The following is a 115,202-nucleotide window of genomic DNA, read 5'->3' as shown; positions in this document are numbered from 1 at the left end:
TAAGGTTTGTTTAAAATAGGTCATTGTGGATTATGAACCACATTTAATACATTAAACATATGAAAGGAAGTTTAAAAACTGAATATTTTAAAATTAATTTTAAACAGTAACAGTAAATCCAAAGCAGTGTATTTTTTTTAATTTCAAAGTAAATGTAAGCATTAATCACAACAAAATTACATGAAAACTGCAGACTCACTTGATTAAGTCTGTACATGAGCAATAATGAAAAGTGCAACATCCCTCACGCCCCCTAGCACCGACTTAAGCTGTACTCAATTTTCAACACTTAAAAGTGCTGGAATCAATGATTACAGAGGACCAGAAAAAACATAACAACACTGAAGTGAAGTACGTGACAACTTATTAACCATGTTTTTTACTGTTGTCATTTTCTAATGGTACAGTTTATTTATGTATTTGTTATAAAAAGGGGCATTTGGAGATCTATATATCATAATATCTATGTCTCAATAATATCCAACCATCACAGGGACATAGACTTTGAGATTTTGGATAAAACCACTAGGAATCTTGAACTTTTCTGAACATTTTGGTTGGATGTAGTCGAGATTTTGGATGAACCTGCTAAGAATCCTAAACTTTTCTTGTCCAACATATCCCAGTGAGATCCTTTTATATTATATCTCATGAACAGACTTCAATTTTTATATATAATTTTGTTTTCATTGCTTCTTCTTTTCAAAATTTTGATTTATTGAATTCAAATTGTCTTATTTCCTGCCACCAAACTTTAAACATTATACACCATATCACTACCATGGTTTAATACCTTTGATTTTATATAAAAATTTAGATTAATTTCTGTGACATAATGTGGTTTGGGTCTTTGAAAATTGAGATTTTCTGTTAATTAAAGTGTTTACTTGCACGACATAGAGAATGAACTGAGTCATTCTAATTTTTGATAATAGACCCCATTCTATATGTATGAATGCAGAGTTGTAGATGTATGGGAGTTGTAGATGCACCACATAAGACTTAACATACTAGCAATTATGGTTTTGACCAACATATTATTGAAACAGATTACATGCTTTTGTCTGCCATGTTTTTATAGAAATTAAAATAGAAAAGATAAACCAATGTTAGCAACTGTTTCTTTCCAGGGCTATAAACAGTGAAATTGCAGTTACATTTTTATAATGCAGTTGTCCTTATATAATGCAATAAGAATGTAAATCTTCTAAGCAAGTTTTATCTTTATTTTTATAATAAATAATTGAGTAAACAATTGAAAAAAAAATTACTTAGAGCTGTCATCAATAGAAATGATATTGATGTGTATCGTTGATAATTTTTTGTTTTAGACAATCGATAATTTTGATTTAATAATTGAATGTCTAGAAATTATGAAAATTCAACCAAAACATAATTATGCAGAAGCATATTTCATGGCAGTGAGCCAGTGATGACAAAAAATTGGTAGCAAAAATCATGCAATGGGCATTCACATTTATGAAAAGACCATGTTTTTACTGAAAGCATTTAAACAATTATGAAAAAGAATTAAGAGACAAGTAGTACGTAATTATCAATATATCTGTGTATCATCAAAATTTTTTCATCATAAATTTGTTTTCCACCGAATCAATGACAGCTCTTATATTACTTGAATCATTTAAAAATATCAACAAAATTTGAATACTGAAATATTCCTAGCTATATTGTTTGTTGTTAAATTAAAATAAAACATTTTCTTTAAATGTTAGTTTCCTAAAGTAGATTTATATATAAAATTTGTATTTTAGAAATAATTTTGCTATTTAATAATGCAGTAGTGAAATATTTTAATGCAGTTACAATACTTTTTGCATCAAATTATTTTCAACTTATCTGTATAAACATTGGCGCAAAAACTCATGTAAGTGTACTTACTGTAGTTTTTGCACCAACAAATTCTGAAGCTGCACTTACATTTTTTATTTTTATGCCAAAAAAGTCATTTTTTATCAAAATTCAGCTTCTAAACTTCAGAGACTGGTGAAAGTTTGTATTTCTAACCAAATAATGACAAAAAGTGATTTTCTCAAAAAATGTCAGTTACATTACTTTTTGCTCCAAGGTGACGATATAGGCTGAAGTGCTGTTTAGAGTCTGATGAGATTTAAAAATAAAGTGCTGCACTTGATCATTTGTTATTTTCAAAACCAAGGTCCCTAGCTGATATTTGTGTCTGGCCCATTTATACTTCTACAAGCAAGATGAAGTTTAAAAACTAGAGTGGAACATGTGATCAATATGTTGTGTAAAAGACCCACATCAGCATCTTCAGAGTCAAGGTCATACTTGGATGTCTATAATCAATTTCTGCCAGGCTTTACTTGATAGATTGTTGCAATATCTTGCCTGGCTTTATAACTTTGTCATTAGTTGATGGATTGTTGAAATATTGTGATCATGAGGGGACTTAATGGGTAATTCAAATTACTGGAGCCAATTATTATGCAATTAGCTCCAGCAGTTTAGGTGTTTTTATGCCCCCACAATGTGGGAGCATATAGCTAGTGTTGCACTTGTCCGTCAGTCCGTACGTCCCGAAATCTTGTGAACGCAACTCCTCTTAAACCAGATTGCAGATTTTGCTTAAACTTACAGGGATGAACAGCCTTAATGTGTAGATGGTAGTTAAGGAAAGAATTTTTGTTGCGACCAAATTTAACAGAATTATGGCCCTTTGTTGATTTTTTCACTATATACTATGTAGAAATTTTGTGAACACAACTCCTCTTAAACCGGATGGCAGATTTTGCTTAAACTTTCAGGGATGAACAACCTTAATGTGTAGATGATAGTAAAGGAAGGAATTTTTGCTGCTACTAAATTTAACAGAATTATGGCCCTTTGTTGATTTTTTCACTATATACTATGTAGAAATTTTGTGAACGCAACTCCTCTTAAACCGGATGGCAGATTTTGCTTAAACTTCCAGGGATTAACAACCTTAATGTCTAGATGGTAGTAAAGGAAGGAATTTTTGCTGCTATTAAATTTAACAGAATTATGGCACTTTGTTGATTTTTAGTTTTCAACTTGTGGCACATGTAGTCCAAAAAAATATTTGACCTAGAGTCATAAGATTGACAGAACAGTGGTGTTTGGGGGCATCCGTGTCCTATGGACACATTTCTAGTTGATCTTTAAGTTTGTAACACCTAAGGTTAGTCAAAATCATCTTTCCTGATTCAGCACTATATGAGCTAAATTGTGGGCAAAAAAAGTGTCTACCACAGTCGGAGTATTTGCCGTGCGAAAGGCCCATGTCTAAATCTTCAAGGTCTTTGTCCCACTTCAGAGGTGAAATGTCGAATAATGTATGTCTGCTTTCCTCAGATGTCTTCACCTGGTTCTGAGGGTGTCATGTAACGCCCAGGTCAAGGTTGTACTTTGTTGTCAAATGGCAGGGGCATGCCATTTCTTGATGGTTAATTAATTGCTAATACAACACATATCAAAGCTATATGAGAAAGCCATCAAGCTTGCATACTGAAAAATTGAAGTCCGAATCAGTTGCACACTTCTGTCAACATTAAATCCTGAGTCTTCCTATACTAATGACCGAGTGAATAACTTGCCTCCACTTGCTGATGTTACCATCTGCCATGATGTGCAGGTGATGAAGTAGCTTCACATTAATAACAAGATATGTTTGTAAAACATGTATGCCCCCTATCAGCAGCCAATTAGTCATGTGATAAGGTTATTATGCATGACTTCTGACCCAGTGATCAAACAATTAATAAGGGTTATAAAGTATCTACTGGTAATGACCTTGACCTTTGACCTCTTGACCCAAAACTCAATAGGGGTCATCTGCTGGTCACGACCAATCATCATACAAAGTTTGAAGTTCCTAGGCCTAGGCGTTTTTAGTAAATTGATCAGAAACCGTTTTTACCTACAAGGTCAATGTGACCTTGACCTTTGACCCCTTGACCCCAAAATCAATAGGGGTCATCTGCTGGTCATGACCAATCACCATGCCTAGGTTGAAGTTCCTAGGCCTAAGGGTTCTCTTATTATTGATCGGAAACCGTTTTAACATACAAGGTCAATGTGACCTTGACCTTTGACCCCAAAATCAATAGGGGTCATCTGCTGGTCATGACCAATCACCATGCCAAGTTTGAAGTTCCTAGGCCGAAGCGTTCTTTAGTTATTGATCAGAAACCGTTTTTACTTACAAGGTAATTGTGACCTTGACCTTTGACCCCTTAATCCCAAAATCAATAGGAGTAATCTGCTGGTCATGACAAATCACCATACCAAGTTTGAAGTTCCTAGGCCTAAGTGTTCTTGAGTTATTGATCAGAAACCGTTTTTACTTAAAAGGTCAATGTGACCTTGACCTTTGACCCCTTCACCTAAAACTCAATAGGGGTCATCTGCTGGTCATGACCAATCATCACACAAAGGTTGAAGTTCCTAGGCCTATACGTTTTTAGTTAATTGATCGCAAACCGTTTTTACCTACAAGGTCAATGTGACCTTGACCTTTGACCCCTTGACCCCAAAATCAATAGGTCATCTGCTGGTCATGACCAATCACCATACCAAGTTTGAAGTTCCTAGGCATAAGGGTTCTTAAGTTATTGATCGGAAAGCATTTTTACCTACAAGGTCAATGTGACCTTGCCCTTTAACCCCTTAACCCCAAAATCAATAGGGGTCATCTGCTGGTCATGACAAATCACAATACCAAGTTTGAAGTTCCTAGGCCTAAGGGTTCTTTAGTTATTGATCGGAAACCGTTTTTACCTAACAGGTCAATGTGACCTTGACCTTTGACCCCTTGACCCCAAAATCAATAGGGGTCATCTACTGATCATGACCAATCACCATCTCAAGTTTGAAGTCCCTAGGCCTAAGGGTTCTTTCATTATTGATCGGAAACCGTTTTTACCTACAAGGTCAATGTGACCTTGACCTTTGACCCCTTAACCCAAAATCAATAGGGGTCATCTGATTGGTCATAACCAATCACCATACCAAGTTTGAAGTTCCTAGGCCTTAAGGTTCTTTAGTTATTGATTGGAAACCGTTTTTACCTACAAGGTCAATGTGACCTTGACCTTTGACCCCTTGACCCCAAAATCAATAGGGGTCATCTACTGATCATGACCAATCACCATACCAAGTTTGAAGTTCCTAGGCCTTAAGGTTCTTTAGTTATTGATCGGAAACCGTTTTTGCTTTCAAGGTCAATGTGACCTTGACCTTTGACCCCTTGACCCCAAAATCAATAGGGGTCATCTACTGATCATGACCAATCACCATACCAAGTTTGAAGTTCCTAGGCCTTAAGGTTCTTTAGTTATTGATCGGAAACCGTTTTTGCTTACAAGGTCAATGTGACCTTGACCTTTGACCCCTTGACCCCAAAATCAATAGGGGTCATCTACTGATCATGACCAATCACCATACCAAGTTTGAAGTTCCTAGGCCTTAAGGTTCTTTAGTTATTGATCGGAAACTGTTTTTGCTTTCAAGGTCAATGTGACCTTGACCTTTGACCCCTTGACCCCAAAATCAATAGGGGTCATCTACTGGTCATGACCAATCACCATACCAAGTTTGAAGTTCCTAGGCCTTAAGGTTCTTTAGTTATTGATCGGAAACCGTTTTTGCTTTCAAGGTCAATGTGACCTTGACCTTTGACCCCTTGACCCCAAAATCAATAGGGGTCATCTACTGGTCATGACCAATCACCATACCAAGTTTGAAGTTCCTAGGCCTAAGGGTTCTTTAGTTATCACTCGGAAACCATTTGGTCTACGGACCGACGGACCGACAAGTGCAAAGCAATATACCCCCTTTTCTTCGAAATGGGGGCATAATAACTCAAGAGCCTATTTAATACCACAATATTGCAGAGGGGAACTGAGGTCAGCCTGCACTAGACAAACAAAACAAACTAATGCATATACTGGTAAAGCATTAAAGCCGCTGTATAATCTTTTAGGATCCATATTTTTAGTTGGTACAAATGTAAACTGTTCATGAAATGTGTTTTCTTAAAGTGGCCAGCTATACAATGTGTCAGGGGTGTCACGTTTATCCATTTAAAACAGATACGGGCTAAAAACCGGTTAGAAAATTCAATAACTAGTAACCAAGGTTAGTATTAGACAAGGAGGTGAGAAATTTTTTAACTGATTCATGACTTCACTTTAATTTTTAATAACAAGATATGTTTTTGTTTATATTTTAATTGTACTCCACAATATATTTTTTCTGATTACATGTTATCTTATTGCAAACTGTACGGCCCTACCAAAAAAGTTAATCCAAAATTGGATATGTATTGTAATAAGTTCTATAAAATACAACCAAAATTTCATAAACAAAGTTTATGTATTGAAAATCTAAGAATTTTTTTAATTATGGTCTTTAAAATTTTTAACATGGTATAGAGATTGCCACTTAAAACACATTATATCTTTTGCTGACCATGACACCCCTACAATTTGCTGTGCAGAATCTGGCTGAATAAATTGATGTAAATACATTACAAACAACTGCCATATTTACATGTTAGAACATTTGTTCACTTGTTGGCCTAATGTACCTAATGTAAAACCAAAACATAATATCTAAATTATAAATTTTATATAAGTTACTTAAATTAATTATTTTCCTCTGTATAAATATCAAAACATCACAAAAGATGACAAAATAAAATTTAATACTTCATCATTAAGTGCATTGTTAGGAACACAAGATTATGTAATACATGTAACTTCTCTGAATTTTTAATTTGTGTGATGCCTCTAAAATCAAAACAAAAGGGGCAAGATGATTTTAACTTGTGCCATAATCAATGATAAAACTGAGTATCAAGGTTGAATCAACATGCATTTAACAGCTAATAATGAGTGTAAACTGAAAATAAGTATTTTTTGAGACAGCGTGAACTTGGACAGTAACAAAATGTATACTAACAAATCAACTGCTGTCTTTTAGCTCACAGCAATCAGAAATATGACCCTACAGTGATTTTATTTTTAAAAAAATGAAACATTTTTCAATTAAATGAACATAAAATAAATCTGGATACATAATGCTAATAATGATAATTCAGATAGAGATTTAAAATATTCAACATTGTAGTAATTAAGACAACATTTTTACTATAATTTTACATTTGTTTCCTTTTTCATGAGAAGTGTTTAAAAGAACTTTCTTAATATTTTTCAAAAATACTGTGAATGTGATAATATATACAATCAATACAGTATGATAAAAAATTCAATGACAAGATTTTATTAAATAATACTACATAATTATATACAGTAATCTTATGTTAAAATAGAAAAAGTCAATTCATACACTGTAGAGACACTTTAACATTGTCAAGACTCTCTGGTTGTACTTCTCAAAACATGTGACTTCTTTTCTAACCTAGGGTTAGAGTACTCAAAATTTTTTAAGCACGTGAAATTTCAACGTATACTGAAGAATCCTCCTCCATTTCTATCATCACATTAAGAATTTCACATTACTATTAACAAATATGTAGACAAGACAGTGTTGTGTACAATGTCCTTCCATCATTTAGTCCAGCTAACTTTAGGAATATCAAAATGTTCTGTGAGATTGTCTAAATGTTGATTAAATTCCTGAAAATATAATAAATCTGACTTTTAATACAAGTTTTACTGTTACTGCTAATAACAAAGGTGATCTATACCATCTGTACAGAAAAAAATTAGCCATGCTATTTAATGCTATTTTAAAGGTCTATCTAATTTAACCATACCAAAATTATGGAAAATTAAATCTCTTGTGATATACTAGGACCATTTAAGGAATTATTTTATGTATAAACAGCCTTGGCAATTGGCAAAATATTTTTCCTCTAAGATTTCAAAATATTAACCCATTACTTCATGAGAATTTTGTGAAAAATGGCTGTTTTCATTGAAAAGTCTCCCGTTACAAGTTCAAATTGCTATAATACTATAAAAACTGCTTCAACACTAATCAAACTTGGCACAAATGTTGACTGGACCATTGCCCTTGCAACAACATGCTCAGGCTTAAATTTTCTGTTACCATGGCAACGAGGGGACATCTCAAAATTGCCAAAAATCGCTATTTTGCGTTGATTTTTTCCATCAAAATTGATTTCAAAGTGCTGCAACTTCTCAATGGATTGAGATAGAGTCAAATGCTTTTCAGCGTTGGTTACACGTTACCTTATGATCAATCTGGGGTCATTTACAGCCTCTCACAAGTCCAAAATTTTCTTATCTTTTGGTTGGGGGGCCGCGCCGAAAAAGAGGTCACTTTTTTTAACAACATTTCTCAAACAAAAACAAGTGTTGGGGGCCTAAATAAGGCATTTTTTCATCATTTGAGACAACAAAAAGGGGGGGGGGTGAAAAAGGCGTTAAAAGGCGTGTATATGAAGTAATGGGTTAAGATAGAAAACATAGAATATCTTACCATGATTCTTTCTTTATGAGTTTTTGTTGCCTTGTCAAAGATCTGCTGTGCCATCTAAAATATGTGAGACAAAAACAGTATATTAATGGATCTAGATGCTTGTTTGTTAGTATAAATATTTCAAAATTTACTAATATATCAATTACAAGTGATACTCTCTTTTCTGCATTAGGAAAAATCATTGTTTGATGGTGCAATATTAATTATGTAGGTAATTCACTAGTTTACTGTTACTAAAATTGGTAAAATTATGATCAATAAAGGGATCTCCAATTTCCAAAACACAGCTTTAAGTATAGGTTAAAGTTTATAAGTATGTATTTACAAAATTAAATTGGTCAGGCTGCGCCACATGACCTATTTAATTTTGTAATCGCGTACTAATAATTTTAACCAGCTTAGTGTTTTAAGTTATTTTTATAAACATTTGATTTACTAGACTGATTTCATTTTGCCGATTTACCAGAGTAAACGTGTTTGATCCATTTGAAATACTGCAATCCTATTGGACAAAAAATAATTTCAAACACTAAGTCTCTTTCTCAGGAAAATAATAAGGGGTTTTCTAGTTCTAAATTTATTTAAATCCGTTTTTTTATAGTTTCCTACAAGCAATGTTACTTGCATTTACACTTGATTCATTTACAAATTATGTGTCTATATCAATTACAACTGTACTTCTAAAAAGTAATCTAAAAGTGATGTCCAATAGTACTATAAAAAATAAGTTTTACCTTTTTCTCCTTGGCCTTTTCAAAAGCTAGTTCAGCTGCTGTCCGTTTATCAATTCTCACAGAGCTTGATCCATCATCACTTGAAGTACTTGCATTAGATGCTATGTTCTCATACATTTTTGACAACTCTTTCTCCTTCTCCTTCTTTTTCTTCTTTCTAAAAATATTTCAAAAAGTGCTAAAGTGTCACAAGAAGTTCACTTGCTAGTGTATAGAAATAACGTACAGAAGTGCCAGTAAAAACCAGATAAAATAAATACAACCAATTTGATGTCATCTGATATTTAAACAACTACAGTCAACCCTGCCCTAATCTTGACCAAGTCACTGGACAGTCCCTTCTGTTTTATCAATACTAAGAGTAATGTGAAGTCTGTAAGAATTCTTTTTAGCTCACCTGACCATGAAGTGGTCAAGGTGAGGTATAGTGATGGGGCTATGTCCGGCGTCCGTGTCGTGCTTCGTGCGTTGTGCGTCGGCAACAATTGTGTTGTTAACAGTCTAGCAGTCAAAGTTTTGATTGGATCATTGTCAAACTTTGTCAGAATGTTTGTCTCAATGAAATACAGATCGAGTTCGAAGATGGGTCATCTCCCGTCAAAAACTAGGTCACAGGAGCTAAAAATAGAAAAAGCTTGTTACACTCTACTGGCTGCAGTTTTGATCCAAATATTCTGGAAATTTGTCAGGAAGGTTGTTTTAATGATTTCTTGGTCAAATTTGAAGATGGGTCATCTCCGGTCAAAAATAAGGTCACAGGAGCTAAAAACAGAAAAAAGCTTGTTAACACTCTAGTGGCTGCAGTTTTGATCCAAATATCCTGGAAATTTGTCAGGAAGGTTGTTTTGATGAGCTAAAAATAGAAAAAGCTTGTTAACACTCTAGTGGCTGCAGTTTTGATCCAAATATTCTGGAAATTTGTCAGAAAGGTTGTTTTGATGATTTCTAGGTCAGGTTCGAAGATGGGTCATCTCCGGTCAAAAACTAGGTCACAGGAGCTAAAAATAGAAAAAGCTTGTTAACACTCTAGTGGCTGCAGTTTTGATCCAAATATTCAGGAAATTTGTCAGGAAGGTTGTTTTAATGATTTCTTGGTCAAGTTCTAAGATGGGTTATCTGCGGTCAAAAACTAGGTCACAGGAGCTAGAAATAGAAAAAGCTTGTTAACAATCTAGTGGCTGCAGTTTTGATCCAAATATTCTGGAAATTTGTCAGGAAGGTTGTTTTAATGATTTCTAGGTCAAGTTCGAAGATGGGTCATCTGCGTTCAAAAACTGGGTCACAGGAGCTAAAAATAGAAAAAGCTTGTTAACACTCTAGTGGCTGCAGTTTTGATCCAAATGTTCAGGAAATTTGTCAGAAAGGTTGTTTTGATGATTTCTATGTCAAGTTCGAATATGGGTCGTCTCCAGTCAAAAATTAGGTCGCATTGCCCAAATATGGAAAACCTTTTTAACACACTTGAGGTCACATTTTTGACTCAATTGTCATCAAACTTGGCCAGGATGCTTGTCTAAGACATTGCTTGGATGCGGTTGATGGGTCAGGGGAGCAATCCAGGGCAATCATGGCCCTCTTGTTTAATTATACCACTGGTCAGGGATCATCAACCGGACATTTTTTCAAAATTTTACAGATTTCATAATTAAAAAGCTAGAGATCTGAAAATTTGACACAGTATAGCTAGGTTCTTCTCCTAACTAACAGACTAGTTTATTACTGGTTTTATTTCTGATAATGTTGACACTTATATCTGAGGCCCGTCAAGGAGGTTATCAAAATGACCTAAATTGTCCACACTACAGTTACATGTCCGGACATATGTACATGATAGAGCTATCATCGATATAGACAATATTGATGTATCTTTGATATTTTTCTGTTTATCTATAATCGATACAATCAATACACATTTGAAAAAATTGATAATTTTGATAAATTATTTAATGTCTATAAATTATGAAAATTCACCCAAAGCATATACAAAAGAAGATGGCCATGTGTTGTTACATAATGGACACATTTCATAGCAGTGATGACAAAAAATGCAGACCTTTCCCTATAAAATTTTTAAGGCACTGTGGTAAATTTTGGTGTTGAGGTGGCTGCCGGAGGGGGGGGTACCATTAATCAATTCATAATCAGAAAAAGCATGCTAAAGATTTGTTTGTTTGGGTTTTACATCACGCTGACACAGTATAGGTCATATGGCGATGTTCCAGCTTTTAGTGGATGAAGACCTCAGGTGCCCAAGGGTTCAATGCATTATTTCAGGCACAAACGGGCACTTGACTCCCGAGTAGAACTACTGAAGTTCAGTAAGCTAGCTGGATAGCTCCCTTTTAATATGCAAAAGACATTTATTTACAGTACACAACATATTTGTATGAACAGAACATGTATTTTACTAAAATGATTTAAACAGGAATGTAAGTGAATTATATACAAGAAATTGGGAGTTATTATCAATATGAATCAGGGTCAGCTCGGCCCTTAAACATACTCAGCCCCCGAGTCAGCTCGGCCCTGTTCCAACTCGGCACGGGTCAACTCTGTCCACTTTTCAATTTATAAATGTATTGGTTTGTGTTATCACTCTATATTGTTGGAACAAAATAATTAATGTTTTCGTAAATTATTATCACCCGCTATTGTAACCAATCAATTACCATGTGTATGTTAATTCTACAGATGAATCAGGTGATGATTATTATTGACATGATCATTCAAATTTGATTAATGTCCACCTGCAACTACCGGTAATTAGAAGCTTATGATAATAAGTAAACACGTTTTATTTCATATTTTTACTGTAGATTACTTTACAAACAAAAAGCATCAAAGGAAACACATTTGTATTATATCAATTTTTAACGAATCTGCATAAATGAACGTAACAAATTTCTTCTAAATATACTTTAATTCTGCAGAAGTATCGATACAATGTACAATTTGAATTATATATTAATATACATGTATATCAGATATATCTCTTTTTATTCATTTAGAAAAAAAGCTTGCCTTGATAACATGCAAGTTATCAGTAAAAAGTTAATATGTTTTTGTTTTTTTTAATAAGTGGGCTGAGTTGACACGTAGCGAGTTGACTCTTTACCATCGATATAGCCTCAATATGCTGAATCAATGACAGCTCTTGTACATGACAATGACTTTATCCAGATAAAAGCTCGGGTGTTTAACTTTCAATTGTAACATGAAATACACTATTTCATCAGCATATATTGCACAAATTTATGTACCCCCTGATTTTTTATTTTGTCCCAAGTTTTCAAAGGTAAGGTATATATCCCTAATGAAAAATAGAAGAGGGAACACTGACTATAGACCTGTATAAACATCTGAATTTCCTTCTCTCTTTTTTCTTATATAGAAATCAAACATTTGTATGAAGGGTAAACTGTCTGTCATGTCATTAAATTAAAGTCTTTAATCAATCATGTAAAATATCCGTGGACCGTGATCGTGTTGCTTAGTTGAAGAAAAAAGTTTTACAGAGACCAAATGAAATTTCAAATAATATTTACCTAACCTGCTGTATTTAAAAAAAATGTATATCAATTAGAATAGATGAGATAGATTTCTTACTTTTTAATCTTATGATCAGAAACACCTTTTAACTTCAAAGAACCCCGACAAACGTTCTCATAATCCGCCATTGTTGTTGATCTCGGAAGGGTAACACTAATAATATTACTAATGAAAGCGTATACGCTGTCGTCTTTTCCGTCTTAAGGTTGAACGCCACTAAATACTTTCTTGCTTTATGAAACAGCCAGAAATAATCAGATAAACCAGCGTTCTGTTTAAATTTTGTTCTTTTTGTCACCAGGTTGCAGTCTGACAGGAATCCTAACTTAAAATCTTTATAAAACCATGGATCTTAATATAAATCCGTGGTAAAACCTATCACTCTATCTGAGAAATCTGGCAGCATACACACTTTCTCTACAATCAACCTGGGACTTAAGATATATAAGTCCCAGTATCAAACAACTTACCCAGCAGTATGCATAGATTCATTTTTTTTTTGACAAAGCTATTATTTTGGCTTAAATGTTGCATTCTGTTTGGTGTATAGTCAAATGGACATTTACATAAACATTGATAATTTTCTTAAGAAGTTTTATCAAATTTTTAGAGCAGTGTTTGTTTTCAATGAACACATCATAATTATGAAATGTGATAAACATATTGTATTTTTTTTAACTTCCATTTAAAGACCATCACTGTGTGAAGGTGTGCATATAAGTTACTATATTCAATTTGATGCCTTTCAATTGCCTTTCTTTTCAATGTGGCCAAATGTATGCTATATTCTAGGACTCCAGGCCTATTGAATAGCTATAAAGATTGTTAACAAATTCTCATTACCAGTAAATTTCTTTCTATTGGCATACATGTAGAATAGTCATAAGATAAATAGCAGTAATTCTAGTAACTGATTAACAATATTTAGTTACCTGGCACACAGATTTAATAAAGCCATTACAGATATTTGCATTCAATAATCAGTAATTCAGTAATCAATGCATTTTAACAATTATTTATGAACTTATAAATTAAAAATTATGCAAAGATTATTGGCTAAAATTAATAGCTAATCTCATCACTGCTATTAAGATAAAGACAATAGCTTGTCTCAACATTTTTATTGCTATTTCACATAACTTTCTAGACTAAAGATTTGTATATGTATACTAATGTTCACAAATGCTACACATTTACATTTATTCCATGATAACAAATTCTCATCTTTGTTATTTCTCCACTTATTGTTTTGGTATGATATGACCAACTACCAGATAACAATTTATTATGGCCTGAACATTATTCTGACAATTCCATTGATTTACAATCCCTAAATTTACTTATCACAATGTTCAACAAGCTGGACTATCAGAAAAAGAATGCAAATGAATTTAACTATTAAATGTATCTTGTTATACAATAGTAAATTTTTTTTTTCTTCTTTTTTGTGTGTTTTTTGTTGTTGTTTTTTAACAAAGTTGTGACACATGCCATGAAAAAATAACAGCCTTGTGATATCACAGTCACACTAGAAAATCTGCATACAATAATCGAAAGGTTTTTGTCCTTTCTCTTACTGGATAAAATAAACTTTTGAAATATTTCCTGTTTTTGTATAGACAAAATAATCATACAGAAATCATAAGTAAAATTTACCATTAATGATAAATAAGCAACTTGTATATTTTACAATATAACTTTTAATAAACCTATTCATTTTACACTAACTTTTGTTTATACTATTTGCATAGAATGAGCAACAACAACATAATTAATATGATGATGAATATATGAATGATAAATTAACAATCTTAACAAGGTATAACAATCATTGCACAGATCCATCTTGAGGCTGTATAAAATATACAACTGTCATTCTGCAATTAATCATCGCCATCTTTTAGTCTGGCACGTTTTGCATATAATGTTTCCCACTTCTGAATATCACTTACACACATAAAAGAGTAAATATTCCTACAACAACCTTGATCAAAGGGGTTATACTCATCATCAAGATATTTTAAATAAGTAATGCTCTCCCTTGATGCTGTCTCCCATGTTGTGAGTCCATTAGTCATTAGATATGTATGGAAGACAAAAAGGCCTGTCACCACCAAGCCACCTAATACTAAAACTAGCATGTCTAAGAAAAGTACAATGTTTGTATGGAACCAGTCTGTCCAAGTGTTCTCTGTTACTAAACTATCCCTGTGGTAAAAGAAAACAAAGGGACACAATAACAACAAAATATCACATCTTTATAGGTTCTTTTTTGTATCAATGGTAATTATAGTGCAGGACTATTTCTGTAATCATTTCAAACTCCAACAAGCCCCATGAAAGATGATAATGTAAATTTAATGGTGTTTAACTAGATGTGGCTCACTTGTTTACGAAGTACCTACTTATAAGAAATACAACTTTGACCAAGACTTGGAAGTTTAAAAAAAGCATGACTATAGTTTTCATACCAGCCTACATGTACAATAGTATTACACAGTCACAAAGCTCATAACTCCAGTCTCTTTTGTAATATTTTGTAAATGTGGTAGGTCACATTCTCTCCATTTCTTCTTGATTATGTTAAAGGTACTATTCTAAACAGAGGTCAACTTTTATTCTTCATATCTATAGAAATTTTAATTACATACCAGATAATAACTAAAGTCCAGGTAATAAGTAATGCTGTAGTAAACAGGAACCACCAGAAATATCTGTGATTTCTCTCTCCAACACATGTCTCTAACCAGGGACAATGGTGGTCATACTTGCGTACACACATCTGACAATCCTCACAATGTTTGCTACGTAAAGGTGGCTATATAAATGTAAAGAAATTATTCACATCAATCAAATAGTAAATTCAGTTATGTTCCTTTCCTAAAGGAAACGAAGAGTGCACTTTCAAGCAATCATCATATAGTTAAACACCAATGCAACTCAAAAATTATTAAAAATGTCAGAAGAACAATTCAAATTTTAATATAATTTTTATATACCCAGTAATAAACGTCACACAATAAAACTTTTGGCCCAAATTAACTGTATTAAAATAAATAATCACCATTTTCATCAACTTGTACCAATAATAAAATAGGTAATATTTCATCAAACATAATGTAAATTTACACTAATATACTTTACCTGTATTTCACAGTAATCACAGAACCTGTATTTATATCTATTTCTTTTATCTAAGGGTTTAGAAAGTTCTGTTAGAGGAATGTTACAATCACTGCCTCCACACTCCATCTCCTCCTCAGATATCTCAGCTTCAACATTCACTTGTCCACATCTCTGTTACAAATACATATCTCAATTTTTATTTACATGGTTTGGTTTAAAACATTTTTATTTAACCATGATTGCGAAACCAGTTCTTGCAACTTATATTAATCACTTTTGAGTCCGCTTCCTGGAACTAACCAGTACTGGTGTAATATGAAGAAACATGCATGGTTGTGACCCGATTAGGGCTTGAACCCATGATCCCTGGGTTGAGGGGCAGACACCTTTAGTAACCACTAGCCAAGGCCACCACTCCCCTTTTATTTGCATGACCCTATTAAACAGTGTTTACTAAATAAATTTGAAAAGTCCTTTTTTCCCTATCTATTTCACAAAGTTTATCAACCTCCAACTATGTGAAATAGTTATTTATTGTTTCTAGACGGCAGAGTGGTTCCTTTTATTTCAAAATATTGTATTCATACTGTTAGTATTCATAATCCTAATGCAAAGCTTATTTACTCCAAATATATCTGAAAGACTTATTCATTCAGTCATACTGCAACTCCTTACTCAAAATCATAATGCAAAACACTGGAAAGCTTAGTGCAAACAATATTTAACATTCTAATATAAATATTTTGTAATGATAGGCAATCCATCAGATGCCAATTTTGTACATACCTTTTTAAAACGATAGGTGTATATATATCCAGGATCGGTAAGGCATACAACATAGTACATTATCAGTGAAATCACAAATAAACACAGGAACACTGATCCATACACAAGGTCATTCCCCTTTACTAAAGCCCATCTTAAACCTGAAAACAAACAAAAGACAGTTCAGACAAAGAAACAACTTCACTGGGTGCTTTGACTTCCTTTACAAATTGCTTTGAGCCTCAATCCTATTGTATGACAATTGTAATATATCAGAATAACAACAATATGCAGATTCAGAATTTACAAAGTTTCTTAACAAAATAACTTAAAAAAGATGATAATATTTAAATACTCAATCACAAGTTATCACACAAAAGTTGTCAGGTATAATTCTATCAAATAGACAATCCCAACATATATATTTTCTATCAAACTTACATTTGCTTCAGTATAAAACTTTAATAATTGTGGTATGAATGTAAAACTGACTGCTATCATTATCAACAAACCAATAAATTTACCAGTTTCTTTCCATAGCAAAGTTGAGAGAATGGCTATACACAATATGGTATGGATCAGGCGCACAATGACCTTAAAACCACAACGTCCTCCCATTCTTGTTTCTGTTGCCCCTAATACTCACTATCAGTCTCCATCTGAAATATATTCATGCATGTTTGGAGAAAAGCTTTAGTAAAATGAGTGCAGTTACAGAGTGACATGATCCTGTAGGAAGTTTAATGAACCATCAAATTTATATAGTCTTCTCGCGGGTTTTTCTTTACAGTTTTGATAGACACGTCTTTGGTCAGTGAAAATTTGAAATTTTTTATCTCATAATAATATATATCTCAGCAACCGTCATCATGCGACATCATATTCCTAGGACAGGGAAATGATATAATGGGACAAGCAAAAATCGTTTTAAAATTTTGAGTCTTTCCGGCAATAATTAACAAAAGATTTTTTTTCCAAATTTGACCAATACACCCATAAACACTTTCAATATGATCTACGTAAATAACCGTGGAGTATCGAGTGAAAAAATATGAGTTGCTTCCCTTACCTTCGAGTAAAATCGATATCACTTATGCTAAAACAATACAAAATAAGCTGTTTTTAAACCGCTCATTTGCTGTGATTAAATGTCCGATTTTAAAATATTTTACACCAATAGAAAGCTTTGGATCTTAGCTTCATCACAGACACAGTATAAAATTCAACACATCTCTGGACTGCATAGTTTTAATTTAACTGTTAAACGTACCATATGTCAGACCATTTAACATACGATATATACAGTGAGATACGCAAACCGTTATTCCCTGCGGTCTGGAGACCGCAGGGTATTGGTACGCGTTTAACTTTTGAGGCATGGAGGAGCACGTGACCTGTTTTCGTTACATGGAGGAGCATGTGATCTGTAAACCGTACATGATTGGTTAATTGACCTTTTCGAAAACCTGGCTAAATACCATTTGCTGGTACGTTACGGATAATCCTCTAGGGAATAAGTCAGAATTACACCTAATTAAGAACAAAAAACTATTACGTGATATTTTTAATTTTCTATAATTATAATACCGTTTAAGGTGGAGAATGATGTGTTTGAAAATTAACAATGTTTCATTAATGGAAGTGGCTAGCCGTACGGGCCCGTACGGCTAGCCAAAAGTTCTAGCCATACGTGAGTCACGTACGACTAGCCAGGACACACTGTATTGGCTAGCCGTACGGCACTTTTCAAAAATATATATTGAAGGCGAAAGTGCATATGTTAATTATGACTTTAAGCGAGGGTTTTAGTCAAGAATGTTTACATTTTAGATCGACGTGTTGGCTACAGTAAATAATTTACTTTGTCATCTCAAGACGTCGAGAAAAAATAGCGTTTGGTTGCAGTTAAACAACATGAATTGAAATAGTTTACAAAGTTTGATAATAATCTATTTTTGTTTCATTAAGTTTAATTTTTAAACTGAAAAAAAAAACACCGAAAAAAATTGTTGCTGGGCTCTGATAATTGCGTCAATTACCGCCGGTATAGAAGTTTGTTAAGAAAAGTTTGCATTATTAAATTATTTTTCCTTTTCACCGTTTTTTTTTTTTAATATTCTTTTTATTTATTTATTTACTTACCTCCGATCATTATTTATTCGATCCATGTGCTTAATTAACAGATTTAACAATTCATCTTTCATACAATTCATAAGCATGAAAATTAAGGACGTTATAACATGCAACTTTGACATTCAATTTTATTAAGATAGATTATACAACGCTTACTCGTATTTATTTTTTTGTGCAAAATTGCGGAGCATCTTTATTAAAGTGAACACACTAGGACAAATGCGGAGATTTGATTAAAATCGTTGTTTAAAGACACAAAATAACAAATGCATTTTCGACTTCCATATAATTTTGAAAAGTGCCGTACGGCTAGCCAATACAGTGTGTCCAGGCTAGTCGTACGTGACTCACGTACGGCTAGAACTTTTGGCTAGCCGTACGGGCCCGTACGGCTAGCCACTTCCTTCATTAATATGTATCTCAAAATGTTACAAACAATAAATTGTTTATACTGAAAATCTACAAAATTAAAATATTCGTAGTGGCATCTGCCATAATAAATAGAGATGTTTTCTACGAAAACTTGTGTGTTTGCTTTTTTTCTTTTTTTTGCTCGGAATTATTCATAAAATGGTAGGCCTATTTAATCATTTTCTTAAAAAGAAATAATTGTTTTATGTTCGACCTTCTCCGGCTATTAACCAGTTTCCAAAGACCTTCTTCTATATTGATCGATTATTGTCAACTATATTCCTGATACATAGAGGATATTCAAGTTTTTTCTATAAATACATGATTTATTTTCATCGAGTGGTATGAAAATAAATATTTCATGAGTGGCGGTAGCCATGAGTGAAATATGGTAATTTTCATGCCGCAAGATTTCACTGCAGTGAAAAATAAATTTTTACAGTGAAAATACGGAAAATGAAAATACGCATTTTATTTCATCAATATTTCTCAATATTTCATTTATAAGTATATAATAAAAACGTTTATTTATCCACCAACCCAAAAAATGTTGAAGATAGTTAAATGAAATATCTTTATATCATCAAAAATATTCCCCGCAGGAAACCATTTTACTTGTCTTTACTGGAAATACTACTGATAAGAATAGCGGTTAGCCTGTCGTCTGCTAGTTCTGAAAGTGTTTATCGGTGTATTCAAATGTATCGAATCGTATTGGGGACGAATCATGTTCTCTTGATAGCCGGTTTTATTTTATCCTGTATGATAAAAGATTGAATCGGAATACGACAAAAAGTAAATTTATTCTTACAGGGTTGTGATACAGCTCTCAATTTTCACTTGGTATGTATGTAAATTAAAAGTGTAAAATATTTACTAAAATATGACAACCATTTATGCTGGTTGTCCGCTCTTGTGAGCTCTGTCCAAAACTTTAATTATGCAGGGGACCAATCTATTATAACAATCGTATGAACTCGGCTTTCTCCGTGTATTTTTCATTCCGGAGTTTGACGGAAAATGCCGAGAAGATACGAATCATTGACTTAAAGGTTGAAGCTAACTATATTAATCCCCTTTAAAATTCTCAAAATAATGCTTCCCCTAATGTAATGTTTACCACCGGGGTGTCGGTGGGCTTGCAACCGATTGATTTTAAAGATGGTTCATACGATGTTAGGTAAACTCGTCGGGTAGTAAACTCGACACCATTATTTAAAAAGCTTTTCATGTAAGAAAATGATGTAAAAAAAAAAAAAAAAATATATATATATATCTACTACATCTACATCATACTGCTTAACAATCAATTCTGATTATGACTAGCAGGCGCGTTTTCAGGGAACTGTTAATAAAAGAATTTGTTTATATGCAAATTAAAAAGTTAAAAGAATAAAAGTTCTACAAGACTATTACTTTAAAAACATAGTGTGCAGTTTAGAATTTATAGAATGGGTCAAGCCTCTCAGTAAAGATGTTTAAACTGGGGCTAGACTGAACAGTAAGGGGAAGGCTATTCCAAAGACGTATGCTCCTAGGAAAGAAAGAATTTTGATGATATTGTGTCCTCGAGTAGGGTATCAGGTAGTTCAGATTTCTTGTTTGAGTAAGGTGTTGGTGGTCAACAAAAACAATATTGTTTTGGATTTTATACAAGTAGGTTACAGCACTGATGTTTCGACGCTGTTCAAGGGTTTGCCAATTAAGATCATTTATCATTTTTGAGACACTACTTGTATAGTCATAATCATTAAAAATGTATCTAGCAGCTGATCTTTGTACTTGCTCTATCTTATAAATTAAGTATTTCTGCCAAGGATGCCAAACTATGGAGCAATATTCAACCTGAGGTCTAACATAGGTCTTATATGCAGTTTCTTTTATATTTTTATTTGGAGTTTTAACATTTCTTCTAATGAATCTGAGGGAGTTATTTGCTTTAGATGTGATGTTGTTTATATGTTTGGTCCATGAAAGGTCTTGACTAATAGTGACTCCTAAGTATTTCGCTTCTTGAGTTGAGTTTAGTTGGATGTTATGGAGGGTATAAGGAAATATTACAGGGTTTCTTTTTCTTGTTATCCTGAGAACTTCACATTTGTCAGGGTTGAATTCCATGGACCAGTCTTTTTCCCATTTTTCTAATGCATGGAGGTCATCTTGGAGGGTTTGGGCATCTTGTTTAGATCTGATGGTTAGGTAGACAACAGTATCATCTGCAAAGAGTCTAACCTTACCTTTGACGCTATCTGGGAGGTCATTTATGTAAGAAAGGAAAAGACAGGGACCTAATACCGAGCCTTGGGGGACACCTGAGAGAACTGGTAGAATTCCTGATTTTTGACCTTCAACTACAACTTGCTGGGAGCGTGACTTAAGGAAGGAATGGACCCAATTTGTAACCTCATAACTTATACCCAATCTTTCTAGTTTACTCACAAGTTTGTGATGGTCCACCTTATCAAATGCCTTACTGAAATCCATGACTATGACATCAGTTTGTTTGCCACTTTCAAGATTGTCATGAATTTCCTGGGAGAAGCTTACTAGCTGGGACTCACAACTCCGTTTTGACCTGAAGCCATGTTGATAGGGGCTAAGGATGTTGTGTTTATCATAAAAAGACATAATATTGGACACTAAGATGTGCTCCATCAATTTGGACGCTATGCATGTGAGGGAGATTGGTCTATAATTACTGGGTTTGCATTTTGGGCCTTTTTTGTAAACTGGGGCAATTATTGCATGCTTCCAGTCTTCTGGGACAATACCTGTTTTAAGTGAGATCTGGAAGATGTGGGTCAGTATGGGAGTAACCTCTTGATGGAGCTCTTTTAATAACCTAGGGGATATTTGGTCAGGACCAGAAGCTTTATTTGGGTTTAGGTCTTTTAAAAGTTTCTTCACACCATCTTCCGATATAGATACTTCTGGCAATAGATGGGTGGAGTTTTGGAATAAGCTTCTGTTTGCAAGCCTGGGATAAGCTAAGGGGCTGAGGCCGAGAGAAGACAGATTCAAACTGGGAGTTAAGGATATCTGCTTTTGCGACTGGATCAGTAAATGTTTGACCTTCTGATTTGAGGGGTGCCACACCACAGCTTTCAGTTTTATTACTTTTAACATATTGGTAGAATTTTTTATTTTTCACATTTTGGGAGTCTTGGCTAAAAATGACAGAGTCTAGGTATTGCCAGTATGCTTTCCTAGTTTCTCTTTGGATTTCACTTTTAAGTACTTTGAGCTTTTTGACCAAATCATTTGATGGGGACTTTGACCTTTTAATGTTTGAAAAAGTTCTATCACGTTTCCTAATTTTTCGAATAATGGACTTGTTTAACCATGGTAGGTCTTGACGTGTTTTAGTGACTTTAGTTGGTATGTGAATAGAACAAAGGTGGATTAGTTCGTCCTTGAAGGAAATCCAGGCTTTGTTGGGATCAGTGTGGTGTGTTTCACTGTAGACCTTGGCATATTTACTTACGTCATTTTTTAAGCAATTCCAGTTTGCCTTATTATAACATTGGATTTCCCTCTTTGATTGAAGTGGACGCCCTCTGTTAATTTTGATTTCATGAAAGACTATGTCATGATCTGAGGAGCCTAAGGGAGGTAGGGTTTTTGTACTATGTACGTGGGAAGGCATGTTTGTGAGGAACAGGTCAAGGATGTTGTTACCTCTGGTAGGGATGTTGACCATTTGCTGCAGGTTTAAGTTAATGAGATTTTCAAGGAAAGAAGTGTATATGTTTGGGAACTTACAACCTTCTGTCAGGGATTCTGTTGACCAGTCGATGCTTGGCATATTGAAGTCCCCAAGCATATATATATATATATATAAAAAATATGTGTAATCCGAATATCTGTGGTGTTACTCTATTGATTTTGTTTTAGAAATATTAACAAATAACAAATTAAGTATGTTTAATTATTTGATCTCAGTGATGAGATTGTTTGCTACACATTCTAGGTGCATTTTACCGCAGACATATTACAAATTCTATTATTAAATCTCCATGATTTTACTCGTTGTTCGCCCATTGTTTTCTCGTTTAGGGCACAGGCTTTTTATTACTTGGGGACCATACGCCGCGCTTTTCATGGAATAGCACTACTGTGTCACATTGAAGGTTCCGTGATAACCGCCGTATAAACACATCTGCGGATGTTTCTAAATTCAAAATTTTACCATTTCTTGTTTAAATGTTGAATTCTGCTTAAGCCGGTGCTAGGGGGCGTGGACGGTAGTTTGCATTTGACAGTACCGCCCATGAACAGGCTCAATCAAACCGAGCCTGCAACATTTTCAATTTTGACGTGTTGGGCTTTCTTTAGGGATTCCTATATATTTTCTCTATTTTACTGATCATCAAATAGCACACGCATGCATTAATTTGATCACCGCTTTAATCACATTCAATACTAAAATGACTAATAAATTTATACAAACTAAAATGACTAGTAAGTTTATACCCAAAAATCTTGAAAGTACAATTAATTTTCTTTTTCCACAACGATGACAACGGAATGAATACCCAAGTCAATTTGCCATGGTTTATTTACAAAGTAAACAAAATATGTTTTTGACAAATTCTAAAAATTCTGTATCTGACCATCAATCTTTGTATTTGTAATTAAACCTGTGATCTAACTTTTTTTTTTAATTCGAAGGCATATATTTTGTCTGCTCTGGTGCTTATAAATACAGATTACTTAAAGAGAGTGCTGCAGAAATAACACTCATTTGTTCTTCATTTTCAATCAATCACTTCAATTTGAAAGTGTACCATATCAAACTGTTCCCCCAGGAAACAGTCTTTACTTACCCTTATCTTTAAAAAAGGAGAGCTAGGGGGTTATCACAGCCACATATGTATCTCTCAGTATCCAAAACTTGCATTGTATGCAAAATACTTTAGTTAGTGGCCAGGAACACGTCTTCATTGTTGTTTTTGACAATCAACTTGAAATTTGTTCTTGTAGAAGAGTCAAGCAAATTCGAAAACATAACTACATGTAGTTAGCTTAGGGTGTTCAGCGTTCCCGTTTATACACTAAGACACATGCCCCATCAGATGAAAAACAAAAAATGTTAAAAAGTGGCTTATAAAGTTTTGGAAGCCAGAACTAACATGTAGTCAGTTTTGTACATGATTTTATCAAGGTAGTCAGACGAGGACAGGCTGATGTTGACGAAAGAAAAATAACAATGGGGTGAACAAAATAACATGGAATTTTGAAAGGGGATCAAAGGTAATGAAGCTACAATAGATTGAGAAGTTCCTCAAGGTTGCTATTCTGTTTCTCATATACATATGTAGTTGTACATAAGATGCATTAGGTTGTGTTGATATAACGTGTTCCCACTACATGAAAACTTGTTTAAGACTGTCAAAAAACATTTTCAATAAGGTTTCGGATCCTTTCTTTTAAAATGTATTTAAATTAATCTTAATCATTAATCTTAATGCATTTGTTTAATTGTAGAATGCCAGCTCGTCAGGCATCAAACACTTTTTCCTATTATTATTTTTTCCATCCATTAGTAAAGTGGTACTCATGTATCTTCATAATCATTATCAAGATTATTTTAAAAGTATCTCTAAATATCTTAGATGTATTAAGTTAAGTAATTAAATATTTTCATACATTGTACGAAAGTACGAAATTACTTTAGTGCGAAACGAATGTAATAAGGGAGAAATCATTTTCATAAAATTAACATTTATCTTTTGTCAGGTAAATATTTTTTACATATATCATTAGTTGACAATTGTTAAAAATATAATTCCTAATGTTTTTGTTATTTGTTTATAAAAGTTTCTTTTTGCAAAAACACATTGATGATTTATTTTTTCATTTTAACAAAATCTCCCTTGATTGTTGGTGCAATATGATTGGTCAGTAAAAGGGCGTCCTTGGAATCAGCGCAACGGGACAGAAGTCTCGATTGTTTTTATAATACTTGTCATTTTTTTAACAATTTACACCAGTTTGTCTGCTTATAAGAACAATAAGGGGAAAAACTATGCCTCGTCGTGCTTTGCGCTGTGTTGTTGATTTAGATTTAGCTAGGGTAAGTGTTTTTCTCTCTTCACACTTTCGTCTTATTTTGTTAGCATGTTTTTTCTTGTTTACGAGCTCCCGCTAGAGTTATTCATTAAATATATCGATTTATTTGTTAAATGGAACGATTAAATTTTTTTAAAAGTTGCATGCCATTTCTTTATATAATGAATTATATTTAATAACGTTCATAACTGTTGAGAAATTGGGAGTTATAGATCCACAAAAAATGTTTTAAACTTGATTGAATATGTAGGTTATGAGAATGTATATGTCAGCAATACAGAAGGGTATTGAATACTACACTTTATTGATTGAGAACTACTGATGTAATCTTTGGCTGATAGAGTATTTACGCTACTAGTCATAAAATATGTATAAATTTCGCTATATTTGGCAAGCAGAGTAATAAAATACTTGACAAGTTTGTGCTTATTTGCTTGCTCTAAATGATATATGGAGATTTGATTGTGCTCCTAATCATCAAGTTATTTTCATATAGCTTTTATCTGATAAAATATATATAAGTGATAGATCTTTTTAACTAAGTTTTAAAGATAATTTTTAAAAGTTATTTTTTATTATAAATTTAAATTATTAACATTTTTATTATCAATCCTAAATAGAACACAAAACACACATTTAAACAAAATATTTATTATATGGCATTTTAAAATACAGTCTTTACTTTCTAATTAACTAGGTATCGGCTCCTGGTGTATGGCTGCCTAGCAGAGAAGACTTATACATTAGTATCAGTGTATTTGGGCAGTACAGAAATACTCGAAATGTTACATCCATTTTTCCAATGATCTTACATGAACCATTTAGATTTGAAAAGGTATGTTATTGCAGTATATTATTTAGGACTGCTATTAAGCACTATTTAACTTCTATTACCACCAGATTGATTCTTGTTTTGTTAAAGAAACATAGACTAGGAAACTGATATAATTGTGTTGCACAAATTCTTGAAAAATAGGCATAAGAAAGAACTAATTCCATTTTAAAAATGTTTTAAATAGGCAGCAACTAAGTTGTATTTAAAGTTTAATAACTTTATGTCAACTCATTAGTCATCAATATTAGGTATTTACTCAGTGTTGCATCTGGGCCGCATAATTTGCATGTTTTGCACATATTTTTTGCAGATCACGCATCTTAATGAAGTCGATGCGAGCCAAGTCTCGCATCTGATTATCTTTTCAACTTAATTCAGTTAATCTTCATCGTATCTTGAACGCTTCTGCTATGTTTGTTTTCACTCACAGTAATGATTAAAATAGGTACAAAAAACTGTAGCAGCCGACCGGGTCATCTTGTGTGTGTATTAATGGTTTTATCTGCGCACGTATAAGTTAATATTTTATTTTTCTATTGTTGAGCGGACGATAGCTGTCAAAAATGCTTAAATGTAAAATAAATGAATTCTTTTCTGTATGTCATATTGTTAGGTAAATGCATGTCCCCACATTTGTTTTCATACCCCCCACATTTTTCAGTTGAGTGGGGGACAATCCCCCATAATTTTAAAATTCTAGATGCAACACTGTTTACTTGCTTTTTATGGATGTGTAAACAACAATTATCATAAACAATTATTTCAAACTAATGTTGAGTTAAAACTTAGGTTCTATTCTTTAAATTTAAACTCTGTACATTAATGGTTTATAATTAATAATTTTAAATGAATATTAAGTATAGATGTTTGAGATTGAATCAGGCATGTTGAAACATATTCTTTATGTTTATATAGACATGATAAACAAGGCATTGTAATGCAATCACTGAGTAAGGAAGGATCAGATTTAGTCTGTAATTGTCTGAATTAATCAGATTTTTTCGCAGTTTAACAGTTTTAATTGAACAGTGGATAGGACTTTTAATACTTTAAGCTGTGAAATTAATGAATGTGCCCATGTCATAAAACTTATTTTTAAAGATGTCTTTACTTTCACTATATTAGTTACTTATAGATCAGAAAACATTAAAAAATGGACAACCTTATATTTCAACATAAGTTATTCCTTAAAATGATGTTATTGTTTTACAGACATATTACACAGCAGTTGATCCACAAGATGTAGCAGAATTTCTTGAAGGTTTGTTTAGTTAAAATCTTACACATATCAGTCAAAATTTGAGAAAGTTTGTTAAAATAAAAATGTAAATACCTTATAATAGTTGGATTCAGTTTAAAACATTTATGCTACATTTTTTTGTATGAATGCCCTTTCTTTGCAAATTTTTAATATGTTTTTACTTCTCCTAAATTGAAGTTCTTTAAGAATTATAGGAGAATGTACAATAGAGGGGAGCAGTATAACTGGTGACCATGGTATCAATATCTGTGGTTATATGTTACCATGGTAAAATCAAGAAATACTAGTATATCTTAAGTTATCAAACAAATCTACTTACTCTACTTATTTTTGTAATTTGTTGTGTATCATAACTAGAAACTACATCATGCATTTTTGAATTTCCCATAATGAAGGTTTGTTAGTTACTAAGAATAAGTGTCTGGCTAATGACACTTATAAAATACTTAAAAATATGATTTTGTTTCAGATGAGTTGGTTGTGATTGAACTATTACAGTACTCGGATTACTCTGATGGTGCCGTCAGACTTGCCTCATACTCCACAAGTGCTAGAGAATTTCTTTTCCCATATCCATCTCTCTGTCCATCATACACATCTGCCTGCAGGGAAATACTCCTTTCCAGAACCATAGCTTGGCCTGTAAGACATGCATTGCTTATCTACTCCAGAGTTTTGTTAATATTCATTTCAAGATTTTTTTTCATGAAGACTTGTAGATAGATTGTAAATTAGTATGTCATGCATAATTTAATAGTTTTTCTTGCTGTTTCATTAGGTGTTACCTCGCATAACAATGTTTTGAAATCAGTTTCCATTCTCCTTTTATACTTATATTTCTTAAAAACTTAAGCATGTATGAAGAATGTAAATTTTGTACACATTTTTATAGATTATAACCATTATATTTCAGGGTATATCTCCTAAACTTGAATTTACAACAAAGACTGTTATTAAAGAGTCACAGTCGCCAGAACTTGATGCCCTTGAAGATGCTCTAGAGGAAGAAAAGGTATTGTTGAACTTCTAGTTTCCTCTACAAGAATCAATGAAAATTTTAAACTCATTTCTTTATGACTTAGATGTTTTTTGACCAACGACTTCTGGTTAAGGAAAATGACTTCTTAAAACAGCACGCCTCCAGATTCATGCTAATTTTCATGAAAATGTATGTAACAGTATAATATTGTAAAGTTACCAAAAGAATGCAATTTACATGTTATCATTTGCACTAACAACCTATGTAAAATACTATAAAGAGGTCAAAACATGCAAAAATAGCCCTTACTGTGTTAGTAACGCAGTAGAAATACAGTTATATTTACTGAAAATTTTGGTCATTAACGCACATAACATGTAAATTTTTAATAGAATTTTGAATCTTTATACCTTTCCTAAAATCTTAGTACATTTTTCTCAGGTTTGATTATAGCGAAATATTTTTGCTCATCTAGAGGCATGCAGCTCTCTATATGAATACTTTATCTCTTGGGAATTCTAAGGATTTTTCTTGTCAGCATTAATAGATGGGCTTATTGCAATAACCAGTGTAACATAAATGATACTCTCTGTGACAGGTATGGTTAAATACATTTTTGTACCCGTTTTTTATTAAGACAACAGCCAATGTTTATATTTTCTTTTTTAAAGGACTAATATACTCATGTATTTTTTTCAGTTGGCAAGGCGTGCCCGCTCCAGGTCTAGGTCCATGTCACGAACCAGAGGTCGTTCAATGTCCAGGTCAAGATCTAGGACAAGAACATGCAGGTATGTCTTATAGTTGTCAGTGATGAGCTAGCAAACTGGTTTTGTGAAAGCGTATTCATTGTTTGTTTTTCCCATGTGTTTTGCGAGGTCTTTGGTATATAAAGGTTTTATAAATCTACACTGAAACAATTTACTACTTTCTAGCTGGTTATCTAGATACAAAACAGAATAGAAGTTTATTTAAAATTTGAATATACAACTTATTGTTATATCAATACAATTAGGAAAATGAACGTGTAATAAAGAAACATAACTTTCAGTTATACTTTTAACTAGTTGAAAATTGGATATTTATTAAAATTTTGTTAAGAAAATTGATAAATTTTGTCTCGGTATAAAGGTAATTGCATTTTATGTACTAGTATTCATGTTCTCTTTATCACAGATCTTTGACTGAGGACATGTAATTATGTGTTTTCTTATAATAATCCTTCAATTTGAATTTGTTCTTCTTTTTATTTGTTCAAATTTTCAAATCCCACATACAAGTATCTTAAGCAGCCACATGTCAAGGGGTTTCATTCTTTTTTAATACCTTCAAAAAGGGGAAATATTTACCAGAAACTGAGCAAACATTAATAAAAATGCTGACATCAAGTGTTGTATTATCAAATTATCAATAATTCAGATAGTCAGAGCAGGTTGGGTGAAGGGTTTACATAAAATCTTGTATTTAGTGATGTGGCTGCAAAATTGAAGATTCTGCTAAGTTAAGTTGGTGTTAGCACTGTATTTCAGTACTCTTACAACATTTTCTTATGGTCCTTATCTCAATCTTTCCCTAAACATCTTCTAATCTGTTTCTGTTTTAATTTATATTCATACCATTGCATCAACATTATAAGATCATGTTTTTAATCAAGATATCATAGGTATCATCTTAATGTAACATGTACAGGTAATGAGTTATTTACAATGCCATCATATGATAGTGATCTTGCATGTTTTCATTCAGTCCAGACAGTTTGTGCATCACAATATCTAGATCTAGGTATGTCTTGTCCTCAGTAGTTAGAACTTCATGCTCTGACAAAGTTTATTTTTCTGAATTCTTATCATATTTGAAGGTTTTTTTTTAAGGCACCTGAGGCAAAATGAATATGCGTCAATATATCCATAAGGCCATATCATTGGTAAAACTTCATTTTTTAATTGTGAAACAAATCTTATATCATTGTTTGATATGGACTTGCTTGTGACTAAATTTTTATTTAAAATGTCTCAGAATTTTACAATAAGATGTTTTTCGGAAGCTTTGTCATTGCATGTGTACATAGATAGGTTATTGCATGATAAATCAATTTTTACAGCCACTTAGCTTTATAACATTCCTAGCTTGTAACCAAATTTGTTGCAGAAAATGTTAGTTATAAATTTGTTGCTTTTATTTTTGTTGACTGTGTTTTCTTAATGTCTTATATTACAAAATGGCATACTGTAGATATGAAAGATTCACAAATAAATCAATTTAGCATAGATAATTAATACAGTCAGAGGATATCGCTCTCTCTCTCTGACTTATCATTCCAATACAAACATTTGTGTCTGAAGCTATCCTGTAGAAATATTTCATCTGTCACAGAGGTACATCACATCTGTCACAGAGGTACATCACATCTGTCACAGAGGTACATTACATCTGTCACATAGGTATATTACATCTGTCACAGAGGTACATCACATCTGTCACAGAGATATATCACATCTGTCACAGAGGTACATTACATCTGTCACAGAGGTACATCACATCTGTCACAGAGGTACATCACATCTGTTGCAGAGGTATATTACATCTGTCACTGAGGTATATTGCATCTGTCACAGATGTAAATCACATCTGTCACTGAGGTACATCACATCTGTCACAGAGGTATATTACATCTGTTGCAGAGGTATATTACATGATGTCATCTGTCACTGAGGTTTATTACATCTATCACAGAGGTACACCATATCTGTCACTGAGGTATATCACATCTGTCACAGGGGTACATTATCTGTCACAGGAATACATTACATCATTCTGTTGCAGATGTATATTGCATCTGTCACCGAGGTATAATACATCTGTCACAGAGGTACATCACATCTGTCACTGAGGTACAATAAATCTGTTGCAGATGTATATTACATCTGTCACTGAGGTATATTACATTTGTCACAGAGGATATTACATCTGTCACAGAGGTACATTACATCTGTCACAGAGGTATATTACATTTGTCACAGAGGTATATTACATCTGTTGCTGAGGTATATTACATCTGTCCTTAAGGTATATTACATTTGTCACAGAGGTAGATTACATCTGTTGCTGAGGTACATTACATCTGTCACAGAGGTATATTACATTTGTCACAGAGGTATATTACATTTGTCACTGAGGTATATTACATCTGTTGCTGAGGTATATTACATTTGTCACAGAGGTACATTACATTTGTCACAGAGGTATATTACATTTGTCACAGAGGTATATTACATTTGTCACTGAGGTACATTACATCTGTTGCAGAGGTATATTACATTTGTCACAGAGGTATATTACATCTGTCACTGAGGTATATTACATCTGTCACAGAGGTACATTACATCTGTTGCTGAGGTATATTACATCTGTCCTTAAGGTATATTACATTTGTCACAGAGGATATTACATCTGTCACAGAGGTACATTACATCTGTCACAGAGGTATATTACATTTGTCACAGAGGTATATTACATCTGTTGCTGAGGTATATTACATCTGTCCTTAAGGTATATTACATTTGTCACAGAGGTAGATTACATCTGTTGCTGAGGTACATTACATCTGTCACAGAGGTATATTACATTTGTCACAGAGGTATATTACATCTGTTGCTGAGGTATATTACATCTGTCCTTAAGGTATATTACATTTGTCACAGAGGTAGATTACATCTGTTGCTGAGGTATATTACATTTGTCTCTGAGATGCGTTACATCTGTAATATAATTCCAGCATTACTTCAGTTACTGTACAGCTATATCAACAAGATTCATTACTTATTGCATGAAACATTAGTTTGTACTAATTCTCACAGTCGTTGTTATTTTATATCACACTAAATATTATCTGTGTTATACCATTTTTAGATGACATCATATTTGATGCCATGTATTATGTTGCAGCATTCTTTTAAAAAGAAAATAAATGTTACATTAATTGTAATTTATGTTGTTCATGCTTATGAGTTATGCTATCTCATTCAGAAATGTTTTTACATTTAACTGAACTTTAAATAATTCTTTAGTCACAAAAATTAATGTTTGTAGCAACCTTGTAATGTTTAAGTAAAAAAATAATGGATTGTTTTGACATTCATACTTCTACTATGAAGGTCATATATTTATGTTTGGTTATTAGCTGGGACAGATGTTTTTTTATAGCATCTCCAATCTCTATAATATAGTCATTGGGAATATTTTCACTGTATCAGATGCTGCATCATGCATTTAAAGTGAGATGACAATTCACAGTTTGTCTGCTCTCATGAATGGCAAATGTTCTGGTGCTTTATCACAATGTTTTCTGTCCGTGTGAACTAAGTTCAGCATTTAAACATTAGTTATGATTCTGTAATTTTTTTTCAAAAAGATTATCCATTTGCAGAGATATAAAATTCCACTCGTCCGCTCGTAATTACAAGTAGAATTTAAGAGAACTTGATGCAGGACAAGTAGAAAAATATTGCCTACACATTGTATTTAGAAGCTACTCATCCTGCAGGACGAGTGACTTTGAAAATATTTTTCGATGCCTGATTTGGCTGATATTTTAAATCCTTAATATGAACTGGTGTGCTAATTTTTCAAGTTAAGCATTGCCAATAAAAATTTTCAAGTTAAGTATTGCAAATAAAGAAACAAAATCCGTGTAAAGTTTGACAAATTCACTACTTTGGAAAATGTGCAATTACATACTAGGCTTAAATTTTGCAAGCATTTGAGCTAGACTGCCTTTATAATAGACTATTTTTATACATAGGTTGATTAAGATAATTATAATATAATCAGTAAAAATAAGTAAGTAAAAAGAACATAGGATAACTAAGTAACTAAAACAAATATTCATCCTCATTATTGATTCTTTTGTTTTAATTAATTTTTGTCTGATATTTTTTTATCCCCCGCCGAAAAGGCGGCGGGGGATATAGAAATAGTCTCTGTCCGTCCGTTCGTCCGCACTCACAGGATAGTAATTATGTGGCTAGAGGGACAATAGGTAACTGTTTTATCACTTTGATGTCATTCATTCCGTAATGCTTTCATGTGGCTATTTTCTTTTGTGTGGCTAAAAAGAACAATAGAGAGAACAATAGAGTAGCCACATAATTACTGTCCTGTGAGAACTTCCGTCCGTCCAAGCAAACATTTTGGGTTTAGGGGCTATATAACAGTAAAGAGAACAAAAGAGAACAATAGGTTCATTCCGTGATCAAAGAGTTTATGGGCTAGTTGCCCTTAAGAAAACAAAGAAAATAACAAAGAAAATAGCCCCTAAACACAAAATGTTGGAACGTCCATCCGTCCTTCCGTCCGACATTTTTGTCCGGAGCATATCTCAAAAAGTATTTAAGGTATCAACTTGAAACTTCATAGGTGGATAGACCTCATTGAGGAGGAGTGCAGTGCAGAAGAATGATAACTCTACCCTGCATCATTTTTAAGTTATTGCCCTTTGTTATTTTTCAAAATTAATTTTTGTCCAGAGCATAACTCAAAAAGCCTTCGAGATATCAACATTAAACTTCATAGGTGCATAGATCTCACTCAGGAGGTGAGCAGTGCACAAGAATGATAACTCTACCTTTCATAATTTTTAAGTTATTGCCCTTTGTTTTTTTTCATACTTAATTTTTCACCTGAGTGGAGCATAACTCAAAAAGTATTTGAGATATCAACATGAAATGTCATAGGTGGATAGATCTTATTGAGGAGGAATGCTGTGCGCAAGAATGATAACTCTTCGCTATATAATTTTTGAGTTATTGCCCTTTGTTCTTTTTCATACTATTTTGTCCGGAGCTTATCTCAAAAAGTATTTGAGGTATCAACTTGAAACTTCATAGGTGGATGGATCTCATTGAGGAGGAGTGCAATGAACAAGAATGATAACTCTACTCTGCATAATTTTTGAGTTATTGCCCTTTGTTTTTTTTTCAAAATTAATTTTTGTCCAGAGCATAACTCAAAAGGCCTTTGAGATATCAACATGAAACTTCATAGGTGCATAGATCTCACTCAGGAGGTGTGCAGTGCACAAGAATGATAACTCTACCTTTCATAATTTTTAAGTTATTGCCCTTTGTTCTTTTTCATACTATTTTGTCCGGAGCTTATCTCAAAAAGTATTTGAGGTATCAACTTGAAACTTCATTATTAAGGTAGATAGATTTTACTGACGAGGGGTGCAGCACACATGAATGATAACCTACCCTGTTATTTTTCAGTTATTGCCCTTTGCTATTTTCAGCCATCAGTATTCACATAGGTTTCAAATCTGTAATCACTTCATTACCAAAAGACCTCTTAAGATTGAACTATTCTGCTCTCCTACATATACATTCTTCCAATGAGCAAACCCATTCGGTGGGGGATGGCCATGTTGACATGGCTCTTGTTGTAAATTAATAGAAATAAAGATTTCTAAAATTATCAAAATATTCCAATATGCAAATTTTACTAACTATACAGAATAAAGTATCATATAGAACTGATGTTATGGAGAATTTTTGAATGTAATGTTATCAGATATTTTACTATCTATCACAGGTCGTATTCCTCCGACTCTGACTCAGCTTTGGAGAGTTACGACTCCGACCCATCTTACATGAGGCCAACGATATCATCTATTTTTCGTTCCAGGTCCAAGTCTGGGGTACGTAAGTCTTACGCTGATGAAAGTTTATCCGACACTGAAGGTGGAAATAAGGCACCATTTGTTGTGCGGCATGTAGGTCTTGCAAAAATTATCTCCCATTTTTATAACCTTTTTTCTCTGTACGAAACTCTAAAACATAGAAAATTTAGGAAAAAAAATTGACATTGGTGCTGTGGTGTTGTCTTTTAATAATAGTACTAATAGTAGAAACTGACTGTGTTTAAATTCTCAACTTTCATTTAGTTTTTTTTTTTTTTCAAACCAGAATAAATAATGCAGTTGTACATTTTTAGTAGTTTTTCCACCAGTGTTTTGTTGAAAATTCTTTAAAACAAGATTTCCTAGGCTCTTATAAAAATATTTATTTCAGTGGTAATCTTTATGCCTGTTTCTAAAATGATCTGTATTCTTAATGTATGGTTGTAAAGTTTGCAATGCACTGACAGTTGATTGTAGATCTATCTGTTAAATATTTTTATAGTATAATATTACATTTGCAGTTGAAATATTGATTATACATTTACAATCTAAATACATGTAATTTTATTATATCCTGTAGTGTTTATGAAACCCTACTATCAATAGTTCAAATATGAGAAAAAAATGTTGTTTTTTTTTGTAGATTAAATTTTCTTTATTTTTTTTTATATCTTACATGCATGATAACAAAATGTTATTCTTTATATAGTCATTGATTGTAGAACTTTTAATCTTTATCTGTGTTAATTATTTCAAATTATACATGAATATTAAAATAATTATACTCAGAAATCATCCCATGCTTATTTTGTATAAAATGATATATATGATAGTTTAAAGTGGCCTTCAGTTTTTCTAAAAGTTAAATATGTTATTATTGTTTCCTATAATTGTCAAATCAAAAGAATTAAGGTGGAAATTGAAACTTGCCAACAATAAAGTACATAAACAATAAGGAAACCCCTTGATACCTCTAACCTACCAGTCTTCTCTCTATATTTTAATTAGTGAAGTAGATGTTTTTGTTTTCCAATCTTCTATTTTTAGAAACTAACGTCACTGATGCCTTATTAATAGCTCTCTAAATGCTGTTTTGAAGAAAGCTTAACAATGATATGATTCACTTTTCCAAGATAAAATTACTGAAATATTTAGATTGAAACAACACAGAACTGTTTTTCCAGCAGAAAATAAAAGCTGTAGGCCGCTTTAATCTAATATGGCTTCAATTTCAAATAAACCTTTTTTCCATTTCAAGTCAGTAGAGTTTCAGTATATGACTTAAATGATTTATAAAGTTGGTTATGTATTTTATTTAGTTAAACCATTTTGATTACAGTTGGAGGATAGCTTAATAGGCAGAAAACCTGGTGCCCCTGCATTGAAGGGACAGAAAAAGAAGAAAAAATCCAAGAGATCTTCCTCCCGACCATCAAGTGCTCTTAGTGGATATGGTATGTATATAATATTTCTCATGTATCTGATGTAGTTATATCTTTGATAATAAATATTGGTTTACTCTAGAAGTACAGTTTTAGAAATAAGACAGTTTCAATGATTTAACAGTTGTTATGGGTTTATATCTTGAAAATGTATACATTTTGTATTGTATTAAGATAAGTTGACAGTAATAATCTGTCACCAGAGGCTGAGTGATATCAAACCAACAAATTTGCTTGTTTGACTATGATTGTATCAAGAAATAAACAGTAATGTATTGTTTTAAGTGTTAGATATTTTGTATGAAATTCTGCACTTCAGACAGACTTCTGATTCAAAACAAACAAAAAACCTTACAATTTATATTTTAAATATTAGGTTTTAAAGATGTCATGATACAGATACATTATATTCAATTTCTTACAAAAGTTTAACATTAAATGTATGTCTTAAGCATTTCTCTTTATTGGGTACACATTGGAAAAGGTATTAAAATTTAAGTATACAAAGATTAGTAAGTGTTGAAGTTTAAAATAACAAGCAGGGATTCACCAATATTTAATAATATATAGAGGATATTTGTTTAGTTCAGTGTAAGATCGGAATATATTTCACCGAGTGAGCACCAAAAGGTATATTTCACGAGTGGCGCAGCCACGAGTGAAATATGAACTTTTGGTGTTCACAAGGTGAAATATATTTCGATCTTACACTAAACTAAACAAATTTTCTTTTTATTACATGCAAAGAAACGTTTTAAAAAGACATTAAGCCTAATACTGAATGAAAAGTGCGCCAAATAATAATACAACGTGAAGTCATTTACGACGTCACGTCATTAAGTTGGTACCCAGTACTGTGCACGCTGGTATTTCACTGAAACAACGTAAGGGGCTTAAATTCAAAATAGTGAAATTATCAAAGTGGTAATTTCACTGTTTCAAACAGTGAAATTACCAGTTTTATATCACTGATATATTTCTATAAACCACCGAAAAGCATGTAATAAAATACAAGTCAAGAACTTGTTATTCTCTATGGAAATGTACCATAACACTATTTTATTTACAAGGTGTGTATAATTATATATAGTGCAATAAATCTAAGATATTGCTAAACAAGTTTGAATAGGTAAAAATAGAAAATATATTAAGCAGGAGTAAAGCACTTAATTTTTTTTGCCTACCAAAGGAATTGAAGTTTTGTTTATTTTCCCAAAGTATTTTTGTAAAGGAACTTAAAATTTTAGCACATAAGATAAAAGTCATACATCATTAAATGAATAAATCCTTAATACTAATCAGTTAAAGAAAAAATAATCACAGAGTTAGTCAAATAAATGAATTGCCTTTAGGAATTTCAGATAACTTTTGTTTGTTCATTTATAGATGATATATAATGTTTGATTAGATATGTTGAAATACTATAGTAATACTATGTTAATTTGATTTAGATTTCAGGTACTTGATGAAGAATGTATAATTATATAACAATTACATTATAACATTTTAGATGTTTTGAATGTATATACTTGTCTTGTTAGTAGGTGGTATAGGGTCAGCCAGATGCCCTGTCTGTTCTAAGATACATAAGGTCTATTTGTCTGCCCTCAATTGTCTTGTATGTCAGGCCTATACAAGACATATGGGCAGGGCATACTGGGGTCATGGCCCTAATTTTCACCCAACTGGACGGCCATGCTGTAACCAGAATAAGGTACCTAGACAGTGTCTTCATGGTTCTTTATCAGTCTGTTATAGCATGTTAAGTAGAAAATATACATGTATACACTATAATAAAACTGAATTACATTAAGATTATAACCTGTACCTTTAATATAGATGTTAAATCTTTGTAAAATGTTCATTATATATTCCAATATTCATTATAATAACTAAGTTGGTTTGTATTTAATCAGCAATACCAAACACTGCTATCTTTCTTAACATTAACATTTCAAATTGATTTTATTATAGTTAAAGAAGTATACATGTATATTGAATGTATATAAGATAAGTTATTTAGTTTAAATAAACACACCTTACTATTATGTTGTATTCACAAGAATCACTTAACCACAAACTGCCTTACATATATACAAATAATTGCACCGTTTATTACTTGTATTCTATGAAAGTAAATCTGCATTCTACAACAAGTTTTCCTATCCATGATTGTGATCCCAATACAAATTGTTAGTTTGCTTTGTAAGTTTGCCAAGTTTTATGAAGCATAGACTAAGAGGCAAAATTTTAACTTAAGATGTACAGTTGTCATTCTTACAAACAGTTCTTGTGTTTGCAACATTTCAGTTTTGTTAAACTGAACATAGTGTTAAGTTATTCTTATTAAATTAGCATTTTTTTCAGTATTTATATTACAATATTTTAAGCTTATAGGAAAATTTGTGTATAATTTGCTTTAACTTTCTGTTTAATCATAGACAGGGAATACTGTTGCTGTATTATAGAATTGTATTAAATTGTTAGTGCAGCATAATGTGCATGTAGGCCTTTATTTTGAACCATTTTACTAGGTATACATAAATAGGCTTTTACACTGTAATATTTTATTTAGATTCATGGGATGACTACTCGGTAAACAAGAAAAATACAAAAAATCTCTTTACTTGATTGTTTTTCTGGATCACAGCAGCATGTTTATAAATTATTCTAGTTTTCACAAAACACTTTAATATACATTGTAGCAATTGAAAAAAAAAATGTTTTATTTAACTATTTGTTTTAAGTAAACTGGTACTACATTGTATTAATATCTGCACTGATCCAGTGAAAAGAATCAAGTTTAAAGGGATCTCCCATTGTTAGTTGAGACATTATAGTCCTTCTGTTAGTCATTATCTCTCACAGTTTGGTTTCTTGCTTGGATCTTCAGTTGTTTCTCTTTTACTTTTATGAATTAGAAATCTACATTATCTGAGCAAAATTTTTGGACAGTTTTGGCCATTTTAAACAATTGTTTTGGTGTAATGATTTTCATAATCCAAGTCAATAAGGTACAGAAACCATTTTCAATAATTTGTTAATAAAAATATTCCCAAAGCTACTATATGTCGGCACTCGCCATCCTCACTGGTACCAAACAGTAACCTGAAGATTTAATATTGTACAGTAGCTTACATGTACAGTACCTTGTGGTGCATGTGAACACTTGGCATGTAATAAGACTTCTAACTAGAAAGTATATCATCTTTACAATATTCACCTTGCATCATCCATTTACAATACATTTACAATGGATGTTGTATGTTACTCTTTATACAGTGTAAAAGTTTTGCATGACTGTTATTATACACTTTTCTACACAATCTCAACTTTAATGTTAGATGTTGGTTAAAAAAAAAAGGTCACTTGAAGTTAAGAACATTATAAGTCAAGATGAGCTTTCAGACAATAATACTGAAATTTTGGCATATTTGTAGATTTTTAAATAAAAAAAGGGTTTAGAACTAAAAGACTATTCTTGAACTGACAAAATATCTTAAAAATATAAGGAAATGAAGTTTTGGACAGAATGTTTTATATAATAAACTTTAAGCTCCTGAAACTACACCTATAAAGAAACTGTATATTACAAAGTTGGCTCAGAGTAGAAAAATAATAATAAGTAAATGACAGGTTTTATGTCATCTACAAAAATATTTAATATGATGGGATAAAGGGACATGGTGATCATTATTAACATAAGATAATAATAGTATTGAATTGTGTTACTCAAGACCAAACTCACAGTATGACAAATGTACACTGACTATAGTTTCTAGGTTTGGTACAGGGGACACATGCTAACATCATATACTGGATATAGTATTTTAGTATTGTATATAACATAGATATAGTGCTCACATCTTTCTATATTCTGCCTCTTGTAGATAGCTATGATGATTTACCAAGACTCACACCTCGATTACAAATAAAAGAGGTAAATCCTCCATGCACCTTTTCCTATCATTTTCTACCTTTTTATGTATCTTTAGTTCTTTGTCAGTTTATTAGTTTATTTTGTTAAAAATAAATTTATATTGACTTTCGTATAATCTTTCTGGTAATAAATCAAAGTTGAAAATATTTTCACAGTAATGTTTTAAAATGATTCAGCATATAAAATTATGTCCATTGTTCAATTTCTATCAATTAAATATAATTCTAAATAAAATTAATTCTAAATAAAAAATATCATTCTAAACAAAAAGCATAAAAGATTAGGAATATCTTTAAAATTTACAATGAAATGTAAATTATACTCAAATTGTTATGTTCTACTTTTATATATATAATTATTAATTTTATATTGTATATTTTAACAGGTGATCAGAGATGCATCAGGTTCCCTGCCAGTTTATACAACCAAATATGTCTCCGATGATGAAGGTAAGTCTATATCTCATACCTGTACTGTTATGTATGTGACAGTGTATCACATATTTTAAAATGAAAATAAGAAAAAGCTTACTGTTATTTAATTGAAAATGCATATTTATTTGTTACTTAGACTATTTAAATTCCATGTGCATACAATATATAGAAGTATATGTATATTAATATTATATGACAAAAAGGATAATAAGATGATGACAAATTTTGAATTGCCTCTATTATCTTTATATCATAGAAATACTTAATAATAAACTACAAGAGAAATTAAAGCAAAGCAATTAAAAGAAAGCCATTTGATTTTAGAATAAAATTTAAAAGAGGACAAAGTCATAAGATGAGATTACCTTGATTTACTTAATATAAGATTTTTGTCATTATATGTGTCTGTGTTTTTTTTTTAAGATTTAGAAGTTGCTGAATTGACCTCAAAACCAAGTTACCTTACAACACCACGTCCACGCTCTGCCAGCCCATTCCTATACAGACCAAGCTTCAGTAGCCGCTTCTCACGCCCAGTTTCCCCAGCACTCTCCGCTGCTGAAAGGCTTGAGGTTGAACTTGCAGTAGAACGTGCCAGAGCCAGGGCAAGAGCCCGCGCTCTCATTAGAGCTAGAAGTCCATCACCAATTAGATCATACACTCCTGTGAGTACCCCACATCTTTAGACTTGTTTTAGGTGATATATAATAATCTGAACAGTATGGTGAATGTATTGATTACTTTCAATTTTAATTTTAATTGAACAGTAATTTTTTATATTGAAACTGAAACGATTAAAAAGAAAATCCCTTAACAGGGATCTTATGAAAAACATCATGCATTATCTGAAAATTCAATATCAAATTGTATGAAAATTCTTAAGAGTTAAAATTTCTTTTAATAGTGCTACAAATCTGTTATGTTAAACAAATATAGCTAAAAAGTTTAATCTTTCAAAGTTTGTAAATGAAGATAAAGTAATGAAGTAGTTTCGGAAGATAAGATTAGAGTCTATAAATCAGTGTAACTTCATTTACAGTTATCACATTCATTGAGTGGTTCACTGGATGATCTTGAGATAGACACATTGCTCGCGTCCAGGAGACAAGTTTATCCGCTCAGTTTGGATTGAAAATCCTGAAATTATTCAATAGGTTGGAACACTATCAATGTTTAAACCTTATAATGGTGTCTATGCCTGTTGTAAACAGAAGTATTATCTCCTTTTATGTATTATAACCTTCCAGGTGGTAATTTCATTATTATCACAATGCACCTAAAATTCAGAGGGTATTTTGTCAAATACATGCTAATTGGGATTTAATGTGGGATTACATAACTGTATGATGTGAATAAATGTTCAAAATCAGCAACATCATTAGCTTTAAAGAGTAAGATTTACAATTTTACAAAGTGGTCAAATAGAACTGTTTAAATCTGTTTCCTACAAATCACCTGGAAGGTTTACATATACCTTGCATGACTTCATGCTTTAGCCACCTACCATATCTCTCCTATTTTACTCTTGTCTCCATTCTAACATTTTATATATATGTATGTTGTTTATTTTGGTGTTTTATATAGATTCTACGAGGTTCTATAGATGATTTAGCTCTAGACACAAGTATTGCCAGGAGTAGGAGGTACTATCCAAGATATTTATAATAAAAGGTTCATACAGTTTTACCTTTCCTTATTAACACAAGCCTGCATGCTGAATGGCTTTTAAACTGTAAATGTGCATTGTATACTTACTTGTCATTTAGGGGTAAAATATGACATTGGGTGTGGCCATTATGTGGGTGGGGAAGGTGGGGTCAAATGCTATAACCAAAATATGAGAAAACAACACAGTCTGTTTTCAGAACAAACATCATTGGATCTTTAATATTTAATAACTCAATGAATATGTTTTCAACACTCTTGAATTAAAAGTTATAACTGACTGAGGAAATTTCAATCAAATAAATGTTTCTGTGTATTAAAATGCTCAGCAATTCAATGTCAGATCAAAGCATGATAATTTTCTGGCAGAAGATGTAGACTCCATAAAAAACTTAAATGTTTTAAGAAAATTGATCATTATATCTCTACATAGATTTAATAAGCTGCAGTGTATATGCACATTTACAGATTCAAGTGTAATTGTTAAATCCTAAGAAGGGAGAAAATAGTTTCAAAAACATGTTTTTCAATTAATTATGGTGATTTTTTTGTACTATGAATAAAGAACACTTAAAAATGTTCACCAAAAGTATTATTTTACAATTTCAACAATTACACTTACCGGTAACTTCTAGCTGAAGAAAGTTCACAAAGATATTTGTTTGAGTTTAGTGGAAATGTTTTAATGTTGCATGTTGTTGACCTTTTTGCTCATTGTTTATCTAAGCTTTACATGTTGGTCAATCAATATTTTGTTTTGCTTATTTAACCATTATGTTGCTTTTAAATGTATGAATATATGAAAATGTTATAAGTAAAGGTATATTGTACGTGTAGAACATTTACTGTATGTTAAGTTAGATAAAACTTGGGTGGTGGATAGAACTTAAACTTTAAATTGATAGACAAGCTTAAATTCCACTTGAAGGATCTATAAAAATTTGAATATTACATTTTTCCTGTTGACAAGTTTCTATCAAAAGGATGTTTTCAAGTTATCTGAAAGGCATGAAGAGCTAACTTTTAATAATATAAGATATTTATGATGATTTTACTGGTATATTGATCCCATTGAAATATCCTTTATATCTGAGCAATTGAATAGGCAAGTAGTTAGCCTTCTGTATTTAAGGAATGTAAACTTATAATTTACAATGAGTTTGTTTGTGTGTCACCAATAGATAAAGGTTATATCATGATATATTTCACTTTGATCTAATCATTGATTGATTGGAGATTTTTAGAAAACACAACATTTTTAAGTAGCTGTCCTAGCAAATTCAAAGTGTGGTTTCTTTTTACTTTGGCAGAAACTAGAAAGAATGCCTGAAAAATGTACCATCATCTGTTTTTTATATTGATAATTTTTTTTTAAAGATGGTTTGAATCAATGAATGCAAACCGGAATGCTTTTAATATTTTAGACTTAATGTGTAATCTTAATTTCAGGGTTATGTTATTGTCAATTTTTTTAACTTGGTGGTACTTTAAAGACTTTTTCAGGCATTGTGTAATTATTTTGTGTTGTGTACATAAGTTTTTTTCATTGTTTTTCAAATATAATCTTAAATTTTTATAATTTAAAAGAATAATTGACTTTGTTTGATTTCAGTTGGGTACATTTAGACGCGGGCCAGTATTGGACTCAAAGAGCTGCAGAATTAACTGGAACATCTCATAAACAAGTTTTTAAAGATAATATGAATAAATTATATAATGGACTTTTAAGAAATGCTGTTAATCATCAAAGAAAAGTAGAAAAAAATAAATGGTAAAAAAATGAGTAATGAATTTGTGTAAATTGTTAGAAAATTTTGACTTGTATTTCTAGTGTGTAGAGGATTATACTGTATTTAAACAGTTGGCTAGAAATGGTATATATTTTGTATGTTATAATTTAGACGGTTTTGTTAATGACATATCTTTTCTCACTTTTTGTAGGAGGATAAATATATAGAGAAACAATATATCATTTAGGAATAATAGCTTTTATGCAAGAAATGTTGTTGCATGTCAAACATTCTCATATTTATTTCCTTATTTTAAAATCAGCAACATCTGATTTTGGTTTACATTCATAGCTGATGAAAGTTTTGTGGTTAGGATTCATGAAAGCTTTGTGGTTAGCCTAGGATTCATGAAAGTTTTGTGGTTAGATCTATAATTTATTAATGAGTACAACATTTATGTATTCATATTCTTTAACTTATCTGTGATACTTTTATGTTTTTGTGATTTTTTTTTCAACATTCTATTTAAAAATCTTAGAATCATGTTTTATATTAAACAAATCTTATATATTTAGGTATCTTGTTTGCTTCTTCTTTCTTTTTTTTATTTATTTTTTTTTAGTTAAATTGTCCCCATATATGAACTTTTTTTATATTTAGATTTAAGTTAATCAATGGCACATATTTTCCTCTTGAACATTATTTATCTTTTTTTTAGATATGGAAAATAGGTTAGAAGATTGATTGTTAAACTTTTTTTTACATGAGAATGAGTTTTATTTTGAATCTTGGTACATGTATTTTTTCTTTGAGTATTTTTTTTTCAGTGCATATTTTGTGTTTTAATAAGTTTGAAGTGGACCAGTCATATTATATAATCTTTTATTATAATGGTTATTAAACAAGTTTGAGAGTTTGCCAGCTATATGTTTGTGGGTGTTACAGCTGGTCCTAAAGTATTTGGTTTACTTGGATGATCTTTTCCTGAACACAAATCTATTAATAGATGTTGTACTGATCATGTACAGATCTCTAGATAGATATCTGGATTGCCATGTACATGTGTCAATATACAAATGTTTAGCTTAATGTCAAGTACAGACGTCTCTGAAATAGATGTTTTACTTGTCAAGTACATGTATCTATCAATAGATATTTGTTGGCTTGTCATGTACAGATATCTATAGTTTTCTCTGAATGAAACTAATCATTGTTATAAAAGTCATAATCATGACCTGATGATAGAGAAAAGTGACAACCTCTGTAAACTTAAAATCTTTCAGGACTGAGCAATGTTGTTTTGTTACATTTTGATGAAATTGATTATGTTGACACATTCCCTAAGCAGTTCTGTTACTGTAATTTTGTGTAGAAAGTACTCTTTTTCATATATTTGGAATATACATTTATATAATTGAGTTAAGAAAATGTATCTATCACAGTAAAGATAGTTGTTTGCATATGTAAGCTGGAAGGAGTCATGTGACCAAAATTTTAGTTAACAGAACATGTAAAAGGGTGGATGATTGATTATTGTTATTTTATTTCTGTTACACAAAGTCTTCAATTATCAAAATTTTTAATGCATGATTTTAGAGGAAATAGTTTATAGTAAATAGGTATTGCACCTTATTTAAAATCTTACACATTAGACTTTTTAGCTCTTATTTTCTAAGTAGTTAGTATATAAATTATTATGGCAAATTTGACAGGTAAAACTGAAAGCAATTCTTAACTAAGGTACAACTGAATGTTACTTTGATAAATATATTCTACAGTTTTTCTCTAATTTTAACAATGTGAAAAATAACACAATTAATAAACATAAAACTTTTTATTATTTTATTTTACAATGTTTATCCAATACTTTTGTTATTTATATATTTTGCCATTATAGTTATTGATACAAAAACAAATGCATATCTATACGCCAATAAAACTATTTACCTAAACTTTCTGGTGTTGTTAAATGATTTTCCCCATCTTAAGATTGTCAATCGAACCGTATTGATTTGTGCAGCAATTTGTGTTAGCTGTTATTTCATACTTGATAAATGTTCTGGTTTTGGGATCATGGACGTCAAAACCTTAAGAGCTCGAGACGTAGTCGGTATACTTATATTTTTTCTCAATGAATAAAGAAGACAAATATTTTGTACTTTTGAAAAAAACGGACCTAAATACCAGTGTGGTCCTATTTGTGGCGTGGTCGTTAATTGGCATTTTACTGTATTTAGTATCGTAAAGATAATTAATACAAAACATTTAATCAAACAAGTTTCATGATTTGGTCCCTTCCCTAATTGTAAGATTATCTGATTACTCCAAGAAGGTTTCATTCGGGCATGCCGCACCTAAACATTTTGAGGTGCTTTGTAATTTATCGCCATTCCTGAGGAGGCTCGATGAATTTTAATTTTCACTAATGTTGATGTCAGAATTTATGAGGGATCTCCCGTTCTGTAAACCCGAAAGAAAACTAGATGTTATCACCCTGCTTGTCTCGCCGTACATCTGTTAGCATTTTCGTGTCTGCACTGCATCTTTTTAACCAAGGGAGGAATGTGTGAAACTGTTTGGTGGCAGAAATATTAATCATAAGGACTCCCACTGAATTTAAGCATATATTTATACGATTTCAAGGGAGAATATTCGTTAATTTCTCTTTAAAATGTAAGTAGAAATATCAATTTTTAGAATACAATGTACATTACTTCCATACTTCGTATTCTTTTCCTGTTACAATAAGATGACTTTTTCAAATAAGGGCATGGGTAGGAAGTAAGTTTTTTTTCCTTTCTTTTTTGGCGTTTTAATTTAATTTTACTGATATATATCATGATTTATCTTGAACAACCGTGGTCACTATCTAATCCACAAATGTTTACAGATTTGTTTCATTAAAGTGGTAAATTACTTGTGGAAAGGTTCAAAAGCTTGACAACAATAATGAAAACGTGTTTTGTTATAATTTCCTGTGTTTCAGTCCAAAAGTGTAACTGAACGAACAATAAAAATTATCTTTCTTCAAACAAATAACTTAAGTTTATATTGTAATAAGTACACTTATACAAAGGTTACAAATGCTTTGCCTGGATGCCAAAATAATTATATATAAGTAAAGTCCTAAATAAACTTATAAATAAACTTATAATCCTGTCCTGATCATTAAATGAATGAATCACTGCTTAAGTATTTTCCACAAATGTCTAAAATAATTTTCAGTAGAATATTCCACAATTAGTTAAACATTTGAATAAATCCTGATAGAGGAAAAAATGATAAATCATTCCAAACTTCCTGGTTATCCTGCCACAAATGAATATTTTATCCAATGTTTTAGATATCCAATAATTACCTAAAGACAACCTATGAAGAAATGCTCGAGATATTTATACACCTTCAGAAACTTGCGGTGTTTGTGGTTGTTTTTTGTTCTTTTAAAAACAAAGTTACTCGTCACATTACGTAACATTATTATGAATGCTCTCAGTCTGATTATTAAAGACATTATAACGCAGTTTGTCCTGCCTGACGGAAATCAAAGAGCATGCCGGAAAATAATTGAGAACTTTGCATTAGTACGGTTGTCGCAATTTCTTGAAAATTTGGAATTTTAACGTTATTTTGTAAGAAGATATTAATTAGTTATCAAAGTATTCTATTTGGTAACTTTCGAAAAAGACATGTGCATAAGTTCTAGGACATTATTTTAGATTTTCTATATACAGTGTAGTCAAATTAGCTCAAGTACGGTAAGTATTTTCACTAAAATATAACACTGATGTTCGTTCCTTCTAATTGCTAATTGGTGATGTACCGGTACAATGTATCATCAATGAAATATTTTATCGGAAATTATCTTGCTCTAACAAATTTAATCAAGAATAATGAATAGATGGGAATTTTTATTGCATATGGTCTGAGCAAAAGTTATAGATGACATTTTGTTCATTTCTTTCGCGTTTCTATAAAATAAACTGGCACACAAAAATACCCAAGCTTACGAATACCTAAATAACAAGACTTTCACAATATCTTGTGTTACATATAGTTTAAGTATATTAACCAGCATGAAGGCATTGCTGTAAGACCACACATTATCATGAAAGTTCACCAATTTATGTCGAAGGCTATGACTGCAGTAAAGATTGAGAAGTAAAATGATCACACACAAAGTACAAACAATGACAATCCGAACTTTTAGTTTTATCAAAAAGTTAATTAGATCTACGAAATGCCACACGAACAACGTGATTGCCAGTCTGATAAATGTCCACTGATTTTTTCCAAACCCATTTTCTCCTAGATGCTCGTCGCGACACTTCGTATGGTGAGGTTGGCAGTTATTCTATCCTAATCTGATACAGCGTTAATTGGTAGCCTTTGTTTAAATTTTATCTTAAATGTAAAAAGATTATATCTGGAAAACTAGTGATGGAAGCAATGGCAATAATAATGCCATATCAAAATTGCAGACTCGGTTTAATCTAAACAATATTTATTCCGTTTATTAATTACATAGACAAATCTCACTATACATGTAATTTAGAAACATGATTGAGAAGGAAAGTCAATGAGTTTTGTAAATCACTCTCTTGTAAAAAATAAAATATAGCATGTTCGTGAGAGATACCGTGTAGTTGCAACAATGATCCCGATCGGCGACCTGAAAATATAACAACACTGAAGTGAGACCCGAGCCAACCTTTTACGGCTACCGCGTGGAAATTGACACCTGAGTTTGTGAAGTCTGGTTCACATTCAATCCTATATGGATCGCGGTATTCTCTTGATAACTTGATACGAATGTAAACGTCAGTGAAATGGTGTGCTGCTCGCCATTACCAAATTGGTTGGATAAAATAAGAGTTAAAGTCTTACAAAGGAAATAAATAAATAAAATTCTACTACTTTGGGCTATAGATAAGCCGTGAATTCTCAAATAACTGGGCTCAATCGTAAAACCGCAATGAACTGTTTTGTTTTTTTTCCAAATATTTTTTGTCTTAAAAATAACTTTGTCTTTGGATGGGGAATTAAATCTTTTTGACGCTGCGCAAAAATAGTTAGCTAGTAGACTGCAGTGGATCAGGCTCAAGAAACACATGTGCAGTTCTAAGGTTAAGGCCCCATTAAGAATATAATTAGAATATAATTTCAAATATTGTCGTGTGCAGTTTATCAAGACAATAACTATTTCGTTTAATAGAGATTTCAAACTATCAACTTAAGACATTTTGATATGAATTTTATAATTTTAATATGCCTTTATTATATTCTAAAGGTCAGGCTTTCAAACATTGCTTTTGTGCCATTAAGAGTCAATGTCAAGGCTTATAAATGAATAATTATCATTGTTCAATTACAAATATTCATAAAAATAAGAATAGGATATTAACAAAAAGTTGGATGTAAATAGCTTTTGTTTCAGACCTACCATTGTTTTCCTTAATTACCAGCTGTCTCGGGTCATGGTCTTTCAGTTAAGATCTGTAATAATTAAAAGTCTGTAACATATACATTTAAGCATCAATAATCTTTTGCCATGGGTCTTTAAGTAATAAAGGTTTCTGCTTTTGCTCACTTTTAAGAGCAGATGAACGACTTTTAATTATTAAATCCAGAAACACGGTATTAAATAATCATAACTTTTAATAGAGCAAGAAAAAGACGCGTCAATCACAAAGGCAGGATAATAAATTAAATTGTAACAGAAGGACACCTCATGGATCAAATCATTTCACATATTATTATAGTTACCAATTACTGCTAAATAATTACTTCATGATCATGATAACCTTTATGATAAATGATTTTAAAATTTGCAAATTAAAGTCAATTTGTCGCAATATGTCATTCGGAACACCTCGGCGATTGCTTTTACCGAAAAGTTGCAGCTGCTCTTTGTATTGCGTTAGGTACATTTTCTCTCTTTGTGCCATTTCTAAGCGATTTGATTGGCTACAGTAAAAAGCGTCCTTGGAATCGAGAAAACAAGAAGTGTAATTGAATTTTTTGCACACATATTAATCTAAAATGTCTCTCTGTGTTTTTGATTTAACCATTGAAAGGGTATGTATCCTGTTATGCTCATGTTATAATGTCTCGATCTAATCAATTTGTTACACATACGGTGTCAAATTTATTTGTGAATGTGTTGTTTATCTTTTATAGCACCTGGTCAGCCTGTTCAGGCTTGTGCTGGTGAAGTATTTTGTGAAGTTTTTTTAATGCATGGAGTTTAAAAGTTCATAAGAATAGTGTAACAGTATGCTTTGTTAACTTACTTGTGCTTTTCACTCATGAGCTGTGTACTTTTTTACAAGAGGTTCCTATGTCTATGATATCATCAACTTGTGTTTATAACAAAGTTTCCTGGTTGTACTATCCACCGGGAATGTAAGCCTTATTTGGCCCACCATCATATAATACAGAAACAATCTAGGATAAGATAGTTATTTACTATAGACTTATAGACCGGAAATGACTTAATAACAATCAATAAAAAGTTAAAAACAGATGTAAATGGTCCAAAACTGCTAATGATACTAGGTTACATTCAATATTTATCAAGTATCACACAGTAAAAGAGTAAACATTTGATAAGCATTTGCACACACATTCAAAATGTCATGTTGGGTCCAAATCGTTAGCAATACTACTGGTTTTTATGCGTAAAAAACAATTATGAGAATTAAGTTATTAAAACTTTTTGTTTTCTTCAAAATAGGCCATATTTTGTATAAAAGTTAAATGTGAAAAACACTTCCATACAAAAGAAATTTCTTATGTAAGTATTATTTGTAATATCTGGACATTCCTGGTACAAAGTACCTCCCGGTATAGAGTGCATTCAGGATTCCTGTCAAGTCAAGTAAATTTTATTTATAAGTCAGATACAAAAAATTTACTTCTTTCTATCTACAGTCCGACCCCTGTTAATCAACAACCCTTTATTCGAATACCCTACATTATCCGAAGTAGATGAGCGGTCCAGTTTTTTTCTCTATATAAATAAATATAAATACGAGCATATTATTCGAAATTCATTATCCAAATACCTCCTATTTTTCGAAGTAAAATTTCGGTCCCGATTTTACAATTATGAAAGAATTTCACACCTATTATTCGAATCCAGCCTAATTATTATTCGAAGCCCGACTTATTGGCGCAGATCCACTCGCTGACTGGTCGACTTGTGAAAAATATCAACAGTCATGCGTGTATTTAGACAATCATGATAATAACTCTATGTGTGTTCTGTAATCAACTTTAATTACGGAAAATGAAACGCTATGCACCGTGTCCGATTTTGATACTGTTATTGCTTGAAGATGACAGCAATTAATTTTCATACATAACGTAAATGTGAATTTGTCAAAACATCCAAAACATTTTTTTTCATTAATTGTAACGCTACATGAGAGCCTTAATCCTAATAAAAAATACCAGAGTTTAGCAGTAAATACCCTAGTGACCACACGGCCATTATCAAGGCTTTGTGCGAAACGAAACGATACATTATGTCGAATAAAATGCAAGAAATTGTTTTCTAGACAGTGAGTGTAGTGTTGAATAATTGTCTATTAGTATTACATTATTATTAATAAAGATGAGTCTGTATTGCTGTAAGAAATCACTATATACTATAGTGATCAATGCTATCTTCCCATTAAGAATAGACTGGTGCCTTTTAAAATGAAAAGAAAATTCCTTATTAAATGCAATATCAGTTTAAACCCAACAGTACTTTATGTCACTGCGTTTAATTTTTGAGGCATGGAGGAGCACGTGACCTGTTTTCGGTACATGGAGGAGCATGTGACCTGTAAACAGTACATGATTGGTTAATTGACCTATTCGAAAACCTAGCTAAATACCGTTTCCCGGTACGTTACGGATTTACCTCTAGGGAATCATTGTATACACACCGGTCTCTCAAATGACCGGTGTACTCAATGCTAGGGAATTAGTCCGAATTACACCTAATTAATTAAGAACATAACACTATTACGTGATATTTCTTCTATTTTTTGTGCCCCCACGTTAGTGGCGGGCATTTAGATTTACCCTTGTCCATCCGTCCTTCCGTCCGTCCGTCCATTCACTTTTGTGTCGCACGTAACTCAAAAAGTATTTGACCTAGAGTTATGAAACTTTACAGGAATGTTGATCAGCGTGTGTAGTTGTGCACCTAAGTATTTTCGTCTGGATATTTTTAGTATTTTCAGAGTTATTGCCCTTGACTTAGTAAAATTTTGCAATTTTCAACTTGTGTCGCATATAACTCAAAAAGTATTTGACCTAGAGTCATGAAACTTTACAGGAATGTTGATCAGCATGCAAGTAATTATGTCTTCAATGTCAATACAATAATTGTTACGCATATTTTCTTTAATATTTATTTTTCTCAATTGATTACAGGAAGTAAGTGTGTTGTAAACGGTAGTTTTGCTATGATTGGTCAAAGTGGAGTAGTTTTCGTCTATCACAATATTCTGATTTCGATTATTCGAACCCATCGATTATTCGAAGTAAATATTCAGTCCCAGGCACTTCGAATAAACGCGGTTGGACTGTATGTAATAGATATACCATTGCTGCGTTGAGGATTTCTGGGTTTGCGTAAATTATACCATAATCACGTGACCTTTCTTATGCCTTAACCTCACGAGACGAAGTGGAGTGAGGTTGCATAAGAAAGGTCACGTGATTATGGTATAATTTACGCAAACCCAGAAATCGTCAACGCACCAATGGTGTATCTGTTTTAACCTATAGCTCCGCCCAGAAACACTTACTCCTTCGATCTTCAAAACTGAAAATTATACCATAGTCTGGGTATGGTATAATTTACGGTTATTGGAAAATATACTTGGAAGAATTTTACATAAGAAGCGCTGAAGAGCTATAGGTTAACTTCAGTTAATGTTGAACCTCTTGCAGGGCATGTCTGTTTGTCAAAAATCGCAAGAAAGTTAAAAAGATTTGACTTTACTTTGTCTTAAAAAGATTTGACTTGACTTTGTCCTGACAGACATATCTGCTGCTGTCAAGTCATATGGAAACAATACATAGGAAAAGATATATAATATATTATATGTTAAATATTTATGTCGTTTCATATAAATTGCTTTTACCAGTGTTTACATTTGTAAGTTGTGTAATAACACCATGAACAAATATGCAAAGAGCATTATAAACAAAAATATTCTTAAAGCTGTTACCTGAATCTTAAATATCATGTGTAAAAGTCATGTGATAACAGCTTCATGGGCTACACTTAACAATAAATTTCCAGAAATACTTGAATTGAGATTAGGTCCTTAATTTATTTTTAGCTCGGCCATGACAGTTTTACAAAAGATGGTTGTGATTGGCGAAGACTGAAAAGGAGTTTTTTTAATTAATAAATTTCAGCCAAATTTGACAGGAATTTTAAATATGTACATGCCATAATGACCTGGAAATCAGATGACTGTCAAGTTAATATTAACTACATGTATTCATTCTACAATGCTGATAACGATCATCCCATGACAATATAGCATATATAGGAAATGGTGACACTAATCCTTTGATTGGTAAATCTAGTATGTGCCCCCTCCCAACGAAATATTATGTGCAATAATTTAGATAAAAGATTAATTGTATGAACTTATATGGTTTGCTGAGCGAAGGTGTCTTGTATGAACTTATATGGTTTGCTGAGCGAAGGTGTCAAAAATTGTAATTAACAAATGGCCAGCATAAATTGAATCTGCATTCAGACATTCATTGACTCCATTAAGTCCTAAAATATCCTGAATATTGCTGCTAAAAATTAGGTTATCATGTATACAGAAATGGGCAAATGTTTCAGCTATTTTTACCAAATGAATGGCTAATTGTCCATTTTAAACATAACTTTATACTCTTCTGTGACAGATATTCGGACCCTTATTACTACTGACAATTATTATTGACATTATGTATTGTTTATGTTGTCATGATATTTGCAAGATGTAAATTCCAGAAATCTATACCACTAGGAAATTTTTAATCCTTAAAGTCCACAATTATAAGAAAAAAATTCTTGTCTTTGCAAAAGCCTTACCTCTTCTTCATATTTTTAGGTGAGAAAGCCCATGTGAAAATATATATATTAAGTATTATTGTCTACTAGGCCATGCTGAATATGATATATCATTGTGACTCAAACTCTTGCTAATGAAGTCTTCCTATTTTAAAACTAAATTTGCTAATACCTGTTCCAGAACAGGTTAAGTAATCTATGTACTTTTCAAAACTCAATTGTTGGGAGAAATAACTCCAACACAGATAACCATGACACATGGTTTTACCTTTTTTTCCGATAGACATACACATGGTTACCTAGAGCAGATCAGACTATGATGATCTTTTCAAACTTTTTAATGGGACCTCATTTTATATTTGACTTGAAAATCTAAGTGTTGACTTTATCTATTGTCCTGGTGTTAAAGATCATGTTTCGGGTCTCTTATTCAGGACATTGAAGAAGCACAAGTTATTTTTTGCCATAAACAATTTTTGTAGTGTAATATAAAATCAACCAGTAGAGTAAAACTAAAAAAAGAAAAGTAAATGTATCAAAAGCACTTAAAGAAATACTGAGACATTGGTGATGATGACAATAAAAAAATGCTTCAACCAACTGTAAATTGTTGGTTATTAGTCTCATATTTTATATATTCATATTTTTTTTGCTGATATATGGATACAATTTGATAACAACAAAGACAAGACATTGTCTAAAAACTGAGAGAGTGGAAAACTTATTAAACATTCTTACTAGAAAGCCTGCACATTGCTTTCCTATTACACCTAGCATTCTTAAAGTGCTTTTAAATGTCACTATATTGTCCAGGGGACTTGATGTTTTAAGAATTTGGTGCAAATTTAAAATTTCAGATTGTCTGTCTGATGCATCAGTAATGCACCTGTTGATTGTAACAATTTTCCCTAACCATGTTGAAGTGCAGGAAATGGTCAGTCTTAAAAATAGGGAATTTAAAAAAAAACACTTTTATATCTTCATATAAACATCTATGCATCATTTTAGTCAGTTGTGTCATCTGCCCCAAGTCTAGGTGAGTGTTAGGATAATTAGCAGAGAAAATGTACAAAGTTTTTACCTTTCACCTGTCTGTACATTTTTGGTGCCAAAATTGCAAGGCATATTTCTAACTGACACACAGCAGGTCTTTTTTATTTTCCTGACATGGGAGGCTGTGATGTCATTTGTAAAGAAATACTAATATTGTAAATGAAATTTTGAGTATAATACCATGTGTAAGATGATATTTTATCAGAAACTTTGACAGCTAAAACAAGTTAAAAAATAAAGAAATTGTTCTCTAGACAGTGAGTGTAGTGTTGAATAATTGTCTATTACATTATTATTAATGAAGATGAGTCTGTATTGCTGTAAGAAATCACTATATACTATAGTGATCAATGCTATCTTCCCATTAAGAATAGACTGGTGCCTTTCCTAAAATGAGAGGGAAATTCCTTATTAAATGCAATATCAGTTTAAACCAAACAGTACTTTATGTCACAGTCTGTAACCATAAATATATCTTTATCAACTAACCCAATAACAAACAAATATTGATCTTGTATCCAATGGATACAGTACAGAATTATCTTCCATTGACTTTAAAGCCCTAGTTTTACTAACCTAATATAAAGCATATTTAAAATGTAAAATATTGAATTTGCCATGGATCAAGTAATACAGTATGAAAATTAATTTTAAATGAACATTGAATGCTCCTTTCAATGTGAAATGAATTGTGATAAATTGGTGTAGGGATTAAAACATGTTTACTCAATATAAAAGAATAATATGTACCATGTTAATATCATTTCTCTATTTAGGTTATATCAATATTGTGAAATAAAGTATAATATGACCAAATAGTATTTCATTCAATGTTAGTATTTGAAATTAAATTAAAAGTACAAGTAACGGTGGCCTTTTAATTATGACTTCTCAAGGACACAAATTGTGTTGTGAAATAAATAATAGAATTTACAACTGATCAGCTGTCTTAGTTATGTGAAAATTTAATCATTAATAAAATCCCCCCTTAAGCTTTTGATACAGACCTTGTTATGTGTCTTACATGATGCATTTATCTGTTACATAATATCACGGTAGGGAATCACGTGACTTTTACGGTTACGCGTACAGACAATATGGCGGCCTAAAAACCTCGCTTCACATGTGTTTTTCAGGTAATTCTTTATTATATCCCTTTTACTTACATACGAGACCTGTTCTGCAGCCCTACGCAGAATAAAGAATTGTTGCCGCCTATAACCTTATTTTCCACCCCTGTGCTCATAGCTTTTACAAACACTCAAAAATTCAACAGAAATTTTCAATGTAAAAAACAATTATATTTCGGTAACATTCACGCAAAATTTGTATTTTTTTATGAAATTTGATTAAACTACGTCGAGTTAGCCAAAGAGAAAATGTTCATAGAATTTCTTTATTTGAAAATGTAATAATTAGGCATGTTAAATGTTGACAGGTCATTTTCTATTCCATTACACGAGAGAAAAATGATTTTGGTAACTCCCACGCATACTTTTATTGTTGATAACTCCCACGCAATATTTTATGTGCAGGCAATATCTATGCAGGTTATAGCCTAGATATTGATTTGAAAAAAAATCATGATTGATGCATTTTGCATCAAACTTTCATAGAATTTTTGAATAATATTAAAAATACCGCAAATAGGTGTCCTTGATAGAAGTAACCCAGCAGGCACATTCAACGGTGTACAAAGTTTGAAGTAGGATCACTTGACATAACGTTAGATTTATGTTCGAATTTGAAAAGTTTTAAAAAACGTTGAAGTTCAACGTTGGCACAACGTTGAAGTTTCAATGTCATTTCAACATACTTTAATATAAATATAAAGCAAAGTACTGTACGTAACAGAGTTTAACAAAAAAAATCAAGACACTATTAAATACTTCAGCTATTTTATTTAAAAACTACAGTTCAAGTGTAGCTAAAATTCAAACGATTTAAGAAGTCCTTTTAGTTTAACAATTAAGCTACAATCTGTTCCAATCTACCACTAGTTCTTCTTCTAGAGCTCTCTTGGTATGTCTAAAGTGTGTCATGATGGTGTTTGAATACTTCTACTGCTTCTGCAAATAAAATAAGAAGTTACATGTTAAAATTGACTTGGTCAATCTCAAATTATATATAATAAATCAACTTAGTGATTTGTTTTATCTTAAAATGCTTATCTTCTAAGATTTACATAATAAAACAGCATATAGAAATTAAGATACAGCTGAAGTTTCATATTGACAGTAAATTATGTACAAAAACAACAAAAACTTTTTAAAAAGAAGCTATTTAACCCTTAACCTCATATATACGCGAAACAACGCACTTTCGACCCCCCCTTTTTTTAGGCCTGAAATAGTGAGAAAATGTCCTATTTTTCCCTAAACACATGTTTTCGTTTGAGAAATGTTGTTAAAAAAAAGTGAGCACTTTTTCGGCGCCGCCCCCTGTCCAAAAGATACTTCAGGGGGTTGCCAGAAGGGGGATGTGCCCCCTTCTTTTTGGGGGATTTGAAGGGGGCGGAGTCCCCCTCATCACAAAGAAAATTTTTGACATGTGAGAGGCTTTAAATGACCCCAGGTCGATCATAAGGTAAGGTGTAACCAACGCTGAAAAGCCTTTGACTCTATCTCAATCCCTTAAGAAGTTGCAGCACTTTGAAGTAAATTTTGATGGAAAAAATCGAGGCAAAATAGTGATTTTTGGCAATTTTGAGATGTCCCCTCGTTGCCATGGTAACAGGAAATTTAACTTTAAAGAGGAGGCTTTTCAGTGAAAATGGCCATTTTTCACAATATGCTCATGGGTGAAAGGGTTAACTTAAAAAATTATAAATGTTACAAAACAACAATTATTCACCAAATTTAGGTAAAAGACGACATGTTAACATGTAAAAACTAGATTTTGGGTGATTCAAAAGTTTCTCATCATTTTTTGTTAGCCATTTACCCCTCGTTGCCATGGTAACAGGAAATTTAAGACTGAGCATGTCGTTACAAAAGCAATGGTCCAGTCAACATTTGTGCCAAGTTTGATTAGTATTGAAGCATTTTTCATAGTTTCATAGCAGTTTGAACTTGTAAGAGGAGGCTTTTCAGTGAAAATGGCCATTTTTCACAATATGCTCATGGGGGAAAGGGTTAAGTCTGACCTATGATTGGTAAGAAAAACTGCTCCCATCAGTTACGTCAGCATTTTCCCAAGAACAGTCCTTTCCATGTTAAATTTATGGTATAGAAGCTACAGCTGTAATACTTTAAATTTCAGCCAGGACCAGGATCTAGAATATAAAATAAACTTATTATTCCCTATATATTCACAGCAATTAAACTTAAAATTTAACACTCAACTTTATTATTTAACCACAAACAGTTTAATCAATATTTATTTTGAAAATGCAATGGATTTAATGTATTTTTCAAACTAATTCACATTTAATTTTACTATCACTAAGATATAAAATTAATACAGCTAAATTGACGAATCGTCTTGGGGCGTAAATTATATGGGGCGAACAACACTTCATCTGCTTATAGGTTACAATAATATGATAAATAAATTCCAAAAGGCATGGCTTGTAAAATCATAAATTGCCAAGGACATCAATAACTTCGCGTAAGGCCTACCAAACCCAAAACATTCAATTAGGTCGCGTTTTGATACAAAAGTCTAAAATATTAGAAGGAGGTTTTGTATTTCTGTTTTTATTAGTAAAATTACAGTTGTCATTTTTCATATTTTGCAGATATGGAAGGTTCCATCTCGGATATTGTTTGTGATAAATGTGGGAAACATTTCATTCGAGGATAGGTCTCAAATATTGACCACATGAACAGTCTACACGGCACAGGACCTTATAAATGTTGTGGTAAAACATTTTATAGCCCAGCAAATCGGAAACGTTACGGGTTTTACTGCTGATATTAAGATGACATTCAAACATAAGTCCTCTAGATTTTATTACCTAGTTTGTAAAATAAAAGACCCATTCTAATATACTTTAGGTTGTTTTCTTTTATGCTTTAGATTAAAAAAAAAAACACACACACAACATAATAATGTTTAATACAGACACTAATTTGAAAAAAGTTGGTTTCATAAAAGACTAAGTGATAAAATGACTTGAATGTCTTTAAAATCTTAATATAACGAATAACATAAAATGCCATACCTGTCACGTTTCGATTTGTCACAACATTTACAAAGTCCTGTGCCGAGTAGCCAGTTTGTGGTCATTAAGACAAATGTTGCCCAACATTATCCACAAACAATACCCGAACTGGAACCGCCCATATCTGCAAACTATGAAAAATGACAACTGTAATTGTGCTTATACTGAAATCGACCTCCTTCTTATATTTGAGACTTTTATTTTAATTTCTGCGATTTGCTATCCATAGGGGCTTTATTCTATCCAGGACCTTTTGGCGGTATTTTTAATATTATTCAAAATTCTTTGAACGTTTAAGGCTAAATGCATCAATCATGATTTTGTTCAATCAATATCTAGGCTATAACCTGCATAAACATTGCCTGCCCATAAAATATTGCGTGGGGGTTATCAACAATAAAAGTATGCGTGGGAGTTACCCAAATCATTTTTCTCTCATGTTTTGGAATAGAAAATGACCAGTCAACATTTAACATGCCTAATATTTACATTTTCAAATAAAGAAATTCTATGAACATTTTCTCATTGCTAACTCGACGTAGTTTAATCAAATTCATAAAAAATACAAATTTTGCGTGAATGTTACCCGAAATATAATTGTTCACATTGAAAATTTCTGTTGAATTTTTGAGTGTTTGTAAAATCTATGAGCACAGGAGTGGAAACTAAGTTATAGGCGGCAACAATTCTTTATTCTGCGTAGGCTGCAACAGGTCTCGTATGTAAGTAAAAGGGATATAATAAAGAATTACCTTAAAAACACATGTGAAGCGAGGTTTTTAGGCCGCCATATTGTCTGTACGCGTAACCGTAAAAGTCACGTGATTCCCTACCGTGAATATAATATTTAGCAATGTTTTATAGAGGATAGTTTTTATTGATTATTGGTTTGGTTGACATTTAATTATCTTTGAATACTGTATATACAAGTCAAGTCAAGTCAAATAATTTATTGCCAAAAACATATACATTTTCATCACCAAGTAATGTTTTGGTGGTACATGATATAATGTATAAAAAAAGTTTGAAACATTATTAACTACACATAAACATATTTTTAAATGCACAAAATTTTAAACAAATGTATTAAGTAGATTGAATATTCTAATATTGATATGAATTTAAACATGAATATTCTGTGCAATTTGGAAGTATAAAATGCTATAAGTATGCACTGGTGTCACACCTTTCTTTGATTAGTAAATTTCATAACGAGGTAATTAAAACCACTCAATCTGGTACCTCACTCAGTAAAAGATTTTGTTAGTTACTAGTATATAAAGAATTGAATGTATCAGCCCTTGGTGTGTGGTTTGCCAGCTGCTGAGTGACATTAATTTTTTTATATATTTTGTCTTTGAAGTAATTAGTCCCAGGTTTGTTATTGACCAGCAGTTGGGGATTAATTTTGTTATATTTTATTATTTAAGATTCCAGTCCCAGGTCTGTATTTTGTCAGGAGTAACACTGTTTATTTATGTTTTGTGTTATATTTTATGCTTGTAGGTGTCAGCCCCAGGTGTGTGGTTGGCCAGCAGTAAGGATATATTTATCAGTATAAGAGCATTTGGAGATTACAGGAGGACATGTAGAGTTCCACCAGTCTTCCCTCTCAGTTTATACCAATCATTCAGGTTTGAAAAGGTAATCTTTATAATCAAAAGTTGAAATTGTAAATACCACTGCTTGTGTTTAGTAACTGAAAAGAAAATACTGTATCACTACTTATTGTAACTAGAAATTACATTGCTAAACTTTAAGGTTGAAAAGTCAGCTTAGTATTTTGTTGTTCTATGTTGAAAGTTGATAATGTTATAGATAATAAATATGAGCCATGATTATAGCACATATCATTGTTATTTAGCTCGACTATTTGCAGAATAATCGAGCTATTATGCAGTCACCCATTTGTCGGCGTCGGAATCGGCGTCCCTGTGGTTAAGTTTTTGTGTGCAAGCTGGTATCTCCATAACTACTGAAAGGAATGGATTATCTAACATGATTGGCACAAGTCCCATAACTCTGATTTGCTTTTTTGCATAATTATGCCCCTTTTTCGACTTAGAAATTCTTGGTTAATTTTTTGCGTGCAAGCTGGTATCTCCATAACAACTGAAGGGAATGGCTTGAAACTTCAAACACTTGTTCTCTGTGATTATCTAACATGATTGGCACAAGTCCAATAACTCTGATTTGCTTTTTTGCATAATTATGCCCCTTTTTCTACTTAGAAATTCTTGGTTAAGCAAATATCTCCATAACTACTGAAGGGTTTGTGCCTTTATTTGAACAATTTTATGCATTTTGTAATAATAAAGCAGTTATTTACTCGATAAAATATCTTAATAACAAGCCTTTGTACCTTTTCGGACAATTTTATGTATTCATATAGGTAAGCATTATTATACTCAATGAAACACACTTGTGACAACTTTTCGAATAGTCGAGCGTTACTGTCCTCCGACAGTTCTTGTTATGTCTTACAGACACATTTCTAGCATTTTTGTGTCGCCTTGAAAAGGTGACATATAGGGATTACTTTTGTCGGCGGTGTCGGCGGCGGCGTCTGTGTCGGCGTCGTTGTTGTCGGCGTCGTCGTCGGCGTCCCCTAAAGCTTGTCCGGAGCATAACTCAGTCACTATAAGTCTGATTGACTTCAAACCTGGTATGCATTCTTCTTTCAATAAGCCGAAGTGCAGTGCACAAGGACCGGTACTCTGCAGTTCTTATTTTTTGAGTTATTGCCCTTTGTTAATTTTCATACTTTAATTTTGTCCAGGCCATTTCTCTTCAACTAAAAAAGCTATGGACTTGAAACTTCATAGGATGATAGATCTCATTATTAAGAAGTGCAGTGCACAAGAACCAGTACTCTGCACTTCCTAATTTTTGAGTTATTGCCCTTTGTTAATTTTCATACTTTATTTTTGTCCGGGCCATTTCTCCTAATGTATAAAAGCCATGGACTTGAAACTTCATAGGATGATAGGTCTCATTAAGAAGAAGTGCAGTGCACAAGAACTGGTACTCTGCATTTTTTATTTTTTGAGTTATGGCCCTTTGTTAATTTTCATACTTGATTTTTGTCCACGCCATTTCTCTGAAAGTATAAAAGTTATGGACTTGAAACTTCAAAGGATGATAGATCTCATTAAAAAGAAGTGCAGTGCATAAGAACTGATACCCTGCATTTCTTATTTTTGAGTTAATGCCCTTTGTTGATTTTCTTACTTTATTTTTGTCCTGGTCATTTCTCCTCAAGTATTAAAGCTATGGACTTGAAACATCATAGAATGATAGATCTTATTGATAAGAAGTGCAGTGTACAGAAACTGCTGCTCTTCACTTATTATTTTTTATGCTCCCCCAAAAATTTCGGGGGAGCATATAGTCGGCGCCTTGTCCGTCTGTCCGTCTGTCCGTCCGTTGTCTTGTCCGGAGCATAACTTGAAAACCCTTGGAGATAATTTGTTGAAACTTCATACAGTGGTAGAGGGCATCGAGGGGGAGTGCAGTGTCAAAGAACCATAACTCTATTTTGCCCGGTTTTTGAATTATCTCCCCTTATAGAAAAATCTTGTCCGGGGCATAACTCTAAAACTATAAGAGATATCAACATGAAACTTTGTAGGTAGATAAATCTCAATGGGTAGATGTGCAGTGCACAAGAATCATAACTCTACCTTGCCTTATTCTGGAGTTATTGTTTTTGCTGCGACCAAATTTAACAGAATTATGGCCCTTTGTTGATTTTTTCACTATATACTATGTAGAAATTTTGTGAACGCAACTCCTCTTAAACCGCATGGCAGATTTTGCTTAAACTCACAGGGATGAACAACCTTAAGGTGAAGATGGTAGTAAAGGAAGGAATTTTCGCTGCGACCAAATTTTACAGAATTATGGCCCTTTGTTGATTTTTTCACTATATACTATATAGAAATTTTGTGAATGCAACTCCTCTTAAACCGGATGGCAGATTTTGCTTAAACTTCCAAGGATGAACAACCTTTATGTGTAGATGGCAGTAAAGGAAGGAATTTTCGCTGCAACCAAATTTAACAGAATTATGGCCCTTTGTTGTTTTTTTCATTATATACTATGTAGAAATTTTGTGAACGCAACTCCTCTTAAACCGGATGGCAGATTTTGCTTAAACTTCCAGGGATTAACAACCTTAATGTGTAGATGGTAGTAAAGGTAGGAATTTTTGCTGCGACCAAATTTAACAGAATTATGGCCCTTTGTTGATTTTTAGCTCGACTATTCGAAGAATATGAGAGCTATTGTAGTCGCCCCGGCGTCGGCGTCGGCGTCAGCGTCCGCATCTGCGTTGGTTAAAGTTTTTTGTAAAGTCAAATATCTCAATTATTACTTGAGATATTCAATTGAAACTTACAATACTTATTTATAGTAACAAGGTACATCAGATTGACAAGTTGGATAACTCTGCCTACAATATTGACAGAATTATGCCCCTTTTTAACTTAGAAATTTTGGTTAAAGTTTTTTGTAAAGTCAAATATCTCAATTATTACTTGAGATATTCATTTGAAACTTACAATACTTATTTATAGTAACAAGCTACATCAGATTGACAAGTTGGATAACTCTGCCTACAATATTGACAGAATTATGCCCCTTTTTAACTTAGAAATTTTGGTTAAAGTTTTTTGTAAAGTCAAATATCTCAATTATTGCTTGAGATATTCAATTGAAATTTAAAATACTTTTTTATAGTAACAATGTACATCAGTTTGCAAAATTGCATAACTCTGCCTGCAATATTTGCAGAATTATTTGCCCCTTTGAAACTTAGAAATTTTGGTTAAAGGTTAAAGGTCTTCAAATATATTTACTTGAAACTTTACACATGCACTTAGGGTCATAATTGGAGGGTCATAATTGTATGTCACTGACCAAGTTCCATAACTCTATCTTGCATTAAGGCTGATTCATATCCCCTTTTCTACTTAGTCTCTTGGTTTATGTTTACATGCAAGTTTTACATATCTCAATAACTATTAAAGATATTTATTTAAAACTTCACTTATGCATTAAGGGTCATAATTGTAGGTCACTGACAAAGATCCATAATTCTATCTTGCATTTAGGCTGATTTTTCTCCCCTTTTTCAACTTAGAAATTCACGGTAAAGTTTTGCTTGTAAGCTGTTATCTCAATAACTACTGAAGGGTTTGTGCCTTTTTTGGGACAATTTTATGCATTCATAATAATAAAGCAGTTATTGACTTGATAAAACATCTTAATAACAAGCCTTTGTACCTTTTCTGTCAAATTTATGTATTCATAGGTAATTAGTATTATTATACTCAATAAAACACCCTCGTGACATTACCTTCCGAATAGTCAAGCCAATTCTGTATAATTAGACTCTCTCTAAGGCCTATAACATGAATTTATAAAAAAAAATTAGCCCTTTTGTGAACTTAAAAAATTTAACATTATCAAGGCTCTTTTACTATCAAGCACTTAGAATAGTCGAGCGTGCTGTCCTACCGACAGCTCTTGTTAGTTTTCAACTTGTGGCACATGTAGTCCAAAAAATATTTGACCTAGAGTCATAAGATTGACAGAACAGTGGCGTGTGGGGGCATCCGTGTCCTATGGACACATTTCTAGTTTATTTTTACTTTTTGAATTGTCCAGGACATAACTCGGAAATCATAAAAGATATCATCAAGAAACTTTGTAGGTTGATAGATCACATTGATTAGAAGTGCAGTGCAAAGAACTGTAACTCTGCCTTGCCTTATTTTGGAATTATTGCACTTTGAACTTTTTCCACAGACATAACTCTGAAACTACAAGAGGTGTACTTTCCTCTGTCCAAACCCTATTCGGGGAGCATCACCCGGCTCAAACCGGGCTCTTGTTTAGTTATTGCCCTTTGTTATTTTTCATATTTCATTTTTGTCCTGGCCATTTCCCCTAAACTACATTGTTCACAAGGAGACACATCCGACTCGCGGAGTTCTAGTTGTTACTATTATTTTGAAATGAATCATTGTAAGAAGCCTTATTTTAAGATTTGTTATACAATGTTCTCTTGTTTTTATTTGCAGAAATTCTTCTCAGCTGTAGACTCCCTAGATGTGGCGAGAGCTCTGGAAGGTTGCTATGATCTTTCAATTTTAATTATGATTAACAAAAATGTTCAGTTTATCATTGTTTTTATCATTGAATGTAAATTATATCTGGGTCAATATATATTAAAGCAATATTTCATTGTTTCACTTTTAAGTTTTAAATCACTGATAATGATATGATTAAATGCTTTGTCCATTAAAAATGTCAAGCAGGACAAATGATGATGTCTTACTTTTTTATGCAATCATATTTGGATATAACTTGATATTTGAGATAATTTATTGTATGTTTTCTCTGGTTATCAGGAGAGGAGGTGGAGATTGAACTACTTCAGCATGATGTATTTTATGATGGTCTTATAAAGCTTGCATCCTTCTCTACAAATGCACGGGAATTTTTGTTCCCATACCCCAGCTTGAGCCCGGCATTCTCTACAGCATCTAAAGAAATTGTCCTTTTCCGATCTGCTCTTTTCCCAGTAAGTTTTAGCATTTCTTTTACCATAGAACATCCAATACTATTTCATCAGTTGATATTTTCTAAGTGTATATATAAATCAGAAGTATTGAAAGTCAGCAATAATATAATTCTTTAAGCTGCTGACTTTGTGCAATGGATGTGTCCTTTGAATGTAGGGCAGTCCATTCATAGTTTAAGGGATTTCAGTATGAAAATAGAAATTTTTTGAGCTACCAACAATATAGATTCTGGTCACACTGAACATGTGTGTATGTTGGCATTGCTCTTGACCATCAGCAAAGGCTTATTACTAGGGATGTCATTCGGAGTCCGGATATCCGAACGTTCGGATAACGATTCGGTGTCCGGAGCCGATTTTCTGATCCGGATGTTCGTATAAAATATTTTAAAATATTGAGAAAATGTGATAATTACATGCGTTGAGATAATCGTAGACATGGTGTTGACACCATATTGTATATTGTACCTTGACAATACACATCATAATCTCTGCAGACCACAAAAAAATCAATAATTACTGTAATAATTACAAGTCAATTATGACACATGTTGTTAATCAAATTTAAGTTTTGTAAGATTCAAGATGGATATTCTAAGTCCCGTGCGACTGTCATCGGCAACGATGTTACATTTTTTATGTCCAAATTTAAATATTCAATTAGGTTATTATATTTATATTTATTATATACTTATAAATGAAATATTGAGAAATATTGAAGAAATAAAATGCGTATTTTCATTTTCCGTATTTTCACTGTAAAAATTTATTTTTCACTGCAGTGAAACATATTTTCCGTAATTTCACTGGTGTCTTACGGGACTACTTCTTTTAAATTCTGCCAGTACACAAAATTTAAGGGAAAGTCTTTGAAATTTTATCGCAAAAAAGAGAAAAATGAATATAATAAACAGAAAATTCAAGTTTTTTCTATAAATACATGATTTATTTTCATCTTGTGGCATGAAAATTACCATATTTCACTCGTGGCTACACCACTCATGAAATATTTATTTTCATACCACTCGATGAAAATAAATCATGTATTTATAGAAAAAACTTGAATATCCTCTATATATTTCGGCTTACCGACCCATCGACCCCTTATTTTTAGACATTGAAAAATCTGCAGAAATAAAATAAGCAAATAAAGAAATGCACTTACGAATTATATGTTAATTATCACAGCTTTTATTGAAATTGATACGAAAATTATCCGACAAAATAACTTTCTCCTTTAGTATTAATCAAACATGTGCATTTTTTAAAAACATTTTTTTCACATTTCTTTTTTCACTTATGAACACTTAAAATGTGTGTAATTCATGTAAGTTTCGGCACTTTCTTTGATGATTCGAATCAAACAGCCAGGGCTACATGATAGTAAACATCAAAGATTGGCAGATTTTTTTGAAAAGCCGGCTACACGTGTGTCAAAGGTCATCATGTGTAAATTGTATGCGTCTTATTGAACAATGGAAACATTATATTTAATTTTTACGGGTATTATTTGTTTTCACAAATGTGAGCGAATTTTATTGCGTATTATAGCGCTAATTGAGGAATTCAGACAATCGGCGGGGAATTTCGTTTCCATTTCATTTGAAATCGTAAGTACCACACGCACTAAATTTATTGATAAAAGCTAGTCGTATTCTATATAGAAGAAATAAAATCAATAACAGAAGATTTTTGATATGTATCATTCAATTAAAAAGGAAGAAAAACGAAATACTACACTTTGAAAAAGGTAGCGAAGAAATGGTTACGTCATATCAGACATCTAAGAATATAACAACGATCCGAACATCCGGATGTATCCGGATGTTTGATTCGGATATCCGGATGGCCGTTTCGGCTCCAGATGACATCCCTACTAATTACTTGCATCCAGAAGGTCAAGAATTAAAAGTTAAATTTCAGTGTAAAGATACCAAAATCAATGATTTACGGGAAACAGTGTTAATGTTAATAAATTGAGGGACGGCCTTATCAATATAATGTGTTAATCTCTTATTTTTAGTTGTTAATTAATTTTAAATTCAATAACATACAGAAAAAATGTTTAATACTAATTTTTTTAGAAAAGAAATTTGGAGTTTTGCTTGACAAATTCAGTTTTATGTTATACTTTGAAGGGCAATTCACCGAAGTTGGAGTTCTCAGTAAAGACAAATATTACAAGAGATGCACCACTTCTTACCAGGGTAAGTTAATTTCTTATTTTTGATTATTTTTATTTCATATGTTTGATTATAACCTTAATGTAACACTGGCTCAATCTTGTCAAGGTAAAGCAAATTAAATTTTATATTTTTGGCAAAGAATCTTTGTACTAAAAGAAAGAAATGTTTAACGAAAGATTTAAATCATGTAAAGACATTTAATTTAAATATCATTTTAACTTGATTTTTAGAGAATAGTGCAGCTATCTTCTTCGCCTGGCAACAGTGTAAAATTTTGTTTAAAGTTTTGTAAGTAACATCTTGTACAGCTTCATATCTCATCAACTGCTAAAGATATTTGCTTGTTGCTTTATACATGTCTTTGAGATGATAAAAATGGTCTCTGTCTAAGGCCTGAATTATGACTGTATAATGGCCTGTGACCTGTCATGAGCACAGGTCAAAACTTATGAAAGTATTCATTTGAAACTATCATAATTGAAGGTCACTAGCCAAGGCCCATATCTTTTTCATGCATTTAAATCATTTTATGATCCTTTTAGAACTTGCAAAATACCTGGTTTTGTCTTAAAACTACTGTCCAAGGTTCAAAGGTCTTGGATGATTTTGATAGGCATATGGCCCTTTGTGAAAATGTATGGTTAAATTTTTGCATTTAACATTAATCTTCACAACTACTGAGGGTCTACACTTGAAGCTTCATACATATACACATCTTTGTGTCACTGTCCAAGACTAATAACTATATCATGTATTTATAATTATGCTCTTTGATATTTCCTACATAATGTCCAAACTCATATTTTACTATCAGTCACTGAGATTAGAATAGTCAAATAGTGAACCCTACTGACAGCTCTTGTTTTATATATTTTAGACTGTTTGCTACAGAGAACAAGTGCCTGTGTACTCAAGATATGATGATGATGGTAATTTTATGTCTTTTTTTACTTTTTAAACATCTTATTTAACAAATATTATAAAGATTTTTTTAATGAACTTCTTCATTATTCAGACATGATCATATCCTTTGGATACTTGACAGTGGTTTATATATTTTGATATTGTTTGCAGATGCTGAAGTTGCTGAACTTACCTCAGATGTAAGAAGATCGTACATTTCTACTCCACGTATCAGACCGCGGTCAGCTGATCCGAGCTTGTCATATAGGTACCGGTCAGTTTCACCAGCTCCACTACTCTCAGCTGCTGACAGGTTGGAGATTGAACTTGAAGCAGACCGTGCTAGGGCTAGAGCTGAAGCTGAAATCTCCCTCAGAAAATGTGTTTCTCCATTTAGACCATACACATCGGTCAAGTCGTACAGACCTTTGACTCCCACAAGGTCGTACATTCCTACAAGGTCAATCACACCAACTAGGTCATACACACCAACTAGGTCATACACCTCGGTAAGTTAACTTATAACTGGTGTTTGAAAACACAATATTTTAATTCATTGACAGCATTATAAAGATGTTTTAGTTCATCATCTAGAAGGGGTTAAACACATGAAATAGGTGTTTACTAACAAATTAATGATCTTTTGCAACTGGTAAAATATCAGTATTTGTTATGTGACTAAAATGTTTTTTCATTCAAACAGATTCTTAAGAACATGTTTCACAAGGCCCTTTTCCAGTCAGAAAGAAAGCCATTGTAGAGAATGTATTTTTTTCAGTTTTATAGGACTGAGTAAAAAAATTGCTGGCAATGGATGATCAAATTTTTTATCATAACATATTCCTTTATGTTACAGGGTTATCTTCGCTCTATTGATGACTCCTACCTTAGCAGAAAATCTCCATACTCTCCCAGATATTCTTATTATTAAAAGGTGAGTAAATTATCATTATTCCATTTTGAATCAAAATATTACAAATATACATGTATGGTTTAAATTGCAATATTCCTGATGCATTCAGGTGATAATTAGTGAAGGTTGAGTATTTCTTAATTTGTAATATAATATAAAGGAAGTACATAATTGCATGTTAAATTAATTATTTATAGTTAACAAGGTTTTACCAACAAGAAAATATGAAAAGGGAGAGAAATCTGTATGACTTACCAAAATTCTTTTTTTAGAGTTACACTATATGCTTATTTTGTTTTAAAAGAAACTACAATGTTGCTTTTTATAAAAAAAATATGAATGTTTATAATGTAAACTCTCTGAAACAATAGTTTATTTTGTGTGCGATAAGTTAGATTTTATTAAAGTTGTTTTTAATATAGGGTTGTTACAATACTTGATAAAAATTTTACATGGTTTTAAAAGATTTAATCCAAAAGCAATGGAAGTGTCAGTTTAATAGAACATTTCTTTCCAAGACATAAAATATTTTCAAGGATATATATATATATAAATATGTCTGGATTGTATAAAGTATTTTTTTGTTTTATATAATTGGCAAAAAATTTCTTATGTGAAAAGCAGACATAGTTCTGTATTTTATGTCTAAAAAATACAGAAATTATTATGAAGGTATTAACACTGTAGTAATGAGAATAAAGTCTGGTACAGGCAGTACACCATCCTATGTTTAATACCAGACTGACATTACAACTGTTAATTACCTCTATGTAATGCCAACAACAACCAATGACTCATTTTATTACAACATTTACATTTTTTTCTGTACTGAAATATGACTTCCTGTCAAAATAAAGTTACTTTTTATTAGGTTTTGCAAGTACCACTTACATAACAAGGGCATAAAAATCAGAACCAAATCAGAACCAAACAAATGAAAAGCATTTTTTTTATCTTATGTGAAAAGTATGTATGATTTGTAGAGATGTTTTTCCTGAGATATCTATCTTAATGTCTTTTTATTTAACTATGTTGACATTAATGAAAATACTTTAACTATAACAGCTGTTTTTTTTATTATTTCTTCCATTTAAAAGAAATGCCAGCAAATAAAACCTGCATATAAACATGCAATGAATTCTCTGTGCAAAAATTATTTATAACTTGATCATTGAGAAGATTGAGGAGGATGTGCTATAATTTGCCAAGAATAAAAGTGGTTTCACTGGTGTATATATTAATAATTGTTCTTAGATGATTATGTTTTGTTAATTACAAGCAATTAATTTGGTTTTATTGTTTGTCAATATTCTTGAAATGATTCAGTTAAAAAAGGTAACAACAGAAGAATGTCATTCAGGTTGGAAAGTATAAACCCCTGATACAAAGTGATGAATAATTTATATGGTGTCTGTTAGGTGTAAATTTCTTTTAAAGTAGTTTAAAGTTACAGTCAACTTGTCACTCTTTACTGAATGATACACCGAGTTAACAATTGAAATTTTTATGAGGTTACGTTTATCCGCTGTCTCAAATTCAGATTACAATTGGTATGCATTTGTTTAGTGACAAAAAGTGGAACAGGAAAGGTAACTGAGAAATGAAAGAATTAAAAAAAAACACACAACATGATTGTAGCTTGTAGTTATAAATGTTGTATTGTTTTTATATTGATTATGCATAGGATTATATTGAAATGATAATGTATTCCTTGAAATTAAAGAAATTGGCCTGATATAAAAATAAAAACAAGGTATTACTGCTGATAATCTGGATCTAGCCAGATATTAACCTTGAAGCATTACATTACTCATTAGATATTAAACATGTTAAATATTGTCTAGGAGGTATTCTGTTTTTCTTTTTTTTTTCTTTTTGAATCCATGTGTAAAATGTAATTATTTACTCTAATTAATTCAAAAGCCAGTTATCATTTGATAATTTTTCTTTACATCTTAATAGCTTAAACACAGTATTTATTGAGACTAAATGTATTATTTCTGTTTAAAAAATGATTTACCAGGAAGAATGTTTTTTAATGCAACAGTATAATATCAAGTCACGTTGAGATAACAGTGAGTACTGCTGTTATTGGATTAGTTAATTAAAATAAAGGGTAGGATAAAAGATAAAGAAGGAGATTAAGTAAGGTTGTTGTAAAATGTTAATTTAGCTTGCACAACTTTCAGAATAAGTTTGCACAATATGATTTATTTTACTGTAATCTTGACAACATTTCCTGCTGGTGTGAAACTCTATTACATTAACATATAAGGTATTATTATTATAATGAGCCAATGTTTCTTTTTTGTGGTTTTTTCATCTAAATTACTTATAGAATTATTTAACAAACTGCATTTAGAATTTACTGATGATGAATTTTTTAATTGCCCTTCCACAATTGCAAGGAAAGACATATGTTTATGGAGAAAGAGTCATTATTTTCAATATTTTTGGAATTACACAATGATTAGTTGGTTACTTATCTTAAATTGTATTTTTTTTATCTATTTCAGGGATGGTACTTCTGAAGAAAACAAACACGATTGCTCAACTGATCATTAACTTTTGAATTAAACTCGGATATACAAAAACCAGTTGTAGATATTATTATTATTATTATTGATTCCATTTTATCTAGGTAAAATAAAAAGACTAGTTTATATCTGTTTGTTATAGGGTAATTCTTTTCCTAAAGATTATTTATTTTATGACTATAATTTATTGTTAACAGTCCATGTTTTAAGTGTTTATATGTTTGATATATTTCAGTATATTTTTATATGTTTATTATTTATAGATTCTTTAAAACTATCTCAACTTGTGTACTGCTTAGTCTGTGATATTTTCTTGTGGTGTATTTTTCCTTTTTTCTTGTTTATGTATACATGATGTTTTACATATTGAATTTCTAATGCACCTTTGTGCCAAAATGCTTGATCACAAACAGTTTACAGGATTTACTGCATTGTACACATCAAAGTTTTTCTGATAGTCATTGCCACAATTTCTTTCTGAGAAAAAAAAAGGTTTTGGAAAAGTCTATCTTTTATGCACTGTTTGATATAAATGTTTCACATGTTTGGTAACCAATATCACTGTACATATGGATAATAGAGAATCTCACATTTGACAGGATTTTTAAAAAAGGGATGTTTTAATGTGCTCAGGCCAAAGAGATCCAAGAAGTGCCATATTTGACTATCAATAGCATAACATAACCATAATGCATTTTATATCATATCTTTATATACATGCTTATATAAGAACCATGACAATTTTTATTGTAAAATTTCACCTTTTTGATTTGTGCTCAGGTAAATCTTTTTAATTTATATTTTGTATATACCTTGAAACTTAACAGTGTTCTAAAATCAAAAATGATTTTATTTTGGTGATTCCAATACTTGTTTTGATTTTGTTTATTTAGAAACGAGAATACACTTCATTTTAATTCCCTTTTCTGTCAATGTTCTTAAAATGTTGTATTGTTTATTTTTTAAATCAATATACTCAGGAATTGTGTTGTTTATCGACAATTGTTCAGCATCTATTTTACTTCCCAATGACATTAAAGGGAGATAAGAAAATACTCGGACCAATGATATTATGTTATACATTTTTCTATATTTCTCATATATATCAAATATTTTTGTAAAATCCACCAGATTATAGCATTTAATTATTCAAACATATATTCAAGTTAAGTGTACTTATCTTTCTACAATATCTATTTTTCTTATAATAGTTTTGTTATATAAGTATATATACATGTATAATTTTTATCAAGTTCACCGTCTGATGTAGTTTTATTGTCAACTATTAACATATTATATTGCAAATCTTGTTTTAAACATCAGAGGAAATTTTATCAACATTTTTTATATCAATCTTCAACTTTACTTATAATTTGTCAGACATATTATATCTTCATGAAAATTTACATAAATTATTTCAAAAGTAATTTGGAATAAAGAAAGACAAATGATTTTATAATGTGCATTTGCAGTCCGGTGTTCCATTCTGTGCAAACTTCTACATGTATTTATATAGGATGCTGACACAGTTTTTACAAGTAGTTGTTTCCTGGTTTCTTTTTATATATTTATACACTAATATTTAGAGGAATTGTTAAGGATTTCTTAAATCTATATACTTATAGCTTACATGGAATTTGTTCTTTGTTCTTTTAAAACCCAGACAATAAATATTGATTCCAGTCAACCTTTTATGTAATGCAAATAACTGAATGATTATAGTTGATAAGTTCGAAGCATTTGCTTCTGAACCATTTGTTTCTGAACGCAATGAATTATATTTCTCCATCCCTACCTTTGACCCTCTAAAACTATAATACCCTTTGCTTTATTATCCCTATGGTTCCTTACTAGAACCAACCTGTACCGAAAATCAGAGGAATAGGGTGTTTTGAGTTTTCTGTCGCAATGAACTTTTGCTGTAAGCACACTACACACCTTTGAAAGTTTATGAATAAATACCTAAAAGGACATAATTTATGAAGTAATGGTCGGATAAATGACTAAAATAAGAATTTCAAATAAAAGATTGACATGATATGAAACAATCCTAAAGAATTCATTACAACTGTAGAAGAGTATTATATATAATTCAAAAAAGCTAATATCGACGGAGGCGGAAATAAAGTTATAATCAAAAAGAGTTCAGAGTGAATAGTTTCGGTCGCACTCCAAAAACTGTTTAATTCATTTTGATTGAATCAAAGTAAACCCACTAATTCTTGGAAAAACGTGACTGTTCTAATCGTATGTTATCTAAATGTGTTTAATGTTGATGAACAGATCTTCTTTATGTGAAACAAATGCCTTTTAAACCTGAACTGGTGAATTTGGTGATTCAATTTGAGTTACATATACTTAACAGATAAAATTATTGCCATGGCCTATGCTATTGGACCTAAGATGTTAGAAATTATTCTACTCCGTTATTATTGCTATCCAAGGGTCTCCTTTTTCACATAGCATTGTGACTCAATAGCTGTATGATAATTGAAATGACCGGAAACATAATATAAAATAGTTGATGCATTCTTAACAGTCATGATTTTTTCCTGTTTGTTCTATGTACAGAATTAATAAATCTCTATTTAGGACAAGCGCAAAAGAATAAATAGAAACTACCTAAGATAATGTACCCTTGAACACCGATCAAAAAAGCGTTTCTGGCTAAGAAAGGATGTACAAATGTATTGCATAGTAGAACTACCCCGCTTTCGTACTAGAGACAACTATCTAAACATTTAAGGAAACCTTACAACAGACAAACTTTAAAAATAACGGCGGAGAAAAGTTAATACCCTAACGATACAAACAATCATGTGGGTACGAATTCAGCGCTGATTATATACTGTAAATTTAAACATCATTCTACTAAATGGGTTCGAATTACCGGAGTCTGTGAATCTTTTAGCTTAAGCATGTGTGGTGGTTTTGAGCACTGGTGTTGCTTTAAGTTTGTAACATCCGAGGTTAGACAAAATCACCTTTCCTGTTTTATTGTCATATGACCTAAACTGTGTTACTGCGCCGTAAAAAAAAAAAAAAAAACAAAAAAAAACAAAAAAAAAACAAAAATCTCAATGCTACAAAAATTGCATAACCTGTTATTTTGTGCGAAATTCAACAAATGTATTTCATGTTTTTTGTAAAAAGGTCAAATGACACGTACTTAAAATGAAACACATTTTTTCTGATTGCGCACAAACTGTACAAAGCATTGATTTCAAGACCATATAAAAAGGAGATGCAAAACCGAAAATGATTTATGCAATGAATCTACCAAAGGAAAGGAGATTCATCTTGATGTTATAATATATTGACATGCTTACTTTAATGTTGCGAAATTCATCTTATTTGTTATTTAAACTACAAAAGAACACACCCAACAAAAACAACGTTTTTTTTAATTCACAATGCCAAATTTCTTCAGCAACAATGATTTATAATAAATTTTACTTCTAGCTTACAATACAATACAATGTACAATACGATACAACAGACACGATACGATACAATTATTTGAACTGATAGATCATGAAAATTTAGAAATTTGTACTAATAATTAAATATGTAAATACAAGATGTAAACAGTTGAGAAATATTTAGGCCATTTTCAATCATGTTAATGATAACTATCTATTCAGTATAGAATCTTGTCTGTAAATGACATTATTATATATGTAAGACATTTAAAGTGATTGTAACTCGTCACTGCGATAAATATTACATTGATTATTTGCTATAATACACATACAACACATATGTTCAAAAGTTAGAAATAATGTTTAGTTGATTTAATATAATTATGCGGAAAAGAGAAGCTTAACGTTTAAAATGTTTTTCAAATATAAACTAATATAGACACATGTATATTTCAAAAAAAAAATTCAGGGTAATACATTTTTCCTCAATAGTACTGTGTTATGCTTTTCACTCTTGTTTTGAGGTGTTTTGTCGGTTTTTCTTTTCTTTTTGACCTATTTTTGAAATTGACATTACAATAAGATACTGACCAGCTGCCTGAAAAGAGGGGGAAAAAAAGAGTAAAATCTAGGTGTAAATGATATTTATTATGCTAATGGCATATCTTTTTGATAAAATATTTTATCTTGAATAATAAAAGCTCAAATACTAGTTATTTAAATGAAAACACATTATCATATAATAACGGTATATACTATCACAATTCTTTTATCACTCTACGAGAAGAACCATTTATTTCATGTGATGTGTGAACAAACCATATAACCTTTATTATTTTTTTTTAAAAATAAATTAGATGGTTATAGTGTTGTCACTCAATTGTGAACAATGAAAACAAACATGTTACAGATTCATCACGTGCACGTTCTACCAGGAGTTAAGATATGCCAAAACATGCATCAGAAAATGTGATTAATCGAATTACGAAACAAGAGTTTTTTTTTATAATGTCATTCATTTTTTTTGCCATCAAACGAATTTATCATTGAAGAATGTTGTCATGATAATGATGATTTATTTTAAAAGGAACATATACTATATACAAATGTTTTTTAGAATAAGAAATGCTGATAATGCTATTTAAATATCTGTTATTAGCAGAGAAAAACAGAATACCTAAAGAAAGCTCAACACGACAAAAATTAAAATGCTGCTGGCTCGGTTGATTGAGCCCTGTTTATGGATGGTAGTGGTAATTGAAGGAAAACGTCCACGCCCCATAGCACCGGCTTAAGTTAACATGAAACTGTAAAATTTTGAAATTTTAAACATCTGCAGATGTGTTCATATGGCGGTTATTATGAAACCTTCAATGCGAGACGTAACTAGTGTCATTCTAGAGGTTTTAAAAACCTCTAAAATAGCAGAGAAAGTTATATTATACATTTGTATTTGTAAAGTATCAAACTAAAATTGTTTTACTTTTTCAGAAGGGCTTTTCGTTTTTCTTTATTTTGCATTAGTACTTATGTAAAACCATCGCGTTTCACAAAGGTTTACACATGTATCCCATGCAGCTTGATAACAAGTAAATCAATTGTCGGACTGGGATATAAAGTTATGAATAAAAGATATACAATGCCAAAAATGTCTGTTAACTTTCCCAGAATCTTGTAAATCATTTTGATTTATCACCAGGAACATTCCAACTCTTTGAGGAGCGTGACTGTTCTATTGATATGTTATCAAAGTGCATTCTACTTTAAAACGTTTTTTGCATCATTTGTAATAGAAATTTGTCTATTCTATCTGCAAAACACGTTCCTTTTTTGTTACGTAAAACACATTTAGGTTTGAGAGATATTTGAGAGAAATTAAATAAACCGACTGTGTCATTTTCAAATAACATTTACAAGAATAATTATTTTACCAAATGAAAAATAATTTCATTTTAGACTATTTTTTTAAATCTTGTTCATTCTCCAGTTGGCTCCGATCATCGATATCTCTTAAGAAATACTCAACAAACACAGACTGTTTGATCACGTACTGATTTCAACTACACATTATTTCTTTCTTCTCTCATTAGAGTTCCCAGTCAAACTTGTTCTTCAATGTAAAATAACAGATATTCCGAATTTATTTACTATGATGAGCGTAAAGATAAAATAAATCAAACCAGACAGGACATTCTAACCAAATGCAACTTTCTGGTATCTGATTTATTCGATAAAATCTAGTTGACTCTCCATTGTGTTTATTTGGAGGAAGTCGAAAATGCCTACCATTTTTTATGAATTTGTCAAAAAAATTCTTATCATATTTTCATCTACGGCCCATCTCAAAATAGTAGTTATAACTTTTGTACTCCAGCTATGCGTGTAGTTCTGTATACTTTACTTGAATCATTTACATATTCTAACATTGTTATATTCGCTGCCGTTCAAGAAAGTGTTTAGAGACACTAAAAGATGAACATATTGCTCAAATAACTACCCATGGACCCAATATATACCAAGAAATAGTAGTTTTAACTTTTTATTGCATCCGCATTAAGTGACATGTTTTTTTGAAAACTTTATTATCACTGTATAGAAAGAAATTGTAATCATTATAAGTAATGCATTATATATATTTGATGATTTCTATGAACTATGGCAGCTCTCGGTTTTGTTCTTTTCTGCTTTAATGTGTTGCCTTCCATACATGTATTTTTCATAATATATGTAATATATGTGAATAATGAATAATTATATTATAATTTCAACTAGGCATGTTTCTACGTTGTGTGAGAACAGGAATTTCATATCGTTATATAAATAATGCATGTATATAGATATAAATAATGCATTTTTATAGGAAGAGTACTAGATCTGCTTGAATTGTTTCAAAAACTGTCTGCGTTTTCAAATACATTTTTTGAAGCATTGAAGCTGTGCAAACAGTGCCATGATAACATAAAAGACTTTACAAATTTACATCTATGAATATCGTTTCCCGATTTAAAGAACGTATATACTACAAAAAATAAAAGTTCATCACAAATAAACTCTTAAATAGGAACAAGCATTTATTCTTTTCTGTTCATTAGATCTTGGCAATAGACAATAATGTAATTGTTGTTATAGTCAAAAGTTCGAACCATTTCAGGAAGCGACATTTTTATAATCCCATTCATTAAGCTCCTGGAAACAAATTACTGACTCTGAGGATGCATTGTGTAATCTTGATTAGATTATAGATATAACTTTCAGAAGATTTATTTTGAGAGGTTCAGTTCCTGATGAAACGCCAACAATACAAGACGTTTTATTCAGTTGAGTGATAAAGTAGCATATCATAGAAAGGCGTTATAGAAAAAGAAATTCTATGAAATGAGGTATAATAAAAATAATTACTTAACGTTTTAAGGAAAAACTAATTCTTTTGCAAAGCTAGTAACTTTTCTTGCCAGTACGAATTTCACAATTTTGTCAAACTAGAACACAATTATATTCCTAACGTTTCAATGTGAAAATAGTGCGTGCTCATAGCAATATTCTTTAGCTGCCATTGTACTAAATGTGTCTAGAATAGGTAAATGTAACTAAATAATAGATAAAACACCAAACATATGAATTGAAGGAAGAAAAAACTCTTCTCAAAGTTATAGAGATGTTAAATAACTTTACACCTCTGTTTATGATATTCCTTAGTACTAATTTGTTTTCCAAGCGGAAAAAGTTAGCATGTTTTAAGTGTGGAAATTAAGTTGCACAAAGAATACGCCAGATGTTGGCTGCACGTTCTGAAGCTCTGACTAATTTCGAAATGATGTTTAGGGCGATCTGAATATTTCTGAATTCTTGTACAATTAGTTTATTTTCATATAAATTACGACAACAGCATTTCTATACCGACATCAATGTGCAACTACATGTTACCTATCATGTGACCAACTTAGATCGATACCGACGTGTTGGATACTTTCGTCTTATATGGACACTGCAATATTGCTGATGCATTGAGGTGATAAGTGTTTGATGAGTTATTCTTTTTTCATAACATAATATAAAGAAACTAAATAATTGCATGTAAAAGTATTTATAACAAGAAATATCGAACGACACATATGCCCCCCCCCTTTCTAGCCTATGACTCACCTTATTGGTAATTTTGATATAGAAACTCGCCATAAATCGGTACATGGAAGTATTCGGTTATGGAAAAAATAAAAAATAATGAATTACTAGTTATAACCAATGAATATGTGAAATATAAAGAGCTTGACCTTTGGACTAGTGCCCCTATTATGACTAACAAAAATGTTAAATATGAAGACTTTGTGATAAATTGTTTTCAAGATATTAAGCGGAAACCATTCTGACATTAAAGACACCTGTGACCTTGACCTTTAACCTAGTTATCCAAAAATCAATAGGGGTCATCTAATAGTTATGACCAATCAGTATGTGAAATATGAAGACTTTGTGATAGATAGTTTTCAAGATAATAAGCGAAACCATTCTGACATTAAAGATCCCGATGACCTTGATCTTTGAACTAGTGACCCCAAAGTCAATAGGGGTCATCTACTAGTTAAGACCGTGTACTATTTGATCTATGTTGACTTTGTGAAAAATAGTTTTCAAGATAATGAGCCGAAACCAGGCTTATATTCAAGACACCTGTGACCTTGACCTTTGACCTCGTGACCCAAAATCAATAAGAGTCATCTACTAGTAATGACCAATCAGTTTGGTAAAAATGAAGACTTTGTGATAAATAGTTTTCAAGGTAATATTAAGCTGAAACTATTCTAACATTTAAGGCCCCTGTGAACTTGACCTTTGAACCAATGACCTCAAAATCAATAGGGGTTATCTACTAGTTATGACCAGTTACTATGTGAACTATGAAAACTTTGTGATCACTAGCTTTCAAGAAAATGAGCCGAAACCTTACTACTATTTAAGGCCCCTGTGACCTTGATCTTTGACCTAGTGACCCCAAAATCAATAGGGTCATTTACTAGTTATGACCAATTAATATGTAAAATGTGAAGACTTTGTGATAAAAAGTAATCAATATAATGAGCGGAAACCAATCTAATATTTAAGGCCCTTGTGACCTTGACCTTTGACCTAGTGACCACAAAAGCAATAGGGCTCATCTACTAGTTATGAACAATCAGTGTGCGAGAAATGAAGAGATTGCGATAAAAGTAACCAAGATAATGAGCGGAAACCATTTTGACATTTAAGGCTCCTGTGACATTGACCTTTGACCCAGTACTCCCAAAATCAATAGGACTTAACTACTTGTCCAATCACTGTGTGAAGTATGTTGACATTATGATGAATACTTTCCAATATAATCAGCGGAACCATTTAACATTAAAGGCTCCTGTGACTTTGAACTTTGACCTAGTGACATCAAAGTCAATAGGTGTCATCTACTACTTATGACCAATTAATATGTGAAATATGAAGACTTTGTGATAAAAGTATTCACTATAATGAGAGGAAACCAATCTAATATTTAAGGTCCTTGTGACCTTGACCCTTTGACCTAGTGACCCCAAAATCAATAGAGCTCATCTACTAGTTATGACCAGTCAGTATGCGAAATATGAAGAGATTGCGATAAAAAGTAACCAAAATAATGAGCGGAAACCATTTTGACATTTAAGGCTCCTGTGACATTGACTTTTGACCAAGTACTCCCAAAATCAATAGGACTTATCTACTTGTCCAATCACTATGTGAAATATGTTGACATTATCACGAATAATTTTCAACATAATCAGCGGAAACCATTTTATAATCAAATGCTCCTGTGACCTTGAACTTTGACCTAGGGACCCCAAAATCAATAGGGGCTATTTACTAGTTATGACCAATTATTATGTAAAATATAAAGACTTTATGATAAATAGTTTTCAAGATAATCAACGGACACCATTTTAACATTTAAGGCCCCTGTGACCTTGACCTTTAACCTAGTGACTCCAAAATCAATAGGGGTCATCTACTAGATATGATCAATCAGTATGTGAAATATTAAGACTTTGTGATAAATAATTTTTAAGATAATCAGCGAAAACCATGTGGTCTACCGACGGACAGACTGACCGACCGACCGACCGACCTACCTACTGACCTACCGACATTAGGAAAACAATATCCCCCCCCCCCCTCTTCTTCGAAGGGGGCATAATTAACAAGGTTTTACCAACAAGATAATATGAAAAAGGGAGATAAATCTGTATGACTTACCAAATACTTTTTAAGAGTTACACTATATGCAGTTTAAATGGCATTTTTTATTGTTTTAAAAGAAACTAAAAATGATACAATGTTGCTTCTTTTTTAGAAATTGAAAATGAAAGTTTTATACTGTAAAACTCTCTTGTAAAACAATAGTTTATTTTTTTTGTGGATATGATAAATTAAATTGTTATTTCAAGTTGTTTTTGATATAGGAGTGTAACAATATTTGATAGAAACTAATAGAAGTGCCAGTTTTATAGATAAAATATGTTCAAGGATATTTATATGAAAAAATATGTCTGGATTGTTTTACATAATTGACAAAAAATTTCTTATGTGAAAAGCAGCCATAGTTCTGTATTTTATGTCTAAAAAATAGAAACTATGATGAAGGAATTAACACTGTAGTAATGGGAATAAAGTCTGGTACAGGCAGTACACCATCCTATGTTTAATACCAGACTGACATTACAACTGTTAATTACCTCTATGTAATGCCAACAACAACCAATGACTCATTTTATTACAACATTTACATTTTTTTCTGTACTGAAATATGACTTCCTGTCAAAATAAAGTTACTTTTTATTAGGTTTTGCAAGTACCACTTACATAACAAGGGCATAAAAATCAGAACCAAATCAGAACCAAACAAATGAAAAGCATTTTTTTATATCTTATGTGAAAAGTATGTATGATTTGTAGAGATGTTTTTCCTGAGATATCTATCTTAATGTCTTTTTATTTTACTATATTGACATTAATGAAAATACATTTTCTATAACAGCTGTTTTTTTATTTCTTTCATTTAAAAGAAAAACCTGCATATAAACATGCAATGAATTATGTGTGCAAAAGATTTATAACTTGATCATTGAGAAGCTTGAGGAGGATGTGTTATAATTTGCCAAGAGTAAAAGTGGTTTCACTGGTGAATGTTTTAATAATGGTTCTTAGATGATTATGTTTTGTTAATTACAAGCAATTAATTTGGTTTTATTGTTTTGTCAATATTCTTGAAAAATGACTTAATATTGATTCAGTTAAAAAAGGTAACAACAATAGAATGTCATTCAGGTTGGAAAGTATAAACCCCTAATACAAAGTGATGAATAATTTATGTGGTGTCTGTCAGGTGTAAATTTCTTTTAAAGTAGTTTAAAGTTACAGTCAACGTGTCACTCTTTACTGAATGATACACTGACTTAACAATTGAAATTTTTATGAGGTTACGTTTATCCTCTGTCTCAAACTCAAATTACAATTGGTATGCATTTGTTTAGTGACAAAAAGTGGAACTGGAAAGGTAACTGAGAAATGAAAGAATTAAAAAAAAACAACACACACAGCATGATTGCAGCTTGTATTGAACTTAGTTATAAATGTTGTATTGTTTTTATATTGATTATACATAGGTTTATATTGAAATGATAATGTATTCCTTAAAATTAAAGAAATTGGCCTGATATAGAAATGAAAACAAGGTATTACTGCTGATATTCTGGATCTAGCCAGATATTAACCTTGAAGCATTACATTACTCATTAGATATTAAACATGTTAAATATTGTCTAGGAGGTATTCTGTTTTTCTTTTTCTTTTTTTTTCTTTTTGAATCCATGTGTAACATGTAATTAGTTATTCTAATTAATTCAAAGGCCTGTTATCATTTGATGATTTTTCTTAACATTTTAATAGCTTAAACACAGTATTTATTGAGACTAAATGTATTATTTCTGTTTAAAAATGATTTACCAGGAAGAATGTTTTTTAATGCAACAGTATAATATCAAGTCACGTTGAGATAACAGTGAGTACTGCTGTTATTGGATTAGTTAATTGAAATAAAGGGTAGGAAAAAAGATAAAGAAGGAGATTAAGTAAGGTTGTTGTAAAATGTTAATTTAGGTTGCACAACTTTCAGAATAAGTTTGCACAATATGATTTATTTTACTTTAATCTTGACAACATTTCCTGCTGGTGTGAAACTCTATTACATTAACATATAAGGTATTATTATAATGGAGCCAATGTTTCTTTTTTGTTGTTTTTTCATCTGAATTACTTATAGAATTATTGAACAAACTGCATTTGGAATTTACTGATGATGAATATTTTAATTGCCCTTCCACATTGCAAGGAAAGACATATGTTTATGAAGAAAGAGTCATTATTTTCATTATTTTTGGAATTAGCTAGTAACTCATCTTAAATTGCTATTTTTCTTTATTTCAGGGATGGTACTTCTGAAGAACACAAACACGATTGCTCAACTGATCAAAGTGAAAATCATGGCATTTAGCAATCATTAACTTTTGAATTAAACTTGGATATACTAAAACCAGTTTTAGATATTATTATTATTATTGATTCCATTTTATCTAGGTAAAATAAATAGTCTAGTTCATATTTGTTTGTTATAGGGTAATTCTTTTCCTAAAGATTATTTATTTTATGATTATAATTTATTGTTAACAATCCATGTTTTAATGTTTGATATATTTCAGTATATTTTTATATGTTTATTATTTATAGATTCTTTAAAACTAAACTCAACAAACTCTCAACTTGTGTACTACTTAGTCTGTGATATTTTCTTGTGGTGTATTTTTCCTTTTTTCTTGTTTATGTATACATGATGTTTTACATATTGAATTTCTAATGCACCTTTGTGCCAAAATGCTTGATCACAAACAGTTTACAGGATTTACTGCATTGTACACATCAAAGTTTTTCTGATAGTCATTGCCGCAATTTCTTTCTGAGAAAAAAAGGTTTTGGAAAAGTCTATCTTTTATGCACTGTTTGATATAAATGTTTCACATGTTTGGGAACCAATATCACTGTACATATGGATATTTGAGAATCTCACATTTGACAGGATTTTTAAAAAAGGGATAATTTAATGTGCTCAGGCCAAAGAGATCCAAGAAGTGCCATATTTGACTATCCATAGCATAACATAACCATAATGCATTTTATATCATATCTTTATATACATGCTTATATAAGAACCATGACAATTTTTATTGTAAAATTTCACCTTTTTGATTTGTGCTCAAGTAAATCTTTTTAATTTATATTTTGTATATACCTTGAAACTTAACAGTGTTCTAAAATCAAAATGATTTTATTTTGGTGATTCCAATACATGTTTTGATTTTGTTTATTTAGAAACGAGAATACACTTCATTTTAATTCCCTTTTGCTGTCAATGTTCTTAAAATGTTGTATTGTTTATTTTTTAAATCCATATACTCAGGAATTGTGTTGTTTATCGACAATTGTTCAGCATCTATTTTACTTCATAATGACATTAAAGGCAGATAAGATAAGAAAATACTCGGACCAATGATATTATGTTATACATTTTTCTATTTTTCTTATATAAATGAAATATTTAAGTAAAATCCACCAGATTATAGCATTTAATTATTCAAACATATATTTAAGTTAAGTGTACTTATCTTTCTACAATATCTATTTTTCTATTAATAGTTTTGTTATATAAGTATATATACATGTATAATTTTTATCAAGTTCACCGTCTGATGTAGTTTTATTGTCAACTATTAACATATTATATTGCAAATCTTGTTTTAAACATCAGAGGAAATTTTATCAACATTTTTTATATCAATCTTCAACTTTACTTATAATTTGTCAGACATATTATATCTTCATGAAAATTTACATAAATTATTTCAAAAGTAATTTGGAATAAAGAAAGACAAATGCTTTTTAGATGTGATTTTATAATGCGCATTTGCAGTCCGGTGTTCCATTCTGTGCAAACTCTCTACATGTATTTATTTAGGTTGCTGACACACTTTTTACAAGTAGATGTTTTCTGGTTTCGTTTTATATATTTATACACTAACATTTAGAGGAATTGTTAAGGAATTTATTTCTTAAATCTATATACGTTTAGCTTACATGGAGTTTGTTCTTTGTTCTTTTTAACCCAGGCAATGAATATTGATTCCAGTCAACCCTTTATATAGTGAAACTAACTGAATGATTATAGTTGGTAAGTCCGAACCATTTGCTTCTGAACCATTTGCTTCTAAACGCAATGGATGAAATTTCCCCATCTCTACCCTTCACCTTGTAAAAATATAATGCCATTATCCATATGGTTTCTTACTAGAACCAACCTGTACTGGAAATCAGAGGAATAGGGTGTTTTGAGTTTTCTGTCGCAATGAACTTTTGCTGTAAGCACACTACACACCTTTGAAAGTTTATGAATAAATACCTAAAAGGACATATGAAGTAATGGTCGGATAAATGACTAAAATAAGAATTTCAAATAAAAGATTGACAGGATATGAAACAATCCTAAAGAATTCATTACAACTGTAGAAGAGTACTATATATAATTCAATAAAGCTAATATCGACGGAGGCGGAAATAAAGTTATAATTAAAAAGAGTTCAGAGTGAATAGTTTCGGTCGCACTCCAAAAACTGTTTAATTCATTTTGATTGAATCAAAGTAAACCCACTAATTCTTGGAAAAACGTGACTGTTCTAATCGTATGTTATCTAAATGTGTTTAATGTTGATGAACAGATCTTCTTTATGTGAAACAAATGCCTTTTAAACCTGAACTGGTGAATTTGGTGATTCAATTTGAGTTACATATTCTTAACAGATAAAATTATTGCCATGGCCTATGCTATTGGACCTAAGATGTTAGAAATTATTCTACTCCGTTATTATTGCTATCCAAGGGTCTCCTTTTTCACATAGCATTGTGACTCAATAGCTGTATGATAATTGAAATGACCGAAAACATAATATAAAATAGTTGATGCATTCTTAACAGTCATGATTTTTTCCTGTTTGTTCTATGTACAGAATTAATAAATCTCTATTTAGGATAAGCGCAAAAGAATAAATAGAAACTACCTAAGATAATGTACCCTTGAACACCGACCAAAAAAGCGTTTCTGGCTAAGAAAGGATGTACAAATGTATTGCATAGTAGAACTACCCCGCTTTCGTACTAGAGACAACTATCTAAACATTTAAGGAAACCTTACAACAGACAAACTTTAAAAATAACGGCGGAGAAAAGTTAATACACTAACGATACAAACAATCATGTGGGTACGAATTCAGCGCTGATTATATACTGTAAATTTAAACATCATTCTACTAAAGAGAATTACCGGAGTCTGTGAATCTTTTAGCTTAAGCATGTGTGGTGGTTTTGAGCACTGGTGTTGCTTTAAGTTTGTAACATCCGAGGTTAGACAAAATCACCTTTCCTGTTTTATTGTCATATGACCTAAACTGTGTTACTGCGCCGTAAAACCAAAAAAAAACAAAAACAAAAAAGAAAACAAAAAAAAACAAATCTCAATGCTACAAAAATTGCATAACCTGTTATTTTGTGCGAAATTCAACAAATGTATTTCATGTTTTTGTAAAAGGTCAAATGACACGTACTTAAAATGAAACACATTTTTTCTGATTGCGCACAAACTGTACAAAGCATTGATTTCAAGGCCATATAAAAAGGAGATGCAAAACCGAAAATGATTTATGCAATGAATCTACCAAAGGAAAGGAGATTCATCTTGATGTTATAATATATTGACATGCTTACTTTAATGTTGCGAAATTCATCTTATTTGTTATTTAAACTACAAAAGAACACACCCAACAAAAACAACGTTTATTTAATTCACAATGCCAAATTTCTTCAGCAACAATGATTTATTTCAGCATTTAGTAATAAATTTTACTTCTAACTTACAATACAATACAATGTACAATACGATACAACAGACACGATACGATACAACAGACACGATAAGATACAATTATTTGAACTGATAGATCATGAAAATTTAGAAATTAGTACTAATAATTAAATATGTCAATACAAGATGTAAACAGTTGAGAAATATTTAGGCCATTTTCAATAATGTTAATGATAACTATCTCTTCAGTATAGAATCTTGTCTGTAAATGAAATTATTATATATGTAAGACATTTAAAGTGATTGTAACTCGTCACTGCGATAAATATTACATTGATTATTTGCTATAATACACATACAACACATATGTTCAAAAGTTAGAAATAATGTTTAGTTGATTTAATATAATTATGCGGAAAAGAGAAGCCTAACGTTTAAAATGTTTTTTCAAATATAAACTAATATAGACACATGTATATTTCAAATAAAAAATTCAGGGTAATACATTTTTCCTCAATAGTACTGTGTTATGCTGTTCACTCTTGTTTTGAGGTGTTTTGTCGGTTTTTCTTTTCTTTTTGACCTATTTTTGAAATCGACATTACAATAAGATACTGGCCAGCTGCCTGAAAAGAGGGAAAAAAGAGTAAAATCTAGGTGTAAATGATATTTATTATGCCAATGGCATATCTTTTTGATAAAATATTTTATCTTGAATAATAAAAGCCCAAATACTAGTTATTGAAATGAAAACACATTATCTGCATCATATAATAACGGTATAAATTATGCTATCACAATTCTTTTATCACTCTACGAGAAGAACCATTTATTTCATGTGATGTGTGAACAAACCATATAACCTTTATTATTTTTTTTTCTAAAAATAAATTAGATGGTTATAGTGTTGTCACTCAATGGTGAACAATGAAAACAAACATGTTACAGATTCATCACGTGCACGTTCTACCAGGAGTTAAGATAATCCAAAACATGCATCAGAAAATGTGATTAACCGAATTACGAAACAAGAGTTTTTTTTTATAATGTCATTCATTTTTTTTTCGCCATCAAACGAATTTATCATTGAAGAATGTTGTCATGATAATGATGATTTATTTTAAAAGGAACATATCTATATACAAATGTTTTCTAGAATTATTCTAGAATTGCTGATAATGCTATTTAAAATATCTGTTATTAGCAGAGAAAAACAGAATACCTAAAGAAAGCTCAACACGACAAAAGATTAAAATGCTGCTGGCTCGGTTGATTGAGCCTGTTTATGGATGGTAGTGGTAATTGAAGGAAAACGTCCACGCCCCATAGCACCGGCTTAAGTTAACATGAAACTGTAAAATTTTGAATTTTTAAACATCTGCAGATGTGTTCATATGGCGGTTATTATGAAACCTTCAATGCGAGACGTAACTAGTGTCATTCTAGAGGTTTTAAAAACCTCTAAAATAGCAGAGAAAGTTATATTATACATTTGTATTTGTAAAGTATCAAACTAAAATTGTTTTACTTTTCACAAGGGCATTTCGTTTTTCTTTATTTTGCATTAGTACTTATGTATAAAACCATCGCGTTTCACAAAGGTTTACACATGTATCCCATGCAGCTTGATAACAAGTAAATCAATTGTCGGACTGGGATATAAAGTTATGAATAAAAGATATACAATGCCAAAAATGTCTGTTTACATTCCTAGAATCTTGTAAATCATTTAGATTTATCACCAGGAACATTCCAACTCTTTGAGGAGCGTGACTTTTCTATTGATATGTTATCAAAGTGAATTCTACTTTAAAATGTTTTTTTGCATCATTTGTAATAGAAATTTGTCTATTCTATCTACAAAACACGTTCTTTTTTGTTAAGTAATACACCTTTAAGTTTGAGAGATATTTGAGAGAAATTAAATAAACAAATCATTAAAAAAACAGACTATACATAAATCACAATAAACTTGTCATGATAGATTGTTTTATCTATTTCCAAGTTTCATCTTGGATCTTCTTTTAAATGTGAAGCTATTTTACATATACTGTGATGCAATAATTGTTAAGAAAGGTGAAAAGCATCCATTTACGGAGGCTGATTTTGAATGCTTTTGTGCATCGTGTTGTCGCTAGCGACAGCTCGACAAAGCTCCAAACAGCGCGTTGTCGGACTTTTGTTTTGTCGTCCTGTCGCTAACGATGCACGACAAACTATGCGTTGTCGTGCGGCGTGTTGTCGCGATGTCACATTGTCGCTCGGCTCAAAACCAAGGATTGGCTTATAATCCTAGCGAGCAGTACGACAACGCGCCGTTTGGCGTGCTTCGCTAGCGACAGGACGACAAGAAGACAGTGCGACAACGCGCCGTTTGGCGCGTTTCGCTAGCGACAAGACGAACAGGCGATAACGATATAGGTTGTGTTGTCGCTACCGACCAAATCAGCCACCATATCCATTTAATATATTATCTTTTGCTGATAGACATGTTATGTCGATGCTACTCTTATGTTGTTGAAAAATAATTTCATTCTAGACTATTTTTCAAATCTTGTTCATTCTTCAGTTGGCTCCGATCATCGATATCTCTTAAGAAATGCTCAACAAACACAGACTGTTTGATCACGTACTGATTTCAACTACACATTATTTCTTTCTTCTCGCATTAGAGACTTTTACCTCAATTCCGCGTCAAACTTGTTCATATAGTTTGTCGCCAATAGATATTCCGAACTTATTTACTATGATGAGCGTAAAGATCAAATAAACCATACCGGACAGGTCATCCTAACCAAATGCAGCTCTCTGGTATCTGATTTATTCGATAAAAATATAGTTGACTATCCATTGTGTCAATTTGTGGGAAGTCCAAAATGCCTACCATTTTTTTATGAATTTGTCAAAAAATTTCTTATCATATTTTCACCCAGGACCAGATCTCAAAATAATATCTTTAACATTTGTACTCCAATTATGCATTGTTCTTTATACATTACTTGAATCACCCTCATATTCTAACATTTTTATAAACCCTGCCGTTCAACAAAGTGTTTTAGAGACACTAAAAGATGAACATATTGCTAATATTACCCAATGACCCAACATATACCAAGAAATGGTAGTTCTATTTGTTTTATTGCATCCGCATTCATTGACATGTTTTTTTTTTGTTGTTGTTGTTTTCAACTTTTTTTATCACTGTATAGAAAGAAATTATAATAATTATAAGTAAAGTATTTTATATATTTAAACTTTTTTTAAAAAATAGATGATTTTTATGAACTATGGCACCTCTCGGTATAGTTCCTTTCTGCTTTAATGTATAGACTTTCATTCATATATGTAAAAATGAATAATTATAACATAATTTTAACTAGACATGTTTCTATGCTGTGTGAGGACATGAATTTCATATCGTTATATAAATAATGCATGTATATAGATATAAATAATGCACGTATATAGGAAGAGTACTACTTGAATTGTTTCAAAAACTGTCTGCGTTTTCAAATACATTTTTGAAGCATTGACGCTGTGCAAACAGTGCCATAATAACATAAAAGACTTTACATATTTTACATCATTGAATATAGTTTTCTGATTTAAAGTATATACTACAAGAAATAAAAAAAATAATCACAAATAAACTAACAAGCATTTATTATTTTCTGTTCATTAAAACTTGGCAAACGACAATAATAAAATTGTAGTTACAGTAAAAAAGTCGAACCATTTAGGAAGCGATATTTTTTATAATCCCATTCATTAAGCTCCTGGAAATAAATTCCTGACCTGAGGATGCATTGTGTAATCTTAATTAGATTATAGATATAACTTTTAGAAGATTTAATTTCAGTTCCTGATGAAACGCCAACAATACAAGACGTTTCATTTAGTTAAATGATATAGTGGCATGTCAGGAGAAAGGCGTTAGAGAAAAAGAAATTCTATGAAACAAGATATAATAAAAAAACAATTACTAAACATTTTAAGGAAAAGCAAATTTACTGCAAGGCTAGTATCTTTTCTTGCCAGTAAGAATTTTAGATTTTTGTCAGACTAGAACACAATTATGTACCTAACGGTTCAATGTGAAAATGGTGGGTGCTCATAGCAATAGTTTTAGCTGCCATTGTACTGAATGTGTTCAGTTAAATGAATTAAACGATTTATTTTTAAATGCTGACATTTCAAGCGCTGATGACGTAAATAGTTGTGTTCAGTCTTTCACTGATATTATTAATAAAGTAGCTGAACCACTGTTTTGTAAACGTGTCTCGCGAGTCACGCGCAAAGGGCACAATACAATTTTTAAAAAGGCTGACTGGTTCGATCATGACTGTCATTATGCTAAATATGTTTATTTAAATGCTGTAAATATGTATAATATATCAAAAACGGAGGAAAATAGAATACATATGTTAAATAATAAGGCTGTTTATAAAAGTTTGATAAAAAGAAAACGTAGACAGTATGAAGTAAATAAAATTACCCAATTACAAAATCTTAGACACTCAAAGCCAAGAGATTTTTGGGGGCGATCTAAATATTTATGAATTCTTGTAGATTGTACGATAAAGTTTTTTTTATATAAATTACAATAGCTTTTCCATACTGACATCATCAATGCGCAACTACATGTTACCTATCATGTGACCAACTTAGATCGGAGATATTTTGGGATACCGAAGAGTTGGATAATTTCGTCTTAAATAGACGCTGCAATTTTGCGGTACGAATTTGATATATATATTATATACAAATGCTTGTAGGCAACATTTTTGGTAGAAATTCTCGGTTCTGTCAACAACAACAACACAAAAAAATACAATTTAATTAAATTAAATTGCGAGCAAATAAAAAAAACATGTATTATCTTTTCAATAATCTAGAAGTAAAATGATGTTTTCTGGACTGTTCATCTATAAGTCAAATAAAACAGTACTTATTGTGTAGTAACTGTTTCCCCTCCATGTTTATTAAAAATTTTGTCAACAAGATGCGCGAAAAAGAAATGGGTAAAAGAAACAAAGTAACCGAAGCTAGTATTTGCCGAAAATGATCTGATGCGGAGTGATCGAATTTGAAAGTACTTTTAGATTGTGTGTGTATATATATATACAATGTAATAGAAATTTGAGTAGATTAAAACAGATTGTGTAAGTATCTTGTTTTTCTACATATATATATATATATATATATATATATATATATATATATATATATATATATATATATATATATATATATATATATATATATATATATATATATATATATATATATATATATATAATAAATTCTGAACTCACTGACTAATTCGTTTCCCAATGATTCATCGAATTAAGATATTCATTAAATAAATCTAATATATTTTTTAAAGATTCAAAGCTGTTCTAAATCTCATTTTTTTCTTTTCTCTTTTTAATTGCGGTCACGATGGTTGACCACTTTATTTTCTAGAGATACTTAAACTCCGACGACATTTTGAATAAATATAAAATATGCAAAGATCAACCACCTGTGGTACAAAAGGCAAAGTCACACATCTGTGCTCTAACAGTTAATTTAAAGGTAGCAATTTTATTCAATTATGTTTGTGGTGATCCGAACGAAATCAACACCGTTGATTGGTAGCGCATCAGCGGCGAGTCCGGTTGTCGACCTCACATTTTATACGTCTATGCTTTGGCCATTTTCTGATATTAAATTGTAAAAAAATAATGCAAATACTTAAATTTTCATATAAAATTTGCGAAGATAATTAAAACTAGATTTTAAAACTTCGTTGAATGACACCTCGAAAAATAATTATATGTTGTTTTTTCCCCAGATAATTGTGTTTTATGTTTAACCATATTTTTATTGTCAATATTGAGTTATAATTTATACAAAATTAATATAATCTTATTTCAGAAGAAGAATTTCAGAAGAATTTGTTGTTGAAGACTTCAATTTAACTGTTAAAAAAATACCAAATGGTATATAAGTGCATGTATTCTTTAAAGTTTGTCACTAAGAGGACCGATTAAAAATTGTGTTTATAAATAACGGCCATATTATTATATATTGTTAATTCTTTCAAAAAATGATTTTATTGTTGCTTATGAGTTGGTTAAAGTATGGTAAGTTTATTTTAAATCTAAATTTTATTTTCTGCACAGCGATTACAAGACTAGTTAAACCTATTCTTTTTCATTACATATAAAGACGAATTTACCCCTATGTCGTCTGAAAATGTATGTTTTACATCTAGATCTTATAAATGTGTCTGTCTAGATCATATATAAAACTGTAATTAATAAATTAGAATTAATGATTATGTTCTATTTGATATGTTATCTAAATATGCAATGTTTGTGTCCTATTAGAAAAGTTTTTCTGCCCCTTAATGCTTGTTGTTTTATTAATATTGTATTTTCGGAAGGTGCAACATACGTTATATGTTTTTCTTCTATTTATATGACTTGATAAAGTGGAAACCCTGTAACCAATTTATTCGTTTGCAAGATAATTCAAATTTGAACATTTTATTAATGAAACATAAATGTCCATTGATTTGCTCTTATTTAAAATGCCGTTATAATAATTTTTATCTTTTGTTACAAATTGTCTTACAAGACTTAATATCCGTATGTAATAGACATACAAGAGGTATTATAAAATCTTAATTAGAACTGTTTTTCCTTGAACTGTCTGTTTTGGACAAATGTCTTCTACCTGTTGCAAATATCATCATGATACAAGATCGAGCTAAACAAATGGAAAAAAAACACTTAAATTTCCTAATATACATGCACATGTAATAATAATATATCAATGAACAAAATAGGTAATAATTATCTGAACACGCATTATAACCGTAAACAAATGACGAATGAAATATTAAGAAGAAAATCGTACAATGAGTGAAAGAGTTGCTGTTTTGTCGGTAAAAAGATTAATAAGTCTTATCATATAATAGTCTTCATATTCATCATAATAGTCTATAAATTGACTGTACTGACTTAGAGGAAAGGTTTCTATTTCATCTCAATCAACTGTTTTATCCTGTTAATGAGATCGTGATGCACGTGTTAAATGTTTGTTATATTGATAAACATGCACTGGTTTATGCAAAGATCTTGCTTGTAATTGAATCAATTCTCGAAAACAATTCAATAAATTGAAGTATTCTGTTTCTACAAAAGCATTGTCTATAGATGTTTTGTCTTCCTGTGTATATCTTTCTAAATATTTGATTATTTATGTATCTGCAAATTGTTATCACTTAAAGCTAATTCTAATGTTGTATGAGAAATATTGTTTAAACATTTCATGTCTGTTTTCTTAAATTCCAAAATTTCCTAAGCTTTATTCCGGAAAGTATTTATTATGCTATTTTATTCGTGTCAGAGATTAAATAACTGGGTAAGTTTAGTTCATGCGTTAGTACAGCTTTTTTGTTGTGTTAATAGATATTTTTAAAAATGATTTGAATTATTTGAAATGTTTATATATATGAATATTTTTGTCATTAAATAAAATGCAATAGAACATTTCCAATGATATTAATTACGCATGTATTTTATCTCATCTAAGAACAGGCAATGAAAAGCAACACGGGCATCTGGTTTTACGCTTGGTACCTTTCAGCTATTTTTATCAAAATTATACAGTATTGATGAACCAAGCATTTAGAATTATTCCAACATCATTTTCATATAAATTGTAACAACAAATACTTTGATACAGATACAGTGTTGTTAAATTAAATGTACTTTCTCCACATGATCTTTAAACTTCAAATGTGTCGCTTATCAGTTAATGTAATCATATGTTGTGTTAATATAAAATCTGTTATAGATTTGTCTTTTTACATGTATTTTTGGCCTTTTGATATATTTTCAAATGCTCGAATTGTAAACAGTTTTTATAGTCACGGACAGGTCACATGTACGGTATATATGTCGGCAAATAATCTAGGGTTAACTTTTCATTATAACCTTATGATAATAATGTATTTTCAAATAACTAAACTGACAATAAATGTGATCTGTTTTTTGCAAGGGTGTAAATTATGGCACAGCAGAGCTTCATAATCAGCTGCAGGATTATTTTTATTATCACGACAAACATTATTGTCTAAACGAATTTATGTTTTGTCATTTAGTTAGTGAAGCAAACAGTGCCCTGCTGGTGCAACTGGATTGTGTCGGGGCTGCGTTCTATGAACTTCGCCTTGCCTTGTTGAACATTGTTCTCCTTTTCTTGGTAAAACATTTATCAAACTATCAGGTACGCTGCATTTTAATTTGTTTCATGCATATTTACATACTTTTGCGGTAAATTACGTTTTGTTTTATTATTTCTATTACTAATGAGACACTAATTGAAACTCAATAATCTGTTGTTACCAGCTAAAACAGTCATTATAACATGTTCTCCTCTTTTTAATTAAAATAATTGTTAATTTTATTGAATAACGTATGTTGACCTTATCTGATTTTATCCAATGTAAGGAAATTGAACCAGAACAAAAACAACCCTTAAAGTGTTTGTGATCATTTCTACAGTTTCTTTCTCTAAAAGCATTGGCTTTTACGAAAAACAAAAGAAAGATAACAAACGTCAGATTCTAAAGGGAGTAAACGTTATAAATAGCTCATATCATAATTAGGAAATATATATCAATTCTGAGTGCACTGTTGTAGAATAATGCACGGTTTGAGTTCAAATGCGTAGTAATATAATCACGAAGGCCGATAGGCCTGAGTGATTAATTGCAAAGCATTTGAACGTGCATTATTATACAATAATGCACGTAGAATAAATATCTATTTCCATTCTAACTCGTCAAGAAAAAATATAATTATTATCATAAAGTTGGACTTTATGTTTGGTGGTTTAATTTGATTTCGCCTCAGAGTTTCCAATAGAAACGTTCTTTAAAGACTGTTCCAGTGGGTTGAAAAAAAACTGTTGTTTAATCTACGGTGTGTAGCAACATTTTGAGGATAACGAATTTTGAAAACGTTGATAAAACTGTGTTTGTTTATTTTATTTCACTCTATAATTTTTCAAGCGAAATGCAAATTATTAAAAGTGAAATAAATGTAAAACATAACTCGTTTGCGACATTGAAATAGCGTACTTGATTTGATTGTTTTGCACGCGCTACATTGTGACGTCACGTACATAACACTTTAAACGTCTGTACAGCGTTAACGATTGAATTAAAGATATTGGTGTTCGGATTCATTTTCTTAGTTAGACTATATTCTTTGATTCTAGATAGTTTTCACAACAAAGTTCGACAAAAATAGTTTTTTATTTATCAGATTTTTCAATCAAAATGGCGCCCTCAATGTGAAAATACACAGGGAGATAACAAGAACGGCGAGTGCATTGTTGTAGAATAATGCACGCTTCGGGCTTTATTTGTTTATATAGAAAAAGTTCCGATAGTGTTAGAATATCTTATAAAACTTTTGTGTAGTTAAAATAAAGTATTTATTGACATTTAACTATTAATTTAATCACAAAATGAACGCATATTTAAACGTCTTAACGTTGCCATAACTATAGAACACTGAAACAATCAAACTAGCATTTTCAGCGAAACTGTCGAGATGATGTTACTAATTGCCTTTCCACTGATAGTATTATGTCTTAATTAGTACTCGTTTTGTCTCAGCTGGTGAAAGCTATGACAAAAGACATAAGTCATTGTAATTTTGCCATCTCATACTGCACAGGAAATGATCTCTATGTGTTCCTGGTGAATGTCATTTGTCTATCCAAGACAAAAACTCTATTGAATATTTTGTCTAGTGGAATGAATGTGATGATTAACGGACCGAAAATACTGTCAAAATAAAGATAAATAAATGCAGTAATAATTTACTACCAGACCTTTTTACTTGAGTCATTTCACTTATCAATCACATGAGGTTAAGATGGCCATTAAGGTTTTAGTGAGGCAGAAAAAGTGATAATAAACTAAAGCAAGAATTACTTGTATCGTACACCAAGAGTCTATTATAGGTTCGCTGCTTTTCTGTTTGCTTTTTTTACAAATGTTATATATATATGACTGACTGATAAAGCACCATAGTTCACGTGTAAAGTTAAATAATTACATTTTTCTATGTTTGGAGTTTGGTACATAATAAGATCATGTAAAATGTTGGAAAATCTCTGACCTAAATAAAGAGATTGTCTTTCAACAAAGAACTTCAAACAAACATGAAAATGAACTCTTGCCTATTCCATTCATTACTCGCCATCAAACGAATTTACTAGTATCATTGAAGAATGGAGTCATGATAATGATAATTTATCTTAAAAGGAACATATCTATATACATAAGGATTTCTATGATTATTCTAGAAATTTAAATATCTGTAATCTGTAACTACCATTTCTGTGTGAAAAAAAACAACAACAGAAAAAAGTACTTAAGATAAAGAAAAACAGAATACTCAAAGAAAGCCCAACACGACAAAATTGAAAATGCTGCTGGCTCGGTATGATTGAGTCTGTTTATGGACGGTAGTTGTAATTGAAAGATACTGTCCACGCCCCTAAGAACCGACTTAAGCAGAATTCAACATGAAATGGTAAAATTTTGAATTTTGAGACATCCGCAGATGTGTTCATATGGTGGTTATCATGAAACCTTCAATGGGACACGTTAGTGCCATTCAACAGGTGTTAAAACCTCTAAAATAGCAGAGATAGTTATATTATTGTTAAGGGCATTTCGTTTTTCTGTATTTTATATTAGTATTTGTATAAAACCATCGCGTTTCACAAAGGTGTAGACATGTATCACATGAAGCTTGATTACAAGTAAATCAATTGTCGGACTGGGATATAAAGTTATGAATAAAAGATATACAAAGCCAAAAATGTGTGTTAACATTTCTAGAATCTTGTAAATCATTTAGATTTATCACCAGGAACATTCCAACTCTTTGAGGAGCGTGAATGTTCAATTGATGTGTTATCAAAGTGCATTCTACTTTTAAATGTTTTTTGCATCATTTGTTATATAGAAATTTGGCTATTCTATCTGCAAAACACGTTCCTAGTTTGTTAAATAATACACCTCAAATTTTAAGAGATATTTGAAAGAGAGTTAAAATTACCAATGATTGCGTCAAATTAAATAAACAAATCATTAAATAAAACAGACTATACATAAATCATAATAAACTTGTCATGATAGATTATTTTATCTATTTTCCCATTTCATCTTGGAGCAAAGATCTTTGTAAATGTGATTCTATTTTACATATGCTGTGGTGCAATAATTGTTTAGAAAGGTGAAAAGCATCCATTTAATATTTTATCTTTTGCAGATAGACATGTTACGTCGAATTCCAAAGAATATACTACTCTCGTCACAATTTAATTTTGCAAAATCAGCAACATGACTGTGTCATTTTCAAATAACATTTACTAGAATAATTATTTTACCAAATGAAAAATAATTTCATTTTAGACTATTTTTTTTCAAATCTTGTTCCTTCTTCTGTTGGCTCCGATCATCGTTATCTCTTGAGAAATGCTCCACATACACAGACTGTTTGATCACGTACTGATTTCTACTACCATTATTTCTTTCTTCTCTCATTAGAGACTTTTACCGCAATTCCGAGTCAAACTTGTTCATATGCTTGTCGCCTTGAAAGTAAAATAACAGATATTCCGAATTTATTTACTATGATTAGCGTAAAGATTAAATAAATCAAACCAGACAAGACATCCTAGCCAAATGCAGCTCACTAGTATCTGATTTATTTGATAAAAATTTAGTTGACTCTCCATTTTGTGAACTTGGAGAAAGCCGAAAATGCCTACCATTTTTTATTAATTTGTCAAAACATTTCTCATCATATTTTCATGTACGGCCCCATCTAAAAATAATATCTTTTACCTTTGTACTCCAGCTATGCATGTAGTTCTTTATACATTACTTGAATCCTCTTCATATTCTAGCATTGATATAAAAGTTGCCGTTCAAGATAGTGTTTTAGAGACACTTAAAGATGAACATATTGCTCATATTACCCATTGACCCAACATATACCAAGAAAAGATAGTTTTAATTTGTATTGCATCCGCATTTAGTGACATGTTTTTTTGTTGTTTTTTTTTAATCAACTTTTTTATCACTGTATAGAAAGAAATTATAATAATTATAGTAAAGTATTATATATATATTCAAACTTTTTTTAAAATAGATGATTTCTAGGAACTATGGCACCTCTCGGTATAGTTCCTTTCTGCTTGAATGTATTGACTTCCATACATATATCTCCCATAATATATGTAAAAATGAATAATTATAATATAATTTCAACTAGACATGTTTCTACGTTGTGTGAGAACAGGAATTTCATATCATTGAAGTTGTGCGAACAGTGCCAAAACTTGACTTTACATATTTTACATCAAATGATATGAATGAATATCGTTTCCCGATTTAAAGTATAAACTTCAAGAAATAAAATAATCACAAATAAACTCTTAAATAGAAACAAGCATTTATTCTTTTCTGTTCATTGAAACTTGGCAAAAGACAATAATGTAATTGTAGTTATAGTAAAAAAGTCGAACCATTTCAGGAAGCGACATATTTTATAATCCCATTCATTAAGCTCCTGGAAACAAATTCCTGACTCTGAAGATGCATTGTGTAATCTTAATTAGATTATAGATATAACTTTCAGAAGATTTATTTTGAGAGGTTCCTGATGAAATGCCAACAATACAAGACGTTTTATGCAGTTGAGTGATAAAGTAGCATATCATAGAAAGGCGTTAGAGAAAAAGAAATTCTATGACACAATGTATGATAAAAACAATTACTAAACGTTTTAAGGAAAAGCAAACTTATTGCAAAGCTAGTCTCTTTTCTTGCCACTAAGAAATTTAGAATTTTGACAGACAATAAAACAATTATGTACCTAACGTTTCAATGTGGAAATGGTGCGTGCTCATAGCAATATTTTTAGCTGCCATTGTACCGAATGTGTCTAGAACAGGTAAATGTAACTGAACAATAAATAAAACACCAAACACATGAATAGAAAGAAGAAAAAAAACTCTTCTCAAAGTTATAGAGATGTTAAATAACTTTACACCTCTGCTTATTCATAAGTTAGGATTAATAATCGTATTTTTATTTTCCGGATGACAATTCTGTTTATGATATTCCTTAGTACTAATTTGTTTTCCAAACGGAAAAAGTAAACATGTTTTAAGTGTGGAAATTAAGTTGCACAATGAATACGCCAGATGTTGGCTGCACGTTTTAAAGTTCTGACTAATTTCTAAAATGATGTTTTGGGCGATCTAAATATTTCTGAATTCTTGTAGATTGCACGATTAAGTTTATTTTCATATAAATTACGACAACAGCATTTCTATACCGACATCAATGCGCAACTATCATGTGACCAACTTAGATCGGAGATATTTTGGAATACGAATGGTTTAGCTTATAAAAATTTCTTTTTTGAAATTTATATATATAATTTTTTATATTTAAAAATTTTACATATTCAATTTTTGAAGGAAAAAAAATTTTAAACAAGTATACTTACTTTGTAAGAAGATTGATTAGTCCACATTTTGGAAGAATTTCTCGTTTCGTGTAAAAAAAACAACCATAAAAGATACAATTTAATGAACCAAATTGCAGCATAAAAAGAACAATGTTTGTCTTTTAATAATCTAAAGTAAAAAGATGTTTTGGTGGACCCCTGTTATTTATAACTCCGCAAACAAAAACGGTACTTATTCTGTAGTAACTGTTTCCCTCCCATGTTTATCTAAAAATTGTCAACAAGATGCGCGCAAAAAAAAAATGAGTAAAAAGAAACAAATAACCAAAGGCTAGTACTTTGCCGAAAATGTCGCAATGCGGAGTGATCTAAAGTCTTTCAGTACTTAATTGGTGTATATACAATGAAATCGAAATTTTTCTAAATTAAAATTTAGATTGTGTGAGTATCTTTAAAATTTAACAAAAATAAATCTGAATTCCCTGACTGGGGTTATGTAATCATTTCCCAATGATTAATTGTTGTTATAGTATTTCTAAATTATCTAATTTATTTTTTCAAAGATTCAAAGCTGTTCTAAATCTCATTTTTTTTTTATTTAATTGCGGTCACGATGGTTGACCACTTTATTTCTAGAGATACTTTAACTTCGAAAACATTTTGAATAAATATATAATATGCAAAGATCAACCACATGTGGTACAAAAGGCAAAGTCAAACATCTGTGCTCTAACAGTAAATTTAAAAGTAGCAATTTCATTCAATTATATTTGTGGTGATCCCGCTTACTGTTTCGATCGAAATCAACACCTTTGACTGGTAATGCATGAGCGACGAGTCCGGTTGTCGACCTCACATTTTGCACGTATATGCTTTGACCATTTGCTGATATTTAATTGTAAAAAAACCCAATTTGAATACTTCAATTTTCATATAAAATTTGCGAAGATAATTAAAACGAGATTAAAATTCTTCGTTGAATGGCAACTCGAACAGTAATCTTATGTTCTTTTGTTTAGATAACTGTAGTTTATGTTTAACCATATTTTTATTGTCAATTATACAATATCACTATAATCTTAATTGCTTACGTCGTTGATATTATTATCTTTTAGACATTTGTTAGATACAACATAAAGTAGATTCCATGATAACTTCCATGAGAACACATCTGTGGATGTTTCTAAATTCAAAATTTCGCCATTTTCATTTCTAGCTGTTGAAATCTGCTTACGCCAGTGCTTTGGAGGGGGTATGATTACCAATGCCCGTGTATAAACAGGCTCAATCAAACCGAGCCTGCAACATTTTCAATCTCGCCGTTATGGTCGTTTTTGGATTCTGATTGTCTTTTTTAATGTTTTCATTTTGATCGTTTTTAATGAATTAATACTAATGATAATATAAGCATAATATCGGATTTTTTAATAATATTATACTATAACAACAGCAATCACTTTTATGAAACGTCAGAAAAGTCACACTATAACTGGGAATTACATGATATCAAATTAAAAATGTATGTTTTACATCTAGATCTTATAAATGTGTCTGTCTAGATCATATATAAAACTGTAATGAATCAATTAGAATTAATGCTTATGTTTTATTTGATATGTTATCTAAATGTTCAATGTTTGTATCCTATAACAAAAGTTTTTTTTCTGCCCCTTAATAGTGGTTGCATGATTAATATTGTATTTTCAGAAGGTACAACATACGTTATACTGCATGTGTTTTTTCTTTGGAGTAAAAATATTATTTATTTGACTTGATAAAGTGGAAACTCTGTAACCAATTAATTCGTTTGCAAGATGATTCTTTCTACATCTCATAGTAAACGTTGTGGGAGTCTGCAAATTTTAATTTGTGAAAATTTTATTAATAAAACATAAACGTCCATTAATTTGCTCTTATTTAAAATGCCATTATAATCATTTCATCTTTTGTAACAAATTGTACACCAAACTTCTTACGTACTTTTTTCATGCACATTGACACGTTCAAAAGAACTGAACAGTATAATTAAAATAAATGATACAATATTTAAAAAACAAAATTAAAAATCAATATTGCTCAAGTCACAAATTCAATCAAATGTAGTTTAAAAAGTAAAAAAGACACTATTAAATTATAAAATACAGGTAAGACTTAAGAATTGTTAAAAAAGCGAACCAAAAAAAATCAGTCTAAATAAAACCTCTTAAACACTGTTTAAGAGAGGTTATATCTCTGAACACGCTATATAACCGTAAACAAATGACGAATAAAATATTCAGATGAAATTCGTACGAAGGTTAAAAGATTCGATGTTTTGTCGGAAAGAAATTGCGGATAAAAAGATTATTAATACGCCTTATCATATAACAGTCTTCATTCACATCATAATAGTCTATAAATTGACTGTACTGACTTAGAGGAAAGGTTTCTATTTCATCTCATTTAACTGTTTTATCCTGTTAATGAGATCGTGATGCACGTGTTAAATGTTTGTTATATTGATAAACATGCACGGGTTTATGCAAAAATCTTGCTTGTAATTGAATCAATTCTCGAAAACAATTCAATAAATTGAAGTATTCTGTTTCTACAAAAGCATTGTCTATAGATGTTTTGTCTTTCTGTGTATATCTTTCTAAATATTTGATTATTTATGTACCTGCAAATTGTTATCACTTAAAGCTAATTCTAATGTTGTAGGAGAAATATTGTTTAAACATTTCATGTCTGTTTTCTTAAATTCCAAAATTTCCTAAGCTTTATTCCGGAAAGTATTTATTATGCTATTTTATTCGTGTCAGAGATTAAATAACTGGGTAAGTTTAGTTCATGCGTTAGTACAGCTTTTTTGTTGTGTTAATAGATATTTTTAAAAATGATTTGAATTATTTGAAATGTTTATATATTAATATTTTTGTCATTAAATAAAATGCAATAGAACATTTCCAATGATATTAAATACGGATGTATTTTATCTTATCTAAAAAAAGCAATGAAAACCAACATGGGCATCTGGCTTTACGCTTGGTAATTTTCAGCTATTTTTATCAAAATTATACAGTATTGATGAACCAAGCATTTAGAATTATTCCACCATCATTTAACAACAAATATTTTGATACAGATACAGTGTTGTTTAATTAAATGTACTTTCTCTTCATGATCTTTAAACTTCAAATGTGTCGCTTATCAGTTAATGTAAATCATATGTTGTGTTAATATAAAATCTGTTATAGATTTGTCTTTTTATATGTATTTTGGCCTGTTGATATATTTTCAAATGTTCGAATTGTAAACAGTTTTTATAGTCACGGATAGGTCCCATATAAGATATTTACAATTGGATATATGTCGGCAAATAATCTTGGGTTAACCTTTAATTATAACCTCATGATAATAATGTATTTTCAAATAAATAAATTTGCAATAAATGTCTAAAAGATTATCGGTGTAAATTTTGACACAGCAGAGCTTCATTATCAGCTGCAGAATTATTTTCATTACCCATTACAAACATAATTGTCTTAACGCAAGGAAATAGTGATTTAAGTGTAGGGCCTGCGTTCTGTGAACTTCGCCTTGCCTTGTTGATAATTGGTAAAAAAATATCAAACTATCATTTGACTATTCCAGAAACGCTGAATTTTAAGATATTATTATTCCTAATTTAATACTTTTGCGGTAAATTGCGTTTTGTTTTTATCGTATCTTTTTTTCAATGAGACACTAATTGAAACTCACCAATCATACAAGAAATCTGTTGTTACCAGCTGAAACATATCCTCCTGTATCTTTCTTTTTTAAAAAATAAAATAATGTTAGTTTTATTATAATAACGTATGGTGACTTTAACTAATTTTAGTCCATTGTAAGGAAATTGAACCAGAACTAAAACAACCCTGAAAATGTTTGTGATAATTTTCTAGATTACAAACGTCAGATTCTAAAGGAAGTAAATGCTATATATAACGATATTGTTATCTAGCTCATATTATAATATCTTATATAACTTTTTGTGTAGTTAAATAAAGCATTTATTGACATTTAACTATTCATTTAATCACAAAATGAACGCATATTTAAATGTCTTAACGTTGCCATAACTATAAAGCCTTGAAACAATCAAACTAGCATTTACAGCGAAACTGTCGAGATGATGTTACTTATTGCCTTTCCAGAGATAGTATTATGTTTTAATTATACTCGTTTTGTCTAAACTGGTGAAAGGTTTGACAATAGACATAAGTCATTGTAATTTTTCCATCTCATTATGCACAGGAAATGATCTCTATGTGTTCCTGGTGAATGTCATTTGTCTATCTAAGACAAAAACTCTATTGAATATTTTGTCTAGTGGAATGAATGTGATGATTAACGGACCGAAAATACTGTCAAAATACAGATAAATAAATGCAGTAATAATTTACTACCAGACCATTTTACTTGAGTCATTTCACTTATCAATCACATGAGGTTAAGATGGCCATTAAGGTTTTGTTGAGGCAGAAAAAAGTGATAATAAACTAAAGCAAGAATTACTGGTATCATATACCAAGGGTCTATTATAGGTTCGCTGCTTTTCTGTTTGCTTTTTTTTACAAATGTTATATATATTTGACTGACTGATAAAGCACCATAGTTCACGTGTAAAGTTAAATAATTACATTTTTCTATGTTTGGAGTTTGGTACATAATAAGATACTTGAATCGAAGACATGCAAAATGTTGGGAAAGCTCTGGCCTAAATAAAGAGATTGCTTTTAACAAAGAAATTCAAAAAACATGACATGCAAATGAACTCCTGTCATTCCATCATTGTTTTTTCTTTTTGTATGCAGAATTAAAATTTTACTACAATTTGACATAAATTTATTTATTGCCGGTCAAAGATATATTAAGACGGTCGGTTAACGGTCGAAAGGAATATAGCAATAACACGTTGAAGGAAAATACAAATATATCACAGTGTATAGAACATAGTAAACTGCAGCACACCCTATACCATTTATATCATCTTTTGACCCGTCAATAAATATAGTTATATTGATTGTATTTCATTAAAATTGATCTTAAAACATTTCAGATTTTTTTCTCTGGATATTTATGTTTTTCTTTCATATACTGGTTTCCTAGCAGTTTCCGGACGCTAGCAATTTTCTGGCCCTTCATTATCATTCTCCAATTAGAAAGTTAAATATAAGAGCAACATCGAAAACAAGGTAATGCTGAACAGGTTCTTAACTGTTCTGTCAAAGTTATGTACTCTTCCGTTATCAAATTCTATTTCATTTGTAAAAAGTGCGATTTTTGGGCCGGAAACTGCTGGGAAACCAGTACACAAAATACTTTAGAGTCGAAACAAAAACTTCAATATCTACACTCTATCAGTCTAAAACTATAATCATTATTTGACAACTGATGAAGTAAACTACAATAGTTTCATATTACATTATATTTAGGGTTTTCCATATTTTAGACATTCTTCTACTTTCAAATTACCTGTCTAAGGTTTTCAACTTCGATCTGCTATTTTTAAATGACATATAAATGCAGAACATCAATGATACATCTTATTTAATTCTATCTCAGTGCGGACACAAATGCCTTTAAATGATTATCAAAGTAAACTCAACATAGCTACTTAACATAAATAAATAAGACTAATGAATGGCCAGAGTGCAAACTCCTATAGTACAAAAGGGTAAGTCCAAAATGTATGCTCCAATTTGTAAATGTAAAAGTATCTTTTTTATTTAATTATGTTTGATATACTCCCAGTAACTGTTATATGATATTTTGGTTGAATGATACCAACACCTGTGACTGGCATTTTATTCGTAACAAATACGTACTTCTACGTCCAATGTGAGAGAGTATTGACCCTTGTTCACGTTCAAATAAGAAATTCATTTGCAGACACCTTCAGTAATAATCTTACATTAGAAACACACTATCAATGAAATTTCAAATGGAATGTACATATTTTATGTTTATTTTGAGAAATTAAGACTATATAAGGTCATTTTATAGGTCACGACGAAGTACTGAAAGTGATATTACATAACACATAGCATGATTTAAATTGTTTGAACATGTACAATTTTGTCGTCTGCAAAGATAATGTTATCACGAAGACAAGATACAATCTAATTTTAACATTGAATGTCGACCAAGACGGCAGAAAAATGTTGGAGGCTTTATTTAATGGAACCTGCCCATTCTACCAAACATGTTTAGTATGAATTGAAATGATATGGTATTTTGTTTTGTTCGGTTAGGTCTTGATTGATTATGATAATGCCTCGACTTCTGGTGAAAAATGTGTGATTCAAATACATGTACTGTTAGGAACGATTAATTGAGTGCATTGCACGTAAAGATAAACAAAGTAATAAGTACTGTAAAAACTTTAGTACAACCTCTGGTTAATCAATTAAATATACCACCTGCACCTTCTCGTTGATAGTATGTCTTAAAACAAGGTTACGAATAAGAGCAGTCAAATATCCTCATCTGCACTGGTTATGTCATAATTACTTGACAATTATGAGTTACCAGGTGCACAATGATACCTATTTCAATTTTCTGGTTTAGTTTGACCTGTTGGATCTAAACAGCTGTATAATTACATAAATCCGTGACATTACTAATAATATAGACGTAACAAGCATTCATTTTGGTTGGAAATTGAATCACTTCTATTTGTTTTCACGAAATAACACGAATACATGAAATTAAAAAAAAATACTTATTATATATAAACGTTTTAACAAATTGACCTTTGCAGGTACATAACCGTTTTTACATCAAGCTAGGTTATAAGAGAAAAATGCTAATTGAATTTGTTTGTAAATTATGCAGTTATAATGAATTCTCTACTATATACATTTTTGTTAATCTCGGACAAAACATAAAAAGGTATTTTATGTCTTCCGATAATGAAATTAACAAGCATTAAGGAGTATATAAAGTATCAATTAGGAAACAAACATTGAACATAAAGATAACATATCAAATAATATCAAATGAACATGAGTATTAATTATATTGATTTATAACTGTTGTCATGACCAATGACCAATACAAGAACATATATAGGGTAGATATTTGTTTCAGATTGTATATTTGTGTACATTCGTTTTTTTTTGACCGCAGGATGAATATTATAATGTATTTGATCATTCCTCTAGAACGGTTCCATGTGGAGCTATTTATATATAATGTTTGTATTTAATTAATGTGCATATAATAGAGATCCAGACTGAAAACAAATATACAGCACGTGTTAAGAAAACTCATTGGCAACAATAACATATTTGCCTGAAGGAATAACAGGCACGTTTTGCTCTAAATCACCCGAACGTTAATTTCTTAATTGTCATTAATTTCATTATGATTCCACTCCTCCTGTCTATTTCTGTGAAATTTATCCGGAATGTTACCACTCTTTTATATTATCAAAAGAGATCATTTCAAGATTATCATCATCATAAAGGTAACAATAATAACAATAATGATAAAAGATAATACGCATATTCAGTTTGGTAAGATAACACTGTCATACAATAAAATAATAAGTGAAAGTTTCCAATAACAAAACAAGTAAGGAAGGTGTAAGATTTTAAACACACACTTTCGTTAAAACGTTTAGAATTTAAATGTCAAAGTAAATAGTGATGAATAACTGAATGAATTTTTAGCGCAGTTGTAAGAACGTTGGCTCTGTTAATTAAATTACATAGTTCTTGACAATTTGACAGTTGTCCAATTTCTTAAGGTAAATTTGAGCCAGTGCTTTATAATAAAAATGTTGGATTTGATTACAAATACGTATTTTTACATTAAATGTAAGAATAAAACAAGAACAACAACAACACAGAAATAACGCGCACAAAACGTGAATAGGATCCTTTAATTTATGTGCACCGAAGAAAAAGAATGCTTTACTACCGTACATCCTAAACTTTATCACTATTCTAGCAAGCAGAAACCAAACACTACAACCTGTAACGTTCAGATTAAATGTGAAATTTGTGTGTGCGACTCAAATTGTAGCTCTTGCTTGAACAATATAGCAAAGTAAGTCCTGTAAAAAGATTGTTTGTTACAATAGCCGCAGCATAAAAGAAGAATTTATTGTCATTTAGCTTCTGATAAACTCCCGCGTTTTTATGCGAAATAAACATGTTAAATATATAAATTGTGAAGAATTTTGTTTACTTTTTTAACCTATATATCTTCATTTTAAATGCGTTGTGTGTGCATATGATCAAATTAATTGCCTTAACAGAGATAGTAGTGTCTCGTAATAAGTATCTGACAAAGAACTCTAGTGGGCATGAAAATAATCTTCACTTCTTAAGATCTAACATGAAAAAAATGAAATACCTATCATTCCAAAACCTTATTGTAAATTAAACAACTTAAAATCTTTATATATCTGATTTTTTTTTTATATTATAATCTAGAACTCCCAGCGTTTGTACCATGTAATTCTCCCATATAAGATGAATAATTGGATTGATCTTATCAATTTAGCCTCAATGTCATTTTTTTTTTTTTTTTTTTTGGGGGGGGGGGGGGGGGGTTCCAAAATATCCACATCAAATAACTGTTGCACTGCATCTAGCCTCATCTTCCTTTTCAAACAAGTAAAATAATCCATATATTATCAAATACTATTGTACTCTGTCTAGTCTCGCTTTCATTTTCAGGGTCCAAGCGAATTTATATTATTATTGTTTTCCAAAATATCACAAACTATGGTGTAAAATAATGAGGAAGGTATTCATTGTTGACTACAAAAATAATGTTGTTGGATTTGTAGACAGCTGCAAAATATATTTTGGACTAGACATAAGTTTGACAGCTGCCAATAGAATTCAATATTGTATTGTACTATATACAATAACCTCATACTATCCGCTGAAATTGATATTGACAAAGATATTGGCCAGCTAAACGACAGAGACATTTTTAGTATTATTTAAAACATTAGAATTTTTAGGAGAAATCAAAAATGAATGAATTTCCACTGTTTTTTTATTACAATAGTGAAAATTATGCAGTATTTTTACTGTACATATTTCATTAAAGTGAAAATCACATCAAAATAATGCACTTTTTTGTCAGTATGGACATAATTTAGAAATTGAACAGAACAGCAATTTGGATACCAGTGGTACAATTATCTTTGTTCATTAAATGTATGAATAGCTATGTAACACCGCACTTTGGGGTCCAAGGCACTTCCGGGGTTACATGTTCCAATAAATTAGTTGATTTTTTTCTTAATAAGGGGAACAATATATATTTTAATATGATATCACTTATATTACATTCATCTGTTTTCTTTTATATAGCAAATATTTTGACTGCAAATATCATCCATGAAAATACCATTGGTACAATAAACATTGAGTAATTTTGCTATTTGATTCGCTGAGTATTATTTTACCGACATCAGAAAACGTAAATAATACAAGTTTTAATATTTGAAAATATCAAAATTTCTTTATTCAATGTAGATCATAGATGTATAAACCAAAAAACACATACAAACCAATGCTGCGTACTAAATTTATTCATCATTATGAGAAGATGATAAAGACGAACTAAAAAGACGGTACATTAGACTCGAAGTAAGAAACACATGACGTAAGTTGTAAGTACTATTTTGTCAATTTTCCAGACAAAATATAATTACTACAAGGTGGTCTTATGAAGTGCTAAAACAGACAACTGTTAAACCATAATTAGATACCTCTTTTATATCTCACAATGTAGATATTCATAGGGATTGTACTTATAAAATATTTATTTTTATTTCTACGGCGCAGTTAACGTTGGAAGAGGACAAAGAAAGAAATATTAGAATAAAGATCAACAAGGGAAAACTACGTTCATGAAACGCATCCCCCACACTTTATTTCAAAAGCCACGGCACCCAAAATAAAGTGTCACCAAAAGGGCAGGCGGAGGCAAATGGGACGGAGCCAATGGGTGAGAAATGATAAAAAAAGCTCGTAAAAGACAAAACAAATATAAAAACAGTATTGTAAAAATGGTAATCTAATTAATGAAAGATGCATATGAATTACAGAAGAAAATATTTCACTGGCAATATGCATCCATTACAGGTGAGAAGTTCCACACGTGGTGTATTTTAGATAATGTTCCTTGTGATTAACAGCAACAAAGGCTCATTTTAGAAATAAACAACATGTCCTAAATACATGCACACATCTTGGAACACCTGTATATAGATCCTTGGTCAATAAAAACGTGCATAATCACCAATATATTTGGATTCTTGTAAGTTGCTCTTTATGTATCGCAAATCTTTTATTGTTTCAGTAGTTGCATAAACATAAGGCTTAATTTCTTAAACCAAGAACAGACTTCATCATTAGTTATGCAAATTGAGATCTTCGTTCTTAGTTGCAGTTTTGTGTGTGTGTTTAGTGGGCCATTACAGAGAAGTTTCATGACTTCTTGTATGGAAACACGTTCATTGAACTGGTAACAAAAATCCTTTTTCATAACTATCTTTTGCAGCCCACTAACGTGACATTGGGCACAGATGGGTTGTAGCTGCTCTTAAACTTAAAAAGCTGGCTATTAATAAGTCAGACCACCAGAGCAATAATGCCGACAGTTAGTGCAGAACACCAGACGGTCTTATGTAGTCCTGTTAACAGAGGTCATCAAATAGATGTTAAAGAAAGCCAGAGCCAAAACAGATAATCATCCTCTGACTGAGCCATATTTGCTGGCAGGTAATTGTTTAGGTACCAAGCCGTTCGACATAGAGAAAAATGAATTCTCTAAAGAACGCCCAAAATGGCAAAATTATAAAGGGTGAAGTTGGTTTAATTGAGAGTGTTCATGGACGGTAGTGGTACACCTTCTTGACCAAACTTATATCAATAATAAACCAGAAGGAGGAACACATTTCACACCATATCATTACCAGGTTGTATGAGAAAATCGCCAACAGGATACATATCTCTATACATATACATAAGCAAGTTGGGAAACAGAAAGGCACACAGTAATATAGTTTGTATTGTCTTAGGACTTTTAAGTAATGGGTGATCAGTAAACTCTATGATGATACTGGTCACTAACATTCTATGAAACCGTTAACTTCAATTTTGTACATGATGACCAAACCTTATAGCTAAATCTATGAACGAACAAAGCCAATAAAAACCTGAGAATGAAAAAGTGTTCACATCCCGCAGCTACAAAAATGATGAGAATATTTAAAACAATATTTTGGTTGGTATAGTTACTGAGATAGCTTAGAATAGACCTGTTTCGAGACCCAGCAGCTTGTAGTAAAACACTGTGTCGAACAGTAAGTAAATATAGCAGCGTCCATTTTTTTACTTTGCCTAGTGATGCAGGTTGCCACATGTAACTACAGGTGTGTGTCATAATTATGCCCGCCGAAAAGAGGCAGTGGGGTTATCGTTATAATCTCTGTCCGTCTTTACATCCTTCAATTCCATATTTTTATATGAAACAGACAGCAAGAAGGAGCTTTGCATTGGTGAAGAATCATAACTCAATCTAAATTGTATTAATTGCACCCTTTGTTTTATTCAAAATGCAAAATATAAATTAACATTAACAAAGAGAAGATTACAGGCAGCCATTTTTTTGGAAATAAATAATTTATATTCTGCGTTTCCAAACATTTCCCCAACAAGCAAACACTATCAGCGTGAATGAAAAGTAAATTCTGATAAAATGATAATTATTCAAAATTTATGCATTCGTGATATTTGTTTTGAAGATGCATATTATTTTCAAGTTATCAGTTTGTAAGAAAAGGTCGCGCTGTTATGATCCTTGGATCGTCGTTCGTCGTCGTGTAAAAACTTCGATGTAGCCCATTTCTCAAACATTTCAAAAGATGTCAGCACAAAACTTGCAACACTTTCTTATCAGAAAAATGTGCATTTGTATGACAAGATGCATTATTCTGAATTATTTTTGGAGTCCCCTCTTAACATATAACATTTACCACAGTCCTTTATTATATTTTAAATGATTTGAGAACTATTAAATGTATAAGAACTTGCTTATAATGTCAAAGCACAATTTTTAGTTTTGAAATTTTCAGAGATATTGTACTTATTCTTGGCATACTTGCTAATTAGGACAAAGAACATCTGCAAGTAGTGATGTACATATAAACCCTACCGTCTGGACGCCTATAACTTGCTAAGATAACCATATAAGTACATACAGTATATATTTCATTTGCCGAAATTGGTTAGCCAATCATTTTTTCAAAGTGATAAAAGGGGAAATCATAGCACACAAAAATATTATTGGATTGTTAAACAAAAACTTTACAAAATTTTGCTCAATTATTTATGTACTCCTCCTCTTCAAATAATCACCATTTTCATGTGATTTCTACAACCATATGGTATGAAAACCTATCGGTGACATGTTTGGATATGTCTGCCATACCTTACAGCAATCCATTATAAACGGACTGATTTGATCTGCAGAACCAGCATGATACCTCTGTTAAAACGAATGTCTAGATAAAAGATATATCTAACAGGAAGATTACATGATAAACACTGCATGAGCCGTATTATAGCAAATTTTACATCTCAAACCATGGAGGTAAATTGCTTTCATTCTTTCAAATTTTGTTAGTTGATCAAATGGTATTTCAATAGTTCTGTCGATGCATGCTTACAGATCACTAACATGTTTAATAAGATACCAACAATTTTAATTATCAATGGAAACATTTCATTTTTATTTTATTCATAATGCAAGAAAATACAAATATCTTAACCTAGTAGCTTTAATCGAATTTCAGAAAAACTCTGTTAACTTTGTCATCTCTATTAGGTTCGTGTTCATTCCTCTCATTTATTATTTCGTCTTTACATCATACACACATCTTTACAACATACATTGTATTGGTTCGCTTCAAACCTATCTGCTATTTACGGATTTGATTCATACTAGGATAAACAACGCTTGTAACCAAACCGACATGTTTAATAATTCAAACATGACCTTGTCTTTTATGTACCTTTGACCAGTAATGTTTAATTATTGAAATTTCGCTGAAAATGTCATTTGTCTGATGTGACATGTTATTTTTCCTAAAACAGACATAGATTATTTACAATTCATTGACTAATATTCACTCTTTAAACGATGAACATTTTGTTTCTTTATTAAGGAAAGACCCTGTATGAATTATAACATAGAAATTTAAAGTTGGTGAATAAAATTTAATTTCAGGATGAATCACCCCAGGAAGACAATAGATAGTAAAACCTTAACTTACTTATGAAGAATCGCTCTTGTAAGGTCATATACATACGATTATATGGTTTCTTATTTCAAAGTAAATTAGTGGGTTCTTTTTAAATTGTGTGATGTAATGGTAATGAGTGTAATACAAGAATAAGTTTAAGTCAAAGTGTCTAATATCACACATAAATACATATAATTTTACGGCAATTTGTCACGTCATGTCAGTGAACTTGTATAAATTCCTCTTTGAACAATAAGTTTGAAAAGGTAACCGTTGTGTCATATATTACGGCAAATGCCACATGTAGT

The 115,202-nt window shown here is 31.1% G+C and overlaps 4 protein-coding genes and 1 long non-coding RNA gene across 24 annotated transcripts; 2 read left to right on the top strand and 3 right to left on the bottom strand.

Annotated features, from left to right (window-relative positions):
* Window positions 1-6,214: 6,214 nt before the first annotated feature.
* Window positions 6,215-12,957, bottom strand: LOC132758335 (protein FAM32A-like). The gene is made up of 4 exons (XM_060749944.1): window positions 12,810-12,957; window positions 9,204-9,360; window positions 8,470-8,523; window positions 6,215-7,640 (listed from the first exon to the last, which is right to left on the bottom strand). Exons 1-4 carry the CDS (start codon window positions 12,878-12,880, stop codon window positions 7,572-7,574), a joined length of 351 nt encoding a protein of 116 aa, XP_060605927.1. The 5' UTR covers window positions 12,881-12,957; the 3' UTR covers window positions 6,215-7,571.
* Window positions 12,810-20,152, bottom strand: LOC132758334 (palmitoyltransferase ZDHHC12-B-like). The gene is made up of 6 exons (XM_060749943.1): window positions 19,999-20,152; window positions 17,168-17,302; window positions 16,665-16,804; window positions 15,897-16,049; window positions 15,404-15,570; window positions 12,810-14,960 (listed from the first exon to the last, which is right to left on the bottom strand). The coding sequence occupies exons 2-6, from the start codon at window positions 17,259-17,261 to the stop codon at window positions 14,636-14,638; spliced, it is 879 nt and encodes a 292-aa protein (XP_060605926.1). The 5' UTR covers window positions 17,262-17,302; window positions 19,999-20,152; the 3' UTR covers window positions 12,810-14,635.
* Window positions 20,153-25,072: 4,920 nt separating this feature from the next.
* LOC132758333 (spermatogenesis-associated protein 6-like) lies at window positions 25,073-44,274 on the top strand. 18 transcript variants are annotated; one of them, XM_060749939.1, is made up of 15 exons: window positions 25,073-25,263; window positions 25,957-26,094; window positions 27,307-27,355; window positions 27,825-27,997; window positions 28,269-28,367; window positions 29,034-29,125; window positions 29,511-29,528; window positions 30,081-30,116; window positions 35,016-35,028; window positions 36,350-36,464; window positions 40,343-40,392; window positions 40,778-40,841; window positions 41,250-41,491; window positions 42,411-42,469; window positions 44,104-44,274. In XM_060749939.1, the coding sequence occupies exons 1-15, from the start codon at window positions 25,216-25,218 to the stop codon at window positions 44,264-44,266; spliced, it is 1,359 nt and encodes a 452-aa protein (XP_060605922.1). In that variant the 5' UTR covers window positions 25,073-25,215; the 3' UTR covers window positions 44,267-44,274. The 18 variants fall into 18 exon arrangements, with proteins under 18 accessions (XP_060605922.1, XP_060605913.1, XP_060605911.1 ...); XM_060749930.1 differs by having other exon boundaries at window positions 35,016-35,103; XM_060749928.1 differs by having other exon boundaries at window positions 34,923-35,028.
* Window positions 44,275-50,181: 5,907 nt separating this feature from the next.
* On the top strand, window positions 50,182-84,841 carry LOC132758332 (spermatogenesis-associated protein 6-like). Of its 3 annotated transcripts, XR_009629562.1 has the most exons (10): window positions 50,182-50,296; window positions 61,024-61,161; window positions 65,604-65,652; window positions 65,934-66,106; window positions 68,245-68,313; window positions 69,170-69,221; window positions 69,367-69,704; window positions 70,052-70,129; window positions 71,649-71,697; window positions 84,555-84,841. XR_009629562.1 is itself a non-coding variant. In XM_060749921.1 (9 exons), the coding sequence occupies exons 1-8, from the start codon at window positions 50,261-50,263 to the stop codon at window positions 70,124-70,126; spliced, it is 930 nt and encodes a 309-aa protein (XP_060605904.1). In that variant the 5' UTR covers window positions 50,182-50,260; the 3' UTR covers window positions 70,127-70,129; window positions 84,555-84,836. The 3 variants fall into 3 exon arrangements, 2 of the variants coding, with proteins under 2 accessions (XP_060605904.1, XP_060605905.1); XM_060749921.1 differs by lacking the exon at window positions 71,649-71,697 and having other exon boundaries at window positions 84,555-84,836; XM_060749922.1 differs by lacking the exons at window positions 71,649-71,697; window positions 84,555-84,841 and adding an exon at window positions 72,625-72,669.
* LOC132758346 (uncharacterized) lies at window positions 57,152-59,574 on the bottom strand. Its single transcript, XR_009629563.1, has 3 exons — window positions 59,518-59,574; window positions 58,498-58,626; window positions 57,152-57,421 (listed from the first exon to the last, which is right to left on the bottom strand). It is a non-coding gene; the product is annotated as an uncharacterized LOC132758346 (long non-coding RNA).
* Window positions 84,842-115,202: the final 30,361 nt, after the last annotated feature.

The sequence above is a fragment of the Ruditapes philippinarum genome, unplaced genomic scaffold (assembly GCF_026571515.1).
Source record: "Ruditapes philippinarum isolate M1 unplaced genomic scaffold, ASM2657151v2 ctg667_1_1_1_1, whole genome shotgun sequence".
Classification (NCBI taxonomy): Eukaryota; Metazoa; Mollusca; class Bivalvia; order Venerida; family Veneridae; genus Ruditapes; species Ruditapes philippinarum.
This window is presented reverse-complemented; position numbering and strand designations above follow the sequence as displayed.

What these genes read in the sequence shown, in the direction of transcription:
- LOC132758335 (XM_060749944.1), bottom strand. Translation starts at nt 12,880, where the DNA reads ATGGCGGATTATGAGAACGTTTGTCGGGGTTCTTTGAAGTTAAAAGGT. An exon ending in TCTGATCATAAGATTAAAAA is followed by an intron (nt 9,361 to 12,809) that starts GTAAGAAATCTA and finishes AAATATTTTTAG; the next exon opens with AAAGAAGAAAAAGAAGGAGA. An exon ending in AAAAGGCCAAGGAGAAAAAG is followed by an intron (nt 8,524 to 9,203) that starts GTAAAACTTATT and finishes CACATATTTTAG; the next exon opens with ATGGCACAGCAGATCTTTGA.
- LOC132758334 (XM_060749943.1), bottom strand. Translation starts at nt 17,261, where the DNA reads ATGGGAGGACGTTGTGGTTTTAAGGTCATTGTGCGCCTGATCCATACC. An exon ending in TTTGCTATGGAAAGAAACTG is followed by an intron (nt 16,805 to 17,167) that starts GTAAATTTATTG and finishes GTTTGTTTTCAG; the next exon opens with GTTTAAGATGGGCTTTAGTA. An exon ending in TGGACTTTAGTTATTATCTG is followed by an intron (nt 14,961 to 15,403) that starts GTATGTAATTAA and finishes CTTTTACCACAG; the next exon opens with GGATAGTTTAGTAACAGAGA.
- LOC132758333 (XM_060749923.1), top strand. Translation starts at nt 25,216, where the DNA reads ATGCCTCGTCGTGCTTTGCGCTGTGTTGTTGATTTAGATTTAGCTAGG. An exon ending in AACCATTTAGATTTGAAAAG is followed by an intron (nt 26,095 to 27,306) that starts GTATGTTATTGC and finishes ATTGTTTTACAG; the next exon opens with ACATATTACACAGCAGTTGA. An exon ending in CCAGAACCATAGCTTGGCCT is followed by an intron (nt 27,998 to 28,268) that starts GTAAGACATGCA and finishes ATTATATTTCAG; the next exon opens with GGTATATCTCCTAAACTTGA.
- LOC132758332 (XM_060749921.1), top strand. Translation starts at nt 50,261, where the DNA reads ATGTCTCTCTGTGTTTTTGATTTAACCATTGAAAGG. An exon ending in TCCGATCTGCTCTTTTCCCA is followed by an intron (nt 66,107 to 68,244) that starts GTAAGTTTTAGC and finishes TATACTTTGAAG; the next exon opens with GGCAATTCACCGAAGTTGGA. An exon ending in CTCAAGATATGATGATGATG is followed by an intron (nt 69,222 to 69,366) that starts GTAATTTTATGT and finishes TATTGTTTGCAG; the next exon opens with ATGCTGAAGTTGCTGAACTT.